The sequence below is a fragment of the Theropithecus gelada genome, chromosome 8 (genome assembly GCF_003255815.1).
Source record: "Theropithecus gelada isolate Dixy chromosome 8, Tgel_1.0, whole genome shotgun sequence".
NCBI lineage: Eukaryota > Metazoa > Chordata > Mammalia > Primates > Cercopithecidae > Theropithecus > Theropithecus gelada.
The window spans coordinates 40391813-40524041 of record NC_037676.1 but is presented as its reverse complement, the minus strand read 5'-3'; the positions used below and the strand labels follow the sequence as shown (position 1 = coordinate 40524041).

Sequence of the window (132229 nt, the reverse complement as noted above, 5' to 3'; positions counted from 1 at the left end):
TTGAGATGGAGTCTCACTCTGTCACCCAGGCTGGAGTGCAGTGGTGCAGTCTTGGCTCACTGCAACCTCCGCCTCCCATGTTCAAGTGATTCTCGTGTCTCAGCCTCCCAAGTAGCTGGGACTACAGGTGCACACCACCACACCTGGCTAATTTTTGTGATTTTAGTAGAGATGGGGTTTCACCATGTTGGTAAGGCTGATCTCAAACTCCTGACCTCAGGTGATCCACCTGCCTCGGCCTCCCAAAGTGCTGGGATTACAGGCATAAGCCACTGCATTTGGGCATTTTTTGGTATTTTTAGTACAAATGGGGTTTCACCATGTTGGCCAGGCTGGTCTCAAATTCCTGAATTCTTAGAAAGAATGTTGAAAAACCAAAATTCAGGCTGGGCGTGGTGGCTCACGCCTATAATCCAAGCACTTTGGGAGGCTGAGGCAGGCAGATCACTTGAGGTCAGGAGGTCCAGACCAGCCTGGCCAACATGACAAAACCCCATCTCTACTAAAAATACAAAAAAGCCACCCACCTTGGCCTCCCAAAGTGCCAGGATTACAGGGGTGAGCCACCGCACCCTGCCTCAAAAACCTTTTAGTACCTTATTTTATTTTGTTAGAGACAGGGTCTGGCTCTGTTGCCCAGGCCGGAGTGCAGTGGTACAATCATAGCTCACTGTAGCCTCCAACTCCTGGGCTCAAGCCATTCTCTCCCAAGCCTCCTGAGTAGCTAGGACTAAAGGTGCATGCCACAACACCAGGCTAATTTTTTAAATTTTTGTAGAGATGAGGTATTGGTATGTTGTCCAGGCTGATCTCGAACTCCTGGCCTCAAGCTATTCTCCCTCCTCAGCCTCCCAAAATACTGGGATTACAGGCATGAGCCACTGCACCTAGCCAAAAACCTTTTAATACTTCATCTCACTTTTTCCCTATAGCAAACTTTTTATGTTGGTATTATTACTAGCTCTGGTTTATAGATAAGGAAGTAATTTCTCCACAGCTGCTGAGTTAATAAAAATGCAGATTCTGGACCTGAGCTTCACTGTCTGACTCCAAGTCACAGGAACATTTCATTGTACCCTGCTCCTTGTGAAAATATTTTGAAAAACAAGAAGTGCCTCTCAATGTAAGGAATTAGTATTAATATTCTGAAAGAGATGTATGGAACCATGCATAAATCTACAAAAGACTGCTGCATGTAGGCAGATTGGAAACTGGAAGGAAACTCCAGAGACTTTCTGATCCCGCCTTTTGCAGATGTTGGGTGAGCAGCTGTTTAAACCTTTCAGGACAGAAGAATATCTATTAATTTTTCTGTTGTGTCTAAGACTATATCTCTTACAACCTTCTTCGGTAGACCATTCCAGCGTTGGGTTTGCCTTTTCTTCCTGATGCAGCATAGGCTTTTCTAGTCTTCATAAATAGCTCTAGGTTTGGCTTTGTCACTTTACTGACTCATTTGTCCTGGTATATGTTCTGGGTATTCTGACTTAGGTTAGAAAACCTGCTTGCTTTTTATAAGAATCCCAGTTTCTTTTCCATTGCTTTCTATTAGTCACCCAGGCTGGAGTGCAGTGGTATGATCACGGCTCACTGCAGCCTTGATCTCTCGGGCTCAAGCGATCCTCCCACCTCAGACTCCTGAGTATCTGGGACCACAGGCTAATTTTGTGTAGAGATAGGGTCTCACTGTGTTGCCCTGGCTGATCTCAAACTCCTGAGTTTAAGTAAGTGATCCTCTGGCCTCAGCCTCCCAAAGGGCAGAGATTACAGGGGTGAGGCACTGGGCCTGGCCAACTTTTTTTTTTTTTTTTGAGACAGAGTCTCACTCTGTCCCTCAGGCTGGAGTGCACTGGCACCATCTCAGCTCACTGCAACCTCTGCCTCCCAGGTTCAAGTGATTCTCCTGCCTCAGCCTCCCAAGTAGCTGGGATTATAGGCATGCACCACTACTCCTGGCTTTTTTGTATTTTTAGTAGAGATGGGGTTTTGTCATGTTGGCCAGGCTGGTCTGGACCTTGTGACCTCAGGTGATCAGTCCACCTCGGCCTCCCAAAGTGCTTGGATTACAGGTGTGAGCCACCACGCCCAGCCTGAATTTTGGTTTTTCAACATTCTTTCTAAAAACCCAACTTGATTAATTCCTTTCATCTTCCTTTCTTACCCTTTCCTCCTTAATTTTTTTATCCCACTAAACTAATTTGTTCCTAAAAGCCAGAATGAAATTGGATCATGAGATCTTGTTTATGACCACAGGTAAACTGCTGGTCTCCTCCCAGGTCATCATGACCCACTCCTGGCTGTTCTGGCTAATCCACTAAAATTAAGCAGTTTAATTTTAAAGGTCACTGGAGTGTAGCCTAAGGTGTCTTGGCTGGCTGTGAATGACAAGCAGTAAGGAAGGCCCAGGTTCCTACCCGATAGAAGATGGAGTGACATCTTTCTTACAGTCTCTCAGGGGTGGGATGGATGTCTGTAAATCTCTTGACTGGGCTGTCCACTGTTTTATCTTCTTCAAAGTCAAGAGGCTTGCCTCAGCCAGGTGCAGTGGCTTATGCCTGTAACCCCACGAGGCTGGGGCAGGAGGATTGCTTGGGCCCAGGAGTTCAAGAACAGGCTGGGCAACATGACAAAACCCCAACTCTACAAAAAATACAAAAATATTAGCTGGGCGTGGTGGTGCGCACCTATAGTCCCAGCTACTTGAAAGGCTGAGATGAGAAGATTGACTGAGCCTGGGAGGTTGAGGCTGCAATAAGCCATGATTATGCCACTGCACTCCAACCTAGGCAACAGAATGAGACCCTGTCTCAATAAAGGAAGGAAGGAAGGAAGGAAGGAAGGAAGGAAGGAAGGAAGGAAGGAAGGAAAAGNAAGGAAGGAAGGAAGGAAGGAAGGAAGGAAGGAAGGAAGGAAGGAAGGAAGGAAGGAAAAGAAAAAAGGAAGGAAGGAAGGGGCTTGCTTCATGTTCAGGGAACACTTCTTTTGAGATAAGTGGTTTTACTCTTCTTTGTGCTTTTTAAAAAATGAATAACTGTTTAGCATTGTTCTAAAAATTCTTCAAATTTAAAGAACAGGCCAGGCGCAGTGGCTCACACCAGTAGTCCCAGCACTTTGGGAGGCTGCTGAGGTGGGTGGATCACCTGAGGTCAGGAGTTCGAGACCAACCCGGCCAACATGGTTGTATTAGGGTTCTCTAGGGGGATAGAACTAATAGGATATATATATATATATATATGAGTTTATTAAGTATTAATTTATACAATCACAAGGTCCCACAATAGGCCATCTGCAAGCTGAGGAGCAAGGAGAGTCAGTCTGAGTCCCCAAACTGAAGAACTTGGAGTCCAATGTTCGAGGGTAGGAAGCATCCAGCATGGGAGAAAGACGTAGGGTAGGAGGTTAGGCCAGTCTCTCCTTTTCACATTTTTTTCTGCCTGCTTATATTCACTGGCAGCTGATTAGATTGTGCCAACCAGATTAAGGGTGGATCTGCCTTTCCCAGCCCACTGACTCAAGTGTTCATCTCTTTTGGCAACACCCTCACAAATACACCCAGGATCAATACTTTGTATCCTTCAATCTAATCAAGTTGACACCCATTAACGGTCACAGTGGTGAAACACCGTATCTCTACTAAAAATACAAAAAAATTAGCCAGGTGTGGTAGCCTCTGCCTACTCAGGCAGCTGAGGCAGGAGAATTGCTTGAACTCAGGGGGTGGAGGTTGCAGTGAGCAGAGATTGGTGCCACTGCACTCCAGCCTGGGTGACAGTCAGACTACATCTCAAAAAAATAAAAAAAAAAAAAAAAATTTAAAGAACATATTTACTTTTTTTTTTTTCTGTTCTCCACTACTTAGGCTAAAGAAGCCTTTTCTGCACTAGGCCCGTTTTTTGTTTTTTGTTTTTTTATTATTATTATACTTTAAGTTCTAGGGTACACGTGTACAACATGCAGGTTTGTTACATATGTATACATGTGCCATGTTTGTGTGCTGCACCCGTTAACTCGTCATTTACTTTACGTATATCTCCTAACGCTATCCCTCCCCCATCCCCTGACTCCATGACAGGCCCCAGTGCGTGATGTTCCCTACCCTGTGTCCAAGTGTTCTCATTGTTCAATTCCCACCTATGAGTGAGAATATGCGGTGTTTGGTTTTCTGTCCTTGCGGTAGTTTGCTCAGAATGATGGTTTCCATCTTCATCCATGTCCCTACAAAGGACGTGAACTCATCCTTTTTTATGGCTGCATAGTATTCCATGGTGTATATTTGCCACATTTTCTTAATCCAGTCTATCAGTGATGGACATTTGGGTTGGTTCCAGGTCTTTGCTATTGTGAATAGTGCCACAATAAACATACATGTGCATGTGTCTTTATAGCAGCATGATTTATAATCCTTTGGGTATATGCCCAGTAATGGGATCACTGGGTCAAATGGTATTTCTAGTTCTAGATCCTTGAGGAATTGCCACACTGTCTTCCACAATGGTTGAACTAGTTTACAGTCCCACCAACAGTGTAAAAGTGTTCCTATTTCTCCACGTCCTCTCCAGCACCTGTTGTTTCCTGACTTTTTAATTAATGATTGCCATTCTAACTGGTGTGAGATGGTATCTCATTGTGGTTTTGATTTGCATTTCTCTGAAGGCCAGTGATGATGAGCATTTTTTCATGTGTCTGTTGGCTGTATAAATGTCTTTTGAGAAGTGTCTGTTCATATCCTTTGCCCACTTTTTGATGGGATTGTTTGATTTTTTCTTATACATTTGCTTAAGTTCTTTGTAGATTCTGGATATTAGCCCTTTGTCAGATGGGTAAACCGTAAAAATTTTCTCCCATTCTGTAGGTTGCCTTGCCTGTTCACTCTGATGGTAGTTTCTTTTGCTGTGCAGAAGTTCTTTAGTTTAATTAGATCCCATTTGTCAGTTTTGGCTTTTGTTGCCATTGCTTTTGGTGTTTTAGTCATGAAGTCCTCGCCCATGCCTATGGCCTGAATGGTATTGCCTAGGTTTTCTTCTAGGGTTTTTATGGTTTTAGGTCTAATATTTAAGTCTTTAATCCATCTTGAATTAATTTTTGTATAAGGTGTAAGGAAGGGATCTAGTTTCAGCTTTCTACATATGGCTAGCCAGTTTTCCCAGCATAGGCCTGTTTTCTAGACAAGTTATTGTTTTGCTCAGTCATTTAACTCCACCATCAAGAAGGAAGCACAAACACTAACATTTTATTGGTGGTTATTTTAGGATGGTGAAATGTTAGGTGATTTTTGTTTTCTTCTCTCAGTTTTTCTTTCTAAACTATTGACAATGGCATATATATTTTAGGAATTTAAATAGTTATTTAAAGTTAAAACTAAAAGCTATAGAGCCGGGCATGGTGGCTGACGCACATAATTCCAGCACTTTGGGAGGCCAAGGTGGGCAGATCACAAGGCCAGGAGTTCGAAACCAGCCTGGTCAATATGGTGAAATCCTGTCTCTACTAAAAATACAAAAGTTAGTCAGGTGTGGTGGCAGGCATCTGTAGTCCCAGCTACTTGGGAGGCCGAGGCAGGAGAATTGCTTGAACCTGGGAGGCGGAGGTTGCAGTGAGCTGAGATCGTGCCACTGCCCTCCAGCCGGGGTGACAGCGTGAGACTCCATCTCAAAAAAAAAAACAAACAAAAAAAAAACAAAAAAAAAAAACAAAACTAAACTACAATCTATAGCAAATACGGTGGTTTTAGATGTAGAGCAAATTAACAGACTAATAGAAATGAACAGCCAAACACACACACACACACACACACACACACACGATAGCATTAAAAGTCAGGACGAAAGAATGGACTGTTCAATAAAACATACCTGAACAGGTCAGGCATGGTGGCTCATACCTACAACCCCACACTTTGGGAGGATAAGGCAGGAGGATGGGTTGAGCCCAGGAGTTTGAGACCTAGACAGACTCTTAGTGTGTTGAGAGTCATAGTGAGAGTCTGTCTCTACAAAAAATTTAAAAATTAGCTGGACACGGTGGTGCGTGCCTGTAGTCCTAGCTATTTAGGAGGTGGAGGTGAGAGAATTGCTCAAGCCAGGAGGACGGGGTTGCACTTCTGCCTGGGCAACAGAGCGAGACCCCTGCCTTTATATACAAATGTGTATATATACACACATATATGTGCGTGCGTGTGTGTGTATATATATATATTTTATATTATATATTTATAAAATATATAAATATATAAAATATATAAATATATTATATATTTATAAAATATATAATATAAAATATTTATATATATTTTATATTATATATTTTAAATTACTAAAATATATATTTTAGTAATTTAATTTATATATATACACACACACACGCACATATTTGTGTGTATATATACACATTTTATTCCCATTTTATGTGTGTGTGTGAGACACACAGCGTGAGACTCCATCTCAAAAAATGTGTGTATACATACACACACACACGCATAAAATGGGAATAAAATGGGATGATTAGCTATCATATAGAGGAAAGTTCAATTCTTACATCACACCACATCCCCAAATTAATTTTGGGTGGATTAAATACCTAAATGTAAAAAGTAAAACTAAAGTTTTGGAAGAAAATATTGGAAACTCTATTTATGTCCTTGGGATAAGACTCCTTAAGTAATATATCATAACCAAAGACCATTAAGAAAACTGACTCCATTCAGTTGACTACTTCTGTGGGATAAAAGGCACAATAAGAAGAGATAGGCTGGACGTGGTGGCTCACGCCTGTAATCCCAGCAATTTGGGAGGCCAAGGCAGGCAGATCACTTGAGCCCAGAAGTTTGAGACCAGCCTGGGCAACATGGCAAAACTCTGTCTCTACAAAAAATACAAAAAATTAGCTGGGTGTGGTTGTGTGCGTGTGTAGGTAGGGTGCGTCTATAGCCACTCAGGAGGCTGAGGTGGGAGAATCACGTGCCCCTGCAACTGAGTGAGACCCTGTTTCCAAAAAAGCTGAATGACACACCACAGAAAATATCTGCAATGCATGTGACCAACAACAAAGGATCAGTATACACAATATATAAAGTATATTACAATAATCCTACTTAATCCCTAATGAAGCAGTGGTTGTAGTAGCAAAAGTTTGGAAACAATCAAATCATTTCTAGGGAATTGTTTAAGTACATTATAGTGTCCAGATAACGAGATTGCATGTAGCTTGGCCAAGCATCATGCTTGTATCCCAGCACTCTGGGAGGCCAAGGTATGTGGATCACCTGAGGTCAGGAGTTCCAGACCAGCCTGGCCAACATAGGGAAACCCCATCTGTTAAAAATACAAAAAAAAAAAAAAAAAAAAAAAAAATTAGCCAGGTGTAGTGGTGCATGCCTGTAGTCCCAGCTACTTGGGAGGCTGAGGCAGGAGAACTGCTTGATCTCGGGATGTGAAGACTGCAGTGAGCTGAGATTGTGCCACTACACTCCAGCCTGGGTGATAGAGCAAGACTCTGTCTGGAAAAAGAAAAAAAAATTGCATGTAGCTGAAAGAGGAAGCTAGGACATCACTTTACTCCTCTTCCAACTAATAACATCTTTTTAAATATAACACTGCACTGATTAATGTAATTATTATTAAACTCAGATATTCTAGACTCTTCTGTCTTTAATTTCCCACCCACCTCCAATCTAAATGGTTGTCCTCTCCTCTCAGATGTGCCTATTGCTAACATTTTTTTCAAATCTGCAATGTTACTTTATATTGCTACTAGTTCCTTGCTGAAATTCTTGAGTTCATCTTTTATCTCCACAAGCACGGTTGTTTTCCAGACTGTCTGGAGTACCTGTTTGTATTATCTGTTGCTTCTAATTCATATTTTTTCTCCGTATGTGCCTAGACACTGTATTTGAAAAAATACTAATATAAGTCATTTGAGGACAGGCATCGTGGCTCACATCTGTAATCTCAGCACTTTGGCAGGCTAAGACGGGTGGATCACCTGAGGTCAGGAGTTCGAGAGCAGCCTGGCTAACACAGGTGAAACCTTGTCTCTACTAAAAATACAAAAATTAGTGGAGGTTGATGTGAGCCAATATCACGCCACTGCTCCAGCCTGGGCTACGAAGTGAGATGCTATCTGTCCTCAGAGATGATTTTAGTTTACTTCTTGAAGGCACCAGCAATCTGGATAGCTTTAATTCAGTTTATAATTTTGAGATTTTCAGGGCCATCTACATGATTCAAAGCTGGACTAACATCTGTGTGTGTGAGGGGTGGTTGACTTCTAATTCACTTTTACTCCTAGTTTGTATTATACAATGTAATACTATGTATTATTTATACACTTATACAATGTAATACTATGTATTACAATACATAGTAATTCTGCAGGGTGGTTGACCAGAACTCCCAGCCTTCATAGGCACTAAACTCTAGCATTGCCCCTCTAGTCCCACTGGGTTGGAGGTGCTTCATGATTTTTCTTCCACAGACCCCTTTGGTAGTCTGATGAAGCTATGACTCCTTCTCAGAACTATGTACCTATACATATACATTTTATATATGTATGTTATATACTTTTTATATGTACATATGTATGTGGGTGTCAGAGTGTGTGTGTGTGTATTTGGAGACAGGGTCTCATTCTGTCACCCAGGTATGATCACGGCTCACTGCAGCCTTGACCTCCTGGCCTCAAGTGATCCTCCCAACTTAGCCTCCTGAGTAGCTGGGATTACAGGTGCATGCCATCACGCCCAGCTAACTTTTGCATTTTTTGTAGAGATGGGGTCTATGTTGCCCAGGCTACTGTCAAACTCCTGGGCTCAAGTGATCCTCCCACTTTGACCTCCCAAAGTGAAAACAGTATTTTTAAATGCATAAATAAAATATGTAATGTCAAAGGAAACCTATTATGTTGAAATACAGTGATCAAAACATTAAAAAACAAATTTGCAGTAACAGTAGTACATGTGCTTCATGTACATGCAGCAGGTGTAATGATGGCTGAAATTTTAAAATAGGAACGTAAATGACATTTTGATATCTGTAACAACTGTAAATATGGTAGGAAAATATCTGATTTCTGTTGGTGACAAAGTCACAAGTACTGATAATATTACTGTGGCTTATCAGTACTTGTGACTTTGTTACCAACTGATAATATTAGTGTGGCTTGGCTAGGCGCAGTGGCTCACGCCTGTAACTCCATCACTTTGGGAGGCTGAGACAGGCAGATCACTGAGGTCAGGAGTTCGAGACCAGCCTGGCCAATGGTTGCAGTGAGCTGAGATTGCGCCACTGGTTGCAGTGAGCTGAGATTGCGCCACTGCACTCCAGCCTGGGTGACAGAGCGAGACTCCGTCTCAAAAAAAAAAAAAAAAATATATATATATATATAAAAATATATATACACACACACACAATTACATATATAATTACATATACATATAATTACATATATGTAATTACATATATAATATATATAAAACTGTGGCTTGTTGCCTAGATTCATAATAGAAGGGAAGTCTAAGCTTCATTTAGAAGTTAGTGCAAAAAAAGAAAATGTAATTTTTTTCTTAGCCAAGTTCATGAATCTTCTCAATTGCATGGTCCATGAAACCCAGATTTAAAATCACTGCTTGAGGCTGTTGGAAGCACTGCTGTCTCTCAGCTACCACTTGGCCTGGGCAAATGCTGTATTCACCTCTCTTGACTGTGGTCTTCTAGATCTTGGTGCAACAATTCCTCACTAGCTTGTTAGTTCCTTGATGGCTTTAGAAAAATGCTTTTTATGTTTCACCCAGTGTTTGTCTTCACTGAGAATGATCCATATGGCCTAGTCTATCACTACAGCAGTAGAAAAGGCCCTGTACACTGCCAGATTACCTCTGCCTGCATGTACTACAAGGCCTTCTTTCCTCCTGGCTTGGATTTGCCCACACAGCCCTGGCTCCTAACCCTCCAGTGTGACCTTCATTTTCCACAGTAACCAGAGGGATTTCTCTGTGAATTGGATTTCTAAAAATGTAAAACTGGTCTGGGCCTGGTGGCTTACACTTGTAATCCCAGCACTTTGGGAGGCCAAGGCAGGTGGATCACTTGAGGTCAGGAATTCCAGACCAGCCTGGCCAACATAGAGAAACCCCATCTCTGCTAAAAATACAAAAATTAGCTGGGTGTGGTGGCACATGCCTGTAGTTCCACCTACTCCGGAGGCTGAGACATGAGAACTGCTCAAACCGAGGAGGTGGAGGCTGCAGTGAGCCAAGATTGTGCCATTGCACTCCAGCCTGGGTGACAGAGCAAGACTGCCTCAAAAATAAACAAACAAATAAAAATAAACAAATATGCAAAAAAAAAAAAAAAAAGTAAAATGGATCCTATCGGGTGGGCACAATGGCTCATGCCTGTAATCCCAGCACTTTGGGAGGCTGAGGCAGGCAAATCACCTGAGGTCAGGAGTTCGAGACCAGCCTGACCAAAATGGTGAAACCCCATCTCTACTGAAAATACAAAACTTAGCCAGGCGTGGTGGCACATGCCTGTAATCCCAGCTACTTGGGAGGCTGAGGCAGGAGAATCACTTGAATCTGGGAGGCGGAGGTTGCAGTGAGCCGAGATTACGCCACTGCACTCCAGCCTGGGGAACAAGAATGAAACTCTGTCCCCCCGGCCAAAAAAAAAAAGAACTGATTATATCAAAGAGGCTTCCAAATGTTTTCATGCAAAATTCATATATTTTTAGCATGACAAATCAGACTCCTGAAGACTTTTGTTTGTCTGAAAACCTGTCTCCCATGACACCCTTGTAAGACTCCTCCAAGCCAGGAAACTGCCTCTCCTCCCACCCCTGACTCTTGTCTGATGCACCTGCCATGCCCAGCTCCTGGGAGTTTCCAGAGTACTGGATCCACCCTGTGGCTTCTGTGCCTTTGCACATGACCTTTCTGCCTCCAGTAGCCATCCTCTCTTCCTGCCTCAGCTTGGCTCAGCCCTCCAGTGTTTCAAGTCTTGGCTTGGGTACCCACCTCTTCCAGGAAGATTTCAGGACTCTTCCAGCCTTTTGAGTTATTCCTGTGTTTTTTCATAATGCCCCGTGTTCATTCTTTTTTTTTTTTTTTTTTGAGGCGTGGTCTAGCTCTGTTGCCCAGGCTGGAGTGCAATGGTGCCATCTTGGCTCACTGCAATGTTCTCCTCTTGGACTCAAACCATTCTCCCACCCCAGCCTCCTCAGTAGCTGGGACTACAGGAACATGCCACCACACCTAGCTTTTGTATTTTGGGTAGAGATGAGGTTTTGCTGTGTTGCCTAGGCTGGTCTAGAACTCCTGTGCTCAAATGATCTTTCTACCTTGGCTCCCCAAAGTGCTGGGATTACAGAAATGTGCCACTGTGCCCCGCCCATTCCTACCTTTATTCAAGCACAGTATGCTGTGATTTGGTTTTTGTTGGTCTCCCTCACTAGATTGTAAGCTGCTTTAAGACAGGGGCTTTCTTCTCTTAATGTGCAGCACATACCAGTGTCTGACCCCATCTGTCTTTTTTTTTTTTTTTTTTTGAGATGCAGTCTCACTCTGTCATCCAGGCTGGAGTGCAGTGACATGATCTCAGCTCACCTGCAACCTCCACCTCCTGGGTTCAAGCAATTCTCCTGCCTCAGCTTCCCAAGTAGCTGGAATTACAGACACCCGTCACCATGCCCGGCTAATTTTTTTTTGTATTTTTAGTAGAGATGGGGTTTCACCCTGTTGGCCAGGTTGGTCTCGAACTCCTGACCTCAAGTATCTGCCTGCCTCGGCCTCTCAAAATGCAGGGATTACAGGCGTGAGGCACCGCACCCAGCCAGCCTACTTGTTTGTTGACTAAAGTGAACGGAGTTACACCTGGCACCTTACTGGGTCACTTACCTGACCTGGCCACTCTTTTTAAACAAGTGCTGGAGTGAGAGGACACTATACCTCCTGCCTTCATTACCACTTTTGCTTATGAATTTTCCTACTTAGGAATAAATACACTGTCAAATGGTTTATTAATCATCATTCCCATATATGTTTTAAAAAGTGTGAACTTCAGGCTACTAATATATGTCCAAGTTACTAATATGTACTTATATAACTTTTACGTAATTCTTCCCCAAATTTGGGGTAGCTTTTAAAATTAAGGCAAAATATTAGATTGAAACTGTAGGTATTGTAAGGAGATCAGAAACTATTTAAGGAAAGACACAAGGAAGCTGGGAGGGAGGCAGGAGGCACACAAAGTGGCTCTGAGTTCCTGGTAGGGAGGCCGGGAAGGGGAACAGATAGGACTCATTTGTCTGATAAAATGAACCATAAAGTTTGAAGATACAAACTTTTACTTGCACTAAATTCTGAGAAAAATTTATTACAGGGATTCTTATATAGAAACAATGGATATGTAATTGATAATACCTTCAGTTGTAATTTTCAGAAAACATGGAAATGTTATTCACATGGCTGTCTCTTTGCTAAAAGCAAAGAACTAATACATTTATCCAGAAATACTGACTTATGGGATCCAGTTTGATACAGAAGTAAAAGTTGGACGGCTGGGCGTGGTGGCTCACCCTTTAATCCTCGCACTTTGGGAGGCTGAGGTGGGTGGATTGCCTGAGCTCAGGAGTTCGAGACCAGCGTGGGCATCATGGTGAGACTCCATCCATCTCTACAAGAACTACAAAAATTAGCTGGGCGTCATGGTATGTGCCTGTAGTCCCTGTTACTCCAGAGGCTGAGTCAGGAGAATTGCTCGAACTCTGGGAGGTAGATGTTGCCGTAAGCCAAGATCACGCCACTGCACCCTAGCCTGGGCGACAGAGCGAGACTCTGTCTCCAAAAAAAAAAAAAAAGTTGGAGAACCAAGAGAAATTGACTAACGAAACAGCCCTTAGGCTGTCTCTTGTGTTAGTTGTTAAACTGTTGACAAGAGTGTGGGCAGCAGCCTACTCATGACCTCACTAAAGAGGACCCAAAGGGTACATGTTACGTTGTTGACTGGAGATGAGAAAGCTTCAGATTCCAGAAGATGGCAAAGTTGATGATCTTCTACAAGGGAGGACTGCTACAGTCTCACCCGGATTGAGGGCCAAATCACTCGTCCGGAGGTTGAGGGCAGCCACATCTGCAAACAGAACTGGGAGTGGACGGCACACACTTTAACACGTGAAGCTGGGTGTGGGAGAGGCCATTTCTCACTGTTACTTTCATTACCTATTCTGGAAGTGAGATTTCAGGCCGACCAGAAAGCTGTGTGTGCCCAAATCACTCCAGTGTTTCTCATAGGAAAACTTGTACACCTTAATGCCCCAAAGAAGTTGGTGGGATTGAAACAAAGATAAAATAGTAAAACTGTAGGTATTAAAAAAGAGGTTATAAAATATTTAGGGAAAGAGAAAGGATAATTTGACCAGGAAGCTGGGGTACTGTGGTGAGCTGGCGCTTATCTCACAGGGTCGTTATGAGGATTAACCGAGATAATTCGTGGAAAGCAATTTGCCTATTGTCCAGGACACAGATAAATATTAATCTCCTTTACTGTTTCCTTTTCTGTAGGCAACAGGTAACCACTGAAGCTTTTTTTTTTCAGATGGAGTTTCGCTCTTTTAGGCCAGGCTGGAGTGCAATGGCAAGATCTTGGCTCACTGCAACCTCCAGCTCTGGGTTCAAGTGATTCTCCTGCCTCAGCCTCCCAAGTAGCTGGGATTACAGTCACCTGCCACCATGCCCAGCTGATTTTTGTAGTTTTAGTAGAGATGGGGTTTTACCATGTTGGCCAGGTTGGTCTTGAACTTCTGACCTCAGGTGATCCGCCCACCTCTGCCTCCCAAGGTGCTGGGATTAGTCATGAGCCACTGTGCCTGGCCCACTGAAGCTTTTTAAGAGGCAATGAAATGGTCAGAATTCTGTTTAAGGAAAATTATAGGTTCAGTGATAACAGAAGAAGCAATTTGAAGTTTAAAGACATTTACATTTGAGTTGGCAACAACTTTGGGTTCCAAGTTGTTTTAAGCCACTTAAGAGGCTTAAAACATTCATATGCAAATCTCTGAACCCAAGAAAATAAATTCCTCTTAACCCTAGGCCTGGCCGTTAGGAAAATCTTTTTCTGAGCCAAAGAATCTCATACTTTTAGGTTTACACTTTAAGACATTTTCTCAGGATTAATTGTAAATTCCTTAGAGGCAAAAATAGTCATTTACTTTTATTCTTATTTCCATAGAAACTAATAGAACTGGACAAGAAGCAAGACTTAGGTTTAATTGTGTGCAGACTTTATTTCAAGTGGTTTTCCTTGTCTTAACAAGCTAGGCAGAATTTGTCAGCATTGTGTTATGTAGAATAGGACCTGGTTAAAACAGAAAACTATGTTGAGAAAAATGCCACCTCCTCTAAAGCAATGTGAATGGTAGTGGTTATTCCCTCAAATGAGTCTTTTTGGAATATGAGAACTCATTCCAGTGAAGCTATCATTGCCGAAAACATTTTTGGATCTTCTTTTCTTTTGTGGAAAGAAAGATTACGGTAAGATGAAAAGGATGTACTCAGGTGCCCTGGCCTCACTGGGGTTTGATCACATCTCCTCTACTTAGAAGTGATGTGGCCTTCAGCAAAGGAGTCTGGTATCTCGACTCTAAAAGGGGGATCTCAGATGCCATGGCTCATGCCTGTAATCCCAGCACTTTGGGAAGCCAAGGCAGGTGGATCACTTCAGGCCAGGAATTTGAGACCAGCCTGGCTAACATGGTGAAACCCTGTCTCCACTAAAAATATAAAAATTAGCCAGGTGTGGTGGCACATGCCTGTAGTCCCAGCTATTCAGGAAGCTGAGGCAGGAGAATCACTTGAACCTGGGCTTGAACCCGGGAGGCGGAGGTTGCAGTGAGCCGAGATCATGCCATTGCACTCCAGCCTGGGTGACAGAGTGAGACTCCGTCTCAAAAAAAAAAAAAAAAAAAGAATCTCATATATATACACATATATTTGAGACAGAGTCTTGCTCTGTCACTTAGACTGGATTGCAGTGGTGCAATCATAGCTCACTGCAGCCTCAACCTCTTGGGCTCAAGCAATCCTCCTATCTCAGCCTCTCGAATAGCTGGGACTACAGATGCACATCAGCAAGCCAGGTTGTTTTATTCTTTGTAGAGACAGTCTCTCACTATGTTGCCCAGGCTGGTCTGGAACTCCTGGGCTCAAGTGATCCTCCCACCTTGGCCTCCCAAAATTGCTGGGATTACAGGTGTAAGCCACCAAGCCTGGGCCAGTACATCTCTTTGTACACCAGTAGTTGTTTCTTAGCCATGGAATGAATACGATTTTTCGGAAATAGCCAAGCTATTTGAAACCAAATCTGTTAAATAAGTACAGAATAGTGATTTTGCTTTTTTAAAAAACAAAGGTTTTTTGGACAATATAACGAGAGGGCTTTCATAGCTAGTTGATTAGATACATGAGAAAAATCAGTTCTTACAGAATTCTAAATGGGATATTTGGTTTCCCAAGATAAATTACTTAAAGGACACTATATGAAGAATTGACATATGATGTGTTTGCTTAAAAATGCACTCTGCAGCTGGGTGTGGTGGCTCATACCTGTAATCCCACCACTTGGGGAGGCCGAGGCACGCAGATCACTTGCGGTGAGGAGTTCAAAACCAGGCTGGCCAACATGGTGAAACCCCATCTCTACTAAAAATGCAAAAATTAGCTGGGTGTCGTGGCATGCACCTGTAATCCCAGCTACTTGGGAGGCTGAGGCAGGAGAATCGCTTGAACTCAGGAGGCAGAGGTTGCAGTGAGCTGAGATTGTACCACTGCACTCCAGCCAGGGCGACATCTCAAAAAAAAAACCAAAAAAAAAAAAAACACCAAAGCACTCTGCAAGCTTACTGGCTAACTCTTGTACATTGCAGCTGGGAAAGTTTGATGCCTCTGAGGGCGATGCCAAAGCCAGGCGGGCTGCTGCGGCATGAGCATGGAGTAAACGCATCAAACTTCATCACAGATGACGGATGATGACTGCGGCAGGAAAACCCACACAGGGACCTGCAAGCACGTCTCAGGGAGAGCTGTCTTACTAGGGGCAAACTTATGGTAAAGGATGATGCCATCATTTGATAAAATGTTCTGTCATGCTTTTAGCGGCGAGTTTTTAACAAGAAAGCAAAACACTCACCATGAACCAAATGTTAACATCGATGTCAACCAAGTCACATCATTTCCTGTTCCACTTGGTTTTGAAATTCAACTTCTCCTTTATTTAAAAATGACATATCAAAACCAGTCTTCTTGAAGAGGTAACTTAGGAAAAGGAGCAATTTACTGTGGCTTTAGAGGATGTAAAGGGCTTCGTGCAGTCGGACACGTACAGGGCAGCAGCTGGAGGCACGAAGACATAGGGCCATCACTCAATGTGGTCCCCGGGCCAGCAGCAGCTGCACAACGTGGAGCTCCTTAGAAAGGCAGGATCCTGGACCTCACCCTGTTTCAGAACCCACATCTTTTTTTTTTTCTTAATTTGCAAAAATTTATTCATATATAAATGTGCAATGTCAATAATATGACCAATTAGGTTTGTTCTTGAAACATTTTCAATTGAACAGGAATTAAGTGCTTTTGAAAAGTGACAAAATGATCATACAGTGAAGATGTCTCTTTATATAACAGGTATAAATCAGGTACTAACTCTTGATTTTACTCTGAATTAACTATGACATACTAAACGAACTTGGGCTTCCGGCAGAACCTACATCTTAAGGCGAGCTCCAGGGGATGGGTAAGCACATTAAGGCTTAGGAAGCACTGTTCTAGGTAACAGCTCAGGTCTCTGGGCTTAGCACTACAGGGAGAATGTGACTAGGAAATGGAGACTTGGGTTCTGATCTCAGGCTTACCACTAAATACTTGCTGTTTCCCATTAGCCCTGCCTGCTTCTCAGGACTGTGGAAGACCAAATGGGATCCTTATTAACAAGGTTCTGTAAGATCTGGGCCCAGCCTGTCTCAGACCTTATCCTGTACTACTTTCTATTTTGAGTTGGGCTTTGTAGCCAGGCTGACCTCAAGCAGAGCTTGTTTCTGCCTCAGGGCCTTTGCACAGGCTGTCTTCTCTGCCTGGAACACCCTCTCTTTTGACCTCTACACTGCAGTTGCCTCCTGTTAATCAGATCTCAGCCTAAATGTTGTCTCTCCAGTGAGACCCTCCCAGACCACCCAGTCCAGTGTCCCCGGTAAGTCTAACTCTTTAACTCTCTGCAAGCACTTCTCACTCCATCCAAGCAGGGACTGAATGTCTTACTCCTGGTTCAAGGCACTGGTGCCTTGAACTATGCCTGGCACACTGTGTGCTCAACGCACATTTGTTTAATGAGTCGCTTAAGGCGGTAAAGACACTGGAAAAAACAAGGGACTGCATGAGTATCAAATACCTTTGTCAAGAAATAAAACCTCCCCAAGCCGTGTGCGGTGACTCAATTCCAGCACTTTGGGAGGCTGAGGTGGGTGGATCACCTGGGGTCAGGAGCTCGAGACCAGCCTGGCCAACATGGGAAACCCCATCTCGACTAAAAATACAAAAAATTAGCCGGGTGTGGTGATGTGCATTAGCTACTCAGGAGGCTGGGGCAAGAGAATCTCTTGAACCTGGGAGGTGGAGGTTGCAGTGAGCCGAGATCATGTCACTGCCACTCCAGCCTGGGCAACAAGAGGGAAACTCTGTCTCAAAAAACAAAAAAGAAAAAAAAAAACAAAAAACACCTCCCTTGCCTTCCCCTACTGATTTCTCTTGGAAATGACAGCAATGTTACCCTGATTACTCTCGCAGCCCATATCCTGCAAATGGAAATCTGCCAACTTCATCCAGGAAGAAAAGATGGAATGCAGGGTTTTTTTTTATCGCATTTCAAGGAACGATCATTCATTCACTGCCTATACATCCTTCCTTCCAGCATCACTGTAAAACTCTGCATGCATATTAGGTTAATTTCATCCATTCCTCTTGAAAAAGTGAAGGACTTAAACCAGAAAAGTGGCCACAGAGGTCACAATACAGGATGGTTAACGTCACTCTGTTAACAGTGCCTTGGCCAAGGACAGCCAGATGGCCCGGAGGCTGGCCTGGCAAAGCCGCTGGAGAGTTGGGGAGGGCTGCGGGTTAACAGCAGGGAGCACATACTTCATTAGACTACAAGCCGGGAGCCGTCCAGAGGTGCCTTCTGCCACAGAATGGAAATTTAATAATGGTTTATTGGTTTAGTTGTGATTTTCAGTTAAGCATGACAGAAATTGGTTTTAAGTCCAATATTAGAGGTTCTAAAATGTTAGTTCACACAGTCTAATAATGTATGACGGGAGAAGGCCACAGCTGTTTTCTTTAATCTATTTACAATCTTCCCAGCAGAAAGGCTAAATGAACTCTCATACCATTATCAGGTCAGGGCTAAATGCAGCCCCGATCACAGGCAGTGATGCCTTCTTATGAACTACCTCTGCCTGACTTTCCTTAGCTCAGAAAATACTACAAAGGGAAAAGGCGTGCTGAGAGCCTCTGCTGCTCCGCCAAGCATACAGAATAAACAGAGCAATGGCCCCATCTACTGACACAGGCTAAAGCAGCACACAGGACGTGCGGCAACACAAACAATCCTGCCTCAAGCTCCTCTTCACGCCTGTGACCCACAGCACTGCTGAGGAATGTCTGATGCCTAGTGAACTACTTTATTATTGTCCTCAGGCACAAGGTAATACGAGGGGTTTCTAGTATTTTCTCTAGGGTTCCAGGTCTTCATGCCTGTGTATGCCTTTTTTTTTTTTTTTTTTTTTTTTGGGGGGGGGTCTTGATCTTTTGCCCAGGCTAGAATGCAATGGCACGATCTTGGCTCACTGCAAGCTCTGCCTCCCGGGTTCATGCCATTCTCCTGCCTCAGCCTCCCGAGTAGCTGGGACTACAGGGCCTGCCACCATGCCTGGCTAATTTTTTGTATTTTTAGTAGAGATGGGGTTTCACCGTGTTAGCCAGGATGGTCTTGATCCCCTGACCTCATGAGTTTATACCTAGTTTTTTTTTTTTTCCGAGACAGTCTCGCTCTGTCACCCAGGCTAGAGTGCAATGGCACGATCTCGGCTCACTGCGATCTCCTGCTCCCAGGTTTAAGTGATCCTCCTGCCCCAGCCTCTCGAGAAGCTGGGATTACAGGTGCACACCACCACACCCGGCTAATTTTTTTGTATTTTTAGTACAGATGGGGTTTCATCATGTTGGTCAGGTTGGTCTCGAACTCCTGACCTCATGATCCGCCTGCCTCGGCCCCCCACAGTGCTGGGATTACAGGTGTGAGCCACCATGCCTGGCTGTTTATGCCTAGTTTTAAATTAGCTGGACAGCTCCAGATGCAACCAGAGGTGCAATGGTTTTGTATCGGATCAAGTGCTGTGAGCCCTTTTCCAGGTCAATCACGTAGTCCCTGAAAAAGAAGGAAACATATTCTCCTGTAGAGCTCGGCTGGCCCTCCATTGGGAGGAATGTGCCCACTGTGAAAGACGCACGCCACTCACCTCTGCTCATCTGTGTCTGGTTCTACCAGTATGTTTTCTTGTCGTTCTCTCACTCTCAGAAACACGTAAGAATCTAGATCTGGTTTGGGAACTGCCAGGAAAATAATAATGTGATCAGGAAATGCTCGGCCAACAAAGTCAACCAAGGAAAAGTTGCTGGGAGGTATGGCACACTCAGGGTTTAGATAGGAGTCCAGCCCTTTCCTATTCTTCTAAGATGCAGACAGAGTGGCTGACCAGGGAGGGAACTGGACACGGATTGGGCCTTTTGTGTTCCTCAGGCAGCCTCAGCAAAATGACCAATTCAGGGTTTCATAAGTCTGATATGGGTCTGACTTGCAGCTGGTGTTATGGGCTACACTGTGTCCCTGCAAAATTCATATGTTGAAGCCCTAACCCCCAATACTTCAGCATGGGATTGTATTCGGAAACAGGGCTTTTAAAGAGGCAATTAAGTGAAAGTGTGGGCCCTAATCCAATCTGACTGGTGTCTTATAAGTAGAGAATAGGCCAGGCAGTGGCTCATGCCTGTGATCCCAGCATTTTGAGAGGCTGAGGCTGGAGGATCAATTGAGGCCAGGAGTTTGAGACCAACCTAGAAAACAATAGCAATACTGTCTCCACAAAAAAATTTTTAAAATAATAGCCAAGCATGGTGGCACATGCCTGTAGTTCCAGCTACTTGGGAGGCTGAGGTGGGAGGATCACTTGAGCCCAGCAGTTCAAGGCTGCAGTGAGCTATGACAGCATCAAAGTACTCTAGCCAGGGCAACAAAGCAAGACCTTGTCTCAAAAAATAAAAAAACAAACAAAAAAAAGGGCGGCGGGAGGGAGGGGATTAGGACACAGAGACTGGGATTAGTGATCTTACGGAAGTAGCCTGAGAGTCTGCTTGCCCCTTGCCCTTTGCCCCTTCCCTTCTCTGTGGCGACATACGGAAGGCGCCATCGATGAGGAACAGGCCCATGGCAGATACTGAACCTGTCGGGGCCTGGATCCTGGACTTCCCGGCCTCCAGAACTGTGAGTAGCCCAAAGGGACTAAGACCTTGTTCCACCACCACAGGGGTGGCCGTGTGGCCCCCAGCCCCAGCACAGGCTGGGCAGAGATGAATTTCCAGGGCTTGGGTGCACTGGAGCTCGTGGCCTTGGAACACTAAGCTCAGCTTGTAGACAAGGCGGGCTCCAGACTCCTGGAGGGCATTTGATTTGGTGTGGCAATTTTGCCTGAGGCAGTCTTGCTTGGATCTGGCGCACTGTGAAACACTGAGGAACATGGGCTTTATCCTGTAAGCCAGGGGCCCCCGGTGGGTTGATCCACGGTTAAGGGCTCTACCTATACCTCCCTTTCCTTGCTCAGCAGCCCTCAGGAGCCGGTGCAAAGAGGCCCGTGGAGGGGCTCCGGCCAAGCTGCCCTTCCCCGGCTTCCCTCCCTCGTCTTTCCATACCCTGCAACCTGCTCCCTCTTCCAAGGCCACAGGGACTCAGTGGAGGTCTCCCTAGCCTCCTGTTTCAGCCCTCCCCTCCAGCTAGGCGGGCCCTGCGCATTCTGGGACCTGTGAGGAAGAGACCGCCAGCCCCTCAGAGCAGGGGCAATGTTGGCGTGGGCTCTGCAGCACTGGTACTCGGGGCTGCCAGCACCTCGCAGAGGCTCAGCAGATGGCTAGCTACTGAAGGCGAACGCAGCTCCATGCCCGAGTCTACAAGCACCAGTGCAGTCACGGGGCTCAGCCCACCCCAGGGAACACGGAAGCAATGCTCAAATGACTACCATTGGATCTGCTTTCTGGTTTTTTTTTGGATTTTAGCCAGAACCCTTCCTCTCCTTTCTGTTTATCTACATACTTATTTTCCCATATTTGGGTAAAAACAGTGAAGAGAGGATCCTACCCTGGGACACCTGAGGATGGGTGGGCCACCTGCAGGGAGAATGTCCTGTTTACCTGCCCGAAAGAGGTCCACCTTCTGTAAGTTAGGGGGCATGTGCTTCAAGGCGACATTTTTCAGATAGGTCTCTGTGTTCACCATGAACCTGAAAGACATGGATTCAAACTGCTGTGGTGTGCACAGCTGATGGACGTCCAAGGTTAGCAGGCGGCAGCGCACAGCCCTCGAGGACAGGCCTCATGCTGAACCAGTCAGGTGCCCCATGCCGACAGCTCACTCACTCACTCTCTGGCAAAGGCCAACTCTTCCGGGGAGAGGCTGGAAGGCTCCCCCTCGGGCCGGGTTTTCTCCTTCTCAAGGACATGAGGGAAAAACTTCTCTATCTGTGTGGATAAAGCAAAATCTTCATGAAAACTTCGGTAAAAGTCAAAGACAAGGATGTGGTTAATATAAAGAGGGTTTACACAACTCTCCCGAGGAAGGACGTGTGGTCTGGAGGTGGGACAGTGTGGGTAGAGAGGCACACCATAAGACACGGAACAACATCTCTGAGACACCCTTGCAGGCAAGCTGTGGACGTGGGGCTGGGGGACAGCTTGGATTGGGAGACTCCTAAGTGGCTGAACAAAGAATGCTGACTCAATGGGTAGATGTCAAACTGTAAGGAAGTCTTTGGTGAGAGATCCTTAACACAGTCTAATTAATATTCACATAAAGTTTTTTTTTTTTTTTTTGAGATGGAATCTCATTGTGTTGCCTAGGCTGGAGTGCAGTGGTACGATCTTGGCTCACTGCAACCTCCACCTCTCGGGTTCAAGTGATTCTCCTGCCTCAGCCTCCTGAGTAGCTGGGATTACAGGCGCCCACCACCACACCCAGCTGATTTTTGCATTTTTAGAGATGGGGTTTCACCATGTTGTCCAGGCTGGTCTTGAACTCCTAACCTCAGGTGATCCACCTGCCTTGGCCTCCCAAAGTGCTGGGATTACAGGCATGAGCCACTGCCCCTTGGCTGGTCATCACCAGCTTTTGGTCATCAAAAACCTTATGTGGGCCAGGCACAGTAGCTCATGCCTGTAATCCCAGCACTTTGGGAGGCTGAGGTGGGGGTGGATCACCTGAGCTCAGGAGTTCGAGATCAGCCTGGCCAACATGGTGAAACCCTGTCTCTTCTAAAAATCAGGCGGGCATGGTGGCAGGGGCATGTAATCCCAGCTACTTGGAAGGCTGAGGCAACAGAATCACTTGAACCCAGGAGGGGAAGGTTGCAGTGAGCTGAGATCGCACCACTGCACTCCAGCCTGAGCAACAGAGCGAGACTCCGTCAAAAACCAAAACAAAACAAAACAAAACACACACAACCCAGCAAATAAAAAAACAAGGGGGCTGATGACATAAAGTATTAAGAGACAGCTAATACATTAGGTGACAAGATCAGGATCCAGAGACAAGGGAAATGGCCCAGTTTAATAAGATAAAGTTTAAGAGGAATAAGTATCAAGCCCTACACTTAAGGAGCCAAAACCTAAGCCGTGCAAGTAGAGGACAATGACTGGATGGGATAATTATCATATTAAAAGGGGTTAGCGTCCATGTGAGTGAAGAATGAGCTCAGGCAGCGTACCTGTCAATATGCTAATGTGATAAATATGCTAATGTGATGTGGTTGGCATTACTACCAGCTTAATAATCAGAATAAGAGAAATGATCAGGCTGTTTTTCACAAACTTGGTCAAACTACAACTGGGATACTGTGTTTAGTTTTAGATAGTGTAACTTAAGAAGGATAAAGACAAACAAGAACCCTTTTAGAGACCAGGAGAGTAAATGGTTTGAATGGCTAAAATGTGTGCCTGAGAGAAGACTTCGAGGAGACTGTGGGCAGTCTTCAGATAGCTGAAGCATTCTCGTGTAGAAGAGATAATTTATTTTATTTGTAATAACTAAAGAGACACATAGAACCAAATGAAATGTCAAGGAAGTAGGAATTTCTCAGGGTTATAAAATAGGAATGTTTTGCAATCTCTTTTCCTTTCTTTTTTTTTTTTTGAGGCAGAGTCTCGCTCTGTCACCCAGGCTGGAGTGCAGTGGCACGATCTCAGCTTACTGCAACCTCCACCTGCTGGGTTCAAGCAATTCTCCTGTCTCAGCCTCCAGAGTAGCTGGGACTACAGGTGCCTGCCACCGCGCCCGGCTAATTTTTTTATTTTTAGTAGAGATGGGGTTTCACCTTGTTGGTCAGGCTGGTCTCAAACTCTCCTGACCTCAGGTGATCCACCCTCCTCAGCCTCCCAGTGCTGGGATTACAGGCGTGAGCCACCATACCTAGCCTGCAATTTCATTTTTGTAAGTTAGATAGCCACAAAGCTGTAGGCGAATGTAAGTCATCCTGGTTCATTTGACATTGACGCTGGCCATCTGACAGGCAAAATAATTTTGGAAACAAGTTCTCCTCTAGTCAGCATTCCCTATTCACCAACGCCAACGACTCTCCCTTCAGCACCGCCATGCTGTAATGCAAGGGGGCACCATTCACTCAGCAGGTGAACAGACTAAAAATGTGTGCGGTGTTCCCGCAGTGGGCAACACATGCCTCTCTGTGCTTCTGCGGAGCAATCTCTCGCTCTCTTTACACTTTAGCTACACTGATATTGGGCTCTCAGCAGTGTCTTCAGGTCCTGCACCCTCCTGGGCCCCAGTCCAAGTTCTCCCCAGGACATTCAGTCTGCTTTACAGACTGCGCTGTCTCACTGTCTCAATGCCTCCAGGTATCTCCACGTCAAACCTTCATGAGGCGACACCGCAAGTAGCTGCTGAGGACGTAGCGGATCCTCTCCATCTCCATTTGGTGGATGCTGACCTTCAGGTCCTCCCTTTTGGCTCTCCTGAGATTTTCTTCCTATTAAATGAGAAACTAAGGTTTATAAAAAACATGATGTTCAACCATCATCATTGGCAACGTTGAGGACCCAGACTATGTTTCAGTCCAAGGAAAACAAAAATATCATGTGAGTTTTCATTTTATTTTATCATTGTATAAAGTGCAAACAATAGTCATTTACTTTTAGAAAATGACCATTTGAATAGAATATGTTCAGCCAGAGGGTTCCAGAAGAACTCCAGTCCGATTGTAAGGGAGATAACACAGCACACAGAATAAACTTCCATCGGGCCTAAAAAGCAGTATTAAAACACCAGCTGAGAAACTGTGAAATATCCACATTTCACAGCTTCTCTGAAGTTGACAACGATTTAGACTTAGATAATCTAGGCCAGGGACCACAAACTCAAAATGTCTGCAGGGGCCAGGTTAGGAGGCTACAAGAGAAGGGTGGGTAGTCAGGGACTGTGGGGAGCAGGGAGTACATGGATGGGCAGCTCTCATAGGACTGCTCTGGTCAACTGTTCTCATGCAGAAATGCAGGATTTTAGACTTTTCATGGGAAGCCAATATCCAGATATTTACAAGAACTCTCAAGCTTGATAAACATAGATAACTAATTCAACGTTTTTTTTAAAGAACTGGACTGTGGGTTGGAGCCAAACAAAACAGATTTGCTATCAGACCGCAAGCTCTCAGTGTGCTCATCAAATGCTTTTACCTTTCTGCTCCTTTGTCAGCCCAAGACAAGCGACTCTTACCATGTGCTCCAGCTGTTCCATGACACATTCTACAATCTCAGGTTTGCTCTCCAGCAGCTCAGGGGCAAACTTTTCATTCATCCAGGCCTAAAAGACAAATGCCAGAAAAACCAAGCATCATCCACCACAGAGCTAAACAACCTTGTGAGTCAGCCCAAGTCCCACAAAAACCAGGGACGGTGCAGGCGAGAAAACTGTCTGCCCACCAACTGGAAACACTGAAGCTGTTTTGAAGACAAACTACGTTTAGCAATTGCTTTCTCATGTCCTGTTTTAGTTGGGAGGATATGTTCATAACCTTCTATTCAACTGACACTCACACAAACCCTTGCTTACTTCAGTTAGTATGACGCCTGGTGCTGAGAGTGACACCACCTGGTGTTCAAACCGTGGCTTTGCCAGGCAGCCCAGGCACACTGTTACTCCACCAGCTCCTTCCTCCCAGGGAGCACCACCCCATGTCTATTTAGAGAGAAAGCAACAACCCACCAATCCACACAGCTCTTCATTCCTGAAGCTCAGAGCACTTCACAAATGTTTTTAATTCATCATCATATCGCAGAGAAAATGGATATAGTTATCCTCATCTGATTGAAAAAATACAGATTGAGTAATTTACTAATGGCCCCAAAGTATACAGGATCATAATAGAAACAGGCGCTCATCTATTATGGAGTTTCGGAGCCAGAGGTTAAAGCTCTAATTTATGACTCAGGCCCAGCTGTTTGGTTCATTTTAGAGACTTCTAAGGCTTAGAGAACTGAAATATCCCTAAGTGACTGACGAAAGCTACACTTATCTTTCAATTACAGGAAATGTAGTTTTAGCATAGCTCAGAATTATATGCTGACCAGGCTCAACTTATTTTTTTCTGATGTCCTTGAGTGTCTGCTTCTCTCCATGATCACCATCAAGACACATTACCAAATGCTGGGCATGGCCACTGTCATAAGTGTTTGTGCAGAGCCTGAGCATCTGCAACAGTTCTGCAGACTGAAACAAACAAACAAAACCCTGCATAATGCATGGGAAAACATCGTATTTTCTGACGGGCTTATTAGGAGCAGTATTTCTTTTTGACTGATTTTTATTAAATACTGAATAATTTTTATTTATTTATTTTTGAGGGACAGTCTCACTCTATTGCCCAGGCTGGGGAGCAGAGGCATGATCCCAGCTCCCTGCAACCTCTGCCTCTCAGGTTCAAGCGATTCTCCTGCCTCAGCCTTCCAAGTAGCTGGAATTACAGGCATGTGCCACCATGCCCAGCTAATTTTTGTGTTTTTATTAGAGACAGGGTTTCACCATGTTGGCCAGGCTGGTCTTGAACTCCTGACCTCAAGTGACCCACCTGCCTTGGCCTCTCAAAGTGCTGGGGTTACAGGTGTGAGCCACTGAGCCCAGCCAAATATTGAATAATTTTTAAAACTAGAAGAACAAGCTGGGCGTGGTGGCTCATGCCTGTAATCCCAGCGCTTTGGGAGGCCGAGGCGGGAGGATCATGAGGTCAGGAGATCAAAACATCCTGGCTAACCTGGTGAAACCCCGTTTCTACTGAAAATACAAAAAATTAGCCGGGCTTGGCACGCCTGTAATTCCAGCTACTTGGGAGGCTGAGGCAGGAGAATTGCTTGAATCTGGGAGGCAGAGGTTGCAGTGAGCAGAGATCGCGCCACTGCCCTCCAGCCAGGGCAACAGAGCAAGACTCCGTCTCAAAAACAAACAAACAAACAAACTACGAGAACAATGACAAGTCCCTGTGTGTCCCTACCTCCTCAGAGGTAATCACTAGCTTGAATTTCGTGTTGAATTTCCTTTATGGTTTCACTACATTTGTTCATATCTCTATAGAATACCTCTCAACTGTTCATGACAGGATATTCAAAGAAAGTGATAGTGCTTGTCTGGTACACTGGGGTACCATTGGGGACCACTTCATTTATATTATGAAATTATGATGATAAAGTATAAAACATTAGGTGGAAGTTTATATTAGTATAAAACTTTCATATAAATCTTTCCAAAATTTTTACTGAGAAACTTGTATCAAAATCCAATCTTTTTTTTTTTTTTTTTTTTTTATAAATCAGTTTTTACACTTGAAATGGCTACATCTGGTTTCTGGTCACACAGTGGCACGATAATGGCTCACTGCATCCTTGACCTCCCAGGCTTAAGTGATCCTCCTGCCTCAGCATCCAGAGTAGCTGGGACTACAGGCACATACCACAAAGCCTGGCTAATTTTTAAATTTTTTAAATAAAGATGGGGTTTTACCATGTTGCCTATGGTGGTCTTCGAACTCCTGGCCTCAAGACATCCCCCTGTATCAGCCTCCAGAAGTGCTGGGATTACAGGCTTGAACCACCGTGCCTAGCCCCTGATCAAAATTCTAAATACCAATCAGTTCATTATTGCTACAGGCTTAAGTGTGTCCCCTCTCAAAAATCTACCTAACTTCCAGGACCTCAGACTGTGACTATATTTGGAGATGGGGGCCTTTAAACAAGTGATTAAGTTGCCATAATCCAGTAAGACTGGTGTCCTGATAAGAGGTAATTTTAACACAGACACACACGAGAGGGAAGACCACGCAAGGACACAGGGAGAATATGGTCACCTACAAGCCTAAGGCAGAGGCCTGGGAAGAAGCCAACTATGCTGGCACTTTGACCTGAGCCTCTAGAATTAAGAAAATAAATTTCTATTTAAGCTACCCAGTCTTTGGGACTTTGCTCTGCAGCCATAGCAAACTAAAACAATCATTAAAATGAGCAAATCTGCACTACAGGTAATAACTTTTAAATCACTTTTTACAGGTATTAAAGGGTATCCTATATATGCTCCCAAAGCTGTTCTCATCAGTGGCCCTGTCAGGCTGTCCCTTTGGCTGTGTCACACAGCATAAGAGACAGGATCTGGCTGTGGCAGCCATGCAGGTGGTGGGTCACTTCCTTGGCTGCACTCAGGGCACTGCACTGGAACATCAGGCATGAGATGTTACTCTAGCTCAACCACCGGCAAGCCACAGCGGTGCCGTCAGACCCCCCGCCGCCCATCCTCTAGCTGCCTTTCAAGGACCCCAATGATGCTCACTTGAAAAAGCAACCAGCCTGGGGCTCTGGCTGTCCTGGAAGGTGCAGGGGTCCACACTGAGGCATCTGTGGCACAGCAGTGTGCCACATCACCCAAGGGTGGTGGCTCTGCCTTGAACAGTAATTTTGCAAGTTTGAACTTTACATAAAGTTTCTTTGGCAGCTCATATTTTATGGTTGTTATTGTTCTACATTATGCTCCTGTTATTCATGCTGTTTCCGGAGTTATTTTACTCATTTTCACTTCTATTTCCACTGTACATGGTATATTTTCTCAATGCTATTTATTTATGGTTATCTAGGTTATTTTCATTTTTAACTATTGCAAGCAATGTGTGAAAATATGGTAGATGTCTCCTAGAGTATATGCGGAAGTTTTCACTAGGTATGTACCTGGGGGTGGAATTACTGGACCACAGGTATGTGCACCTTCATCTTTACTAGACAATAACAAATTATTTTCCAAAGTGATTACACCTATTTACATCCCATGGCAGTATATAAGTGTGCAAATTGCTCTACTTTTTTTTTTTTTTTTGAGACGGAGTCTTGCTCTGTTGCCCAGGCTGCAGTGCAGTGGTGTGATCTCAGCTCACTGCAATCTCCACCTCCTGGGTTCAAGAGATTCTCCTGCCTCAACCTCCTGAGTAGCTGGGATTACAGGCGTGACAACACGCCCGGCTAATTTTTGTATTTTTAGTAGAGATGGGGTTTCGCCATGTTGGCCAGGATAGTCTTGAACTCCTGACTTCAGGTGATCTGCTCGACTCGGCCTCCCAAGGTGCTGGGATTACAGGTGTGAGCCACCGAACCTGGCCTGCCCTATATTCTTAATTTTTTTCTTTTTGGGATAAGATCTTGCTATGATCCTCAGGTTGGTCTCAAACTCCTGGGCTCAAACGAACCTCCCACTTTGGCCTCCTGAGTTGCTAGAACTACAGGCATGAGCCACTGCGCTCAGCTGCTCTACATTCTTGCCATACTTTACATTGCTCACGTTTTTCAGTTCTTCCAATCTGATAGATATGAAATGATATCTCATGATTTTAATTTTCATTTTCCTGATCACTAAAAAGGTTGAACATCTTTTTCATATGCTTATTGGCCATCTTGTTTTCTTCTTCTTCCAAGTATCAGTCTGTATTGGGTAGTCTGAAAGAGTTGTTTATGTACTGTGGATAATCATTTTGTGTCAGCTACATATTAACATTTTGCAAGTATCTTCTCCCAGCATGGTGGCCTGTCTTTTCACTCTAATCCAGAAGTACAAACAGGCAGGGCACAGTGATTCACACTTGTAATCCCAGCACTTTGGGAGGCGAAGGCAGGCAGATCACAAGGTCAGGAGTTTGAGACCAGCCTGGCCAACACAGCGAAACCCAATATAGTGAAACCCCATCTCTACTAAAAATACAAAAATTAGCCGGGCGTGGTGGTGCACGCCTATAGTCCCATCTACTCAGGAGGCTGAGGCAGGAGAATCACTTGAACCTGGGAGGCAGAGGTTGCACTGAACCAAGATCATGCCACTGCACTCCAGGAATGTATCCCTTTTTTCCTTTATGCTTTGTGCCTTTTGATTTTTGTTTAATGAACCCTTTCCTAATGAACAAGGAACTCTTATGCTGTTCCACAAACTAGGTCTGTGGGTGGATTTCAGGGGATCTGTGATGCCCTGGAAGTCATATGCAAAATTCTGCATGGGTGCATGTGTGCGTTATTCCGGGATGAAAGACCAGAGTTTTTACCAGTTTCTCAAAAAGGTCTGTGATATAAAAACAGATTAAGAATCAGTGCTAAATAGTGAGGATCATCATATAAGGTATAATTCAAAAATTATTTTAGTTCGGTTTTGGCATTCATGATATCATGTATGGCAGGGAAGAGTGAAGAATACTAAAGTCGCAAACATGAGAGAGCTCTGGAAAGGGGCAGTTAGAGCAAGAGGGTAAGGATAATTACTATGAACAGCTCACGTCTAGTGAGTGCTTACCACGTATCAGACAGCATGCTGAGTACACAATTATAATTCCACATTTAATCAACCCAAAACTCTAGGAAGGAGACACTATTATCATCTCAATTTTATTTTATTATTTTTTTGAGATGGAGTTTCACTCTTGTTGCCCAGGCTGCAGTGCAATGGTGGGACCTTTGCTCACTGCAACCTCTGCCTCCCGGGTTCAGGTGATTCTCCGTGCTCAGCCTCCTGAGTAGCTGGGATTAGAGGCATGCGCCACCACGCCCGGCTAATTTTTGTTTTTTAGTAGAGATGGGGTTTTATCATGTTGGTTATGCTGGTCTCGAACTCCTGGACCTCAGGTGATCCATTCACCTCAGCCTCCCAAAGTGCTGGGATTACAGGCTTGAGTCATTGTGCCCGGCCCTACTATCACCATTTTATAGTCAAGCAATGGCTTGAGACAAACTCCCCAACTTGCTTAACATCACGTAACAGAGTCGTGTCAGAGACAGATTTAAATCCACATAGTCTGAACTGTTACCAGAGCGTCATGAGATATAAGTGTAAAGAACACAGTTACTGGCACATGGGAAATATGCAATAAGTCAGAGCTATTATAACTAAAAGGAGAAATATTTCAGAAAGGATTTTAGATAAGCAGTGGACACATGGAGAGCAGATGACTCAAGAAAAAAACATGTGAGAAAAAGGAAGAATATGACCAGTTATCCCTTACGGGCATTTCAGCATTTTCTTGCTGAACAGGCATTCTCCAGGGAAACAGCAGATGTTCAAGGGACTAAGGTAAAGAAGTTAGCAGTCCCACCACACCTCTACAGTCCCTGAAAATATCACGTGGATCTTGCTCTGTGAACTGTTCACTGAATGTGCCCAAAGCTGTCTCTTACTGACCCCACTTGGGAATGCTGTGTTTGACATGATGAGGTCTCTAACAGAGGATGTCCTTCCTGCTTCCCGTTTCCACGTAGATGGTAAGATCCAGTCCCTGTTCTCCTGAAATAAGCCCTGAATTCCATTTCTTCATTTTGTGATCCCTGATATTCACAGATGAACTAAATAAAAAGGCTGACTGGAGCAAAGGGATTCGATCTGAGATGCTTACCTGCTCCAACCTTTCAATGAGCTCTGCAGGAGTTAGGACCACTTCCTCACTACCCCCATCAGAGTCCTGTCCCAGGAAATCCAGTTCTTCGGTCATCTTCTCTGAAACCAGGAACCTAATGAGAAGGAAAGAACCAATACTCTGCAATGCATTTTCTATTTCTTTGCAAGAATAGACATCTATCTGGAGAAGGGAAAGGTTTATTGCGGTTTCCTGCGGTTGTAGAGGCCCATTAGCAAGTGGTGAGAGAACGCAGGGACTCTAGTTTTCCAGTATCTGCCTCTTCCTCCAAGGCTCAGGTCAGGTATCCGTTTCTCAAACAATCCTCCCCTTTATTACTGCCCACCAGGAACTGACCACCTATCACATCATACAATCACTATTCATTTCTTTGACTTCCCAGCAGAGGTCCTGTTCCTCAGGGACGGGGTTCGTTTCAGTTCACATACGAATCGCGCCTCTGCTCAATGCCTGGCACTAAGCACTGGGGACGCAACGACTTGGGGAGCCCCTGCGCTCAGCACAGTGCTTGACTCCTAGCAGGCACTTAACATTGTTGGGAGCTGGCCGGGCTCACGCCTGTAATCCCAACACTTTGGGAAGCCGAGGCTGGAAGATACCTTGAGCCCAGGAGTTCGAGACCAGCCTGGGCAACATAGGGAGAGTCTGTCTTTATAAAAATAAAAATTGTTAGGAGGATTAATCAATGCTAATTTCCCAGAGCCACAAGGCCCGGCGACATTAGACCAGTCGGCGACTCCAAAGGCCTAAGGAAGTGGATGGCGGGGACGAGCAAAGTCCCCGGGGTCGCAGGGAAACTGCCAACATTCCCCTCCCCTTCTACCTCTCAGTGCCACCCACACAGGCCTTCCTTCGCCACAGAGGTCCCACTCGACGCTCACTCGGGGACCTGGGAGACAGCGAGGCAGTCCACAGCAGCAAGCGGTAAGGACGGGGAGTTCGTGGGGACGCAGTCGGGGAACCTGGAAGCAGGAAGACAGCGGAACAAACTGCTCAAGGCCTTCCGCAGATGAACCCGAGCCTCCAACTTCTCAGCTCCCGCGCTACTCTCGGAAACTTTCCGCCTAGGCAGGACGTCATCGCGCACGGGCGAGATTGACCAGTCAAGGCGCGGGGGCGAAGAGAGGGGCGGTCTTCTTGGGCCCGCCCACCCGAGGGGTGGGGACTGTCTTCGCGGCCGCTCGCAGTCCCAGCAACCCGTGGACACTAAGCGGCTGGAGGCTGGTCCGGGTGGACCCCGCCCACCTGGGTCGGCGGTTCGGGTCTGCGGTCCGGGTTGCACTACTCACGAGCGTCGGGAGGGGGCGCCCCGTACCGTGGCCAAGGGGAGTGGCGGTGTCCGCCCCGGGGGGTCCCACCCAGAAGTGTGCTGTTGAGAGCTGGCCGCAGCAGCCTCTTGGGTCGTCTCCACCCACAGCTCCCGTGGCTCTTTGGGTTCCTCCGTCTTTGCGGGGTTTCAGCTGTGGTCACTATGGTCGGTGCCTTCAGAATCTCCAGTACATTCCTTTTTATCTTTCTTGAGACAGGATCTTGCTCTGGTGCCCAGGCTGGAGTGCAGTGGCACCATCACAGCTCACTGCAACCTCTGCCTCCCGGGCTCAAGCGATCCTTCCACCTCAGCCTCTGGAGTAGCTGGGACCACAGGCCAGCGCCACCACGCCCAGTTACTTTTTAATTTTTTTTTTTTTTTTAATGTAACTATGAGGCCGGGCGCGGTGGCTCATGCCTGTAATCCCAGCACTTCGGGAGGCCGAGGCGGGTGGATCACGAGGTCAGGAGATCAAGACCATCCGCGCTAACTTGGTGAAACCCCGTCTCTACTAAAAATCCAAAAATAAAAAAAATTAGCCAGTAATCCCAGCTGCTCGGGAGAGTGAGGCAGGAGAATCACTTGAACCCGGGAGGCGGAGCTTGCAGTGAGCCGAGATCGCGCCATTGCACTCCAGCCTGGGCGACAGAGCGAGACTCTGTCTCAAAATAAAATAAAAATAAAAATAAAAATAAAATAAAATAAAATAAATAAAAAACTGTGGCGGGGTGGGGGAGAGGAGTTGTGTCTCCCTATGATGGCCAGGTTGGTCTCGAACTCAAGGACCCAAGTGATCCTTCCACCTCTGCCTCACAAAGTGGCTAGTGGTTTTTGAAGCCTGGGATCTGACGACCAGCAGCAACATCGCCTGGGACTCCGCGACAATGCAGATTCTCAGGGCCCACCCAGGCCCACTGAATCAGAAACACTGAGGGTATTTCACTAGACCCAGGCCCTCCCGGTGACCCTGACGCAGGTGAGGTTTGAGAATCACTGCTTTGGGGCAATGCTTTCAACTCAGCTTCTGGAGGGGAAAAGCAAAAAAACCCATGTCTGTATATTTATATATTTTTTCCATCTTTGTGTGATCCAGTTTTTCTTCTCTGAATTGCTGATTCTTTTCTCTTTGCTGTCCTGCATTTTCTGTGCAAAGCGTTGCTTCTGGCTTCCCTAAAAGTGTCTCTTCTCCATCAGTCTGAGGGCTCTTTGTGAGGCTGCCCTGTGATGTCATATTGATTGACTAGTAAAATGATTGGCTAGTATAGGATGATTGTACCTGCCTGATTACAATCCTGTTTTAAAAATGACAATAGAATAAGCTGAGTGAGAGAGTGGGCATCTTTACAAAGGGTGTGTAAGCTGGGGCGTATCAGCACGGGATTCCCAGAAGGAAGGGACATTTGAACTGGGTCTTACAAAATGAATTTTGTGAGTGGCAAATAAGTGGTCATTTCAAGGTCTGTTTCAACGCTATGTTTCAATGGTTTGGGCATCCCGTTGTTTTTGGTTTGGCAGAGTGTGTTTCCCAAACACAGCTGTTCTGACATGGATCTCACCCCACATACCCTTCTTACCATATGACACTGACACGCCTTCATCAAGAGGTGAGGTCTATGTTCTCATGTTTTATTTGTTTATTTAGAGACAGAGTCTCACTCTGTCACCCAGGCTGGAGTGCAGTGGGGCGGTCACAGCTCATTGCAGCCTTGACCTCCCTGGGCTCAGGTGATCCTCCTGCCTCGGCCCCCATGAGTAGCTGGGACTACAGGTGTGCACCACCATGCCTGGCTAATTTTTTTGTATTTTTAGTAGAGATGGGGTTTCATCATGTTGCTCAGGCTGGTCTTGAACTCAGGCTCAAGTGATCCGCTCACCTCAGCCTCCCAAAGTGCTGGGATTACAGGCATGAGCCACTGTGCCTGGCCCTGTTCTTGCCTTTTACATCAGGAAAGAGCTTTTTAACTGCTTTGACCAAGAGAATTTGGCAGAAGTGATGCTGCTTGGCTTCCAGGACTAGGTCATAAAAGGCAATGTGGCTCCCACTTGGCTCTTTTTTCTGGAGCCCTATCCCTTGAGAGCTGTGGGCTGATGTGGAAGAAGTCTGGCTAGCCTGCAGTTGCTGTGCAATAGAGTCCTTATGAAGATGCCAGGCAGAGATGGGGAGCCTTACTGGACGAACCCCAGAACCCCAGTTGTTCCATTCTCCAGATGTCTGGGTTGAATGAGCCTTCAGGTGATTCCAGCTCTGAGGCTTCAAACTGTCCCAGCTAAGATGAAGGGAGCAGAGATGAGCTTCTCTGCTGAGCCCTGCCCAAATGGCAGATTTGTGAGCAAAATAAGTATTGTTGTTGTTTTAGGCCCTATGTTTTGGAGTGGTTTGTTATGTAGCATTCGATGACTGAAACAGTGGTCTTTGAGCACAATCCTATTCTTCCATAATTCTCATTACCAAATAGCTTTTCAATGATGTTTATTAATATTCCTTAAGTGTTACAGATTTGAGTCCAAGCATAGATAACGTCTCTACACAAGTGCCGATTATGTACTTTATTGATTTAAAAACTTCCCTTCTCTGGGTCCAATCACCGTCTCCAATCTCCCCCGCTCCTCCACTGGAGAGCTAGAGCCCGGCTTCTGCTTCGTTACTTAATAGAGGTGTGACCTTAAATGAGTCACTTTGGATTTCAGTCACACCACCTTTTTGTTGTTGTTGTTGTTAGATGATGTTTTGCTTTTGTCCCTCAGGCTGAAGTCCAGTGGTGTGATCTTGGCTCACTGCAACCTGTGCCTCCCGAGTTCAAGCAATTCTCCTGCCTCAGCCTCCTGAGTAGCTGGGATTACAGGCATGTGCCACCGCACTTGGCTAATTTTTGTATTTTTAGTAGAGATGGGGTTTCATCATGTTGGCCAGGCTGGTCTTGAACTCTTGACCTCAAGTGATCTGCCCACCTAGGCCTCCCAAAGGGCTAGGATTACAAGAGTAGGATTACAGGAGTGAGCCACCACACCCAGCCATCAGTCATACCACCTTTTTTTTTTTCCACTCTGTCACCCAGGCTGAAGTGCAATGGCGTGATTGCAGCTCACTGCAATCTCCACCTTCCAGGTTCTCCTGCCTCAGCCTCCCCAGTAGCTGGGGCTACAGATGCGTGCCACCGCACCTGGTTAATTTTTGTATTTTTAGTAGAGATGAGGTTTTGCCATGGTCGCCAGGCTGGTCTCGAACTCCTGACCTCAAGTGATCCACCTGTCTCAGCCTCCCAAAGTGCTGGGATTACAGGAGTGATCTACCACGCCTGGCTAATCACACTACCTTTTACACAAGAATAATATGTGTCTGCCTGAAGACAGAGGGACAGACCAAAAAATTGAGGGACCCCTTTCACTTCTAAGATCTTTGATTACAACTAATATTCATTAGACAAAAACACTTCTAGAGGAAATAAGTTGGCAGAAAAATATTTCTACTATGTAGAGAAGGGTTATTAAAAGAAATGCCAAAGCAACACACAAACTTTCGGTGAAAGTGTTGATCATTTGGCACTGTAAAGTTCAGGAAGGTGGTAGAAAAGAGGTCTTCAGTTACATTATGCAGAATGAAGACAAAAATCAGGAACATCTGGTTGATGTGCACCCACTGTCAAGAAGTGTTTTAGAAATAATAAGATAGCCATATAAATGGAATGCAATTCATTAGAATGATCACAGATAAAAGAGGATTACATAGATTGTGATAGCAGGAGGATGAAGTTTGTGGACAGAATTTGCAGGCAAGCTTAGATGTTTTAAATTGCAAGATGAGCATACTAACATGAATTCAGACAAGTAAAACATGAAGTTACCTCGAAAGAGAAGGAAAAAGCTACTGCCCAAAGTGGAAGAGGAGGATACAGAAAATAGGATCCTATACAGCTGAAGAAAGTGACAAGCCACAGCAATTTCCAGATATTCTCAGTGAAGATGTTAATGGAAATTATAGACACAGCAAATAGAAACAGCCAAAATATTTGTGGGCAGCCATACATTATTATTATTATTATTATTATTGTTATTATTTATTACTTTTTTTGAGATGGAGTCTCCCTCTGTCGCCCAGGCTAGAGTACAGTGGCGCAATCTCAGTTCACTGCCAGCTCTGCCTCCCAGGTTCACATCATTCTCATGCCTCAGCCTTCCAAGTAGCTGGGACTACAGGCGCCTGCCACCATGCCCGACTAATCTTTTGTATTTTTAGTACAGATGGGGTTTCACTGTGTTAGCCAGGATAGTCTCGATCTCCTGACCTTGTGATCTGCCCGTCTCAGCCTCCCAAAGTGCTGGGATTACAGGCGTGAGCCACCACGCCTGGCCCAGCCATACATTATTTTTATTTTTTGAGACAGAGTCTCGCTCTGTTGCCCAGGCTGGAGTACAGTGGCATAATCTTAGTTCACTGCAACCTCTGCCTCTCAGGTTCAAGCGATTCTCGTGCCTCGGCCTCCAGAGTAGCTGGGATTACAGGTGTGCACCTCCATGCCTGGCTAATTTTTGTGGTTTTAGTAGAGATGAGATTTCCCCATGTTGGACAGGCTGGTCTTGAACTCCTGACCTCAGGTGGTCCGCCCACCTCAGCCTCCCAAAGTGCTGGGATTATAGGCATGAGCCACTGCTCCCGGCCAAAAAGATACATTATTAATGAGAACAAATTTAATTTTTTTAATCACAAAGGAAAAACGACAGTAAATACTATATATCTATACAGAATTGTGAACTTTCTGGAGAAAGATGCTTTCAGAATACAAGTGATGGCATTATTATTGTTCTCATATCACTGCCCTTGCTTGTTTGGTCAACAGCTGTTTCTCAGTGGTCCTTTTTTCTGAATTCCATCACATTCTTGGTCTCACTGCCCTGGGAACCAAAGCATTAAGATTTGGGAGTGTATTAGTTAAGTAGAGTTTAACTCCCAGTTTTTCTGAATGCATGAAGATTGGCACTACAGACAGCCATGTAAGAAGACAGCTTGCATTTTTTTTTGAGACAAAGTCTTGCTCTGTCACCAGGCTGGAGTGCAGTGGCATGATCTCGGCTCACTGCAACCTCCGCCTCCTGGGTTCAAGTGATTCTCGTGCCTCAGCCTCCCAAGTAGCTGGGATTACAGGCGCCTGCCACCATGCCTGGCTAATTTTTGTATTTTTAGTGGAAACAGGGTTTCACCATGTTGACCAGGATGGTCTCGATCTCCTGACATCGTGATCCACCTACCTTGGCCTCCCAAAGTGCTTTAAGAAAGGCAGAAAAGTGCGCTTAGGCTGTTTAGTCTTAGCCTTATAAGGAAAGCTATTGGCTGGTGAACTTAAACGTATTTTTCTGGCCAATGATAACACCCAATACCTGCTGTATGGCCAGGATGCTGGAGAACTCAGGAAGCCGGTCAAGACTTGGGTCTCCCTTACAAACGTAAAATCTGGGCAATTCATGATATTCCTAATTCCTTTGCTGTCCTCAGACCCTAGGTCCTCTGAAACTCTGTAAGGAGATACAAAAACTATCTGCCCCTTTGCTTGTTGCAGAATATAAATAATCATACAAAATTTTTAAAAATTAAATCTATCTTCTGAAACACTGTGGCCAACACAGCATTTATCAGGTTGAGTAAGATTCTTTTCCTAATGATTTTCTGAATATGTCAAACAAAGAGAAAGGTGACCTTTCTATAAAGAAATTCATGTGCCTTTATATCATGGGCATCTTTGATGAGAAGCTTATGTGCCTAAGTGCTGGGCAAGTCTATTTATTTATTTATTTATTTGCGATGGAGCCTCACTCTGTCGCCCAGGCTGGACCGCAGTGGTGTGATCTCGGCTCACTGCAACGGCACAATCTTGGCTCACTGCAACCTCTGCCGCCCGGGTTCAAGCAATTCTCCTGCCTTAGCCTCCTGAGTAGCTGGGATTACAGGCGCCTGCCACTGCATCCAGCTAACTTTTGTATTTTTAGTAGAGACGGGGTTTCTTGGTCAGGCTAGTCTTGAACTCCTGACCTTGTGATCCATCCGCCTCGGCCTCCCAAAGTGCTGGGATTACAGGCATGAGCCACCGTGCCCAGCTTAAGTCTTCATATTTATTAACGTCTATATAGTTTACCTGAGAGATCTTGAGGGACTCATCCTAAGGTCTAAATGAAAGCCAGGCCAAACTCAATCTCTTTTTCTCTCTGGCTGGATCGCAATGGGACAATTATGACTCACTGCAGCCTCAAACTCCTGGGCTTAAGCAATCCTCCCACCTCAGCCTCCCAAGTAGCTGGGACCACAGGTGTGCACCACCATGCCTGGCTGATTTTTCTTTTTATTATTTTTTGTGGAGATGGGGTTTCACTATGTTGCCCAGGCTGGTCTTGAAGTCCTGGCCTCAAGCGATCCTCCTGCCTCAGCCTCCTAAAGTGTTTGGGATTACAGGCATGAACCTCTGCACCCAGCCCAAACTCAGTATTTCTAAATGCTTGCACCTTAGGGCCATGCATGCTGTCTCTCTCTCTTTTCCCATAGTGGTAGGAAAAGGTCTGATTATAGTCAAAGTAAAGGGTAAAGGGTAGCCTTGCTCAAGACTGTGCCCTGTATCAAAATTTCATTTATTGTCTTGAATTTTAATGTCTTTCTTTTCTTTGTGTTAATGAATCATAGACATGGGCACCGTTTTGATAACTTTTATTTATTTATTTATTTATTTATTTGAGATAAGGTCTGTCTCTGTCACTCAGGCTGGAGTGCAGTGGTGTGATCTTGGCTCACTGCAGCCTCCACCTCTTGGGTTCAAGCGATTCTTGTGTCTCAGTCTCCCGAATAGCTGGGATTATAGGTGCGTGCCACCATGCCTGGGTAATTTTTGTATTTTTAGTAGAGACAGAGCTTCGCCATGTTGGCCAGGCTGGTCTTGAACTCCTGACATCAAGTGATCTGTCCCCCTCAGCCTCCAGAAGTGCTGGGATTACAGGCATGAGCCACTGTGCCCGACCCGTTTTGAGAACTTTAGACTAACAGTTATTGAAGTAATTGTTTTCTGTGGGAGAACTCTTAAATAGAATTTATTCATCTGTATACGTTGACCCTTGAACAACATGGATTTGAACCGCGGAGATTCACTTACATGTGGGTTTTTTTTTTTTTTTCAAGTAAGTTTCACCAGTGTGCCTGCCTCCCTTTCCACCTCCTCTGCCTCATCTGCCTCTGCCACCCATGAGACAGCAAGACCAACCCCTCTTTCCTTCTTTTTATAATTTTAATTTATTTATTATTATTTTTTGTACAGATGAGGTCTCCCTAGGTTGCCCAGGTTGGTCTCAGACTACTGGGCTCAAGCAGTCCTCCTGCCCAGGCCCCGCAAAGTGCTGGGATTACAGGCGTGAGCCACGGTGGCTGGCCGCCTCCTTCCTTCTTATGAAGACCTTTATGATGCTTCACTTCCACTTCATGAATAGTAAATATATTTTCTCTGCATTAGATTCTTAGTAACATATTCATTTCTCTAGCTTACTTTATTGTAAGAACATAGTATATAACACGTATAACATTAAAATGTGTTAATTGACTGTTTATGCTATGGGTTAGGGTTCCAGTCAACAGTAGGCTATTAGTAGTTAGGGTTTTGGGGAGTCAAAAATTGTATGTGCCCAGGCGCAGTGACTCACACTTGTAATTCCAACACATTGGGAGGCTGAGGCAGGCGGATTACTTGAGGTCAGGAGTTCAAGACCAGTCTGGCCAACATGGTGAAACCTTGTCTCTACTAAAAATAGAAAAATTAGCTGGGTGTGGTAGCATTTACCTGTAATCCCAGCTGCTTGAGAGGCTGAGATGGGAGGATCACTTGAACCCGGGAGTCGGAGGTCACAGTGAATCGTGCCACTGCACTAACCTGGGTGACAGAGTGAGACTCCACTCCCCCCCCACCCAAAAAAAAAACGTTGTACGAAGCTGGGGATGAGAATGGTGGCTCACACCTGTAATCCTGGTGCTTTGGGAGGCCAACATAGGAGGATTGCTTGAAACCAGGAGTTTGAGACTAGCCTGTGCAACATAGTAAGACCCTGTCTCTACAAAAACGAGAAGATTGCTTGAGCCCAGGAGTTCGAGGCTGCAGTGAGCTATGATTGTGCCACTGCACTCCAACTTGGGCAACAGAACGAGACCCTGTCTCTTAAAAAAAAAAAAAAATGCAGATTTTTGACGTGCAGGGATTTAGTGCCCCTAACACCTGAGTTGTTCAAGACTCAACTATATAGGTCATGGTTTTCTTGAGCTGACAAAATACAGTAAGATTCATTTAAAGTTATTCCTAAATTCTGGCCAGTCATGGTAGTTGATGCCTGTAATCCCAGCACTTTGGGAGGCCTAAGCAAGCAGATCACTTGAGGCCAGGAGTTCGAGACCAGCCTGACCAACATGGTGAAACCCTATCTCTACTAAAAATACAAAAATTAGCTGAACGTGGTGGTGCACTCCTGTAGTCCCAGCTAGTCAGGAGACTGAGGCATGAAAATTGCTTGAACTTGGGAGGTAGAGGTTGCAGCAAGCTGAGATCGCACCATTGTACTCCAGCCTGGGCAACAGAGTGAGAACTTTGTCTCAAAAAAAAGAAAAAATAAAATAAATTATTCCTAAGTTCCAAACTTTTTAATTAGAATTACAAAGATGGAATTACAATTATAATTGTTGTCATTATTTTCCTTCTACATGTAGTGTCTATGAATTATACATCTCTTAAGATGTCAATACTTGAAATCATAAGGAATACGAGGCCTAGGCTGGGTGCAGTGGCTCACGCCTATAATCCCAGCACTTTGGGAGGCCGAGGTGGGCAGATCACCTGAGGTCAGGAGTTTGAGACCAGCCTGGCCAACATGGTGAAACCCTGTCTCTACTGAAAATACAAAAATTAGCCAGGTGTGGTGGCAGGTGCCTGAAGTCCCAGCTATTCGGGAGGCTGAGTCAGGAGAATTGCTTGAACCTTGGAGGTGGAGGTTGCAGTGAGCCGAGATGGCACCATTGCACTCCATATGGGTAACAAAGCAAGACTGTCTCCAAAAAAAAAAGAGGCCTAACAGGAGAAGATTGTGAAATTTTAAATTTGTGACATCTTAAAAACTTCTGGGTTATGATAGGTTTCTTTACTGAAACACTTCCAGGTTTCTCACCGGTAAAAGTAAATATCTTAATTGAGTTCGACATTCACCCGCTATTTATCAGAAGGCTAGAGAACAGGATGATTATGTTCCATGCCACATACCATTATCTGAGTATTTTACTACTAACTTAGCTCAGAACAGATAATGAAATAATTCCACCTTTAGAGTATCCCAAAGTGATAGAAATTATTAGATTTTTCAGTTTATTTCAGTTCAGTTATGAAAATACTGAAGTCTGGTCATGCAATTGTGTTAATTGTTGATATTTTTTGAAATAAGAACCAGAAGCCTTGAGTCATTTGGTCTATTACTGCTGATCTTGCTGTGAACAGCTGTGATGCTATGAGTTGCTAACTCATTGGAATCAGTAAGATTTGGGTGTGACCCATGGAGCTGTAAGGGCTGCTGTTGCCTTTGACTTTTCTCTGTGAAGCAAGATCATGCTTTCCTAGTCATCCTTTCTTTGCTTTGTATTAGACATGTTTACTTTCGGTGAAAATTCAGCTTGACCCTGAACTTTACCCTTGGCTATAACCTGCTTCTAGGCTGGAATTTTAATTCCTTTATTTTAGAGTTCTACTCATATACTTGTAAGCATGAAAAAGCCACTTTTTTTTCATATTTTCCACCTTTTTTAGGGGGTTATAATTAGAATGGCAGAGCTCAGAGGCTAGTCCCTGTTGACAACCAATGGAACCAATGAGCTGAACAGGCTTGGAGACTTTGAGGAAATTGAAGGGAATCCCAGGGGGTGGTGGTTATTGCATCCAAGTTATCAAAGCCATTCATAATACTGAAGATGTTAACTGGTGTGCATGGTATTTAGGATATGGTAATCCATATTGACAAGTACAAGTCGTTGGTTCTTTTTAGGCATTTGAAAAAGTACGAATGATAAGAAGCCATATAACACGACAAACTCAATCTAAGTCTGTTATGCTCCTGTTTCTGACCTCATTCCTGTTCCTTACCCTCTAGATGTAACCTGTATCTTCAACTTGGTGCTTATTGTTCCTATGAATAATTTTTTTGTTTTGTTTTTAATAGAGACAGGGTCTCGTTCTGTCACCAGGCCAGAGTACAGCCCACTGTAGCTTCGACCTCCTGGGCTTAAGTGATCCTCCTGCTTCACTGTCCTGAGTAGCTGGGACTACAGGCATGCGCCACCACGCATGGCTCATTTGTTTTGTTTTTTTTTTTGTATTTTTGGGGTTTTTTTTTTGAGATGGAGTCTTGCCCTGTCACCCAGGCTGGAGTGCAATGGTGTGATCTTGGCTCACTGCAACCTCCACCTCCCGGGTTCAAACAATTCTCCTGCTTCCGCCTCTCAACTAGCTGGGACTACAGGCGCCCACCACCACGCTCAGCTAATTTTTGTATTTTCAGTAGAGATGGGGTTTCACCATGTTGGCCAGGCTGGTCTCGAACTCCTGACCTCAAGTGATCTGCCCACCTCGGCCTCCCAAACTGGTGGGATTACAGGCGTGAGCCACTGTGCCTGGCTGCTAATTTGTTTTTTGTCTCACTATGTTGCCTAGGTTGGTCTCAAACTCCTGGCCTCACCAGTCCTCCTACTTTGGCCTCCCAAGGTGCTGGGATTCCAGGTGTGAGCCACTGTGCCTGGCCTGTTCCCAGAAATGTTTTTAAATTTAGCTAACTGTGTACCCCAAAATAATATGGTAATATAAGCTGTGTGTGTGTGTAGTCATGGCATCAATTAGCATAACTCAGGAAATGTGCTCATAAAACAAGTTGATTTTTTCTCTACATTTATTTGTTGGGGATGGTTCTTCCCCTGCCACGGGACAAAAACTGATTACTCTTGTCACTCTGCTTAAAAAAAAAAAAAAAAAAGAGTTCCATGATCTCCTTAAGTACCATTCAGTAATTAAAATATATAATCAAAACTTCCTCCCTCCCTCCTGGGAAACGGTGCCACACTCTGGGCTTAGCATGAGTCTCCATCGGCCAACTGGGCTGCCGGCAGTAGCAGTGGCCAGGTCAGCCATGATGGAGGAGGCCCATTTTCTGGAGCCTTTTGCACACTTCATCCTTGCCGTGTCCACCTTTTCACATGGTCCCACTGAGCCAGTACCAAGAAGGCTGGGAAAGAGGTTGACTATTATCAGAGGACTTTCCACTTCCTTTCCTGCAGTGAGAACCTCCCTGCAGGGATGCTGTGCAGTGGGCATACGCAACATATGAATTTCTTCACCTTCTATGCCCACTCCTAGAGTGCATCCACATAGAGTTTCTCTCCTCTTCCTCACCAGCCTCCAGTTGTATCTTTCCAGATCCCTAAGCAGCTGTCTAAATAGTTAGCCACTCCTGTGACGCAGTGTCCCACGCTCAGGTCCCCTGTTGATGCCTCCCTTGCCTGAACCCTACCAGAAGTGACAGGGCAAGGAAGCCAGGTTGATGCAGCCTGCTCAGATTAGTCTTCTAGAACATAAGGAGCACAGGGAAGGAAAAAAGGCACGAGAGACAAAAGGATCCAGGACACCATGCATGCTGAGGTCTGTGTGCAGGTCTCTCTTCTGTTCCATCATCCGTAAGCCTATTCTTGCACCAATGAGACACATCTCAGCTACTACAACTTCATGTCTTGCTAGACACAGGGCATATCTCTTCACCTTTTCTAAAACCAGCATGTCAAGTTCCATTGAAAACCTTGTTGGGACCTGGATTGCCAGGCAAATATTTTTCTCAATTTTTACTAAGCTTATCTGTTTGCTTTTTTTTTTTTTTTTTTTTTAAGAGACGGAGTCTCACTCTGTCACCCAGGCTGGAGTACAGTGGCATGATCTCCGCTCACTGCAACCTCCGCCTTCCCGGGTTCAAGCGATTCTCCTGCCTCAGCCCAACTGGGATTACAGGTGTCCACCACCACACCCAGCTAAATTTTTTTTTTTTTTTTTTTTGTATTTTTAGTACAGACAGGGTTTCACCATGTTGGCCAGGCTGGTCTCAAACTCCTGACCTCATGATCCACCCGCCTCAGCCTCCCAAAGTGCTGGGATTACAGGCATGAGCCACCGCACCCGGCCAAGGTTATCTGTTAAATGAAATGATCAGATCGAATTTTACCCTCTGAGCCTAAATGCTGGCTTTGGTCTCAGAGGCATTTTTACTTGCTGTCTTAACTGCTGCATGGAGTTAATATACAGCTGTGTATTACTCTGGCAGCACGTTTCCTTAATGGAAAATTTGTGGTCACTTCAAAATCTACACAGTACTTGGGAATAGAAAACAACTATTCCCTTTCTATTCCTTGGGAATAGAAAACAACTTGTCACAAGCAAATTTCCTCAGGGAGCCCCTATCAGGGATCTGATAATTTTACATTTATAGCTCTTGCTGGCAGGGGCTAGTGAAGTTTCTATATTCAAGATGGCTGCTCTGGGGTTTCTGGTTACTTAAAAGGTGATTTTTCCTATCCTGAAATAGTCCCTCCATGTCATTAAACATTAAGTGAAGATCTTTTCTGCAATATTAAAAATCCCCCAAAACATGCTTTCCTAATTGTGCGCGTGTGTGTGTGTGTGTGTGTGTGTGTGTGTGTGTGTGGTGGTGGTGGTGTTTTTGAGACAGGATCTCATTCTGTCACCCAGGCTGGAGTGCAGTGGCATGATCTCAGCTCACTGCAGCCTTGACCTCTCAGGCTCAAGCGATCCTCCCACCTCAGCCCTGCAAGTAGCTGGGACCACAGGCATGGGCCACCATGCCCGGCTAATTTTTGTGTTTTTTGTAGAGACAAGGTTTCGCTGTTGCCCAGGCTGGTCTCAACTTCCGGGCTCAAGTAATCCGCCCACCTTGGCCCCTCAGAGTGCTGGGATGATAGGCGTGAGCCCAGCCCCTACGTTTTTGTTTTTGTTTTTGTTTTGAGATGGAGTCTTGCTCTGTTGCCCAGGCTGGAGTGCAGTGGCGCGATCTTGGCTCACTGCAGCCTCTGCCTCCCAGGTTCAAGCTATTCTTCTGCCTCAGTCTCCTGGGTAGCTGGGATTACAGGTGCTTGCCACCACGCCTGGCTAATTTTTGTATTTTCAGTAGAGATGGGGTTTCACCATGTTGGCCAGGCTGGCCTCAAACTCCTGACCTCAAGTGATCCACCCACTTCGGCCTCCCAAAGTGTTGGGATTACAGGCGTGAGCCACTGTGCCTGGCCTGGCCCCTAATTGTTAACTGAAGCACTCCTCATTTTAAAATTAGAAACGAGAATCACAGACGTTGGTTTTCAAGCACATAATCCTTCAAACATCTAAGAAAATAGAAACTGGACTAAGTAAAACATTTGTAGATTTTATGAGATAAACAAAGATATGCAAGTTGTGCACATGAATCCTTTCGTTGGGAGGAAAAGATCACGTCTGTTTCTCGGCCCTTGCACATCCCAGAATCTGAGCTTCTAGTTATGTTGTTTGACACTCGGCTGCTCCGTGAAGAGTAATTACCAAAACATTTTGAATACAAATTATTATCATTTCCTGGCAGTAAACAGGTCTGTTAAAACATGAAGCGAGAGAATATATACATGAACAGAAACAGAAAGATCAAGAACAACAGATACGGCAGCTAATAGGTGGATTTTTAGGTCTCTTTCTGCCTTTTTTTTTTTTTTTTTTTTAAAGAACTCTTTGTAGGTAAAACAAAGAATTTCTTCAAAGATAGTTTATGAATCTGAAGATTAAAGATTTCACTAGCAAAGTAAAATGTGACAGCACAAAGTTAGATCTAAGTTACTAGGTCAATAAATCCTTTTATTGCTCAGATACTATTTTTTTAAAAACCCACAACATCCTACTAGCAGAAACTTGTTTTCACTTGACAATAACCCTTAACCAAAGATCTTTGGTAGTACCTAACTTGTAAAAACTATTTTGTTTTTTCAACAAAACAAATAGTTTTTTCAAAATGGAGGCTTAAAAGTGTGAAGAGTAGGCATTAAGTTCCCACGGGGCTTCCTGGTTCCAGGCAGAATTTCACAGAACTTCGTATCTGCAGCATTTGAGGTATATATACAGGAAGAACTTAGGATATAATTCAGAAGAGCCAAGATCTTTCTTTTGGTTCTGTAATTCTGTGCCTACTCATTTTGGAGCAAAATACATGTATTGCTGTACCCCTAACAATCCTAGCATGTAGGTGGTCCACAATCCGCATTTTAGCATTCCCAACAATCCACAGCAATGGGATGTTATTCAGATGTTTGCCGTTCTCTACACATTTCCAAGTTTTAAGTACAGTACTGGAGAGCACCATCATAAAGCCATTTATTCCAGCTCTTGAGGGTGGGGTAGAATAAAATCGTTCACACTGACACCCTTGCACATTAAAGCTGGTCACCGTGTAATGGTTATAGTCATCGATGTTTATCCTTCCAGCAAGCACACATGAGGACGGGGATCACTTTGGCCTGTTTCAGTTGGTGTTTGCACTACAGAGTAGTCTCTGGTAATGTTACACTACAAGCCTTCTTGGTTCATTTTCTCTAATGAGTGAGAAGCACCTTTTTTCATATTGTTCTTGTAACTTTGATTTTACATAGAGAAATTCAGTAGCAAGAACTCAAATGAGTACCAAGTATGGTTTGTGCTTTATTAGGTCCTTAGAGAATTTTGAAAAGTGGAAATTATCTGAAAATAAACTTTTATCAGAAGACTAAGTTAAAAGAATTAAGGAGAAATAGACTGCTAAGTTTTCCAGTTTCAATGATAGCTAGATTTAACGTTAGACAGAGAACAATACAGGACAAAGTATGAGCAGAAGACTTATTTATTATTTACACTACCCAACTCAGAGGTTTCGATGCAATTCCTTTCCTTTCCCTGGGAATTCCTAATCTAGAATTAAAGGGCATTGGGATCCTCAAGGGTACTTATCTCCAGGCAAAAGTCCACTCTATTGGAGATTAAACCACAGATATCTCCTCCCAGTTTTAGAAGACTTTACCAAGGGAGCACACAAATCACTACCTATCAAAAGCCAGACAAACACTGCACTAATCCAGGTGTAGCCTCGTAATTCTATTCTGATGTTAATGACCTGATGGGTCAACTTACCTCTTATTCATTTATTCATTTCACAAATATGTGAGAGCTAAGTATCTGTAGCACTGTGTATGAGGATGCATGGAGTGTGGGGTGGATGCAAGGTTAAGTAGGAAACCACCTCTGCCCTCATGGAATGTACAGTCTCCTTTGTTGGGAGGGGGAAGGAAGCTGGTGAAGGGGAGAGGAGGTAAGTATAAATCACACATGGCACTAATACTCTGATTTCCTTTGACATTAAAACAAATAAAGAACAAAGCATGTTACTCCTGGGAAACTGTAGCTTTAACTTATGCTAGGGGCCAGGGCTAAGTGGAATACGGAAGACATTTAACTGAGGTGTTATGACCTCTTTTTTGACTCCTGGCTATATAAGTATTATTTACTATGAGTTTCACTGGATAAGGAGAGACACTGAACATTTTAAAATAGGAAAATAAGCTTACAAAAGAAAGTTGGAATATGGACTGTAACTTCTAAGTTGTTAATTTTCTACAAATCTACCTTATTTAAAAGAAATGGAGTCTGGGCCGGGTGCAGTGGCTCACACCTGTAATCCCAGCACTTTGGGAGGCTGAGGCCGGCGGATCACCTGAGGTCAGGAGTTCTAGACCATCCTGGCCAATATGGCAAAACCCTGTCTCTACTAAAAATTGCACCACTGCACTCCAGCCTGGATGATTAAGAGCAAAACTCCGTCTCGAAAACAAAAAACCAAACAACGGAGTCTGTATTTGGATTGTTTGTAATGCAATGCTTGAGGGGATGAGTAGCCCATTAGACATAATGTAACTATTACGCATTGCATGCCTGTATCAAAACATCTCATGTACACCATGAATGTAGACACCTATGTACCTAGAAAAATAAAAATATAAAAAGAACCCCACACTGAGTCATCAGGTGATCCAAGATAGTAACAATAACTGTGATGCCTTTTTCCTAATGAAACATGTCAATGTCTTATTTCTTTAAATACGTTTTTTAGGCCAGGCATGGTGGCCCAGACCTGTAATTCCAGCACTTTGGGAGGCCGAGGCAGGCAGATCACCTGAGATCAGGAGTTTGAGACCAGCCTGGCCAACATGGTGAAACCCCATCTCTACTAAAAATAAATTAGCTGGGCATGGTGGTGGGCGCCTGTAATCCAGCTACTTGGGAGGCTGAGGCAGGAGAATCACTTGAATCCGGAAGGTGGAGTTTGCAATGAGCCGAGATGGTGCCATTGCACTCCAGCCTGGGCAAAAAGCAAAAGTCCATCTTAAAAAAGTAAGTACATTTGTCAATTATCATGGACTATTCCTTTTTTTTTTTTTTTTTTTGACCTCTGAACTTTTTATTGGCCTCTTGCTCCCCAAAGGGTACCCTGCTTCTGCTGGCTTAATGTCTCAGAACTTTGGTGTCGCTGGTCTTAGACACCACCTTGCTATCCACTATCCGGTGGGTTGGTCTTTTGGATGGTTTGCATGGAGTGGCTGCCGTCCAGGGCATCACCAAGATTGAGGCCCTCGCTGTCTTCCAGCAGGCGGCGATAGGTGGCGATCTCAGCCTCCAGCTTGACTTTGATGTTCAGCAGGTTCTCGTACTCCTGGACCTTGCGCTGGCCCTCTGCCCAGGTCTGTGCCAGCTTCAACTCCAGGTGCAGCAGGATTCCACTGAGCTGCTCCATCTGCAGGGTATAGTGGGCCTCCACCTCCCTCAGGCTGTTCTCCAAGCTGGTCTTCAGATCTCTCATTGAGTCCAGGTTGATCTCCAAGCACTGGACTGTATGTCTCAGGTCCATGAGTGTCACCTCCGACCTTAGCAGACTGAGTGGTGACCACTGTGGTCCTCTCCTCAATCTGCTGAGACCAGTACTTGTCTAGCTTGTCTGGATTCCTCCGAGACAGCTCGTCCTATTGGGCCCTGATGTCTGCCATGATCTTGGGGAGGACTTGAGATATGGGGGCATCTACCTCCACGGCCAACCCAGAGTTGGCAATCTGGACTTGCAGGTCTTTTACTTCCTCTTCGTGGTTCTTCTTCATGAGCAGCAGTTCCTCAAGAGCCCCCATCTCTGTCTCCAGCTGCAGCGGAGTGACATTGGTGTCATCAGTGACCTTGCGGAGCCCATGGACGTTGCTCTCCACAGACTGGTGCATGGACAGCTCTGTCTCATACTTGACTCTAATGTCATCAGCAACAAGATGGGCATTGTCGATCTGCAGAATGATGTGGACATTGTCCACAGTATTTGCAAAGATCTGAGCCCTCAGGTCCTTGATGGTCTTGAAGTAATGGCCCCAGTCTCTGACATGGGGTCCCTTCTCCAGATACCCCTGGATTTTGCTCTCCAGCCTCCAGTTCTCAGTCTCCAGGCTCCTCACTCTGTCCAGGTAGGCCAGGTGGTCGTTCAGGCTTTGCATGGTCTCCTTTTTGTTCTGGATGCCCCCCATTCCTGCCAAACCCCCAGCCATCCCTGTGGCCAGGCCCCGAGACCCCAAGCTGTACCAGAAACTGGTGGAACAGGACATGGAGATCCGGGAGCCTAAGCCCCTAGTGCCTGCATAGATGCTGGCTGTGCTGCTGACCAGCCGGGTGCCACAGCTGGGTGGCTGGACAGAGCCCAGGGACTGGTAGTTGGTGGAGAAGGTGGAGCGAGTGGTGAAGCTCATGCTGTCCAGGGAAGAGAGCAGGAGGTCAGGCCTCAGGCTTTGTCAACGACTACTCCTTAATTTTTACTTGTAATATACCTGCTCTTGTAAGATAAAGCAGGTAAGAAATTGAGAGGTGTGACATAGAAATGTTAAGATGTTTATTTTAAAACGCTAAGCTACATCGTATGGTACACTACTACAATTCTAGTATTATCTGCCAAATTTAGTGTCCTATCACTTACCACTTTACCATCATTTACCACCAAATCCCACCAAATATGACACAGAGACAATTTGTTTAAGAAAAGTTTTATTAATGTGTTAATATTTCAGCAAAGTTATTGCAACGGGTTGAAAAGGCAGACACACTATTACAGGCTGTAAAGTAACAAATGAGTTTTACACAATTAAAATATTAAACATACTTACGGGATTTGCTGAATGACTAACAGACCCATAAAAGAAATTAAATCTGAAAGACGAAATCCAGTATTAGCACCTACAATAATCTCTGACAGTGAAACTTTTAATGGTTTCCCTCTTCTAATGTATTTTTAAACTCTCTCCCAAATACAGCGCTCTCAAACCCCAAGGATAAACGAAAGGCATAAGCAGCCCCGATCCTAGGAATGTACAGCCAAAAGCAGAGCTACAGATAGGACTCAGACTTGAGAGTTCTACTGAGAAGTAACTTACTGTACTTGAGCCAATCATAAGATTTCTGTACACTGAATACTGTATATGAGAAAATTCTGTGAGTCATAAGGTTTGCCGTAGGGATAGTTAAAAATTAGTAATATACAGTATTATTCCTATCAAATTTTTTTCCCATAAGTTATATTTATAACAAAACTATAATTAAAATATTTTTTATACCTGCTTATTCCATATCCAGGGACACAGCGGGAACACCTATGTGTTTGATGGTTTGGCATCCACTTTATTGTGCTTACTGATTTTTGTGATGAACAAGCAACACGCACCACATCTTTCCAACATTCAAGGTAATGCAACAATGACATCAAATTCTCCAAAGAAATAACTGGAAATTGCATTAAATACTGCTTTAATTAGGAATAATTGCTATAATAAAACAAATAACATTATACATAATTTTTTTCAAGGAGCTTCGGTTTGAGGAATTGAATAGTAGAAACAGATCTTAAGATTTGAGTCATGGTAAAACCGGTAATTCTTTGAAATCTGGGAGATGCATTAGCAAAACGACAGCCACAGCCAACCCTCACCAAAATCCTGGAGAAAAGCATTTTATTAATTTAGGGCAACAAGATAGAACACTGGCGAAGATACGGCTTGTTGAGGTCTAAAGCCACCTGAGAAGCTGGCCCAAGGAATGAAGAGAACTAATGGTACGTACTGGTGGCAGATAATAAGCTTTGCACTGGGCTAACCAACTGTGTTTTATTAAATGGCTTTGAATAAAAAAAAGTGAAATGCTTCATTGTGTTTTCTCAGAAACTAATCAAAAGATTACAGAGTCCTACACAATTTGGAGACACAAAGTGGATGCTGAGCGACTAGAGGTCACCTCAGGTGTGGAATTTTAGAAAGTTGAGTCCTTGGAGTAAATGGCACCGTGGCTCTGGCAGCAGATAGAAAGGAATGATGCTCTGGAGAGGAGGTAGGGACACTCTGCGGTCGGCCAGTGGATACATGAGGGGCCCGGCTGGAAGTGGGATCTGTAATTAGAGGGAGAAGTAAAGCTTTGAGAGAGATGCTGAAAATAACTTGTAAAATCATTTTTCTTCCATCAACTGATATGAGCATATAACATGTGGTCTATGTTCTACTAACCCACAATTTTATCTACTAAAATATCTTGGTACCATTTGTCTAAATGAGTCTACAGCTCAATAGTCTACAAATCTAAGTCCTAGATATTCAGATCTCTGACCAAGCACATCACCACGAAGCCAGGCTGCCTTGACTGCTGTCTACTAGCTGTTTGTCCTTGGGCCAGCAACTTAAAGTTCTCTCTGCCTCGGCTTCCTCATCTGAAAAACAGGGATAACAATATCTACCTCACAGGGTCGTTGTGATGATTCAAATTAAGCATTCAGAATAGTGCTGGCACAGATGTGCCAACAAACATTAGCTGTTTTTATTATCACTAGTTGTGATGGAATAATCATGTATTCCATTTTATATAAAGATGGCAATTTTAATCCAGAGAGAAAACGCCAGTGTATGTAACAATGAGAATGTGATAATAAAGATACATGCAAGATATTATAAAAATTAAGCTTAAAGAAAAGTATTTTTGTTTAAAGCTCCTTATAAAAATAAAGGCCATCCTCATGTTTGTGTAGTCTTTTGTTAAGTCACTAATTCCCACATATTACTTCAAATTGCAGACACCTTGCAGACTGAAGAGAAATGGAAGAATTGAATAAATTATGCTTAGAGTTTCCTCCCCTTCCCCAAGATCTCAGCCCACATTGCATCCTGGACCTTGGGAACACCTAACTCCAAAAATGAAATTGTGTTGAACAAAAATATCTGCATTCATGAAAAATGGTATCCAGAAGTTATTAATGTAAATCTTTCCCATTTCAAAATTCTAGTTATTTGAATATTGACAGATTAGCCTCTGGTGTGTAATTGCTCAAACCCCATACATCAGAAAAACACATGATTACACAATAGCTGCAAAATGAGTCATGACAAATGGGCTGTGCCAAGTTATCGCAGCTGCAACTGATATACAAACCATGGCATGGAACAAAAGCCACACAGAAGGTCACTGGTTGTTTGAGAAGTATCAGTTTGAAAATTGTCCATGAGAAAGTGTATGGACAAGTAACACTAAGTGTTCCAAAACAAAGCCTTTTTAAGGAAACACAGCATACAGCAGAGGATGTCATGATTTAGATCTCTGGCTTTCAGGAATTCAGGTGACACATTCACTAGTGCTAAAGAAGGCAGCTCTGGAATGTTGCATGGCTTGCAGGATTCAATAAATCATACAGGAGCAGACAAAATGTATTTTTTTTCTTTTTTTAAGCATTGAAAAAGAAGAGAAGGGGATAAACCTCTAGAATTATCTGATGAACTCTTCCCTTTCTCCATGTTCCTGCTGCTGCAAGTACTGAGAGGAAGTATGGTATAAAAGACAGGGGTTTTATGGTCAATCAGACTTGGGTTCATATCCCAATACTCGTTAACCGTGTGATTGTGAGAACATCATTTAATTTATTTGTATCCGAGTTTGCTCATCTGTAAAATGGGGAAATACCTTGTAGGGTTCTTATGAGGTTCAGAAGTACCATTTATACAATACCAGGCACACAGTAGGTGCCCTCAAAATGGTAGCTGTTATTAATGTTGCCCTAGGAAGACGTATGTTGGCTTTGGTACATTCTGTATCTGTGCTGTCTATTACCTAGTGACAGATACCCGTAAGCACAGTCAACTAGAAAAATGCAGCAGCAGAACACTTTCTGTAGGAAGACCACGTAACTGAAATTGGCAGAAATAGTGAAGTGCTACTTCCTGTCACTTAGAAGGCTATGCTAAAGTACTTATGGATTCAGCGTGACTCTGCCTACAGATTCTTATTCATATTAATTTGTTTCTTACTCATTAAAGGGCAGTATCTGGATATTTAAGGACATTAACACTTTAAACAAAGGAATGGAATTTATGTTTCTACTCAGTAGGTAAGGTTTCTTCCATAGGGTTCTGAAGCCACTTAAATATAATAAATGAAATATTCAGAATCTCCCTACTCCCCTCTGAAATGTTCCCTTTGCTTATTAAAGCCATTTGTCATACAGGTAGACATCTCTGAGCTCATTCTTATATGCAAAACCCACGTATTTATATGCCTATGATAGTTCTGAAATATTAAAACAAGCCAAGTAACTGCCATCCCCCATTCCCCCACCAAAGTAACAACAAAACCAGTCTGAACACAATACAGCAGGAAAAAAATCAGAATTAAATTCTCTATCACCAAACAGAACTTGGGCTGAATATACATTTTAAGTATCAAGCTAATACAGTGACTAGCTTAAGCTAACACAGCAAATATACCGCTATTTAACTGTGTGATTTAATGATTTATTTACCATGCGGGGAAGAATATTTATGCATCTTCTAAACTTGCAAAAATTGCATACAAGCCATATCATTTCATATTTACCTTTAATTCTACAGTTTATCTTCCACTGCTCATGCCTCTGTCTTCATAAATGGTAATTTCAATCTAAACAGCATGGCTGTTAAGAAAACACACTACAGGACACAACACATAAAGGGGACTTGGCAAGGTGAAGGGTGTGATCCGCAGACTTTGCTTTCAGTTTGCTTTGCTTATTTTTCAATTATTAAACTTTTTTCCTACTTAAGTGTGCTTTCTCCAATTTGCTGAATATTTTAAGAAATGTAATTACTTATAGTCCACCTATAGTTCCTTCCCAAACACTGATGATTTATGTTTTGAAAACAAAACAAATAAATTCTGAAAAGGATGCTTTATTTATAGAACTAGGGAGTTCTTAACTGAGAATCCATGGAGGTAATGAATTCAGGGATTTAAAAATACCCTGAAATTATATGAAAACTTTTTTCTTGGGAAAGGGTTCATGACCCCTGAAAGTTTAAGAACTATTGTTGCAGAGTATAATAAAACTGCTGAAATTATTATCAGCTGGAAGGCCTGGGCTTATGTGACCTAGGTTTTTAAAAAATTTATTTACCCATTACTCCAGTTATCAAGCTAAATTAGTTTTTTGCAATTGTATTTACCAAATTCACTTAGTGATTTTCAAAGCTTATTGCCTCTAAAAATATGCACAGTATGTCAAAGGTAATGAAATTATACATCTGGCAGCTGTAACTGATTTCAACTAGTCAGATGAACCCATGAAACTGCAATTCATTTGGATGACAAGTCTCACCACACATTATGAGTTTATCCATTTCAAAGGGGCTTCAGGTTCAGGGTTTCTGCAGCTGAAATGCATTACTCAAACCACCCCCGTTATTACTACAAGATGCCCTCAGAACCACCAGGAAAGATGGTGACCAGAATAGTAAACAAACCACAGAGACCTGCACCATGCAATGGAAGGAGGGACATACTTTAAAATAAAAAATGTTGGAGACAGGGGATTTACAGTAGGTATGCAATTCACACAGAAACTACCTAGGGCAAATACAGGATGGGAGTTAAATTCTCTCTAGCCGATGCCAAACAATATCAACATTTTCTTGTTATAAATATTTAGACTTTCTGATCCGAACCAAAAAGATACAACTCGCAGTCCTCGCTCAATGGGGTCTGTCAGGAGGAGGCCTTGTGGAGCATAGATCTTCTCATTCTGCTCTTGAATGTATTTGGAGACTTTCTTCAAAACCTGATAAAAAGAAACACCACAGCTTTTTACAAACTTTGTCAGATTTCCCTTTAAGTGTTAGTGAGATCTCAAAATATTCAGGCAGTGGGAATTCGTTTTCAAGGCAAGTCACACAGATATTCACATGGTGGAATACAGCTGTGATTACTTGGCTCACAGGAGTTGCATATGACATATAGCAAAGTGTGAGGGACTCTTCCAGTCAAAAATATCTTCAACGCAATGCAAATAAATGCAAAAGCATACAATGGCATGGTGAGAACCAACCCCCTCCTTCCTACTTCCCAGTCACCTCAATCCTGCATGTGGAGAAACACACAGATGGCTATATACACAATGGCTGCTCATGCTTCTCTTTTCCTATTCATAAAATGCTGTTAATGTGACATCTTCTAAAATCAAGGACAGTTCTTGGCCTTGACTTTTACAAAACTTAAAGGACTGCTTCTCTCCTTTGTACATGTTCATCAATTTAAAGTAATGATAAAAGGCTGGCTTATAACAAAAGGAAGACCCATTATTTCAAAACTAGAAAGTTTATTTCCTTTGTAGAGCATGTGGGCATTAGCTGCCAGGGAGTTTCTGATAAATACAAGTGTCTTATGTCATTTCCATGACTGCATGTAGTGCTCTTCTGCAGTTTGCTCATTTCCTAGACAGGAACCTCAATTTGTAAGTTTAGTATTAAGCTTGTAAAAGTCAAAGCAAATGTAGACAAAAACCAGATAGGATACAAAGGAACTTCTGGAAATTGCCAAATCTCCAGCTTTAATAAGGGCAATTCTGAGACAGATAAGCTAGAAGAAAATAAATCTTAATAGCTACATCCAAAATCAAAGAGTTACATGTTTTATTTCAGGCTCGAAGTCATCATAACTTTTTTCTGGCTCTAATGTTCAAAGAGGCTTTGATCCAGTTCTTCAAATTACTATGTATTTCCTTAAATTCACACTATTAGCAAATGATAAAGTCACAAATGTGATCACAACTTAAAGGGAAAAAAGAACTGTATGAAAATAAAGTTGGAAATTAAGCAATGATTTAAGTGTGCCTTATATAACGTACAGACCAAACTAACAAATTAGGATGTCACAATTTAGATGCTTTGGTATACACTGATTTAGAATTTAAAACTCTACCTCTTTAATATAAAGAATTTTCTAATTGAAGAAAACTAAACAGTTTATTCAAGTTTTTTGGGGGGATAAAAAAATCTCATGTTTTATGCTTCTGTAAAAGAGCGTAAGATTATTAAAAGAGCAATCTGCATGGTTCTTATGTAATAAATTAGGAGTACTATTTCTAAAGAAAAGATTTGTTTTTTTCATCTAATTACCTGAAGCAATGCATGTATCATTCTCCTATTTTCAGCACTCAAAGAATTTGAGCTGTGCTTGGTCTTTATGAGCAAAAAAATCCCTTAGGCACTATCTTCACATCAGAGTTTGTCAATCATCCTAAAATAATGAATAGAAGGAAGTAGCCCATAAAGGTGCCCAACTAAGGCCTCTCAATCTTCTCTCCAATTTCCTTCTCAGCTCACCTGCCAGACTTGGAAACTGGAGACTCAGTCTCCCTTCACGCCAGTCCATTAGTACTAAGGAAGACACTCAGAAAATGCCTGCATGGCTGGTTTCAAAGAAAGGACTCCTTCAGAACAGCTTTCCGTCTCCTTTCTCTGAGTACAGGTTACGAGCAAAGAAACAGCAACAGCATTCTTTTATTTGGTTCAAGTATCACTTTGTTGGGCAAGTTTTCTGTTGTTTTTTTTTTTTTTTTAATAAACTTTAGTAACATTGATATGCACTTGGGTATCAGTTCAGAAAGAAAACAATCAGTTTTCCTTTTTGTATAAGCTCTAAATCTTCTTATACTATTGTGGTGAAGGCAACACTCTCCTAAACAAGATGCTTTAAAACTCTTAGTCTCAAAATAAAAATAAAATAAAAATTAAAACAAACAAACGATAAAAGTCTTAGTCTCTTTAATAGCGGAAAAGCATTAATATGTGTAAACTCATACCACAGTCTCAGAAAGGACAAAGCGCCATTCTCACCCCCAAGAAATCATATGTTGACATTTTATTCACACTTTATTATTTTTGGTAAATCAATGTCAAAGTAAACCATAATATTTAACAAAGTTATCTGTCACTCTCAAATCCTCAACAAAACTTCAATTTGTATAATATTTACAAAGTGAAACACAATCAAATCTTGGAAAAAACTACTGTCTTCCCTGAGGATATTCAACTGGAGAAAGCCTTCCAGCCCTTCAAGAAAAATAGCCTGATTGAGGCTAAGTAACACCACATCTTACTGTTTTCAGAACATATCCAAGTTCTCTCCTGTGTTTTTCTAGACATTCTGCACATGGGCAGAAGGGATGTTTTCTAGTTCATGAACAAGGCAGAGAGATACTGAGAGGAGAACGTTCCACGAGCCCATTTGTTCCCTAATTATCATGGGTAGCAACAATAGAGAAATAACACTGAAGTCTTTATCTTCATTTTAAATCAATAAATAGCACATTATAGGGAAAAATGCATCATTGTTCTAGTGAGTTTTAAAAGGCCTATTTACAATTTCAAAACATTTAACACACATGACAAAGTATAAGCACTGTTATATTTGGCTTACTGTTTGTAGACTAGGAATTTCGGTGTTTAAAACAATAGAGACTAAATGACTCAACCCCGTCCTTTCGTAAGTAGAAAATAATAGCACAAAAATTCCTGAGAGACAAACTGGGAAAGGGAGAGGGCAACTGTGCTTACATTTTAATCATTTTATCGAAACACAAATACACACTTCTATTAAAAGTATAGGTATATCATATCTTAACTATGATCATTCCAGTTATTAATTTTGCACAATCTAGTTATCCGTGTTCACTTTCTACAAAATATCATCTATTTTTAAAATGTGGCCATGCCTTAAATTTGGTTTCTGAATTTTACTTGGTCTTTACTTGCTTTATAATATTTGCTTTATAAAAAGAAAAGGGCCTTGCTTAGACCTACAAAATAGGACCTTACACAATGTCTACAAATCCAAGCTAAAACACATATTGGGATCAACCAATTTCCATTGAATTTCTGGTATCAAGGACCATCTTCCAAGATTTCATAATTGGAAGGATTTTAATTGAGAGCTAAGTATTTTCAGCACCCAAATAAACTAGCAGCTGACTAAAAGATCACTTATACTTGAAAAAAATCATATGTGAGTTCACAAATATCTGACTAAAACTTACATAGGTAACTTCATTAAAATCTATCTTGGCTGGGCACAGTGGCTCATGCCTGTAGCCCTAGCACTTTGGGAGGCCGAGATGGGAGGATCACTTGAGGCCAGGAGTGCAAAACCAGCCTAGCCAACATAGTGAGACCCCATCTCTGGTTTTTTTTTTTTTTTTTTAAAGTAATAAAGGCTGGGTGCTGGGTGCAGTGGCTCACGCCTGCAATCTTAGAACTTTGGGGGGCCAACGCAGGTGGATTACTTGAGGCCAGGAGTTCGAGACCAGCCTAGTCAACGTGGTGAAACTTCATCTCTACTGGCACAAGAATCACTTGAACCCAGGAGGTGGAGGAGTGGGATGGCACCACTGCATTCCAGCCCGGGCGACAGAGCGAGACTCTGTCTCAATAATAAAAAAAAAAGAAAAAAGAAAAAAAATTGACCTCAAGAAAACACTGTTTATTAAGCACTAACCACATGTGAAGAAAATTATGAATTCTAATATCCATTTTACAGTTGAGAGAATTCAGAGAGATTAATTTGTCCAAGATCTCATAATTCGTATAAACTGACTAGCACCCAATTACTAATTTCTTTTTACAAATGACATCAGTACTTCTATTTCAGCAAATATACTTTGACAAATACAATTAAAATTTTATCAACAAATGTAATGACAACTCAAGCCTTTTAATATTTCACTAAGCATGAATAAAATACTCAAGAGATGTGCTTCTACCTTAAATTAGCAATATTATGGACTTCTGTAAATAGCCATTCCGGATGATAAAGTTTCTACCCATATGAATTCAGCTTTACCCAACCCTCCTACATTCATGCCGACTATCAACATATCCCTTGGAACTGGTCACCTCTTTGCACCCCTCCTGTTCCCTTCCTAGTCCAGGCTATCTCACTCTTGCCTGGACTTCTGTGGAGCTTCCTCACTTGTTTCCCTACTTCTATTCTTATGCCTTTTTTCCACAAAGCAAAGAGATCTCTTTAAAATGAAAATCTTGCTGGGCACAGCAGCTCATCCCTTTAATCCCAATACTCTGAGAGGCTGAGGTGGGAGGATCGCTTGAGCCCAGGAGTTCGAGACCAGTGTGGACAACACAGTGAGACCCTGTTTCTATTACAAAAATAAATAAAATGAAAATCTGATCACATCACTCTCTTAATACTTTGAGTAGCTTCCCACTTGCACTAAAAATAAAATCTATACTTCGTTCCATGGACGAGGCACTCCAAGTTACAGCTCCTGCTTACCTCTCCAAATCCACCTCCCATCATTCTCTGCCCCTCCTCTCCTGTGCATCACCTTCTCTCAGTTCTCAGGGTCCATCAAGCTCTCTGGGCCTTTGTGTATGTTCATCTTTCTGCCTTAATGCCCCAGGCTTTTCATCCTTCATGCAACAGCTTAAATGTCACCACCTCGGAGGCCTCTTTTGACCATACACCCTGGATTAGGTCCTGCCTATTATTTTCTACCACAGGCCAGTTTGTTTCCTTTAAGGCACTTATCATAATGTGTAATTTTGTTGTCTTTGTTTCCTTGTTATTATCAGCTGTCACCACTTAATTATGAACTCCACAAGGTCAGCAACCATGTTTGTCCTGTTCGGTTATGTGCCAGCACTTTGCTTAGCACATAGTAGGCTTTCCAATAGTTACTGAGCAAACAAATCCCCTGAGCCTTCACTCACTGAAAGTATTAGAGAGGAGATACACTGAAACAGACTGAAAGCTGACACTGAGCCTTGATAATTTCTGATTTTGAAAGTTAAACAGGAATGAAAGCTTCTCTCTGTGGTATTGATATGGAAGGAAAGAGCATGGTCCCTTTAAAGGACACAGAAGCAGGCAGGTAGGGAAGTGCTGGGTGGAGAAGGGCGTGGTCCCTGGCTAACACTCCACCTCCAGGCCTGTGCCCAGTAGGTGAAGACAGGCATTTTTGTTTTCCTGCCCAAAAGCTGCAAGTCCACCCTGGCCTGCCACGCCCCCATCCTGTGCCTATAAAAGCCCTGAGACCCTAGTAGGCAGGCAAACAGGCGGCTGGATGTCGAGAGGTGAACATTAGTGGAGGAACACACAGGTGGCTGGATGTCGAGAGGAACACACTGGCGTAGGAGCACACTGGCACACCGGTAGACCATCAATTGGCAGAATCACGCAGAGTTTGGCCAGGATGGTTGGAGAAGAGTTCGGTTGTTGAGCAGCCTGACTCCAGGGGAAAACCATCTCCCTTCTGGCTCCCCCATTTGCTGAGAGCTACTTCCACTCAACAAAACCTTGCACTCATTCTCCAAGCCCACATGTGATCCGACTCTTCTGGTACACCAAGGCAAGAACTCTGGGATACAGAAAGCCCTCTGCCCTTGCAATAAGGCAGGGGTCTAACTGAGTTAACACAAGCCGCCTATGGACAGCTAAACTAAAAGAGCACCCTGTAACATATGCTCACTGGGGCTTCAGGAGCTGTAAAACATTCACCCCTAGACACTGCCATGGGGTTGGAGCCCCACAGCCTGCCCATCTGTATGCACCCCTAGAGGTTTGAGCAGCAGGGTACTGAAGAAGCAAGTCACACCCCATCTCACACCCTGCGAGGGGGACAAGAGAACTTTTCCTGTTTCAACATGGGGAAGGATATAAATAACTATACTTAAATAGACCTGTTTATATGAGATGGAATTATAGTAACAGGATGGTAATGAAGAATACAACAGCATTTTCAGCCAACAGCTCCAAAAACTTTAGCTGCAACTATATGCACTCTCCACTACATGGAGTGTAAGACATTTCTATCAGATGGGGTATGATATATTCTTATAGCATTTCGTTTTCTGAGCACTGTCAGAATTTAGTGATATACCAGGGCTTACTGTGATTAATTTACAGTCATTTATTTAACATATATTCAATGAGTGCCTGATATACCCAAGGCATGGTGTCAGGCATAAAGAGGGATACAAAATGGTTAAGGCATTGTCCTCAAGAAAAATACATACTTGAAAGGCAAATAAGACAAGAACATAAACTGCTACATTCCAAAGAAAAGTGAGGCAAGTGCCATAAAACAGATACAAATAAAATGTAGGGACACAAGAGAAGAGAAAGAATTCTGACTAAAATAGAGAAAAAGTTAGATGAAAGTGACACCCAAGGGACTAGTGGGATTTGAACCTGGGAAGATAGCATCCCAGGTGGAGGAGAACCACAGTGGGTATGTTTGCTGACCAGTGAGGGATGGAGTTTGGCTGAGGGAGAAAGTGAAGGAAGGAATGGGAGGCAGCGCTGGAAAGGTAAGCTGTGGTCAGCTTGAGCAGGGCCTTGAACTTTATTCAGTGGTAAAACATGGGAAGCCAGGGAAGGTATCTGACTTGGCAGAAGTAGTAAGGGAAGTAAATCTGTGTTTTATAAAAACAGCAGCAGATAATTTAGAAAAGCAAAAGGAGGGAAGAAATGAGACAAGTCACACTATTTCAATAGTCTAGGGGAGACAGAATAAGGGCATAACCTAGGATAGTGGCAGAGGAAATCACAAAAAGTGAATGACTGTGAAAATGAAAGATATTTCAGTCTTTGAAAACAGATTAATTTTTCCCTCTTCTTCATCCCTCATGCCCAAAGATGGTATTGAAAAGACAGGGGTGCTACTGACAAAATGGGGAGGTGGGAGGTTTGACTTCTGGTCATCTTAAGTTGGGAAATAAGCAATTCAGGAGCTAGCAGCCAACTGGAAAGAGAAGGTAAGAACTCAGGTGGGAGAAGAGAGTGACATTTAGGGAAATAAAGTAAAAACATTCCCAGAAAGCTGAGTAGGAAGAGAACATAAAGATTTTCTACATTCTTCTTAAGTGTAGGCCAGTCTGAACATTGACACGTCAACTGCAAGTGAACATACCAACTGTAACCTATTTTGAAAGACTCAGGACTATGTGCCTCTGTACATCGGAACACAATTTGAAAGATAAATGCCCCTAAATATTTTACAGCAACTATCACCGTGTAAGCATCAATGTGTAATAAGCTTGCCTTCTTCATGATTTTAAGAGATTTTTGTGAAAACAAAAGTAGCGTTACCTTCTCATAATGAGTTTCCATGCATAGGAAGATGGTATATGCTGTTAAACAAGCCAAACAACCTTCGAGATATGATTGGCCGCCAAGCTTCTCTGCTTCTGCATAAAGGTTATTTAGAGTTCGAACTGTTTCTTCAAACTGCTGCCTATCAATCTGTAGAGAAGAAAAGAATTTAAAAATAAGTTTTGGAAAAAAAAATCAACTTACTAATGCATGCTATCAATAATGTATCTTGTTTTGTCACCATTCTTAGCCACTAGCTGACAATTTTTTTGGTGATTAAATCTGGGCCTAAGTTACCAAAACTGCTTAGTTTGTCTAATTTTATCCCTCTATAAATACTGGATAGCTTCAAGGCTCAATAAGGTTCTTCTTTATTCTTTCTACTAAATTTCAAGTAACTCTAGACTTTGTTCCTCTTTCCATTCATTTAGATTCACATTTACTGAGCACCTACTATCAGATACTATGAAAAACCTCAAGATAAAGCACTGTCTCAATCCTCAAGAGTTTCACTATGCAAGCAGAGCAGGCATGTAAACATAAAAATGCAAAAAGCTGGCCGGGCGCGGTGGCTCACACCTGTAATCCCAGCACTTTGGGAGGCCGAGGCATGCAGATCACGAGGTCAGGAGATCGAGACCATCCTGGCTAACACGGTGAAACCCCATCTCTACTAAAAATACAAAAAAATTAGTCGGCCGTGGTGGCGGGTGCCTGTAGTCCCAGCTATTGGGGAGGCTGAGGCAGGAAAATGGCGTGAACCTGGGAGGCGGAGCTTGCAGTGAGCTGAGATCGCGCCACTGCACTCCAGCCTGGGCGACAGAGCGGGACTCCGTCTCAAAGAAAAAAAAAAAAAGCAGTAAGCTGACAGGATACTATCATATAGGCAAATATAAAGTCTAGTGGGGCACAAAAGCAAGGAGATATTCCCTTTATCTGGGAAGGGCAGGTAATCTTAAATTGAGTAAGTAAACACTGGAATTTACTAGGCAAGAAAAAAGTGACATTTTAGCAGAAGGATCAAAAGGCGTAGGTTCTATATTCTGTTTACTCAGTCTATCTCTTTTGAAGCAATTCTCTTGTTACTAAATAAGGTAAAATTTGTTAAGGTAAAATCTCAAGCTAATACACAATTTTTCACATCAAGTCATTCATTCTTATTACCTCTCTCTATTTGGTGACACCATTATCTTAAATTTACACTAATACTACTACAGGTTGAGCATCCCTGATTTAAATTCTGAACTCAGAAAGTCTCCAAAATCTGAAACTTTTGAGCACTGACATGATACCACAAGTGGAAAATTCCACACCTGACCTCATGTGAGGGGTCACAGTCAAAATGCAGGTGCACAACACATAGTTTATTCAGTGTCCCCAAGGGAAAAAGACCCTTCCAGCCCCCGTCAGCTGCCATGTACCTTTTCCATGCACAGCCAGATTCTCCCATGCAAGCACGCTCACAAAAGGTGGTAAGATGGTTCAGTGTACACACACTTTGTCTCATAAAGTCATTTAAAATATTGTATAAAATTACCTTCAGGTTATATGTATAATAAGGTGGATATAAAACATAATGAGTTTCATGTTCACACTTGGATCCCAACCCCAAGATATCTCATTAGTATAAACAAATATTTCAAAATCTAAAAAAACCCCAAAATCTGAAATACTTCTGGTTCTACATATTTCACATAAGAAAGAACCTGTACTGTCATCCATCGTTTCACTCCATCATCTGCTTTTACTTTATTCTCCCAATATTACTTTACTGTCTTCTAATAGTACTTTGTATAACAGATTTCAAATTTTGCTACTTCATCCTAGGATTTTCAAGGCCCATTAGGAGAGCATTCATCCAATACTGCCATTATCTGTCTGTACTCTAGGCCTTCTCTCGCATAAGGATTCCCTTATTTCTAAAATTAGTAAATACTTACATATGAATTCTCTCTTTTATGAAGTCTTTATTTAAAGACTTTTTTTGTTTGGCTTTTTTTTTTTCCTTTCCTGGTCTCTGCGAACCTATTAAGTCTTGCTTTATAATAGAAATAGACTCAGAAAAAAAAAAATTAGGCTAGAGATGAAACCTCATCTCTACTAAAAATACAAAAATTAGTAGGGAATGGTGGTGCACGCCTGTAATCCCAGCTACTCGGGAGGCTGAGGCACGAGAATCACTTGATCCTGGCACCAGAGGTTACAGTGAGCCAAGACTACGCCACTGTACTCCAGCCTGCGTGACAGAGTGAAACTGTCTCAAAAAAAAAAAAAAAAAAAAAGATTGGCTAGGGTACACAGTCTAGTACCCTAGACTGAGCTAGTGGCATGATGGCTCATGCCTATAATCCCAGCATTTGGGAGGCTGAGGTGGGTGGATCACTTGAGCTCAGGAGTTTGAGACCAGCATGGGCAACATGGTGAAACTCTGTCTCTACTAAAAATGCAAAAATTAGCCAGGCGTGGTGGCGCATGCCCATAGTCCCAGCTACTGAGGAGGCTGAGGTGGGAGGATTGCTGGAGCCTGGGAAGTGGAGGTTGCAGTGAACCGAGATCTCACCACTGCACTCCAGTCTGGGTGACAGAGTGAGACTCTGTCTCAAAAAGAGAAAAAAAAAATCCTCAACATACAGTATGAGCCCTACTATTCCCAAGAACATAATCTTTTTTTTTTTGAGACAGAGTCTCACTGTGTCACCCAGGCTGGAGTACAGTGGCACAATTTTGGCTCACTGTAACCTCTGGTGCCAGGATCAAGTGATTCTCGTGCCTCAGCCTCCCAAGTAGCTGGGATTACAGGCGTGCACCACCATTCCCTACTAATTTTTGTATTTTTAGTAGAGACGAGGTTTCACCATGTTGGCCAGGCTGGTCTCAAACTCCTGACCTCATGTGATCCACCCCCCTGTCCTCCCAAAGTGCTGGGATTACAGGCATGAGCCACCTGCACCTGGCCCCAAGAACATCATCTTTCAAAGTGTAAAAAATTCATGACCATTCTTAAGCTATGACAATTCTTAAAGTTAGAAGCAGTTGTTGTCATTGTTTTGTCCACTGTGTGGAAAATGTGAGGAGTCAATGAGCTAGTGGCATGCATGAATTTAATGTAACCTTTAAAGTGGTGTTGGCTCGACCCATTTTTCAAAAGGAGTTAAATTTCCAGGAATATTAGAGATTTGGACAAAGGCTAGGTGGGTCAAGACGGCCTTTAAGCGCAGGGGCAGTGTTTCTTCACTGAGCTACCCCTTGAAGATGTGGTGTCAAGGCTGGTCATCTGGGAAACTGTCAGAGTTCTCATTCACGAAAACAGACTGAGAAGAGCTCAGCAAACAAAAATGGTAAGCTGTTATGTTCACCTAATTATGCCTTCAGTTTGTCTACTGATAAGTCCACAAAAGTCTAAATAATTCCAATCACATTTGATGTGCTTATAAGTCATTGAATTATTTATGTTTCTTTACAATACAATTCAAAACCATGGGATTCAACCCAGAAACATCTTATTTCTTTCATATTAGAATTACTATTTATCCAGGAAACCCTAATTATTATTATTTTTTAAGTTTAGAGACAGAGTATCGCTATGTTGCCCAGACTGGTCTTGAACTCCTGGCCCCAAGTGATCCTCCTACCTCAACCTCCAGAGCAACTGGGATTACTTGGGTGCAAACCACCATGCCCAGCCAGAAACACTAATTCTTATGCGTTATTCTGAGACTACAATGCCTTATAGGATAGAGGTAAATCATACGTCAGTTAAACAAATAAAAAAAAAAAGGTTAATAAAAAAATTTAAAAAAAGGATAAACGGTTAAAGTAAATGCCAACACATTTTTGAAAGGTTATTTTAAAAAAGGGAAATAAAGGGTAAAAATCACAGAAGGCATCAGTAAAGGCAAACAACAAACTTCACAAGAAAGGGCTCAAGAGAACAAATGTTGGCATTTGTATCTCACTACCTTTAGGTTATGAAAAACAGTGGCCAGTGTTCTCCCTTAGGTTCCTGGCCACTGATACAGGAGCTTTATCAAAATTTAGATATATGAGAAGTCAGAGCCAAATAAAATTTGGACCCACAAACATCAAAAGTCAGAATGGAAAGAGAAATCAGGCTCATTTTCTCAGAATTTTGGTTCGTGTTGAACTACATAGTAGAAAGCATGGTGAAGCCTGCAGTGATCACGTATCAAGGGTGGCAGGTCAATGGTAATTACTAACCAGAAGGGGAGACATATTTTTAAAGGGAAATAAGGGAACAAATGCCTCAATTACAGTTCACTCATTCTTCTACCTAGACCAAGGGTAACTAAGGTATCTGTATTTTGGCTAATGAGAATAAAGCTTCCTTTAAGGAACTGTTCTGGCAACAAATCGCTTAAGCATCAAAGTAGTACATTCTAAAAGCCAGCAGAGAAAATGAACTTGTTAACAGACAGAACCTATCCTACTCCCAAATTAAAGGGCACAAATGTGTGTGTATTTTTAAAAAAATGCTTTAAAATAACACAGAACACTTGCATATTAGTGTCTTTCTCTATTACGTTGCCAAGTGTGATGTTCTCACAAAAAGAAAATCAGCTCCAACGGCAGAGCAATCAGTAAAATTTCTAGGGTAAGTAGTAGAGAAACAGAAACCTTTCAGTTTTTCATCAAAGCAAGGAAAGTTTAAACCTGTAATTTAAATTTAATCTCAACACACACACACACACACACCCCCCCCATACACACACAATCAAAGCTTTTCTAGTGGTTTAAAGCATAAGCTAGTGTTTTAACCCAAACATTTAAAAAGAAAAAAGAAATTCACAGGCACAATTGAATAGTGCCATGTAACATTCCATATAGTACTCAGTACCACAGGCAGTTCTGGGCTACAAAGAGTCAAAGAGGTAAAAGGACTCCAGAATTTAGAAACATCAATTTCCTGAGAAGAATCAGTGGAGCACTGTAACTACATTGTGCTTTTGTACTTAGGTTACAAAATAAAGGCTCTGCCACACACAGAGTGGAAGGCTAATGTCTGATTCTGCGTACACACATTTGCTCAAATATGAGGTGTAAGTGTTGCTTTAAAACCTTAAAGCAAAGGAATCTTTAATGTCCAAATAATGGCGGTAAAAAAAGAATACTTTATATTCTGATTTTGAAGTACATAAAATTGCATGTCATAATCTCCATGAGAGGCTTAAAAATAAAACATTTGATTGATTCCATGTAAATCTTTTTTATTTTATTTATTTTTTGAGACAGAGTCTTGCTCTGTCGCCCAGGCTGGAGTACAATGGCATGATCTCGGCTCACTACAACCTCCGCCTCCCAGGTTCCAGAAATTCTTCGACTTCAGCCTCCTGAGTAGCTGGGATTACAGGTGCCCGCCACCACACCTGACTAATTTTTGTATTTTTAGTAGAGTTGGCCAAGCTGGTCTTGAATTCCCCACCTCAAGTGATGTACCCGCCACGGCCTCCCAGAGTGCTGGGATTACAGGCGTGAGCCACCGCGCCCAGCCTGATTCCATGTAAATCTTAACATGTAAAACACATCAGCTGTGATGTTAAATTATTTTAAAACAACATTCAGTAGCTCTAACCAACTGGCCACTTGCTGAATTTCTAGCTCTTCTAACCACTGTGGATAGTTCCACCTACCGTCACGCTGAGTTAACTCATAACATAGTTGACAAGATACTGCAGCATTTAAATGGCATTTCAGAAACAAGTCACCTCACCATCTTTTAAAGGCATATTTGATCAATTTGCAATTCAAGAAACATATTTGGGCCACTAACCTGCCCATGGTTATGTCAAACTGAAGGAAACTATAATGGATCATTGTTGATTTCCCAACCATGGCAATCAGGCAGTGCAACCCACCTCACTGTAAACTGTCTGTAAATAACTGCTACACATTTCTCTACACAGACTCATCCACACCTACTTATCCCATGACCAGCATCCCTCAGTCCCACACCCAACGAATGCCTAATCACCTCTCAGGCCCTCGCCCTCCCTGTCACAGAGGAGGGAGCCACAAAACCTGCTTCCAGCTAACCAGAAATTGATCCCTGAACAGGAAACACAATCTACATGACATGGGTCAAGACCAAAAGAATCTTTGGTTGAGTGTACATATGTGGGCACACAAAAACACAGGCAGGCACGCACATACTCCATTACCTCTACAAGATACAATGATTTTTTAAAAAAACGTTTTGCTAAGTCTGAAGGAGAAGCAAATTCCATTCTTACATTTTTGCATGCAATGTTACCCAAAGGACCTACATCCTGATGGCCATTTTGATATGCAAGACAAAACAAGTGGCTCCCAATGAATGTGATAAGTTTAAGGCCTTGTTCTGAGATATTTTCCTGTCCAGGCCTATCTAACGCTCTACGTCTTTAAGGTTCCAAGAAAGCCTAAATGCACCGCCTGGCAATGCACCTAATAAACCCTTTCAGTCAAACAGTGCGGCCAGCACAGAGGCAGCAAACACCAGTTATGAGAATGATGATGATTTATCTTGCGCGGAGAGGTAGGAAGATATAGCTTAAAACCTGGTGGCTGAGGTGGCCTGGAGCCTCAGGAATTGGCTCCTCAACGCTGCCGACAATAACCCGGGGTGGGGATTTGAGGGAGTGCAGCAGGGGAAGACTGCTGGATCCAGATTCCCGGCACCTGGCAACAAAGTTCCATAAGGTCGTCAACCCCGGCGACCGGCGTATATTATTCTTCCTCCTCCAAACACCTGTCTTGCTTAGTGGCTCTCTTCTTACACCTTTGGCCAAGGCCCCTTCTGTGCCTGGCCCTCCCCAGAACTGCTGGATCCTCAACGGCCCGGTTGTCGCCCACACCCCTCCCGTCCCCGGTGAGTCTCCCTCCCTCGCCAGAGCAGGCGTGGGGAGCCAGGTTGCGTACCCGGTTCTCCAGCTCCGCAGGGAACTTGGTCTGGAACTGGCAGCGTGTGCCACTGCTGTAGTCTCGCTGAATGAACACCTTTCCGGACACCGGCGCCTGCTGCGGCCTCATGGCGAGGACTGGACACCCCGCGCTGCGGGGTCGGGGGAACACCAACCGCGGATCAGAGCCCCGGCCTGGACCCGGGACTCCGACCCGCCAGTCCCTCGCCCCCACTCGCCGCCCAAAACAGCCCAAGGCCTCCTCTGCCCCGCTCCCCTTCACCCATGCTGTCACCGCGGGCCTTAGCTGCCGCCTGGCCCAGGCCCCGCGCCCCCCAACAACCCGGTTCGGCCCGGGAAACAAACCCGCCTCCTCTGCCCTCCAGCTGCTGTCGTGCCGCCTTCGCCGTCACTTACGTCCTGCCGCAAAAAGCCTCTTCCCCGCCCCTCAGCTCGGCCTCCTACCTCAAGTCTGGGACCCACCCTCTCCTCCGGCCGTAAAGTCACCCTGCCGAGGCTGCGCGCTGCGGGGCTGGGCCGAGGAAGGGAAACGCTGTGGGCGGGGCCAGGGCCGACCCCGCCTTCCGCCCTCGGAGATTGTTTCCGGAAGGAGAGAGGCGGGGCGAACTGTGGGGCTGCGGCCGGCGCGAGCGCGCGGCGGTGTGAGGGACGAAGTTTCCTGGCTGTGTCACTTGTGGCAGCTGGTTCCCGATCGCCGATTGTGAGGGGTTATTTTCGTTCTTGATTGGACGTCGCAACTTACGTGTGGGTTGTGCCACCCAACTCATACGTAAAACGAAAAACAAAGAAAAAACAACACCCCTCCCCAGACCCTCAAACACAAACTGCTCATCGTGTTCAGAAGTAGAAGGGCTCTGGGGATGGATCCGTTTGGTCCCTAGACTCGTAAGAAAGGGTCAGGAAGTGAGGACGAAGAACCTGCGTGGGCCCCAGCGTTAGCCGTCCCCGCCCCTGCCCCGACTCGTCTTTGGGGGCGGCTTTCCTCTCACCCCACGTTTCCACCCAGCTCCCATCCACGCCCCTCGACGGCGGCTTTCCTCTCACCCCCATTTCCACCCAGCCGCCACCCATGCCCCTCAGGTGACCCAAGGGGACAGACAAGCAGTTCTGCCCTCCTTGCCCACTGGCCCCTACTTTACTCAGCATCTCTTTGCAAGGCAGCCAAAGAAACCCCACCTTACCTTGTCTCCTGCTAATACAACCTTTCAGTACCATGTCTTATATATTTAATACAGTTTAAATATCCTGCCTTTTAAATATGAAAAATTCTCCCATTGTGTTTTAAAAACAGCTTTTTCGAGATATAAATGGCATACAATAAACCACACATATTTAAAGCAGTGGATTTGATAACTTTGGACATATGAATACACCCATAAACCATTGTCACAATCAAGATAGTAAAGCTCCATTGCCCTGAAAAGGTTCCTCCAGCTCCTGTGTAATTCCTCCCTCCTGCCTCTCCCCAGACCCCATTTCCCAGGCACTGATCCACCTTCTGTCACTATACATTAGTTTCATTTCCTTGAATTTTATATAAATTGAATCATATAGTGTGTACCCCCTTTTTTGCCTGGCTTCTTTCACATAGACTATTTCGAAGTCCATCTGTTGTTGTGTTATCAATAATTCATTTCTTTTTGATGCTGGATAGCTATTCCATTCTATGGCCATCCCACAGTTTGTTTATCCATTCTTCTGTTGATGGACATTTTGGGTTGCTTCCAGTTTTGGTATGTTACAAATAAAGCTGCTATGGACATTTATTTACAAGTGTTTGTATAGATGTGTAGACCTTAATGCTTTCATTTCTCTTGGGTACGTACCTAGGATTAGAATGGCTAGATTGTACGGTGAAAACACGTTTAACTTTTTGGCAAACTGACAAACTGTTTTCCAAAGCGGTGTCACCATTTTATATTCCCACCAGAGTTCCAGTTGCTCCACATCTTTGCCAACACTTGTGTAGTGATATCTCCTGCAGTCATAATTTTCGTTTTTCCATGACTAATGATTTTGAGCATATTTTCCTGTACTTATTTGCCATTCATGTATCTTCTCTGGTGAAGTGTCTATTCAAAACTTTTGCCCATTATTTTTGGTTGTATTTTATTTTCCTGTTGTTGAGGGTTTTTTTGTTTTTTCGTTTTTTTTGTTTTTTGTTCGTTTTGATTTATATCTTTATTGGCTGGACTAAAGGTCAGTTTTAAATTTTTATGGCACTTTAATCCTTGGGTTTTTGTATGTTTAAAGATGTTTTCCTGAGGCCTTTATACTTGTGTGAGAAATTGGCCGGGCTGTTTTTGAGTTTTGAGTTCTTTATACATTCTGGAGAAAAATCCTTTATCAGATAAATGATTTGCATGCATTTTTCACAGTCTGTGATATGTCTTTTTACTCTCTTAATACGTTAGGGGTTTGAGGGGATTAGGTGTGGACCTCTTGGGAAGGGTATTTCTGCCTCCTACAGGTATAGATTTAAACTCTTCCCTCCCCCCTGTATGATTATTCAGTTGTTTACGCACCATTTGTTGAAAAGACTCTCATTTCTTCACTGAATTGCCTTTGTATCTCTGTTGAAAATCAGTGGAGTGTGTGTGTGTGTGTGTGTGTGTGTCTGTCTGTCTGCCTGTTCTGGACTCTCTATTCTATTTCATGATCTGATCTTGTTTTGCATTAAATGTCTACTAGTGTTTGTCTCTGAGATTGATGCTTCCTTGCTGACTCAGTAAGATCTCCTAGGAGCTGTTTTTCTACATATTCATTACTAGGAGTGGAGAACACCCTTAAGCAGGTAAAACAGTTTCTACCCTCACAATTCCAGTCTAATGAAGTCAACAAAGAAAACAATTTTCATCCATTGTGTATTTGGAGTATTTTCTTGCAGCCCTTGGCCACTGAGACTAGGTGGTAAAACAGATTATTATTGTTATTTTTTGAGACGGAGTCTCACTCTGTCACCCAGGCTGGAGTTCGGTGGCACGATCTTGGCTCACCACAACCTCCACCTCCTGGGTTCAAGCCATTCTCCTGCCTCAGCCTCCCGAGTAGCTGGGATTACAGGTGCATGCCACCACGCCCGGCTAATTTTTGTATTTTTTAGAGTAGAGACAGGGTTTTACCATGTTGGCTAGGCTGGTCTTGAACTCCTGACCTCGTGATCCACTCGCCTCAGCCTCCCAAAGTACTGGGATTACAGGCGTGAGCCACTGCACCCAGCAAACAGATTATTTTTGATTGAGGAAATTTGAGGGCAAATACAACCCAAGGAAAACCCTCTTCATATTTGGGAAGAGGATCGATCCTATGTGAAAGAGGAATGAAAGGATGATGAGCCATATTGTTATTGTCTTCCCTCATCCCTAAACACACTCATGTGTCTAGATTCTAGTTTTGCCATTAAAAGTAAAACTGCAAGTACTTTTGCACCAACCAAATAGCTTCTGGCGGTTGTCAGCAAACCTTGGAATTCCTTGGCTTATGATAGCATAACTGCAATTTCTGCCTCCATCTTCCCATGGCCGCCTTCCCTGTATCTTCTCTGTGTCTTCAAATATTTCTCTACTTATAAAGATCACCAGTCATTGGCTTTAGGGTTCACCTAATCCTGTCTGACCATCTTAACCTGATTCCATATGTAAAGACCTTATTTGGAAATAAGGATCTGGGGTTCCCGACTGACATGGATTTTGGGGGACACTATTAAATCTAGTACGTCTACCTTGTAGAGGGTATCAATGTGATATTGTATGTAAAACATTTAGAATGTGTTTGGCACATAACAAATACTCAGTGTATGGTACTGTTTTTGTTTTGTTTTTTGATTATTACATCATTAGCTACATAGTGAAATGATTTGCTAACATTAACATCGTAATAGTAACAGCTACTATTCATTGGGCTATTAGTGTTAGGAACTAGGTTGAGCGGTTTATATGCATTACCTCATATAATCTCTGCCATATCTATTGATCTAGTAATCCTGGCCAAACTGATAATACTGTGGTTCAGATATGATCTATAATCTATGAGCTCACTAGCCGCACACTATTATTTTATTCCTTTTTATGTTTTCAACAATCCTCTGATACTTTAAGGAGCTGAAGTCAAGCTATTAGTCTATAGCATTGACAATTCATTCTTCCTTTTTGAATTTTGAGTCCCTTGTCTATGTTTAGCTTCTTTGAAGCCTACATATTATCTATTTTATTGCTGTGTCCATAATAAATTCTCATGAAATGCTTTGAAATGAATTCATTCAACAAATATTTATTGACACTCATAAGGGCTGGTGATGAAAGGATAAACAAAGTGTGGATTATTTACGTCCTATGGAAACTCACATTCTTTTGGGTGGCCAGGAGGGTGGGAGGAGGGAGATTATAACAGGTAAATAAACTTTGGAGGAGGGGAGGGGTTTTAACAGAAGGAGAGATAATTGGGCATGCAGCCTCTCTGTCCAGGGAATGATAAGTATTCCTACCTGAAATGAATAGGATCTGAAGTCAGGTTGGGTGAGGGCGAGGTGGGAATGGGGATGAGAGATCTTTAATACAGAAGAGAGATGGTGATAAAAATCTTATATCCTTTTTACACACCCCTCTATCATTTCTTCTCCAAGGTAAATGAACCAACTTCCTTTTTCTTGAATAGAGATCCTACCTTAGAAGGATCTCTATGGTAGGATCTCTATTCCAAAGTTTCTGTCTTTTTGTATGACTCTCAGAAACTTCTGGTGTTTCGAACTACATACTCTGATAAGAGCGTTAACCCGTGCTGAATATTATCAGTGAAATCCTTTTGTCCTTCCATTTTAAACTCTATTTTTTTTTCTCTATTGGAACAAAGCTAGCTTTTCAATGCGGGTCCTATTCTGTATCACCGACTCATGTTCAACTTTTGACCTATCCTGGATCATTTTCAGCCCTGCTTACAAACAGCTTCCCATGCTGCAGTTGGTTTCTTGTCTTCAGCTACGATCCCTCCTGGGCTTTGTTCTATTTGTGTCCAGCCACTTCCTCCCAGGTCCTTCATAAAGATCTCAATTGGAATGAAAGACATCCTTATACTAAAGAAACTTTAAACTCTCCTCCTTGGCCATGCTCACGTTGCTCACCGAAGTCATCCCTGTGTCGTCTAACATCGTTTTTGTTGTTGTTGTTGCTTCCTTCTAAAGCTTTGTGGCATGACTGGGGTAGGGGGCAGATCAGATCCATTTTCCTTGGTTTCAGTTCTGGTGTCTACCATGCACTGGTACATTGGGCAGAACTCCAAGGATCATTGTCTCTTTGTTTTCACGCATTTGCTGGTAATTTCAAGTCAGCTTCCGTTTTATAAGCTTGTATATCTTTATTGCATTTTGAGAGAACATTATTGGCATACCTGAAATGATGGCATCTGTTCCTTCCATTTAAATTTCACCATCTAAAACAACATGTGTCCCAGTTTCAGGAAACAGGCTGAACAGATGCCAGACAGTTGTACTGAATGCTCTCTCCATGAAAAAGCTGCTCTTGCCTACGTTTTTGTTTATTTCATTGTGAGGGAGAAGAGCAGATTGAATGATGTCATTAATAAGGGTCCTTTGCCTTTATTGTTTAGGATCCTACTGAAGACCTCTCATATCTGAAGTGGCTGGTGGATAAGAGGGTTTGGAGATTTCAGTCTCTCTTCACTAGCACAGTGTAGAATCGCAGAGCTGGAAGCAAGGCTGGCGTCATGGACGTGTGACTTGTATAGTTACATAGGGATCTGCACTGAGAAGTGCTCTCTGCTTGGCTTAATGTCCTGCTGTCATCATCTTGAAATTCTCAATACTTTCTGAACATGGGAGTCTGCACTTTAATTTTGCACTGGGCCTCAAAAATCATATAGCTAGTTGTGGATGGAAGAAATATGAGGGCATCTAGTGGGAACACACCATCATTATCTGGGATAGATGATTAACTGTCCATATCTTCTGTGAAACCTGATTTGATGGCAGTTTTGACAAAAGTGAAAAGAAAAACAGGCCAGGTGCGGTGGCTCACACCTATAATCCCAGCACTTTGGGAGGCCGAGGCAGGTGGATCACGAGGTCAGGGGTTCGAGACCAGCCTGGCTAACATGGTGAAACCTCATCTCTACTAAAAATACAAAAATTAGCCAGGGGTAGTGGAATGCCCCTGTAATCCCAGCTACTTGGGAGGCTGAGACAGGAGAATCACTTGAAACCAGAAGGCAGAGGTTGCAGTGAGCCGAGATTGCGCCACTGCACTCTAGCCTGGGCAACAAGAGTGAAACTCCGTCTCAAAAAAAAAAAAAAAAAAAAGAAAGAAAGAAAATAAAGAAAAAAGAAAAAGACTTCCTCCTTGAAATTGTACCTCCCTTGAGTTGGAGGGGCTTGGCAAACATCTGGCCCAGGTGGCCTTCTTAGAATAGGGCATCATTTCAACTATCTTTATGACCTCTAGGGATGGAAACTTCACAACTCCCCCTGTGGGTTCTTCCATGTGCACTGCATGTTATGTCTTATTTTCCCGTAAAGGACAAATACTCACTAACGCAAAGGATTAATTTCTATGGTTGCTTTATAGTAATACGCATTCTAGGGCATTGGAAAAATGGGAAATGAGGTTGTCTGTAAAATCCCCTCCACCCACTGTGGGATAGCGTTGTTGAAAAAGGGATGCATACTTTGATCTTTCCTTTTGAAAGAGCAAAATTCCTGTCCTTCTGACATTTGTTCCTGGAGATACATTTATAGAGGGAATGAGTTGGACAACTTGAGGCTAGAAGAGAATCAAGATGAGGAACGACTGGAGTAAAGGATCCCAAAAAAGACAAAAGAGAAGATGGGTGTGTAGAGGATGTTGTTTTGAGAAGGGCACATTTGTGGCTGTAGACTCAGAACCCTGCTTAGTATGTTTTAGAAGCCTCTCTGCTTTCCACACTATCCATTCACAAATGTTATTGAATTCTGCTTTGCAGAAAGCACTCCGTGTTCAACTCAACCTCTGTACCCATCACACCTTTTATGGCTGAGTGGTGCTGAACCAAGTGGTTTCCATATTGTTTGTAGTATGTTTTTCATCCTTTGATATGTCAACCTGAAATAATGGAAAGGATTTTAGAATCCAGTTTTAAGAGTGTATTCAAGTGAAAAGTTGGGAATAGCCACCTGGGAAAACCAGACTCCAGAGAAATGGAGCGAGTGTTCTGAAGTTAAAAGTTAAGTTCTGGCCGGGCGCGGTGGCTCAAGCCTGTAATCCCAGCACTTTGGGAGGCCGAGGCGGGTGGATCATGAGGTCAGGAGATCGAGACCATCCTGGCTAACACGATGAAACCCCGTCTCTACTAAAAAATACAAAAAACTAGCCGGGCGAGGTGGCGGGCGCCTGTAGTCCCAGCTACTCCGGAGGCTGAGGCAGGAGAATGGCGTAAACCCGGGAGATGGAGCTTGCAGTGAGCTGAGATCCGGCCACTGCACTCCAGCCTGGGTGACAGAGCGAGACTCCGTCTCAAAAAAAAAAAAAAAAAAAAAAAAAAAAGTTAAGTTCTTGCTTATATAGACAGAAAACAAATAAATTTAGTAGGATCATAACATTTTCTATACAAGGCTGGTTTATGAATTATAACAATTTGATTAGTTTGTTTTCTATATGGCTTGTTTTCATTTACTCTCCAGTTTAAAGGAACATATTTCACATTCTATCTTAAGAAAATATGATAAAGTCTTTGTGTGAAAGAGGTAAGAGGTAATTTATTTATTTGACTTTTTCTTTTTTATTATACTTTAAGTTCTAGGGTACATGTGTACAACATGCAGGTTTGTTACATATGTATGCATGTGCCATGTTGGTGTGCAGCACCCATTAACTCATCATTTACATTAGGTGTATGTCCTAGTGCTATCCCTCCCCCATCCCCAAACCCACAACAGGCCCTGGTGTGTGATGTTCCCCACCTTGTGTCCAAGTGTTCTTATTGTTCAATTCCCACCTATGAATGAGAACATGTGGCGTTTGGTTTTCTTTTCTTGCGATAGTTTGCTCAGAATGATGGATTCTAGCTTCATCCATGTCCCTACAAAGGACGTGAACTCATCCTTTTTTATGGCTGCATGGATTCCATGGTGTATATCTGCCACATTTTCTTAATCCAATCTGTCACTGATGGACATTTGGGTTGGTTCCAAGTCTTTGCTATTGTGAATAGTGCCATAATAAACATACATGTGCATGTGTCTTTAGAGCAGCATGATTTATAATCCTTTGGGTATATACCCAGTAATGGGATGGCTGGGTCAAATGGTGTTTCTACTTCTAGATCCTTGAGGAATTGCCACACTGTCTTCCAGAATGGTTGAACTAGTTTACAGTGCCACCAACAGTGTAAAAGTGTTCCTATTTCTCCACATCCTCTGCAGCACCTGTTGTTTCCTGACTTTTTAATGATTGCCATTCTAACTGATGTGAGATGGTATCTCATTGTGGTTTTGATTTGCAGTTCTCTGATGGCCAGTGATGATGAGCATTTTTTCATGTGTCTGTTGGCTGCATAAATGTCTTCTTTTGAGAAGTGTCTGTTCATTGTTCATATCCTTTGCCCACTTTTTGATGGGGTTGTTCGATTTTTTCTTGTAAATTTGTTGAAGTTCTTTGTAGATTCTGGATATTGCCCTTTGTCAGACGGGTAGATTACAAAAATTTTCCTCCATTCCGTAGGTTGCCTATTCACTCTGATGGTAGTTTCTTTTGCTATGCAGAAGCTCTTTAGTTTAATTAGATCCCATTTGTCAATTTTGGCTTCTATTGCCATTGCTTTTGGTGTTTTAGTCATGAAGTCCTTGCCCATGCCTATGTCCTGAATGGTATTGCCTAGGTTTTCTTCTAGGGTTTTTATGGTTTTAGGTCTAACATTTAAGTCTTTAATCCATCTTGAATTAATTTTTGTATAAGATGTAAGGAAGGAATCCAGTTTCAGCTTTCAACATATGGCTAGCCAGTTTTCCCAGCACCATTTGTTCAATAGGGAATCCTTTCCCCATTTCTTGTTTTTGTCAGCTTTGTCAAAGATCAGATGGTTATAGATGTGTGGTATTATTTCTGAGGGCTCTCTTCTGTTTCATTGGTCTATATCTCTGTTTTGGTACCAGTACCATGCTGTTTTGGTTACTGTAGCCTTGTAGTATAGTTTGAAGTCAGGTAGCATGATGCCTCCAGCTTTGTTCTTTTGGCTTTGGATTGTCTTGGCAATGTGAGCTCTTTTTTGGTTCCATATGAACTTTAAATCAATTTTTTCCAATTCTGTGAAGAAAGTCTTTGGTAGCTTGATGGGGATGGCATTGAATCTATAAATTACCTTGGGCAGTATGGCCATTTTCACGATCTTGATTCTTCCTATCCATGAGCATGGAATGTTCTTCCATTTGTTTGTGTCCTCGTTTATTTCGTTGAGCAGTGGTTTGTAGTTCTCCTTGAAGAGGTCCTTCACATCCCTTGTAAGTTGGATTCCTAGGTATTTTATTCTCTTGGAAGCAATTGTGAATGGGAATTCACTCATGATTTGGCTCTCTGTTTGTCTGTTATTGGTATAGAGGAATGCTTGTGATTTTTGCACATTGATTTTGTATCCTGAGACTTTGCGGAAGTTGCTTATCAGCTTAAGGAGATTTTGGGCTGAGATGATGGGGTTTTCTAAATATACAACCTTGTCATCTGCAAACAGGGACAATTCTACTTCCTCTTTTCCTAATTGAATACCCTTTATTTCTTTCTCCTGCCTGATTGCCCTAGCCAGAACTTCCAACACTATGTTGAATAGGAGTGGTGAGAGAGGGCGTCCCTGTCTTGTGCCAGTTTTCAAAGGGAATGCTTCCAGTTTTTGCCCATTCAGTATGATATTGGCTGTGGGTTTTTCATAAATAGCTGTTACTATTTTGAGATACGTCCCACCAATACCTAGTTTATTGAGAGTTTTTAGCATGAAGGGCTGTTGAATTTTGTTGAAGGCCTTTTCTGTATCTATTGAGATAATCATGTGGTTTTTGCCTTTGGTTCTGTTTGTATGATGGATTGCATTTATTGATTTGCGTATGTTGAACCAGCCTTGCATCCCAGGGATGAAGCCAACTTGATCGTGGTGGGTAAGCTTTTTGATGTGCTGCTGGATTCTGTTTGCCAGTATTTTATTGAAGATTTTGCATTGATGTTCATCAAGGATATTGGTCTAAAATTCTCTTTTTGTGTGTGTGTCTCTGCCAGGCTTTGGTATCAGGATGATGCTGGCTTCATAAAATGAGTTAGGGAGGATTCCCTCTTTTTCTATTGATTGGAATAGTTTCAGAAGGAATGGTACCAGCTCCTCTTTGTGCCTCTGGTAGAATTCGGCTGTGAATCCATCTGGTTCTGGACTTTTTTTGGTTGGTGGGTTATTAATTATTGCTTCAATTTCAGAGCCTGTTATTGGTCTATTCAGAGATTCAACTTCTTCCTGGTTTTGTCTTGGGAGGGTGTATGTGTCCAGAAATTTATCCATTTCTTCTAGATTTTCTAGTTTATTTGTGTAGAGGTGTTTATAGTATTCTCTGATAGTATTTCGTATTTTTGTGGGATTGGTGGTGATATCCCCTTTATCATTTTTTATTGCATCTATTTGATTCTTCTCTCTTTTCTTCTTTATTAGTCTTCCCAGCGGTGTATCAATTTTGTTGATCTTTTCAGAAAACCAGCTCCTGGATTCATTGACTTTTTGAAGGATTTTTTTGTGTCGGTAAGAGGTAATTTATAATGAAGATCAGTGTGAAGAAAAAAGGATCTTCCCTGGTGCCCTTTAGTCATTTATAACATTTTACAAACTAATGTAGGTAAGGAATAAGGCTAATCTATACTCAGAGAAACAAAGGTTACAGCTGCCTAAGCTACAGCTGCCTATCTTGTGACTCAGGCCCCATAGTTACATCCTTTAAAGGTTCAAAATAATTCAGTTCCAATAGCTTAGATTTTGAATTACTTATTTTCACAAATGTAAGATATAAATATTCTTGTTAAAGTCCATATTACCTTTGAAAATCAGTCTAATTTGTTCCTTGCCTAATTTAACCAGCAGAGTTTCTACTCCATCATTTAAGCCATTGATATGAAAGTAAGTAACAGGCAGGGTCACTGAGTAATAGAGGTTAAAAAAATCACTGTGTAACTGAAGGAATGGCCCAAGGTTCTCCTACTGCTAAAACACATCTGTACTATTATATTTGCTTCTTTGACCTCAAACATCTTAACCAGGAAGCCACAATTGATAAAATGTACATTTCTTACCCGAGGCATGTTTATTTTCATGAATGTCTTAGCCTAGACTGAGTTTTTTTTCCAGAAGTCTGGAGGGCCTGTCCTCACAGCCTGTCTAAAGGCACAGGGTGCCTGGGAAAGGGTCTGAGTAGGCGGGAGTGGGTACTTATCTAGGATGTCATCACACACTCACAACTTGGTTAACGATAATCCAGGACAAGAAGTGAGCCCCATATTGTGTCTAATCTGCAGAGAAGGCACATCTCTCCACTGGCCCTCAGTAGCCAGTCACCAGGCAGGGCTATGGAGAACCAAACAAAGGCCACCTGAGCCTGGACCAGGCGGAGGAAGAAGGGGCTCATCTGAAGCCCGGTGGTCTTTTGTGTGATGATCTCTAACTGGTAGGTAGGCAGGGGAGAACGTGGTAAGCAAGACAGGAGGTGGGAGTCCTGACCACAAACTTGTCCCATTCAGCGGTTTTCCTGGCATGGTTCTGCTACAACAGAAAAGGGTCCTCTCAGAAGTGAGCAGACAGTCAGAACCAATGGCTTCAGGATTTAATGGGATTGTGGAGGGGCGGCTGGATTTGCAGTTGTGAGAACCCAGGTGTTCTCTGGTATGTCATATATCCTGCCAGGTGAGAAGTGTCCATGTGGAAAACAGGTCCTTCATCCCACGCTTCTGGGAATGAGATTAGTCCTTCCTGGTAGTCGGTCTGTAAGCTGTACCTATCCCTTGAGATTTTTTCTTCCTTTTAGTTTTTTTCAATCCATCTAGCATGTTTTAATGGACAAAATTGCTATACGTTTAAGTTCCTTGTATGAAATCAGAAGTAAGTAATTGCTTGTCTCACAGGTTGTAATGAAGATAAAACGAGATGAGCCAGGTAAAATTCCTCACTCAGCTTCTGGTGCTGTAACTCTCAGATGTTAGTTTGCTTTTGCTTCTAGCATTTCTTTTCATTTGTTCATTATTTCACCAGTATTTACTGAGTGCATACTATGTATCATCACTATTATGAATTTCTGCAAATGATTATTGCCTTGAAAAAAATCTAAAGTACTGGGTTGCCTCTGGATTAGTTAACATTATATATCACTCATATGATCAATTAAGAATACAATTATTGATCACATAATTAATAGTAAATTGATAGTCATACAACTAATTAATAGCATGATTGATAATTATACTTTTTTTTTTTTTTTTTTTTTGAGATGGAGTTTTGCTGTTGTCGCCCAGGCTGGAGTGCAATGGTGAGATCTTGGCTCACTGCAACTTCTGCCTCCTAGGTTCCAGCAATTCTCCTGCCTCAGCCTCCCGAGTACTGGGATTAGCCACCACCCTTGGCTAATTTTTTGTATTTTTAGTGGAGACGGGGTTTCGCCATATTGGCCAGGCTGGTCTCGAACTCCTGACCTCAGGTGATCCACCCACCTTGGCCTCCCAAAGTGCTGGGATTACAGGTGTGAGGCCACTGTTCCGGCCATAGTTACTTCTTACTCTAGTTCTGTAAGAGGGTGACATTTGAGGAAGCAAAATGAAAGCTATATAAGACTTTTTAATACAACTTTTGATGTAATTATTTCAAAATGAAAAGTTGAAAATTAAAAAATTTACTAGGGCTGGACTTGGTAGCTCACACCTACCTTGGTAGCCCACTTTGGGAGGCCAAGGTGGGAGGATCCTTGAGGCCAGGAGTTGGAGACCAGCCTAGGCAACATAGCAAGACGCTCTTCTCTACAAAAAATTAAAATATTAGCCAGGTGTGGTGGTGCAAGCATGTAGCCCCAGCTACTTGGGAGGCTGAGGCAAGAAATCACTTGAGCCCAGGAGTTACAGACTGCAGTGAGCTGGGATTGAACCACTGCACTCCAGCCTGCACAACAGAATGAGACTTTGTCTCTTAAAAAAAAATTACTAGGGTCTCTTTGCTAAGTAGCAATCCACATGTATTTATCTCTTTGTCAATAGATGATGCTGAATGAGGGCACTGTAAATTATCTTGGATTTCATACAGGGTAGAGATTCAGGGAGACAGATACTGGGGTGAAAGACCTCAAAGTCTGCAATCCCAAACTTCAGCTAATTCTCTTTTTCCTCTGCCTGCCCTCCTTTCTGTACTTACTAAATTAGTACCTGGCTCCCTGTCTAATCAGTCACCATCAGTTAGTCATTGGATCCTTGTCTATATATCTCTATACTATCTCTGAAACTCTGCTGTCTCTCCATTCCCACTGCCATGTTCACATTTGAGGCTTGCCACTTCCCATCCAGACCCACTTTGGCTTCCTTCCTCAGGCCTGCATGGTGTGCTTCTGTTGTACCTTTCACATTTCTGCTAGACTGTTCTCTCCAAAAGGCAAATTTGATTGTATCACACTCTTGTTTAAAGGGCCTATCTGGCTAGGCGCGATGGCTCATGACTATAATCCCAGCACTTTGGGAGGCTGAGGCAGGCAGATTACTTGGGGTCAGGAGTTTGAGACCAGTCTGGCCATCATGAAACCCTGTCTCTACTAAAGATACAAAAATTAGCCGGGTGTGGTGGCGGGCATCTGTTATCCCAGCTACTCGGGAGGCTGAGGCAGGAGAATGGCTTGAACCCAAGAGGTGGAGGTTGCGGTGAGCCGAGAACGTGCCACTGCACTCTAGCCTGGGCAGCAGAGTGAGACTCTGTCTCAAAAAAACAAACAAACAAACAAAAAAACAAAAATAAAAAGCTTATGTGCCTACAGTAGAAGTTTCGAAGTTCCTAGATGAGAGTTATGGGTTGAATTGGGTCTCCCCAAAATGGTATGTTGGAGTCCTATTTTCCAGGACCTCAGAATATGATTTTATTTGGAGATAGGATGTTTACAGAGGTAATCAAGTTAAAATGAGGTCATTAGGATGGGCCTTAAACCACTGGGACTGATGTCCTTATAAAAAGGAGAAATTTGGACACAGAGGTGCACACATTGAAGAACACCATGTGAAACCTGGAGTTCTGCTGCTATGAGCCGAGGCACTACCAGTGGCCAGGAGAGAGGCCTGGAACAGACCCTTTCCTCCCACCTTCAGAGGGAGCGTGGCCCTGCTGATGCCTTGATCTTGGACTTGTAGCCTCCAGAACCATGAGACAATACATTTCTATAGTTTCAACCTTCTAATTTGTGGTGCTTTGTCTCAGCAACCGTAGCAAACTAATACAATGAGTCTCTGCCACATCTTCCAGTACTTTCTTCATTTATTCATATAGCAAGTATTTGTTGAGAGCTGATAAGATTTCAGATACTGTGTTAGACTTTGGGATTTAGCTAGAGACAAGACTGGCAGCTTTAGGGAGGGCTGCGACAAGTACCCAAGCCAGGTGATCAGAATGTAGCAAGAAGGCCCTCATTAGTATGGTCCAGAGTGCACAAAAGCAGGGCACCAAATCAGTATTTGAAGGCTAGGAAGGCTTCCTGGAAGAAGTGACATTTCAGCATAGAAGTAATAAGAACTCTCTTGTACAAGATGTTTCAGATGAACTATGAAAAGAATGGGAAGAAGGAGAGGCAAGCTATGGCAAATGATGCTAATCATCCCAGTCATCCCCCTGAGACTTTTATGTACTTTCTCAAATGAGTGTTCCAGTATTTTGTGAGAAATCTCTTTCAGTACTTTACCAGATCTTGGGTATGTATACTAGGACATATAGTAAGATAGAACTGTGCTAAGCACTACCCTCCTTTTCTCTCCCGACTGGTCACCCTTCCATTACGTTCCCTTCAGGGGGCACGCTTTGTGATTTATTTTTTCTTTCAAGGTTGACCTTATTCATTTTAACCAGATGTTGACTATTTTTAAAACATGGCCAAGAGAATGAGAAGGCAAGCCACAAACTGGGAGAAAATATTTGCAAAAGACACACCTAATAAAAGAATGTTATCCAAAATATACAAAGAACTCTTAACACTCAACAATAAGAAAATGAGCAACTCAATTAAAAAATGGGAAAAGACTTGAATAGACACCTCGTGAAAGCAGATACACAGATGGCAAATAAGCATATGAAAAGATGTGGAACATCGTGTCAGTTGGGAGCTGCAAATCAAAGCAACAGTGAAATATCACTGCACCTATTGGAATGATCAAAATCTAGAATACTGACACCACCAAATGCCGGCAGTGGTGGTGAGTAACAAGGACTCTCATTCATTGCTGGTGGAAATGCAAAATGGTGCAGCCACTTGGGAAGACAATTTGGCCATTTCTTACTAACCTAAACATACTCTCAGCATACAATTCGGCAATCACACTTCTTGGCATTTACTCAAATGAACTGAAAATGTACGCCCTCCAAGAAAAAAAAAAAAACCTGCACAGGGATATTTACAGCATTTTTATTAATAATTGCCAAAAGTAGCGGTAATCAAGAGGTCCTTTGGTAGGTGAATCAATAAATAAACTGTAGTACATCCAGACAATAAAATATTATTCAGTGCTGAAAAGAAATGAGTTATCAAGGCATGAAAAGACACATCGAGGAACCTTAAATGCATATTACTAAGTGAAAGAAGCTAATCTGAAAAGGCTGTTTTATGACTCCAACTATATGACATTCTGGAAAAGGCAAAGCTATGGCAACAGAAAAAAGATCAATGGTTTCCAGTGATGAGGGGGAGGGAGGGATAAACATGTGGTGCCCAGATAATTTTTAGGGTAGTGAAACTATTCTGCATGATACTGGGATGATTGTTGCCTGTCATTATACCTTTGTCCAAACCCATGAAGTGTACATCACCAAGAGTGAGCCCAAACATAAAGTACGGGCTTTGAGTGACAATGCGGCAACACAGGCTCATCAGTCTCAACAAATGTACCATCCCAGTGTGGGATGTCCCCATTGGAGGAGGTTGCATGTGTGTGGGGGCACAGGATATACAGCATTTCTGTATCTCCTGCTTGATTTTGCTGTGAACCTAAAACTGCTCTGAAAAATAAATTCAATGATTAAAAACAAAAACATGGTTGTATGTAAGGTTGTGGGTGAGACTTGTCATCTGCTGCAGGTTCTGCGCCTCTTCCTTCCAATCCACAACCCCACAGTTGACGTTCTCAGCCATTTCTCTTGTTCCACCTCTGGCTTCTGTTTTCTTATTTTCTCTACTTTGTCAGAGTCCTCGGAATGCCAGTTTCCTATTGCAATGATGTTCCCGCTAGCATCCGATTTCCATTGAAAAGATTCTCTTCCTTTTCTGGTGCCCAATAAGCTTTAACTGCCTTCTCAGGTCTTTCAGACCATAGACTCTCTGGTCCTTACCAGTCACTTGTTTAATTCTATGTAATTGAGTCTGTCCTTTATACACTGCCATATGGCTTCAATATGTATATTTTCAGTATCTCCTAATATGTGATCTCGAGACCCAGAGCATTTATAAAGATGCTGCAAATGGAATTTAATTAAAAACAGATGGATCCTCTTTGAAATACTCCCTTATCAATTAACAATACCCAGCTGTCTTACTAATGCAATCCCAGAGAAGACAGAGACCATTTAATCTCACTCCTTCCTTTTGCAGATGAAGACACTAAGAGTCAGAGATGTTAGTGTGACTTCCCAAAGGTCATGCAGCGAGGTAGGGACAACTCTGTGCTTGGAGTCAGAACACCTGAGTTGTAGTCCCAGCTCTGTTTCTACTAGCCTAGGCTACTCTCCAACTGGGATGTGGGTCTGCAGGGAGCCCCCTGTGAGGTACTCCGTTGTAAGGTGCTCTAGCTACTGCTGTGGCAGCAATGCTTGCATAGAGCAAAGTTTATTTCTCGCTGCTATCTTCCTCGTTCTCCTTTTCCTTCTCTCAGCCAGAGAAGGCATATATATATATATATATATATATATATATATATATATATTTTTAAAGATCTCATATTTTGTCCTTTTAAAGAATAAGAATAAAAAGGTCGTTGCAAAGACTTAAGGGGTCACTGATCTTACCTTGCAGGCTTATGGGAAAACAGAGGCTCAGAGGGTTGAATTCATTTGCCCCAAATCACACAGAGGGTGGTAAATCTGAAATTAGAATCTAACTTTGCACACCTCTAATGGGATAATCCCTCCACCCCGCCTCGCTCCTCCCAGTATCGTGGCATAGCCTGATCTTGTGCAACCATTTCATTTAGCAAACGGGGTGGAAGTAGGGTTGGAGCAACAGGGAGGAGAGCACTTAGGAAAGATTTGAAAATACACTGTTCATTAATTTTGTGTGAAGGGGATCCAATGTTTCTAAAAACATGTCCCTGGGTCAGAGATAACACTGTTGTCCTGGGCTGCTCAGAGGATGAAAAGCAGACGTTTATATTGGCACAGTCTTCTTCAGCTCACAAAAAAGGGAAAAAATGTCCTTTTTTTGTGCAAAGGCGGCATGGATTGTCAAATTCATTGTGTTTTCCTAGGAATTTGAGACAGTGAGAACATATTGGCCTTTATGTGCATATTATTTCTCAGTTTATTTTGCTGATAAACGTATTATCATTTCCAGACCAACTAACCTTTGACCTCCAGCATCCTGCCTTCACAAGCACAAGCAAGGTCAAAGGTTACTTTGTTTAATGAAAGATCAGGATGGTTGTTGCTCCAGCTCAGCCGCTGCAAAATGTAGTGTTTTCTTCCCTTTTTATATCTGTTTTTAGAGGGTTCCTTTTTAAAATAGAATTTATCAGACTTTTATAAAAAGAGGCAATGTTAATTATTTGTGATTTAGAGCATTCTGTGCTAATAAATTTGAAATCGAGATTTTAAGCCCTTAGGCTCAAAAACAGCATTTCTTAAAAACTTCCCTGTATTAGTAACTGAGAGACATTTTGGACCTTTTAAATGCTTCACTAATGTTTGAGTTGAAAGCTCAATTTCTATTTCCTAATCACCTTGGTTTTCACCTAAATCAAATAGCAATTTCAGCACCTTCAAGCAGGGATAGTGTTAAGGCCTGACTTGTGTCTCCTCTAAAATTCAACAAACGTACCATTCTTAACTGCCAGGACCTCAGAATGTGACTGTATTTGGAGACTGGGTCTTTAAGGAGGTGATTAATTAGCGGGGTTTGGTAGTGTGTGTCCCAGCTGCTTGGGAGGCTGAGGTGAGAGACTTGCTTGAGCTCAAGAGTCTGAGGTTGCAGTGAGCCGTGATCTCACCTCTACAAACAGGGTGCTTAGACAGCCCCAAAAGGCCTTTTCTGCTCTCTCTCTCTCTCTCTCTCTCTCTCTCTTTCTTTCGAGATGGAGTCTTGCTCTGTCGCCCAGGATAGAGTATAGTAGCATGATCTCAGCTCACTGCAACCTCTGCCTCTTGGGTTCAAGTGATTCTCCTGCCTCAGACTCCCGAGTAACTGGGATTACAGGTGCATGCCACCACTCCCAGCTAATTTCTGTATTTTCATTAGAGATTTTCATGTTGGCCAGGCTTATCTCCAACTCCTGACCTCAGGCCTCCCAAAGTGCTGGGATTACAGGTGTGAGCCACCACGCCTGGAAAGAGGCCATTCTTTATCAGAGACTAGGACATGTGGCTTTTCTCTTACCTTGTAGGACTAATAAGGCTCCAGAGTGATACTGTGCATGAAACTGATTCAAAACCTGTAAATCACTGTCTAACTCTGTAACCTTGGGCAAATCTCTTTGGTCTCTGATAGTCAGTTTCCTGTCAACCATGGAGAGTCCCTTGATACCCCAATATTTAACAAATCTTCTAGCAGTTTCTGATGGAAGTCAGGTCTGGAAACCACTGGATTTGATCATTTCCAAGATCTCTGCTTGTTCCTGCATTCTGTGCTTCTACAGAAAAGGTTTCCATCCCTGACCTCCAACAAGGGTTGGACTCTGGAAGAAATGAGCAGTGGAATCTTGTTAACTCCATCACATGCTGATCAAGCCCAAATTTGTTTTGTTTTGTTTTAGAGATGCGGGTGCAGGGTGGTCCTGAAGTGCTAGGCTCAAGTGATCCTCCTGCCTTGGCCTCCCAAAGAGCTGGGATTATAGGTGTGAGCCACCACACCTGGTCTATGCCCAAGTTGTTTTTTTTTTTTTTTGTGGATACATAGTAGGTGTATATATTTATGGGGTCCAAGTTTTATGTCCTGCACATTTCTCTGCCAGTTCCTAGGAATTCTGAAGCTTCACAGGACAGCTTGGGTGGTGAGGAGGCTGGCTGGGAGAGGGGCTTGGACCAGGGTGGCAGGCAGATAAGGCTGGTGATGGCATAGCAGGGTGGTTTGGGGCTTAGGTAAAAGGGTCAGATACTAGGTGTGATGCTAGCAGGCAGGTTCTGTGCAGCCTCGGGCTGCAGTGCACACGGATTGATGGACTGAATAGTGTTCCTAGCTTCGTAATGCACTTGTTGTGAAGCCTTGGCCAGGAGAATTTGTGCCCAGTTTACTCACTTGCAGAATTCACGTATTTCCTACTCTGTCTCATGGGACTATTGGAACAATCAACTGAGGGAATGATTATCAAAGTGCCTTGAAAAATATAAATCCTCTCCACTAGTTTATGGTTTTATAGTTATAGTAAGATAATTAGTCAGGGATGGGATAGGGCTGAAGTCGGGGGGGTGACTGAGATATAGGGTAGGTTTTCAGAAAGCTAGAAAGGTAAACTGGCTAGTTGTGGTTTTGTTTTGTTTTGTTTCGTTTTGTTTTTTTTTGAAATGGAGTCTTGCTCTGTCACCCACGCTGGAGTGCAGTGGTGCGATCTCGGCTCACCGCAACTTCCGCCTCCCGGGTTCAAGCGATTCTCCTGCCTCCGCCTCCCAAGTAGTTGGGATTACAGGTGTGCACCACCATGCCAGCTAATTTTTGTATTTTTGGTAGAGATGGGGTTTCACCATTTTGGCCAGGCTGGTCTTGAACTCCTGACCTCAAGTCATTCGCCCTCCTTGGCCTCCCAAAGTGCTGGGATTACAGGTGTGAACCACTGCGCCTGGCCTTGAACTGGCTAGTTTTAACCACATTTTCTGAACTATATTTAATGAAACTATGCAGTTTTAGTTAATGCCTAGCCAAGACTCTGACTCGAGTGATGAAATGACTCTGAATTCAGTACAGGGAAAATGAGTTATTCTACCAAATACTAGTTTAAAGGTGTCCTGCTGAACTCCTATTAACCTCAAGAGAGAAGGCTCCCGGTTCAAGAGGCCGAAGAAAAGACTCAGAAATAGCAAACGAGGCATGAGGTTTTGTTTTTGTTTTTGTTCTTTTTTTGTGAGACGGAGTTTCACTCTTGTTGCCCAGGCTGGAGTGCAATGGCATGATCTCGGCTCACTGCAACCTCCGCCTCCCAGGTTCAAGCGATACTCCTGCTTCAGCATCCCGAGTAGCTGGGACTACAGGCATGCGCCACCACACCTGGATAATTTTGTATTTTTAATAGAGACAGGGTTTCTCCATGTTGGTCAGGCTGGTCTCGAACTCCCGACCTCAGGTGATCCACCCACCCCGGCCTCTCAAAGTGATGGGATTGCAGGCATGAGCCACTGTGCCTGGCCAAGACATGAGGTTTTATTAGGGGCTTACAGATGGGGAGAGACTCCAGTGGTGGTGGGCTGGACAGGAGAACCCCAACTGCTTGTAAACAGCATGCAGTTTATATAGCACTTTCACTTAACAACCTCTTCTTAACGACCTCCACCTGGAAACCTTCACTTAACCCAAAACTCAGGCCCTCAATTCTCTATTTGGCCCGTGTCCCACGGACCAGGCCAGGGGCTTACACATTCCTTATAGGCAAGGAACGAATCTCCAGGTTGGCCATGCTGGATTCCTTAGCTCAGAACACACGTTCAGGTGCATCTGCCATACAGAGTCATTGTAGGGATATGCTTAATTATTGTTGTCAGGTGCGTTTACCCTACAAAAGGCTGCTGGCCAAAAATGTGGTAGAGTTAGAATATGCGTCCAGGTCTTCTGACCCTGTAATTTGGGGCTCCTTCCCCACATTCATCATCTCTCTCTAAGTGTTAATGTGTTGCCCACAGCATCTCTCTCCCCAGTCATTCCCTTGGAAGGGTGAGCTCCAAAGAGAACCTCTCAAGATGTTCGTGGAACCACCAAGGCAGACTTGTATTAAGTCCCTTTCACACCCATACCCTGATTTGTGGAAGATCCTTTCCGGTTTCGGTACATACTTCAGGCATATGTGGATAGTTGCACATCTGATTTTCATAATCATTTTCAGCCTCAAAATATTTACAGATGTCAATAGTGAGTCCTCAGAGAGTCCTCCAGTGAGGCAGGCAGTTCTAATTTCAGTTTTGTGAAAAGGGAAATTAAGGTATTGAGAAATTATGGGATTTCCTTCAAGCTCAGCGGGATTCTAGAAAACCAGTTATTTCAGGCCAGGCTACACAAACTCAACACTCTTGGGCATAACGTCAGGTCCCTTAATTGCCTGTGAGGTGGCTGTGTCCTTATACTAGCACACTATGGGGACACAAATGAAGGAATGATAATACCTTAAGCTTATTCCTCCTGGGGCATTTATACTTACGCACTGAAGCAAACTAACATTTCAGGATCTCTCCAAACAGAGAAGGGTACAATCAGCAAGAACCCCATATGGGTATCTGTAAGGATGTTGACATGGGAGAGAAAAAGCAAACTGTCGTCTTGATGAATATGGACTAAAGAAGACATTCTGATCTAAATCATTAAGGAAATACTATAGAACCACAAGGAATGCAAAATTTAAGCTATCTCCATCCTCTTTTCTATACAGTCCCTACTCAATGATTTTTCCACTTTAAGATGGTGTTAAACCATTGAAATTTCAATGTAATGTACAGTAGTAAATAAATTACATGAGATGTTCAACACTTTATTATAAAATAGGCTTTTTATTAGATGACATTGCCCAGCTGTAGGCTAATGTAAGTGTTCTGAGCACTTTTAAGGCGGGCAAGGCTAAGCTACGGTGTTTGGGAGGTTAGGTATATCAACTGCATCTTCAACTTATTAGATCTTTGGCTTATGATGAGTTTATCAAGGTGTAACCCCATCTAGACTTTTATAGTCTAACTTACAGGTAACCACAAATGAAACTCTGTCTGGGTCATCCCAAAAGTCCCCAAGTATTCTAGCTTTACATGGTCATCTTTTCCTTTACTATCCAAATAAAGTGATGTGCACAACAGGAAATGCTTAGGTTCCTACAAGAACTGAGACTTAAGCAAATGTCTTTTGGGATGCTGTCTAAGCCATCTTTCTCTTCAAAGTCACTTAGAGATTGTGTGTTCATTATACGATCAAAGTGTTCAGCCTGTGCAGGGAGCTCTGAGAAGGTCAGCTGAGCAGGTCAGAGGTAGATCTAAAGAGACAGGGTGAGGCTGGGGGCCAGGTTTTCTGATTGTCCAGCTAAGAACTTACATTTTACCCTAAAGCAGGGGTGGATTCATGTTTTGTGTTTTTTGAAGTTTATCAGACTTGCGGGAGTGGTGGTGAGAGATGAGGCCGCACAACAGCCAGCTCTATGTCTCCAAACCAGACAGAGGCATCTGGACCTATACGCAGGATAGATTTAGACTATGTAAGCTCCCATGTGGGATGCCCAGACCACACCCTTTAGGAAGATTTTAGATAGCTCTGAGATATTCAGATAGATACTGAGGTTTCCACGCAGCCCAGGATATAAACTTCGCCAAGAGAAGAATAGAGAAAATCGGAACATGACTGGCCTGACTTATCGGGGGGCCTTAGGATTGCATTTGGGATAAGACTGTGGAGTGATACAGATTTGGGAGAGGCAGAAAGAAGAAAAGGAGGGAGGGGAGTGGACTGTGCCTACGAGATCTGTTTCTCTGGCCCCTTTCTTTTTCTAAACGCCTGGAGGGTCAGAGAAAGTGATGGGCAAGATGGCGGGGAGAGGAGTTTGTAAAAGGGTAAAAGCAATGCAAACTAGAGAGTCCTGCAGGAGGAAGCCAATTTCCATTGGCTAGGAAGGACAAGAAATACCATTCAAGCAGAACTGGGCTTCAACTAGGTATTATGGGAAGAAAAATCTATAAGTAGAGAAGCACAGGACTGCCCTCAGCTGCAGTGTGGAAGAGGGAAAGTGGGCAGCATGGGCAGGGATCCCCGAGGGGTCAGCTGAGCAGAGGGGAGGGCTTGGGCAGGTGATGTGTGGGAGGGGGGTCTGGAGAGACAGAGTGAGGCTGGGGGCAAAGTCCTCTGGCTATCCAGCTAACAATTTACATTTTACCATGAAGGCAGGGGTGGATTCATGTTTCATGTTTTTTGAAGCTTATAAATAAAATTTAGGTTGGAGGTGCGGTGAACTATGATCACTCCACTGTACTATAGCCTGGGCCACAGAGTGAGACCCCCATGTCTAAGAAGAAAATAAAAATAAAAAATAAAAATAAAAGAATTTGGGGGGAGGTGGTAGGCAATCTAAGAAAAAGAATCTGAAATTATGAAAACAAAATTGTCAGGGCTCCCAGCATATGCAAATGATGGGCCATGAAGCTCAAGCTTCATGTTAGCCTTGCATGTTCTTAAGCAGGGGGGATTCTCTGGGCTGCCATGCTTGGAAAGAACTGTTTGGTTCCGGGATGAATGGAGATGTTTTGGAGTGTTCAGGGTGGTACCAGATGAGTTTGCAAGCTTAATGGAGACTGTGTTGGTTTCCTTGGGCTGGTTTAACAATTACCACAAGCTGGGTGGCTTAAGACAACAGAAACAACTTCCCTTCCAGTTCAGAAGTCTGAAATCAAGGTGTGGAAGGTTTGGTTCCTCCTGGAGGATGTGAGGGAGAAACTGGGCTCCGCTTTTCTCCTGGGCTCTGGTGGTTGCAGGAGTCCGTGGCATTCATGGCTTAGAGACACATCACTCCAGTTTTGACTTCCATCTTCACACTGCCTTATTCTCTGTGTTCTCTCCTCTTCCCACAAGGATACAAGTCATTGGATGTGGGGCTCACCTTAAACCCAGGATGATTTCTTCCTGATTTCTTTAATTACATTGGCAAAAATCCTATTTCCAAATAAGGTCATAGTAACAGGTACCAGTAGGTTAGAATTTAGACATACCTTTTTTGAAGACACTATTCAACTCCCTACAGGGTCTAAACAAAATACTGCACAGTGTAGCACTTATGTCTATACTGCGGACCTGCAATCTCTTGTTGCTGTGTCCTTATATCAAATTTGGATCTTGACTCTGAGACCTTGGAGGGGTCACTGACCTCCCTGGGCCTCAGTTTGTTCAATAAAAAAGAGGTGGTTCTTACATTTTGCTTCACATAAAGATTTGAAAATCTGGCCAGGTGCGGTGGCTCACACCGTAATCCCAGCACTTTGGGAGGCTGAGACAGGTGGGTCATTTAAGGTCAAGAATTTGAGACCAGCCTGGTCAACATGGTGAAACCCCTTTTCTACCAAAAATACAAAAATTTGCTAGGCGTGGTGGCAGGCGCCTGTAATCCCAGCTACTTGGGAGGCTGAGGCAGGAGAATCATTTGAACCTGGAAGGCGGAGGTTGTAGTGAGCTCAGATTGCGCCACTGCACTCCAGCCTGGGTGAGAAAGTGAGACCCTGTCTCAGAAAATAAATAAATAAATAAATAAATAAATAAATAAAAATTGAAATCCTTGTTGTTCAGGCCATGCCTCATATCAGTTAAACCAGAATCTCTTTGGGGTGGGATTTAGGAATCAATAGTGTTTTAAAAACTATCCAGGTGATTCCAGTGCACATTGAGTTTGAGACTAGTGCTCGACTTTAAATGTACAGGTGGATCAGTGTGAAAATGCAGATTCCAATTTGGTCTGGGCGGGGCCTGAGTCTGCATTTCTAACCATCCGTCTCCCAGGTGATACTGAGGCAGCTGGTCTGAGGCCCACACCAAGTCTTAGGGTCTCCTGAGCTCTTACATCATCCTATTCACTCTCCTGCAGTGGCCAGGCTGCAGGCTGTGATGGAGTGAGGTAGAAACATCTTAACAGGAAATGGCTTTTCTGAGAAACAGTTCAGTTTGGAGGTGGTTTATATACTGGGAAAGTCCATATGCTACACATAAATGGGATCTAATGAATTAATGACATTATTTAGAAACAGTTTCACTAAATGAAAGGCAGCAGCCAGCCCTGTGAGCTTTCTCCTGCACCCTGGAATGCTTCTGTTTAGTATAACAAGTGTTAATACGGCCTCCCAAGACCTCTGAAAAGGGACAGCGCCCTTTCAGCAAACCAAAACGCCAGGAAAACAGCGAGAAGGATGTAAACAGTGTTCAACTTCAGATTTTAATCTGTCAAGTGCTGGTACTAGAAAAACAAACCCCTCCTCAACCTGGCCCTGAGGTCTGGGCTGTGTCAACTTTGTCACTGAACATTTGCACTCCACACAGGGGGGGCAGGCGGAGGAGTAGTGTGTCCAAAGGCCAAGGCTTTCTGTGCTGAGGCCACTTGACCACCCTGGGCTGCGTACCTGCTCAGAGACTGGGCTTGGATGCTTAGGGGCGATTCTCACCTATAGTGGCCTGTTAGAATCATCTGGGGAGGTTCAGATGGTACCTGTGTCTAGGCCCTCACCAGATCAATTAAAAATAATTTTTCTTGGGGTGGGGCTTGGGCAAGGGTATGTTTTCAATTTCTTCAGGTAATTCCAGTGTATACCAAGGACACTTTGCAGGTTCTGTGGCTATCCAGCTTGTAGTAGACTGTATAATTTGTTCGGCACATGTTTACTATGAGTCCTTACTATGTGTAAGTGTCAATTTGGGCTGCTGTAACAAAATACTATAAACTGGTGGCTTGTAAACAGAAAGTTATTTCTCACAGCCTGGGGCTGGGAAGTCCCAGATCAAGGTGCTGGCAGATCAGTATCTGGCGTGGGCTCTGGTTCCCAGATGGCATCTTTTCCCTGTGTCCTCACTTGGCAAGGCGAGGGAGCTCTCTGGGGTCTCTATGGACGCTCATCCTATTCATGAAGGGTTTGCCCTCATGACCTGATTACCTCCTAAAACACCCAGCTCCAAATGTCCTCACATTGGAGATGATGAATTCTGGGGGGACACATTCAGTCTACAGATAGCAGCAAGGCTCTGTGCTCGGCACAGGGGAGACAGCAGAGAACAAGATGGCCAGAAGCTGGGAGGGAAGATACAAAACAACAAGTCGTTAATATAAAACTTAAGAATTTCAGTCGTAATAGAGAGCTATAAAGGTGAAGTACGGGATGCTACCAGACAGAGCGCGTCCGTGGAACAGAACCCAGCCTGAGAGGCAGCCTTGCAGAAGTGACATTTGAACAGAGTTCCAGGAGATGGGTAGGAATTATCTAGGGAGAGACACGGGAGGAGATTGTTCTTGGCCAAGAGAACAGCCAGTGTCAAGGCCTGGAAGAAGGAGGTGCACGGCGGATTAGAAGAACTGAGGGGAGGCCTCGCTGGGGCCGTGGGATGCAGGAGGGGACAGCTGAGCCTTCTGGGTGGGAGGGGCCAGCCTTGGGGGCCAAGCTGGGGATTCGACGTTTATTAGTTTGGAGCTGTGTAAATGTTTTTCAAAATGTTTAGGTTCCCAAGGAAACTCCTCCAGGGCAGACAGAGCCCATGTGCCTTCTAATTCTGGGTTTTTTTTTTTTTGAGATGGAGTTTCACTTTTGTCACCCAGGCTGGAGCGCGGTGGCGTGATCTCGGCTCACTGCAACCTCCACCTCTCCGGTTCAAGCGATTCAACTGCCTCAGCCTCCCGAGTAAGCTAGAACTACAGGCATGTTTTGGAGCTGGGCACCAGCGGAGCCCCTCTTTGGTCCCGGACACTCTGCATCTGATGGTACCAAAATAGGACGGCAAAGCTGGGTGCAGTGGCTCATGCCTGTAATCCCAGCACTTTTTGGAGGGCGAGGTGCGTGGATCACTTGCGGTTAGGAGTTCGAGACCATCCTGGCCAACATGGTGAAACCCTGGTTCTACTAAAAATACAAAAATTAGCTGGGTGTGGTGGTGCATGCCTGTATTCTCAGCTATTCGGGAGGCTGAGGCACAAGAATGATTTGAACCTGGGAGGAGGAGGTTGCAGTGAGCCCAGATGGCACCACTGCACTCCAGCCTGGGCAACAGAGTGAGACTCCATCTCTCTCAAAATAATAATAATAATAATAATAATACTTCTTTAAAATGTTTTTTCTTTCTCCACCATCTCTCACCACCTTTAATGTGTACTATCATTGAAGTTTATGAGACCCCTCACCTAAATATTATCCATTTAATCCTTTCAAGACGTAAGAGTAGACCACTGTTTATAGAAGAGAAGATTTAGAGAAGTGTTGCTACTTGTGAAAGTTTTCAGGGTGAGTAGAGACTCTTTTTCCCACTGGTCACCAAATGAAATCAGATACTATTTTATAACTATTTTATAACCTGCCTTATTCATGTAACATAATCACTGAGTATTTTATTCACATTCTCAAATATTCTTCAAGCATGTCACTTTTTAATTTCTTTATTCTTACTGTAATCATTTTAAATATGTATTCTTGAATTTATTAAAACATAAATATATGATGTGCACAGGAAAAGATTTGAGGGTGTCCATGCTAAAATGTCACCGCCAGTTATGGATAGCTAAATGTGGTGTACTTGACTTTTTAAAAAACAGATTTACAATGTATTTATTACTTTTGTAAAAAAAAGTATGACAAATATAGAACAAAGAATTATTAATTTTCTATCTGCTAAGAGATTTGACATGGGAGATTCTATAACTTTTAATTAATTGACTAAACTGAATAAATACACATTGCGTAAAAGCACTTTAAAGGACTAGAACAATGATCGTGCAATAATCTACAAGTAAGAATGTCATTTTTTAAATTGGCTGCTTCTGGCTGGGTGTGGTAATCCTAGCACTTTGGGAGGCACAGATGGGAGGATTGCTTGAGGCTAGGAGTTGGACATCAGCCTGCGCAACATAGTGAGATTGCATCTCTGCAAAAAATTAGCTGAGTGTGATGGCACATAACTCAATCTCAGCTGCTGGGGAGGTTGAAGTAGGAGGATCCCTTGACCCCAGGAGGTCAAGGCTGCAGTGAACTATGATTGTGTCACTGCACCTCTGCCTGGGCAATGGAGCAAGACCCTATCTCTTAAAAAAATTGCTGCTTCATATTCCTTTATTTGTATACAACCTAATTAGTACTATATTATTGGATATTTGTTTTCTCTGATTTTTGTAAATATTTATGTTCTCTGCAATCAATAGCCTTGATAAATACATTTTTGAAGATATTTTTGAACATTTCTTTAGGAAAAAAATCCTATAGGTGAAATTACTGGGTCAAAGGCTATGTACAATTTAAAAGTATTTTTAAAAAATATGTATTGCTAATTTGCCTTCCAAAATAATTGTACAAATTTAAATTCTCACCAGCAGTGTATGAGATTGCCCATGCAAAACTTTTCAATGAAGCAAGGCCAGTTGGTCTGTAGCACTTTGGTTGCTGCAAATATTTAAGTCAAGTATTTCACAATGGAGTGCTCAGTGACCAGGACGCACCCATTTCCTCTTTGTTAAGTTGTTGCTTACTTCATTCCCGGGTCTGCTTTGGGTTTTCAGGGTCCAAGGTGGCGTTGCTCAATTTTTTCTGGAGCTACTTTCTCCCTTAACTCTCTCTGTGTAAACCTTACTTCCAGATGAGCCTGGGTCTCTCTACGTATTTATGAGACAAAGAACACAGGTTCACCATTTTCCCTCAGCAGTTACTAAGTTTCCTTATACCTTTGTTCAATTCCAGGAATTCCAGTTCCATAGTCACAGATATCAGGACTTTCAGTGTTGAAAGCGACTTTCATGGTCACCAGGCCCATCGGTCCATCCATAGCAGCCTGACTCTTGACCAAGGATCATCAAATAGCTGGATGTGGCTGGGTGTGGTGGCTCCTGCCTGTAATCCCAGCACTTGGGGAGGCTGAGGCGGGTGGATCACCTGAGGTCAGGAGTTCGAGACTAGCCTGGCCAACCTGGCAAAATCCCATCTCTATTAAAATTACAGAAAAATTAGCCAGGTATGGTGGTGGGCACCTGTAATCCCAGCTACTCAGGAGGCTGAGGCAGGAGAATTGCTTGAATCCGGGAAGCGGAGGTTGCAGTGAACTGAAATTGTGCCATTGCACTCCAGCCTGGGCAACAAGGGCAAAACTCAATCTCTTAAAAAAAAAAAAAAAAAAAGTTGGATGTTCATCTCTCTAGGATGTGTCTGGTTCCAGTGTTGGGTCATTCTTTTTTTAAATGTATTTTAAATGTATATTTATTTTAGAGACATAATCTTGCTATGTTGCCCAGGCTGGTCTTGAACTCCTGGCCTCAAAGTGATCCTCCTTCCTTGACCTCCCAAAGTGCTGGGATTACAGGGCTGAGCCACTGAAGCTGGCCCATTGCTGGATCTTTCAAGTTGTTATATTGAGAGCAAGTCTAGTTTCCTTAGATATTAAAAAGTTATGAAGCCTTTCAAAAACACCAAAATGCAGCAAATAATATGATACCTGTGTTCCCACCACTTGGATTTACTAAGTGTTAATATTCTATTATATTTACTCTAACATTCTCTTTAAAAACAGAAAGTGTTCTAAACACAGGTGATACAGCTGCTCTTCTTCAAGGTTGACTATTCTAGGCCCTTCGTATTTCCATATAAATTAAAGAGTAAAATTGTCCCATAATTTTAAAAGCTAATCTCCGTTTCTGGACATTTTACTCAATATTTTACTATTATGAGTCAAACTATAATAAACATTTTGTATGTACACATTTATGTACATTCTTAACTTCTTAGTATAAATTCCTAGGAATTGGATTGCTAGTCAATGATTAAACATACTTTCGAAGGCTTTTCAGACAAATTGTCAAACTGCCCCTCCTGAGATATATGAGAATGCCCTGTTCTTTGTATTCCTGTTAACACTAGGTATTATCTTTATTTTTCTTTCTACAATAGGATAGACATAAAATACTATTCTATTGTAGTTATAATTTTCATTTTATTGATTGCTAAAGAAGTTAAAAATTTAATCATGCTTATTGACCCTTTAATAAACATGATTTTGTGATTCACCAGCTTATTTCCTTTTCATATTTTTGTATTGGAATATTATTTTTTGCTGTTGATTTATAAATACTCTTTGTGTTATACATGTTGCAAATATTATCTGCATTTATTTATCTTTCAATTTTATTTCTTCTTTTCCGAAAAACAGAAGTGTAAACATAGTCAAATCTACTGGTCTCTTTTTTCCTTTGAAACAAAGTCTTGCTCTGTTACCCAGGCTGGAGTGGAATGATGCAATCATAGCTCACTGCAGCCTCAAACACCGGGGCTCAGGTGGTCCTCCCACTTAACACACAGTAGCTAGGACTACAGGCACCCACCACATGCCCTGCTAATGTTTTATTTTAATTTTTGTAGAGATGGGGTCTCACTGTGTTTCCCAGGCTAGTCTCAAACTCTTGGGCTCAAGTGACCCTCCCATCTTGGCCTCCCAAGGATTATAGGCATGAGCCACTGTGCCTGGCTCTATTGGTCTTTTTTTGTGCTTTTTGCTGTTCGTGTTAAGCTTAGAAAAACTTCCCTTATCTTGAGATTACATAAGTCTATTCTTATATTTTCTTCCAGTCATTTTTAATCTACTTAAAAATGTGGAATACATTGTGAGCAAGAACTCTTAAGTTTTTTTTCCCTCTCAGGCTTATTCAGCTACCCCAATATTACTAGGCATCTATGATGTCCCCAGGGATCTCAGATACCACTTTTATCTTATAGCAAATACTTACATACATTTTAGATTTTTTTTTCTTGTACTCTATAGTCTATTTACAGCCTATCATTGTAATGAGCTAATTATTATAACTTTTGATTATTTTAACTTCATTATATATTTTAAGAACTGATGAGATGCCATTCTTGTTTTAATTTTTCTTAACTATTACTGTATATTTTAAGTTGTTTTTGTTCTAAAACCCAATACAAAAATATTTCCTAATAGAAAAATAAAAGCAATGCATGTCATGGCCAATATTATATGCAGTCAAGAGGGTATAAAATAGAAAGTATAGGCTCTCTCTCTTCTCTGCAGTTAACACTGTTAATGTTAACACTTGTAGTTTTTTGTTAGCACAAATAATTGCTCATTTTTTCCTGACGAACTTTAGATTACTTTTTCTTATTTTAAAAATTGGAATTGCCTTAAATGTATGAGATAATTTGAGAAAGGATTGCTGTCTTTATTATTTTTGAGTCTGTGCATCTAAGAACAAATCACATCCCTTGATTTATCTGAATATCTTTTATGTACGTCAGTAAAGTTTTACAGTTGTTTTCTTTTTTTTTCCTGAGACAGAGTTTCACTCTTGTTGCCCAGGCTGGAGTGCAGTGGCACGATCTCGGCTCACTGCAACCTCCGCCTCCCAGGTTCAAGTGATTCTCCTGCCTCAGCCTCTCGAGTAGCTGGGATTACAGGTGCGTGCCACCACACGTGGCTAATTTTTTTTTTCTTTTGTATTTTTAGTAGAGACAGGGTTTCGCCATGTTGACCAGGTTGGTCTCGAACTCCTGACCTCAGGTGATCCGCCTGCCTCGGCCTCCCAAAGTGCTGGGATTACAGGCATGAGCCACTGCACCTGGCCTACAGTTATTTTCATATAGGGCTTTCATATTAAAAAAGTTTATTCCTTGGGATGTTGTCTTTTATTAGATTTTATTTATTTATTTATTTGAGATAGAGTTTTGTTCTTGTTGCCTAGGCTGGAGTGCAATTGTGTGATCTTGGCTCACTGCAACCTCCGCCTCCTAGGTTCAAGTGATTCTCTTGCCTTAGCTTCCTGAGTATCTGGGATTACAGGTGCCTGCCACCACGCCCAGATAATTTTTGTATTTTTAGTGGAGACAGGGTTTCACCATGTTGGCCAGGCTGGTCTTGAACTCCTGGCCTCCGGTGATGCACCCACCTCGGCCTCCCAAAGTGCTGGGAATACAGGCATGAGCCACTGTGCCTGGACTTTTGTTAGATTTTAGAATGGTATTATTTCCTTTTATATTTTCTCACTAGTTATTGCTGTAAAGTAGGTAAACCACTGTTTTGTTGTATATTATTTTATGACTACTCATGTTACTAATTATTAGTAATTATGAGAATTTTAGCTATTTCTGTTGTTTTATACAATCACACTACCTATGTAAATGATTTTTTCTCTTTTTTGATAGCTATATTGATGTTATTTTTATATAGAAAAACACAAGTTATAATATAGCAATTACTAGCGTACCTTCTTAAACAGAAATAATAGTCGTGGTTTGATTACCTATTTGTTTTCGTTATCTTGTTGCAAAAGTAAAAAGCTCTAGAACAATATGAATTAATGGTGCTGAAATGGTCATATTTGTTTTTTTCTTGCCTTTTTTTTTTTTTGTTAATGTTGTTGTTTTGAGATGGAGTCTCTCTCTGTTGCCCAGGCTGGAGTGCAGTGGTGCAGTTTCAGCTCCCTGCGACCTCTGCCTCCTAGTTCAAGTGATTCTTGCGCCTCAGCCTCCTCAGTAGCTGGGATTACAGGTGTCTGCCACCTCCAGTCTGGCTAATTTTTGTATTTTTAGTAGAAATGGGGATTCATCATGTTGGCTAGGCTGGTCTCGAACTTCTGACCTCAAGTGATCCACCCTCCTCAGCCTCCCAAAGTGCTGGGATTAGCCACCGTGCCCGGCCAACATAATCGTTTTGATTCTACCTTTTTTGTTTTCCAGCTGTAAACATGCAATGGCACTGGATTATTCTGTAAAGTTCTATTTTCCTTAAAAGTAATACTTTTAAATTTGGAATTAGGTTTACGGAAAAGTTGCAAAAATAGTCCAGAGCTTTCCTTTATATCCCACACCCATTTTCCCCCATCGTGGTCTTACATAACCATCAAAACTAAAAGCCAACATTGGTATCTAACTATTAACTAAACTCCAGACTTTATTCGAATTTTACTATTTTTTTCCCACTAATATTCCTTTTCTACTTCAGCAACCAATCCAGGATACCATGTTGCATTTAGTTGTCATGTCTCACTGTTACCAGAAAGTGGTCCCAATTCAGACCCCAAGAGAGAGTTTTTGGACCTCAAGCAAGAAAGAATTCAGAGCAAGTCCACAGAGTAAAGTGAAAGCAAGTTTTTTAGGAATGTAAAGGAATAAAGAATTGTTACTTCATAGGCAGAGCAGTGGTATGGACTGCTTGACTGATTATTCTTATAGTTATTTCTTGATTATACGTTAAAGGAAGGGTGGAGGTCACGTGGGGTGGCTCAATGCCTGTAATCCCAGCCCTTTGGGAGGCTGAGGCAGAAGAAGCGCTTGAACCCAGGAGATGAAGGTTGCAGTGAGCCGAGATCGCACCACTGCCCTCCAGCCTGGGTGACAAAGTGAGACTCCCATCTCCAAAAAAAACAAAGGGGGTGGATTATTCATGAGTTTCCTAGGAGAGGGGAGGGGAATTCCTGGAACTGAGGGCTCCTCCCCTTTCTAGATCATATAGAGTAACTTCCTGATGTTGCCATGGCATTTGTAAACTGTCTTGGGGATGGTGGGAGTGTCTTTTAGCATGCTAATGTATTATAATTAGCATATAATGAGCAGTGAGAACAACCAGAGGTCATTTTCCTCACCATCCTGGATTTGGTGGGTTTTGGGTCAGCTTGTTTACTCTGTCCTGTTTTATCAGGCGGGTCATTGTCATTGTGACCTGTATCTTTTTTTTTTTTTTTTTTTGAGATGGGGTTTTGCTCATTGCCCAGGCTGGAGTGTAATGGCACAATTTTGGCTCACTGCAACCTCTGCCTTCTGGGTTCAACTGATTTGCCTGCCTCAGCCTCCTGAGTAGCTGGGATTACAGGCACCCACCACCATGCCTGGCCAATTTTTGTATTTTTAGTGGAGAGGGGGTTTCACCATGTTGGCCAGGCTGATCTTGAACTCCTAACCTCAGGCGATCCACCCGCCTTGGCCTCCCAAAGTGCTGGGATTACAGGTGTGAGCCACCATGCCCAGCCGTGACCTGTATCTTGTGTCAACCTCCTGTCATATCCTGTAACTAAGAATGCCTGACCTCCTAGGAATGCAGCCCAGCAGGTCTCAGACTGATTTTACCCAGCTGCCATTCAAGATGGAGTTGCTCTGGTTCAAACACCTCTGACATCATTAGTGTCCTCCAATCTGTGATAGTTTCTCAGTCCTTTCTTTCTCCTTCCTTCCTTCCTTCCTTCCTTCCTTCCTTCCTTCCTTCCTTCCTTCCTTCCTTCCTTCCTTCCTTNCTTTCTTTCTTTCTTTCTTTCTTTCTTTCTTTCTTTCTTTCTTTCTTTCTTTCTTTCCTTCTGTGAGATTTTAGTCAAATATTTTGTAGAATGCCCCTCAATTTGGATTTTCTCATGACTAGCTTGTGGTTTTGGGAAGACTACAGATGACAGTGTTCATCCCATTGCATCCCATCATGGGATACATGTTGTTATGACAGAGTACAGGCAATGTGAACCTTGATCATCTGGCCAAGGTAGCGTTTGCCAGGTTTCTACCCTGTAAAGTTACTTTCTCCCCCACCGATGCTTCTTGGGAAGCAAGTCACTAAGTCCAGCATACACTGAAGGATGAAGGGGTTGGGGGAGAGAACTGATTCTAATTAAATGAGATTCTTTCTGGTATTTTGCTATTATGTTGTCGTCTCTTGGTTTGCTTTAGATATTCTTGACCCTGTTAGAGACGTAACTAAAGAAATGTATTTTTACATGAGCATCAGCTACCTAAATTATAATTCAGGGAAGAAATGAAAAAAATGAGCATAGGGAAAGAGAAGGGCTTTGAAGAAATTAAAACAATAGAAAGAAATTTTACTACTTGAATTAATTCAGAGGAAGCTCATGTGAATTAGTAAAAAGTCTATGCAGAATCTTTGACTTATTCCTTTTTATCTCCACAGGTTCTAAAAGATAGTATATTCTGGGAGTGCAGCAAGGGTTGGCAGAATGGAACTGAATAAACAAGTGGGTTTGTTATCCATCTCCGGAAGAATCTCTTAATTTTCTTGCCATTTAAAGTGTATTCAAGCCAGAAGCATATTTCAGGCTCCTTTTAAATCTTCTCTAAAAAGAAAGCCAGATTCAAAGGATTTGAATAGACATTTCTCCAAAGAAGGTACACATGGCTAATAAGCACATGAAAAGATGCTCAAGATCATTAGCCATTAGGGAAATGCAAATCAAAACCACAGTGAGACACCATTTCCTATCCATTAGGACAGCCAGAGTCAAAAAGATAGTAACTATTGGTGAGGATGTGGAGAAACTGGAACTGGCAGGGATGCAAAATGGTACAGCTGCTTTGGCAATAGTCTGGCAGTTTCTCAAAAAGTTAAACATAGAGTTACCACATGACCCAGCAATTCCGCTTTTAGGTATATACCCAAGATAAATGAAAACGTATGTCCACACAAAAACTTGCACAAGAATGTTCATAGCAGCATTATTCATAAAAGGCCAAAACTAGAAACAATCCAGGTGTACATCAATTGATGAAAGGATAAATCAAATATGTCATAGCCACACATCAGAACATTACTGAACAATAAAAGTAAATCAACTACTGATACATGCTACAGTGTGGATGAACCTTGAAAACATCATGCTGGGCTGGGGGCGGTGGCTAAGGTCAAGCGTGGTGGCTCACACTTGTAATCCCAGCACTTTGGGAGGCTGAGGTGGGTGGATCACTTGAGGTCGGCAGTTTGAGACCCACCTGGGCAACATGGTGAAACCCTGTCTCTACTAAAAATACAAAAATTAGCTGGGTGTGGTGTCACATGCCTGTAATCCTAGCTGCTCGGGAGGCTGAGGCAGGAGAATTGCTTGAGCCTGGGAGGCGGAGGTTGCAGTGAGCTAAGATTGCACCATTGCACTCCAGCCTGGGCGACAGAGCGACACTCCGTCTCAGGAAAAAAAAAAATCATGTTGGAAAAAGTCAGTCACAGAGGACCACATATTGTATGAAATGTCTGGAATAGGCACATTCACCGATAGAAAGTAGATTGGTGGTTGCCCAGGACAAAAGAATGACTGCTAATGCATGAGGGGTTTCTTTTGGGGGTGATGCAAATGTTCTAAATTTGATTGTGGTGATGGTTGCACAACTCTGAGTTTACTAAAAACAATGGAATGGTAAACTTCACATTAGTGAATTGTATGGTATGTGAGTTATATCTCAATAAGGTATTATTTTTTAGAAAAAGAGAGAACGGCAGATTTTGGAATATGGCTCCAGTTTAAAGAGACACTAAGGGCATAAATGCAGGCCACAAGTAAGCCAACAATACAGGGAGTACAGGAGGCAGTTTCAAAAACACAGGACATCGCAGTTGCTCTAGAGCTGAGGATATGCTGGCACTCACGGAGAGAGACAGTGACCTCCTGTGTGATGACTTGAGGGCTGAAGTTCCAGTATTATGTGTCGGTATTAGAAATTCCTTCTTTATTCTTTCTTTCTTTCCTTCTTTTCATCTTTTTTTTCTCTCCCCCCCCCTTTCTTTCTCTTTCTTTATATCTTTATCTCTTTCTGTCTTCTTTTTCTTGACATGATCTCACTCTGTCACCCAGGCTGGAGTGGAGTGGCATGATCATAGCTCACTGCAGCCTCGAATTCCTGGGCTTAAGTGATTTTTCTGTGTCAGCCTCCCAAATACCTGGGACTGAGCTGCATGCCACCATGCACGCCACCATGCCTGGCTAATTTTTAAAAATATTTTGTAGAGAAGGGGTCTTGCTATGTTTCTCAGGCTAGTCTCCAACTCCTGGCCTCCAGGATCCTCCCACATCAGCCTCCCATAGCACTGGAATGACAGGTGAAAGTCACCTTGCCAGGCCATGAATTTAGTTCTTTAGATTGCAAACTTGAAATACAAGTAATCCAATACACAGTGTAAATCCACGCATCAGCTTTTTCCGATTGACAATGAGGGCAAGCAGGGTTGGATTGAGGAGGAGACCAGCCTCAGAGGCAGCCTGCAGGGATAGATGGCAGCTTGCTGTGCTCTAGAGAACTGGCGATGAGGGCGGCCAAAATGAGAGGTCCAAAGAGGCCCCACAGCCTAGCTAAGGGCTGTCCTAGGGGTCACCTCCATTCAGCCTCTGCCCTGGCCATAGCTCCATAGCTCGTCGCTTTGGGATGCAGCCTTGTGGTTCCATCTGTCTTTTTTTTTTTTTTTTTTTTGAGACAAAGTCTCACTTTGTCACCCAGGCTGGAGCGCAGTGGCGCAATCTCGGCTCACTGCAACCTCTGCCTCCCAGGTTCAAGTGATTCTCCCACCTCAGCCTCCCGAGTAGCTGGGATTACAAGCGCCCACCACCACGCCCAGCTAATTTTTTTTTTGTATTTTTAGTAAAGACAAGGTTTCACCATGCTGGTCAGGCTTGTCTTGAATTCCTGACCTTCAAGTGATCTGCTCACCTCGGCCTCCCAAAGTGCTGGGATTATAGGCATGAGCCACCGTGCCCGGCCATGTCTTGAACTTTCTCTATCAATTAGGAAGTGGGCTTAGGTTTTTCATGCCTATGACCCACTTTCAAATTCACTCTTATTGTCTTATTCTTTTGGCCATCTTTGGGTATCATGCTGCTGTTGGAACAGAACTGCTTCCTGCCCCATTGTGGTCGTTGAAGTACTCATGAGATAAAGCTCTTGCATGGTGCAGTCACTTCAGACCCTCATGCATGTAACTGCAGGTTATATCCATGCCATGTTACAGGACCCTCTCAGCTCCATGTTCTAGCAAACAGAAATTGTGTAATCGTATGTCAAAGAAATGCATTTTACATGTTGATCACTAATTGCAAGCAACATGCAAGCTATGGTTTGCAGGTGAGCCACACACCACTGTGTCAAAGTACACTGACTCAGAGCCACTGTGCTACACAAGACACACACATGTGCATGTACGTGCAAACTTACATGCACACACACTCTGTTGAAAGGACCAGTTCAGATTCAGATTTAGGTTTTCATCTGTTTTATATTAAACCTGTAATGCTTCCCATAAGCAAAGCTGGACTTTCCAGCAACTCTTGTTCCTTCTCTGGACTTCAGGTTTCTTATCTAAAACTAGGAGACTGAATCTCTGGGGTTTTTCTACCTTCCATGGTTATGATTTGGGATGGGAAAGTCTGATCTCTCTAATGAGGTTGAGCTCCGTAAGGTTAGAGAAGCTAAACCATTTGTAAAGGGCTTCCCCTTCTGTAACACTGAACAGTGTTATCCTCTGCCATTGGGCATGGGAGGGAGGGAGGAGAGTGCTTTCAAGCTACCTCCTACTTTCCAGAACTAAAAGAAAAGTCCCTTTCTTGTTTGAGAATTGCTAATCTAGCTCTTTGAGGAAATGCTAAGTAAGGTAGGCACTGAGTGCCAGTACTTTGACCCTGTGTACTAACATTATTTTGCACGACATGTGCCTACCGGACTTTCTTTGATAACTTAAAAAGAAATCAACTTTTATTTTATGCTCGGGGATACACGTGCAAATTTGTTACATGGATATATGCATGATGCTGAGGTTTGCGGTACCACTGATCCCATCACCCAGATAGTGAGCATGGCACCCAATAGGAAACTTTTTAGCCCTTGTCCCCCGCTTCTCTCCCTGCCCCCTCTAGTAGTCCCCAGTGTGTGTTGTTGCCATTGGATAACATTTGGATAACTTTGGCTTTTTTTTTTTTCTAGATAGCATCAGAGAAATGGGAATCCCCCCAACATATTCCCATCCCCATTCTTTATTCTCTTTGTCTCAAGACAGGCTGGGACGCTGGAAGAAACCCCCCTTTTGCAGTAGAGCATCTGGGATCCATTTAGGGCCCATAGTGCACTGGCAGAAGAAAGTGACCTAGTATGCTGGCCACAACTGCATCTGTTCCCTGTGCAGGTATCAGAGGGATCACGGCCCCTCCGGTAATTGCTGGAGACGGGGTCAATAGGGCCGAAGCTTCCTTCTCCTTGGGCTCCCTCCCCGACCCCACCACATTCCCTCTTAGGAAAGGCAAGTCACCAGTCCTGTGACACCCCATCTGTCTGACTTACTGCAGCTCCTCCTCCCTCTCCACTCCCATTCTGCCACCCCCATCCCAAGGGCACGGGCTCAATCAATCTCTCCCGGCACCAGGGAGAGACTGAAGTCAGACAATGGAACTAATGGCTTAGCTCCCCAGGCACCTGGACAACATCCAGGGCTCTGGACACATTCCATGACGGTGCCATCCGTCTCCTTTAGGGGTGCCTTTGCTAACCTAAACATCTGAGCAAGAAGATCCATCTTACCCTACTCCAGGGATATGGGCTAGAGAGAGCATTACATCTGCTATGCCTGGTAAGAGGCAGCTTGGAGCCAATCACTGTGGGAAGACCTGGGCCAGGTAGGCAGGAATAGAGAGTAGAGACGATGTGAGGGGTCTGATATTCCTGGAAACCTGCTGGGGGTTGCCTAAGACATACTGACACCTCACTCCCACATTACTAAAGAAAACATTATAAGGCATATTAAAAGGCAGAAAACACAGTTGAAGAGATGGAGCAAGCATCAGAACTGGATTCAGACACGGCAGAGATGTTGGAATTATCAGCCTGGGAATTTAAAACAGTTATGATTCATATGCTAAGGGCTCTAATGGATAAAGTAGACAGCATTCAACAAAAGATGGGAAATGAGAGCAGAGAGATGGAAATTCTGGAAAAGAACCAAAAAGAAATGCTAGAAATCAGAAGCACTATAATCCCAGCATTTTGGGAGGCCGAGGCAGGAGGATTGCTTGAGGCTAGGAGTTCAAGATGAGCCTGAGCATATAGTGAGACCCTGTCTCTGCAAAAAGTTAAAAAAAAAAAAAAAAGCCAGATGTGGTGGTGTGTTTCTGTAGTCCTAGTTACTTGAGAGGCTGAGGTGGGAGGATTGCTTGAACCCAGGAGGTCGAGGCTGTAATGAGCTATGATTGTGACACTGCACTCCAGCCTTAGCAACAGAGCAAGACCCTGTCTCTAAAAAACAAAACAAAAAAACACTCTAAAAGAAATGAAGAATGCATTTGGTGGGCACACTAGTAGGCTGGACATGGCCAAGGAAAGAATCTCTGAGCTTGAGGATATCTTTATAAAAACCTCTTCAATTGAAAAGCAAAGAGAAGGAAATAGAACGACATATTCAAGAACAGTGGGACAACTACAAAAAGTATAACGTATGTAGAATGGGAATACCAAAAGGAGAAGAGAAGAAATACAGTCTTGCATCACATAATGACATTTTGCTCAATATCATTGTGTTATCTCATGTGAGATGGTGGTCCTATAAGATTTTAATGGAGCCAAAAAACTCCTATTGCTTGTGATGTGGTAGCTATCATAGTGTTGTAGTGCAACATGTTACCTTTTCTATGTTTAGATATGTTTGTTTATTTATTTATTTTTTGAGATGGAGTCTTGCTCTGTCACCCAGGCAAGATCTTGGCCCAGTGGCATGATCTTGGCTCCACTGCAACCTCCCGGGTTCATGTGATTCTCCTGCATCAGCCTCCTGTATAGCTGGAATTACAGGTGCCTGCCACCACACCCGGCTATTTTTTGTATTTTTAGTAAAGACGGGTTTTCACCATGTTGGCCAGGATGGTCTCGAACTCCTGGCCTCAAGTGATCTGCCTGCATTGGCCTCCCAAAGTGCTGGGATTACAGGCATAAGCCACCTTGCCCCGCCTCTATGTTTAGATATGTTTAGATTCACAGATACCATTGTGTTCCAATTGCCTACAGAATTCAGTAATGTAACATGCCATACAGGTTTGTAGCCTAGGAGCAATATGCCATGCCCTGTAGCCTACATGTGTAGTAGGACATTCCATCTAGATTTGTATAAGTACACTTGATGATATTCACACAATGATGAAATCATCAAACAATGCCTATCTCAGAATGCATCCCTATTGTTAAGCAATGTATAACTGTATTTGAAGCAATAATAACCGAGAATTTCTCCATATTAATGTCAGATCCAGGAATTTCTGAAAACACCAGCAGAATAAATCCAAAAAAACCCTATACCTAGGCAATTATATTCAAACTATGAAAAATCAAAGATAAAGAAAAAATCCTGAAAAAGCCAGAGAGAAAACATTTTACCAAGAGAGAAACAGAGATAAGAATTACATCTGATTTCTCCTCCATGCAAGCAAGAAGAGTGTAATAAAATATTTAAAGTGTTGAGAGAAAAAACCCTACCAACCTAGAATTCTGCACCTAGAATCCTGCAAAATTATCCTTCAAGAGTAAAAAAGAAATAATAACTTTCTCAGACTAAAAAAAAAAAAAAAAAAAAAAAAATGTCCGTGTGTGGTGGCTCATGCCTCTAATCCCAGCACTTTGGGAGGTCAAGGCCAGGCGGATCACCTGAGGTCAGGGGTTCAAGATCAGCCTGGCCAACATGGTGAAACCCTGTCTCTACTAAAAATGCAAAAATTAGCCAGGCTTGGTGGCATGTGCTTGTAATCCCAGTTACTTGGGAGGCTGAGGCAGGAGAATCATTTGAACCTGGGAGATGGAGGTTGCAGTGCGCTGATATCACGCACTCCAGCCTGGGTGACAGAGCAAGACTCCATCTCAAAAAAAAAAAAAAAAGAAAAAAAAAAGGAAATGTTAAAATAAGTTTTTTAGAGAGTAAGAAAAAGATATAGGTCAAAAACTGGAATCTACATAACTAGATATATTTATGATGCTTGGAAGAGCAGCAAAAAAGTGAAGTGAAAGTAAGATACTAAGAAACCTCACAGCTTACACTGGTTTTGGGATACAAAACAAGGAACACATACCTTGTCCTTAAGGAACTCACAATTTTTTTTTTTTTTTTTTTTTTTGAAACAGAGTCTTGGCAGGTCACGGTGGCTCACGCCTGTAATCCCAGCACTTTGGGAGGTGAGGTGGGCAGATCACGAGGTCAGGAGATTGAGACCATCCTGGCTAACACGGCAAAACCCCATTTCTACTAAAAATCCAAAAAACTAGCTGGGCGTGGTGGCGGGTACCTGTCATCCCAGCTACTTGGGAGGCTGAGGCAGGAGAATAGTGTGAACCCAGGAGGCAGAGCTTGCAGTGAGCCGAGATTGCATCACTGCACTCCAGCCTGGAAGACAGAGTGAGACTCCATCTCAAACAAACAAAAAAAAGAAACAGTCTCGCTCTGTTGCCCAGGCTGGAGTACAGTTACGTGATCTCGGCTCACTACAGCCTCCGCCTCCTGGGTTCAAATAATTCTCCTGCCCCAGCCTCCTGAGTAGTTGGGATTACAGGTGCACTACCACACCCAGCTAATTTTGGTATTTTTAGTAGAGATGAGGTTTCACCATTTTGGACAAGCTGGTCTTGAACTCCTGACTTCAGGTGATCCACCCGCCTTGACCTCCCAGAGTGCTGAGATTACAGGTGTGAGCCACCGCACCCAGCCAGGAACTCACATTCTAGGAGGAAAGAAAAGAAACAGCAGAGTTCATGGGAAAACTATAGGCTTTGGGATCAGAATCCTTGAGTTCCAGGTTGCGCTCTACCGCTTAGGAGCTTTGTTTGTGATGCAAGTTACTTGACTTCTCTGATCTGTTTCCTCAGTTGAATAGGAGAGAATGAGAAGTAATATATACACATATAAATAGAGTTCAACAAGCAAAAGTGTTGTTATCATGTGATTATTTAGATAGCTCAAATACAAGTCAGGACATGAAAATTACACAAATGAGGACCTGACAACGTGCTGAGGAAGGCAAAAGGGAGGGACCATGGTTTTTCCCACTGCAGGAGTCAGAGACATCTTCATGGAGGCAGTGGTCAAGAGAATACAGCTCATCTTCATTCTCCTGTCATTTAAATCAATGTCTGCTCTTTGGGCTGGGCACAATGGCTCACACCTGTAATTCCAATAATTAGAGAGGCTGAGATGGTGGGGATCACTTGAACTCAGGAGTTCGAGACCAGCCTGGGCAGCACAGTAAGACTATGTCTCTACAGAAAATTTAAAAATTAGCCAGGTGTCATGGCATGCACCCGTGGTTTTGGTCACAGGGGAGGCTGAGGCGGGAGGATCGCTTGAGCCCAGGAGTTCAAGGCTGCAGTGAGCTATGGATGGTGCCACTGCACTCCAGCTTGGGTGACAGAGTGAGATCCTATCTCTAATCTCTCTCTTTCTCTCTATCTACCTACCTACCGAATCTTCTATTTATTGAGGACCTTCTATGTGGCAGACATTGAACCGAGTGTTTTATGTTCATGATTTCACATAATCCATCTAATAGTATTGTCAGGCAGAGATGATGATTCCAGTTTCTCAGAGGAGAAAAATGATATTCCTCAAGATTAAACAAGATGCCCTGGTCGCACAGCTAGTGGATGGTGGAGCTCAGAACCCTAATCTGAATGACTGCATTCTAAAGCTTGAGGCGTGGGGTCTTAGTTTAGAGGCATGGTGCTCTTCACACTGACAATTACTCTTCATTCCAAAATAGACTCTTCCATTTATCTTTAAGATAGTTCACAAGGGGGCAGGCTACTCTTGGAGGGTCCTTGGCTCTGCTCATCAGTTTCATATACTTGGCTAATTTCTGAGATTTTTAATTGAAAAGATTCAAGGCAGGACTTTTCATTCTAGTGAGGAGAACTGGAGCACAAAACAGAAAACCCAGGCTGAAGTTTGTTAAGTGCACTCTGGAAGGGTTAGGAAAAGGCTTGCTAAGTGAGAGGAGCACAGATTCCAGGGCTTGCACCAGAACCAGGCGCCAGGCACCTTGCTGGCTGGGCACCCAGGGGTCAGAATGAAATTGGGGACCCAGTAAGGTCAAGGCTCCTGTTTGAAGGTCCTGTGGCCCTGCACTAAGCAAGGATGACGAGAGCAGGTGCGGATGTCAGGGGCTTCTCACACATTCTGCCTCTAAATAAAGTTACACCCAGAAGTTGAATCCCTGGAACACCAAAAGCATGGGCAAGCCCAGTCTTCCCCCGTAGGCAGCAGCATTTGATACAACCGGATTCTGGGACACAGAGAAAATGTGGGCGATCCCTTGGGGTTTCTTTAAATAATAACCTTTTGTGTTTGTGCAAACTTCATTTTAAAAGCACTTTCATAATCGCTGTTGCTGAGTCTTCACAAAGCTCCTGGTCCTGACTTTTCTGTGGAAGCAAACAGAAGTGACCTGATGAGGTAGAAATCGCTTGGGATTGGCATCGAGTGAACGTGGGGTTTGACTCTTCTTCTGGATTTAAGAGCCGTGACCTGGGTGAGTTATTCACTCTTTTAAGTTTCAGTTTCCTTCTGTGAACAGTGAGGATTATCCTCAGGCAAGGATTAAGTGACATCTGATACATCAAGTGCCACACAGCGCCTGGCCCGATGCCAAGTGCTCGACAGGTGCCAGCCCCCTTTCTTTTTGCCTCTGTCCACTTCACTCCTGTTGTCTGCCCTTTCAGTCTGGCACCACCCGGCAGTTCTATCTGAACTGGGATGACCCACTGGCGTGGTTGTCAAGGCAGAGTTCCTGCATGTGTCTTTTGTCTCAAGGCTGGATGTGGAAGGCTGGGTAAGGTTGGTGTGGAGGCTGTCAGGGGGCCCAGGTGATCTCGGGTGCAGTGTCAGTCTCTGCTGCTCTGTATTCCTCTCTGGCACCATGGAGGGAGACCCGCGGTGTCCTGTGGTGTGGGCATATGTGGGTGGGTTATGGGGACAAGCTGGAAGCACCATCAGCTATGAATGGAGAGGTGACAGTTACTCAATGTGTTTCTTTGTGCCTGGGTTGGGGGAGGACTGGGGCTTGACCTGCATGAGATGGGGGGAGGCTGGGACTTGACCTGAATAGGATGGGGGTGGGGGACCTAGGATTTGGCCTGCATGGGGTTGGGAGGTAGGATAGGCACCATGTCATTCCAGGGACTTGGAGGCTGTTGTGCATAGAAGTGGTTAAACACTGCATCTCTATATTTTGGATTCTGAGTCAGGACACATGGTCTGATATAAATAAGCTCACAGTGGAAATGGCACAGAATATGTGAAACCAGGAGCACACCAGGAAACCCAAGACATGTGATCACTGAGCCTGTTCCATCTTCTGGGAGGAGTTGGTTATATTCATTTAGAAGTTTGTTGATGCTTTTTCTGGGAACTTGTTTATTTTCCTTTCCTCAGGGTAGACAGGAAGAAGTCAGGATAGGTGGGATAGGAACTGAGAGAGATTCATATATTTGTTTATTTATTTTTTTACCTTTAGAGACAAGGTCTCACTCTGTCACCCAGGCTAGAGTGTAGTGGTACAATCATAGCTCAATGTAACCTCGAACTCCTGGGCTCAAGTGATTCTCCCACCTCAGACTCGGAGTAGCTAGGACTATAGGTGTGCACCACCATGCCTGGCTAATTATTTTAAAAACGTTTTTTGTAGATACAGGGGCTCATTATGTTGTCCAGGCTGGTCATGAACTCCGAGAGGTATATTTTTAGAGGAACAGAACCTTTTAGGCCTCCTCCACTTTCCCCAAAATGTAGCACCTTCCCCAAAATGTAGCACTTTCCATGAGCCTTGCATCCAGATTCAGGATGCATGTTTAAAGGCAGCTTAAAAAACTCATGCAATCTTTCCTTATATTAATTTTATTAAATAACTTTTCTTTCAAAATCAAACACATCAAAGAGTAAAATGTCACTTGATATACAGTTCTTGTTATTTGAAGTAGTTACGTTGTATTAAATCACAGTGGACACTGAATTAGTGAACACTGAACCACTGCTCCTAAAAGAAATACAGGGTTAGGTTCCTGAGAGCCTCTGGTCATAGCATTTTCATCAACCAATCAGTATGTAACTTTTGTTTTATATGTGCTTCTGTTTAAAGTTGCCTTATTTAATACATGATTGATTCATTACCACTGAATATTAACCTGGAACTCATGCCTGATCAAAGCTTACCTAATACACATATTTTCTCCATAAGGCAAATCACAGCTTTCTTGCATTTAGGAATGCTAGAAAGTGCTTCAGCCCTACACTTGGGGGCCACAGTGAAATCACCAAAAAAATACACAAAAATGTGAAAATGTGGCACTAAAACAACTTCAGAAAGGGCATTTATTTACAGAGTGAGAGCTGAAACAAGAAGGCAGAATACCATCTTATTCAACACCTGGGAATGTGGGCATTGGGCAGCTTGAATTTCTCACAGTTGTGCAGGTTTCCTTGAATGACCATGAGCACCAATATGTGAGTGTTGACTTGTGGAGTACAAGGAAACTTTAGTGAGTAGGAGAATTTGCAAGCATATAATCTGTGAATAATGAGGATCAACTTGACTTTTCTTCCTCCATCTTCCCTCTCCCCCACACCTCCAAGTGGTTTTGGCAAAATCAGACTTTAGGGAAGACAATCACAGAATAAATTGATAGGATTCCTTTGCTTTGGAACTTGCCTGAGGACTTAGCATTTATTTATTCATTTATTTATTTATCTACTTTTTTTTGAGATGGAGTCTCACTCTGTTGCCCAGGCTGGAGTGCAATGGTACAATCTTGGCTCACTGCAGCCTCCACCTTGTGGGTTCCAGCAATTCTGCCTCAGCCTCCTGGGTAGCTGAGATTACAGGCACGTGCCACCATGCCTGGCTAATTTTTGTATTTTTAGTAGAGACGGGGTTTCATCATGTTGACCAGGCTGGTCTTGAACTCCTGACCTCAAGTGATCCTCCTGTCTCAGCCTCCCAAAGTGCTGGGATTACAGGCGTGAGCCACTGCCCCTGACACTTAGCATTTATTTTAACTTTAATTTTAGGTTGATAACTAATTGAAGCCATTCTCTCTCCTCAGGTCTAGGTAAGCAATGGTACTGGCCTAGGTAAGCAATGGTATTGTCCAGCTATCTCCTTGCAAGGTATACAAACACCTTCCAGATCTGACATGTTGTCTTCTACATTGCCTTATCTTCTTCCATGCCCTTCCCAGTCTAGCTCCAGCCATACTGAATTCCGTGTAGTTTCCTCCTGTGTATATGTGTGTTTGCATATTCTGATCTCTATGCCCAAGCTCTTTCCTGCCTGCGTTGGCTTTTCAAGTATTGCCTCCCTGTGAAGCTTTGACAGTGAAGTGCCTCCCTCTGTTCTTGATATCCTAAGCATGCAAACCTATTTACCTTGTTTTATTTTGTTTATTTATTTTTTTGAGACAGGGTCTCATTCTGTTACCCCTGCTGGAGTGAAGTGGTGTGATCTTGGCTCACTGCAGCCTTGACAGCCTCCCTAGTAGCTGGGATTACAGGTTTGCCACTGCACATGGCTAATTTTTTTTTTGTAGTGATGGGGTTTCACCATGTTGCCCAGGCTGGTCTTGAACTCCTGGGATCAAGTGATCCACCTGTCTTGGCCTCCCAAAGTGCTAGGATTACAGGCATGAGCCATCATGCCTGGCCCCCTACCAGGGGTTTGTCTGTTTACCTGTTTGTTTTTCCCATAAGAATGTAAGCCCTTTGAGGGAAGGGACCCTCTCTCATCTTTGTCTACCAGTGCTTGGCAAGTGCCTTCATGAAAGGAGGGATAGAGGGGTGAAGAAGGAAGAGAGTGTTCCAAGATGTTGACACTTTTGCTCACGGTGGTTGAAAACACCAGTATAAGTTAATTAGGACTCATCAAAGGAAGAAAGCAAGGCATCTTATTTTTCTCTTTATTCATGTACCTATGTTCATGAGCTTAAAAAATTAGGTGTAATTTTCACAAAGGTTTAAAAAAATTAGGAGTAATTTATTGGAAATCCTTGTGTTCAGCCAAATATCGTGTAAATTACAGACCTTTCATTTCACATTTCTATGAAATATATCTGACTGATAGTGGAGAGCGATAAAGTGGAATCTTGATCTTGTGCCCAAGAAGTAATTACTATGTACCCATTGCAAGTCATTTCACCTTTTGGGACCTCAGTTTCTGCAGCTGAAAAATAAAAACATTAAGAGATTACACTGGAGTGTGAGTGTTCTGCTGTTTCTATCTGCCCAGCATCCTTTCTGTCTAGGATTAGGCATGACCAGAAGAATCAGACCTGATAAATCTATGTATTTCCTCTATCTGGCCAGAATAATTGGTTCAGGAATGGACATATGATTAAAGTCTGAAACTGTGGAACTTTTGGCCAGGTGTGGTGGCTCATGCTTCTAATCTCAGCACTTTGGGAGGCCAAGGCAGGAGAATCAGTTGAACCCAGGAGATGGAGGTTGCAGAGAGCCGAGATCACGCCACTGTACTCCAGCCTGGGCGACAGAGTGAGACTCCATCTCAAAAACAAAAAACAAACAAACAAAAAAGGCAAAAACTTTTATAGAAACTATTAGTTTAACATGGCAGATGAGATGCTATTAGTCTTCCTCCAAAATCCATTTTCTCCATCTCCCTTAGTAACAGAACTCTTGATTTTTAGCTGGGCTTATAGCAGCCAGGAACAAAGATTACACTCCTAGTCTCCCTTACAACTGGGTGTGAGCATATGATTACATTTGACCAAGGATTTTTTTTTTTTTTTTGAAGAGATGGGGGTTTTCCTTTAAGAAGTGGAGAAAAGATATAAACAGACACTTCTCAAAAGAAGGCATTCATGCAGCCAACAAACATATGAAAAAAAGCTCAGCATCACTGATTATTAGAGAAATGCAAATCAAGACCACAATGAGATACCATCTCATGCCAGTCAGCATGGTGACTATTAAAAAGTCTAGAAACAACAGATGCTGGTGAAGTTGCAGAGAAATGGGAACGCTTTTACACTGATGGTGGGAATGTAAGTTAATTCAACCATTGTGGAAAACAGTGTGACAATTCCTCAAAGATCTAGAACCACAATACTAATTGACCAAGCAATCCCATTACTGGGTATATACCCAGAGGAATATAAATAATTCTATCACAAAGATGCACACATGCATATGTTCATTGCAGCACTATTCACAATAGCAAAGACATGGAATCAACACAAATGCCCATCAATGATAGACTGGATAAAGAAAATGTGGTACATATATACCATGGAATACTATGCAGCCATAAATGCATGTCCTTTGCAGGGGACATGTCCTTTGCAGGGACATGGATGCAGCTGGAACCATTATCCTTAGCAAACTAATGCAGGGACAGAAAACCAAGCACTGCATGTTCTTACTTATAAGTGGGAGCTGAACAGTGAGAACATATGGACATAGGGAGGGGAACAACACACACTAGGGCCTGTCAGGGAGTGGGTGTGGGGAGGGAGAGCATTAGGAAAAATAGCTAATATATTAATAGTAGTGCTTAATACCTAGATGATGGGTTGATAAGTGCAGCAAACCACCATGGCACATGTTTACCTATGTGACAAAGCTGCACGTCCTGCACATGTACCCCAGAACTTAAAATAAAAATAAAAGAGAGACAGGGTCTTGTTTTGTCACCTAGGCTGGGGTGCAGTGGTGGCATCATAGCTCACTGCAGTCTTAATCTTCTGGGCTCATGTAATCCTCCTGCCTCCGCTTCCTGAGTAGCTGTGACTACAGATACATGCTACCATGCCTAGATAAATTTTTTATGTTTATTCTTTTAGTAGAGACAGGGTCTTGCTATGTTGCCCAGGCTGGTCTCAAACTCCTGATCTCAAGCAGTCCTCCTGCATTAACCTCCCAAAGCACTAGGATTATAGGTGTGAGCCACCACACCCAGCCTTGACTGAGGATTTAAGAGGAAGTATTATATATTAATTCCTGAAAGTGTCCTTAAAGAAAGGTGGGGAAGTCTTTTTTCTTACCTTTTTCTTTCATGCTAGTTGGAATACAGACAAGATGGCTGGAACTCAAGCAGCCGTATTAGACTATGAATTGGAAGTCACCTGTGGCAGATAGCAAAGAAATAAAAAGAGGAAGCCTGGGCCAGGCACAGTGGCTCACTCCTGTAATCCCAGCACTTTGGGAGACTGAGGCAGGAAGATAGCTTGAGCCCAGGAGTTCGATATCTGCCTGGCCAACATAGTGAGACTTTGTCTCTACAAATAATAAAAAAAAAAAAATTAGCAGGGCATGGTGACACATACCTGTGGTCCCAGCTACTTGGGAGGCTGAGGTGGACATCACGTGAACCCGGGAGGTGTTGGGGCTGCGGTGAGCCATGATCACGTCACGGCACTCTGGGCTGGGTGACAGAGTGAGAACTCATTTCAAAAAAAGGAAGCCTGGATTACTGATGTTTGTGGAGCAACTATACAGCCCTGGACTGCTTACTCTGGGGTTTTGTTTATATAAGACAGAATGAACTTCTAGCTTGTTTAAACAGTTGTCACTTTGAGTTTTCGTTTACTTGGCAGCTTAACCTCATCCTGATTGATAGAGAGCTATTGGGGAGGACAACCACTGGGCTTCTGACATGACCGGCGGGAAGCCTGAACCCTCTGGATGGTCATCTCGCCACCACACGGGAAGGAAGTTTGCCTGAATAAAGCCGACATAGAAGGAGGCAAGGTTGGAAACAGAGACTCCCTCAGCCCCTCGGATGTCAATGAAGCCACTGTATCTGGCTGTGCTTGAAGCTCACAGCCTTTAACTTTTCAGTTTATGTGTGACACTACTTTTGCCTAAGTGAATTTTGTGTAAATCAGGGTCTCTGTCTTTCACAACTGAGAGTCCCATCTGATACAAAGCAGCAGAACGACTTCTCCCAACAACTTCTTACTCAGAAACCCAATCATATTCAGAAGGGGCACAAAGAGCTTCTTTGGCTCAGGCAGGGTAGGAGGATGGAGCCTGAGATCTCTTAGGAATTGCTTGTTCTCCTCACAGCACAGTCTGGAAAACACAAAACTAGACGAGTCTACGATCCGGTGGAAGAACACAGCTAATTCTGAGTGTTCATTTCAAAGAAAATGCCTGCTGCTTTTCTAGAATCACTCAAAGCTGGTTATTGCATCATTGCTACTTTTTAACATCTTTTTTTCTCCTTTGTTAGTAATGTTAATAAGGCAAGTAGACACCTTAGTTGAAACAAGCCCAGCCCTCCCTTGGCTGTTTCAACACATTCAGTATCCTCATCTTGAATGCTCATTCTTAATCAAGATTCAGCAATCAGGTCTCTTAGTTTTAGATAATTCGTTTATATTTTGACTTGTGAGGCTTGAGCTTAGGGTTAGCTAGATTTGCACAGACATTAACCCTCCTCTGGCTAATTCTGCCATTGTTTCAATGTCTGGCATTTGGGATTTGTTCAGTTGGTTGCTCCTTCGAACCAAGTTTCATTTGCAAGGGAGGGGAACAGATTCCAAAGCTGGATCCCATTTCCATTGCTTCAGGAGAGACTCAGAATATGGCACCAAGACCAGTTGCCTCTTCTAAGGGATCTAAGCCTCTTTGTGGAGGAAGGAGGGCATCGCCTGCCTCAGCTTCCACTCTGTGTGCAGCCTCTTTGGTGCTGGCCTGTTTACCAACCACAGTGGACTGTCCTGTCTTGGGAAAGGGAGTGTGTTCTCTGCCCTGATTAACAAAGGGCACCTTGGATCACCATTGATCTGCTGGAATGTTGGATGCCTTCTGAGGGTGAAGTGTGCATTTTCTTCTTGATCTGAGCATTGTTGACATTTTCACTGGCAGGCCAGCCTTGAAAAGCCACATCCTGGCCAGAGAAGAGCTGAAATCTCACTCAAGCACTTGCTCTAGGCGATCACTCTGGGATCCAGGGCCGAGGCTTTCATTGGGGTCATGGAAGCACTGGGATCAAGGAACACCATTCTTTCCAGCGTCGGGAAGACACAGCAATTATAAGCTGTTTCTTCCTCTTCCCAGGGCTCGTGTATACCATTGCTGCAGACCCAGGGATGTTTAGAACTAGGCTTGGTGTCAGATCAGAGACTTGGTAGAATTTTCAGCTCTGTGTGTGAGAAAAGTGGCAGCAACATAACCATCTTAAAAGCTGCTTTGGAGCCAGGCCTAACCCAGTCAAATTGCTGTTGCTTTATCAGAAGTTGATGGTGTGAGTCTCAGCTTCAACTAGACACTCTTAAAGGGAACAGAGTTAAACCAGCATGAGTACTCCTTTCCCCAAAGGCAGAAAGATGAAGCTTGCATTTGCAACAACCCTTGAGCTGTCAGGCATACAGTACCCCTTTTATTGTTTGTAAAATTCTTTGCTCAATCAATAACCACACAAGTATTTTCTGTGTATGTGTTTTGTGCCTAGAACCATGCTTCATATTAAGGAAGTCTCGAGAATGAGGATGTTTCTGCCATGGGAGAGCCTGTGGTTTAGTGGAATGGGACACTCTTGTGATCTGGAATGAAGATAAGGCGTTCTCATGACCCTAGATTATAGCGGACGTGGGAAAGGGGGTAAAGGATTTGGTTGCTTGAGAGTAAAAGAAATAAAGTGAGATTCACTGTATTTCAAGGTTGGGCATGATGTGCTTTGGATGTGTGTCCCTTCCAAATCTCATGTTGAAATGTGAGCCCTGATGTTGGAGGCTGGCATAGTGGGAGGTGGTTGGTTCAAGGGGGTGGATCCCTCACTCATGGCTTGGTGCCATCCCCTTGGTGGAGTGAGTAATCGCTCTATTAGTTCATATCTCTTCCTCTCTTTTTTCCTTCCTCTCTTTCCATGTGATCTCTGCACATGCCGGCTCCCTCTTTGCCTCCTGCCATGACTAGAAGCTTCCCGAGGCCTCACCAGGAGCAAATGCCAGCACCATGCTTCTTGCACAACCTGCAGAACCAGAAGCCAAAATAAACTTTTCTTTACAAATTACCCAGCCTCACAAATTCCTTCATAGCAATGCAAACTGACTAACACAGGCTAGGTGCAGGGGCTCACACCTGTAATCCCAGCACTTGGGAGGCCAAGGTGGGTGGATCACCTGAGGTCAGGAGTTTGAGACCAGCCTGGCCAACATGGCGAAAACCCATCTCTACTAAAAATACAAAAAGTAGCTGGGCATGGTGGTGTATGCCTGTAGTTTCAGCTACTTGGGAGGCTGAAGCAGGAGAATCGCGTGAACCTAGGAGGCAGAGGTTGCAGTGAGCCGAGATCACACCACTGTACCCCAGCCTGGCTGACAGAGTGAGATTCCATTTCAAAAAACAAACAAACAAATAAACACTGACTAACACGGGCATACCCTTGATTTTGTCATATCTCTGAATGAAGATTTGCCAGACAGACCTTCTAGCAGGAATTTCAGTTTCCTGAGAACAGGGTCTTTCTTGGATTTGTTTACAGTTGTGTCTTCATTTGATAAATATTCACTACATGAGTTAATTGGAGGCTGGGTGCTGTGGCTCATGCCTCTAATTCCAGTTCTTTGGAAGGCGGAGGTGGGAGGATCCCTTGAGCTCAGGAGTTCAAGACCAGCCTGGGCAACACAGTAAGACTTTCTACAAAAATTTTTAAAAATTAGCCAGGCCTGGTGGTGTGTACCTGTAGTCCCAGCTACCTGGGGAGCTAAGGCAGAAGGATAGTTTGAGACCAGAAGTTCGAGGGTGCAGTGAGCCGTGATTGTACCAGTGCACTTCACCTGGAGTGATTCTGTCTCAAAAAGAAAAAAAAAAAGTTAATGAGAGACTGAGGCGGACATGGTACAAGACCCCCCATTCCCATAGACTGCCTTTGCATTTATTTCTGAATGAGTTTTGGGAAGGGGATGACCTCTTTCTGCTATATCTCTAGGAGCTAGGTGAGGGTTCCAGGGATAAGCAAAAGGTGTCCCAGCATCTTGGCATATATTTCCAGACACTCTCCCCTCAGTTGCTCATCAGAGGCGCCCTCTGAGAGATTTCCAGAAAACTTATGGAGAGTCAAGCATTTGCTTATCTTTGGGAGGCATATACATTCCCCTTTGCTGTCTCTGAAGGTTGTTATCTGAAAACTGTCTAGACTTTAGATTCAAGCTGGGCAGGAGAAGGGCAATGAAATACTTCTCCACTTGGGGGTGGGGCTGGACGCGATGAAATATTTCCACTGCTGACCTGTGGGGCTGACTCCCTGCACAGTCAGCTCGAGGCCCCACAACTCGGGGCATGGGGTTTGTCAGTGTCTCAGTGCCGTCCCATCTGGGAGAGACTGTATATTGCTTGGCTTGCACAAAGAGTTTTTTGCAATAAACTTTTCAATTTGGGTAAAGAGGGAGCAGGAAAGGCCTTTCATCTTGTCTTTTGTGTGGTATCTGTGATGGGGTTAGGGTGACTGCTCCGAACTGATTAGAGAGCATTTTGGTGGGATGGTGGGAGGTGGATTCCAGCCTTGTTTTGGATCCATGTCTAACTTTTTTTTTTTTGTTAAAGAAAAAAAAAAAAATCTCCTTTCATCCCAAAGCTCAACATGCGAGCATCCAGCCAAAAGTACATTTTTTTTGCAGTTTATTAAATATGTTGCGTCTTAGATCTTATATTAAAATCTATTTCCTTTCTGCAGGGAACAAGTTGAAACCAGAAAACTTGCCTTATAATTTTTCCACTTTGATTCTGCTGCTTGCAAAGGGCACCTCCAGTCCTCCAGTTGCAATAGGGAGTTGCTCCTTAGGAAGGGAGTTAACTCTTGTTTCGCTACCCATCGGGGCTGGGAGGAGCAGCTGGCCTTCCTTCATCACTGGACCCAGCCTAACCTCCCCTCACTGCACAGCTTTGACTCAGCATCAGTCAACTGAGTTAGGGGAGCATGCTGGCTCTGCAAGTTAAACTAAATCAAACTCTTTCTTAATCTGCTCCACCATCAAATAGGCATTGTGATCTGCTGGTTTAGATCCAGAAGGGATTCTCCCTGCTCTGGGGTCTGCCTTGAGCTCTCCAGCCCTGTGTTGTCTCTTCCACCTGATTCCTTGGGCATCTGTCTTACAGCAACACACACTAGAAATCTCCACTAAGAAGAGAACTCACTGTGTCCCAAGGCGGCCCATCCCAGTGCAGACCTCTCTAATTGTTAAGATGTTTTTCCTCATGTTGGGTTGGTCTGTCCTGCTCCTACACATTGGTCTCTGCCCTGGCAGCTGGAGAAACCGAATTTAATTCAAATCAGCCTCCCATGGTGTATTACTCCGTTTTCATGCTGCTGATATACCTGAGACTGGTAATTTATAAGGGAAAAGAGGTTTAATGGACTCACAGTTCCATGTGGCTGGGGAGGCTTCACAATTATGGTGGAAGGCGAAAGGCATGTCTTCCATGGTGGCAGACAAGAGAATAGGAATCGAGTACAAGGGTTTTCCCCTTACAAACCATCAGATCTTGTGAGACTTACTTACTACCATGAGAACAGTGTTGGGGAAACCACCCCTATGATTCAGTTATCTCCCACTGGGTCCCTCCTGCAACACATAAGAATTACGGGAGCTACAATTCAAGGTGAGATTTGGGTGGGGACACAGCCAAACCATATCACATGGGGAAGGGTAGGGATGCTGGTTGAGACCCCAGGATGGGAGCTTGGGCCCAGTGTGCCCAGAGTTGGCAATTTTTCAAGAGAAGCTCAAAATTCACATTTTCAATGTGAACTCTCACTTTCTAAATGCTGACAACTCATTTTTAAAAATTAGCATAGAACAGCAAACAAATCACAGCTTTAGGTCAGGAACAGCCCCTTGGGTCTTCACTTTGTGATAGAAACATGAAGATCAGCGATTGCAGGCTGAGAACTGTGTACAGTTCTGGAATCTTTGGATTTTGCTAATCTCTGTTTCCCTGGGATGGTTAGCATGCAGTTCTTACAGTGTTCATATTCATGGAGGAAGGGTAGAGAGAGAAGGGTAGAGAAAAGCTGGTGTCGAGGAGGGCAGCTTCAGGTGCTGGTGTGGGTAGAAGAACCTAGGAGGAGAGGATGTAGGCAGAGAACAAGTGCCCCTAGCAGGGAAGAAAACAGAATACAGAGGCCAGCCTGGCTGCGGAAGAGAGAGGTCCTGAGAGTCCTGAGAGGAGTCCTGAGGTCCTCTTGAGCCTCAGGAAGATGGCAGCCTCCTGCACTTGTTGGGCTGGGGAGACAGGAGCTAACTGGGCAGGCCCTGGGGCCAGGGACGGAGAGGCAGTTCCTGGGCAGGTGGTGGAGGTGGGACCAGTTGGAGGGGAGGTGAGAGCGGGATTCTCTGAATTCAGAGCTGAAGGAGCAGCTATATTATGGGGCTCATTGAGAATGTTATTTTTTGAGTGTTTTCTTGCTGATGCCTTGGCTAAGATCACGCTCTTTCTCAATCTCTATTATGTGGGCACATGGGCATTTTTACCTTCGCTCTTTATACCCATCACATACTAAGCCCTTCAAGAATGTCTGTAGAATGAATAAACATGTGCATGTGTACACCGTGAATGTCTTTTTGTGTGAAACGTGTGGACTTGGTGGAGGAGGAGGACGGCACATCTTCTTCAGGAACCCTGAGGTGTCAGCTGGGGCTCTCAGAACTGTAGCCTTCGTGAGGGTTCACTGCCACCTCCCCCAACCCCCTATGCTGGGAGACAGTCAAGAGCTGTCAGTCTGGTTTTGGGGGCACCAGGTTTAAACCTCTAAACAAACAGGAGGAACTGTGGCATTCCTGGGCATTTGTGCAGAGAAAGTAGCCAGGTAGGAAAAAGTTACTGAAAAGTTACAGAATGGATATCAATCTTGGAGACAGCAGAGAAGCATGGTGTGGGCTTACTGGCTGTGGTAAGGATGGGTGGTGTTAGACCAATCCCTGGGGGATTTTCTTAAGTCCCCAAAGAAATGGAGAAGCAAGGAGAAAGGCCTAACGGTCTCAATGGACTCAAAGGGCTGTGATGGCTTGGAGAGGCTTGGTCTGGACTCAAAACAGTGGACAGAGGCAGGCAGCAGGGGAGGGCGCGGGAAGGACAGCCACTGTTGGGAGAAGAAAGCTGGCTTGCTGCCTAGACAGCAAACTGAGTGCCCGTGGCCTATCTGCTGGAGGCTGGGCCCAAAGTCTCATATTATGCCTGGGTCTTTTAGGACTAGGTGAAACACGTGTATTACTATTTGATATTATCTATCTCATCTGTCTATCTATCTATCTATCTATCTATCTATCTATCTATCTATCTTCTATCTTTCACCCATTCATGTATTTATTTATCTACCTATCTATCCATTCTTTTGTACACACATACATATCTATTATATAAAAATAAATTAATATATTCAAAATTCATAATGGCCATGCCTATTTGCAAATCTAAGAAATAATTTCATCACATTCCAGAAAGTGCCAAGGTGATGAGGTGTAGATTTAAAAATGTAGCATTTTCCCATGACTTTGGGGGTGCTCTTTAGATTTTTCCCAACTTCTGCCCTTCATTCTTTAATAATTTTCTTCCTTCTGAGAAAAAGCATTCTTAAATGTGCAGTGCATTCTTAAGTTGTTTTAAGGTAAAAGAAGATGGTGTGAAAAGAGACAAAAAGGAATGTTCCTTCACAGAACTTATCTGTTTCAAAGGTATTTGAAATTCCCAAGGTTGATACTGCAATGTGGCTTCTCATTTGCGCTGCTGGAAAAGAAAAGACTTTGGGGTCCACCAGCCGGCTCGGCCCTGGAAGAGTCAGGAGCTCATCTTTTGTGCTGATCTTCAGTGCCTGCCCACCCGGGTTCTGAGCAGGCAGCTATGGGGTGGGGGCCAGGACCTTAGGAGACGTCTTCTTCCTCCTCCCCCTCTTCCTACTCCTCTTCCTTCTCCTCCTCCTCCAGACAGTTGGCCATGATCCTGCCAAACCAGCCAAGTCTGCTTTCTAAGAAAGGGACATGGAGCTTCCCTTGGGAGGAAGCCATGGGCCTTGCACAAAAGAATCCTGGCCACAGGGGGCTGGCTGGGCAGGACCCAGCCACAGGATGTGCATCTTGAAAGAAAAACACCCCAAAGTCTCCAAGAAATATAATTTTAGCAATGTTATTTTCCAGTGATCGTAGAAATGTCATAATCATGTCTCTTCCCCAAGGCAAAAAATAGAAACCTTGACACGAAGGGAGTGATCTGCAGGCTTTTCGGACAAATTGGCATCCACTGGTCTCTCCTCTTCCCTCTTCATCTGCTCCACACATTTTGGCATTTAACTCCACTCTGCTCCAAATGATTCTCTAGTTTCATGCCTGGATGTCTTGTCTTCCCCACTAACCTGGTGTCTCTTCTTTCTGATGTCAGTTTCTTTCTGTAGACTGGCCCTGTTCTGCCCTGATCCAAGGAGACCCCTAGTCTGTGGTGGACCTGCTGGTATTTGGGGACCCCTGAGTGCCCCAGGAGCCTGCTTGAACTCCACAGCCATGGCCAGGCTGTGTCTTGGCTCTGGGCTTTGTCCACCGGGATGGAAGCTTTCCCTGAGCCCGGCCTGATCATTACACCACCTCACTCCTGCCAGCTCCTAGGTGTCCCTGGATCCTCATGCTGGTCTTTTTGTATTGACTTCCACATTACTGCCTCTTGTCTGATGCCAAGAAGCACTGCGGCTTCCGAGATGCTGCTGCATGGCTCTGCCCTGCTCTTGGGGCTCCAACCCCTGGGCATCAGCTTGACTCAGATCTAACCCCAGTTGACGGTGCTCAGTGGACTCTGTGATTCTGACCCTGATCCCACTTTGGCAAGGGTCAGATCTCCTGTTCTGGCCAATTCTCTCCTCCATTTCTACCCCATGCCCACGCAGGTTCTTTTCTGCCCTCCTGTCATCTCTGTGTAGGCTGCATCAATCTTATTATTATTATTCCTAATGGTCCTTAGCATTCTGCTGAGAATTCAGCAATGTTTGTGAAATTAAACCAATGTTGCCCAAAATATGATTGTTTTTAGAGTTAGGCAACAGTAGGTGTGAAGGAGAGAGACAGCCACCAGGGAATAAAAAGCAAGCTGAGCCATGAGGCTAGTGATGTGATGAGCAGAAAAAGCCAAGCCTTCTCCTAAGGAGGGCCAGGCAGCTTGCCGTCCTCTGCAACAGGCTGTGACTTAGAGAGAAGGAAAACAGCTCACCTGAGCCACACTAAGCAGCAAGCGGTAACTGCTTATGTTGTGACAACCTGCAACCAAAAATCGTGGAGTTTTGTAGCAGCCGGGGTCCTCTGGAGAGATAGAAGCAATAGGATGAATAGAGAGATAGAGATAGAGAGATGGGTAAATAAATAGAGATATAGATAGATAGATAGATAGATAGATGAGAGAGGAATTACTAGAAGGATTGGCTCATGCCATTATGGAGGCTGAGAAGGCCTCCATAAGGAGGCCATGAAGGCCATTTGCGACCTGAAGAATTCGGGATGCCAGTGGCATGGTTCAGTCCAAGTCTGGAGGCCTCAGAGCCAGAGAAGCCCATGGTGTAACTTCTGGTCTGAGGCCAGAGGCCTGAGGATCCACAGGGCCGCTGGTGTAAGTCCTGGAGTCCACAAGCCAGAAAGCCTGGAGTTCTAATGTCCAAGGACAGAAAAGAAGAGTGTATCCTAGCTGCATGAGAGAGAGAAAGTTGCCCGTTTGTTCTACCTGGGCCCCCAGCTGATGGGGGTGAATTGGTGATCTGCGTTCACCCACATTGAGGGCAGATCCCCACTCAGTCCACTGACTCACTTGCCAATGTCCTCCGGAAATACCTGTATGGACACATCCAGAAACAATGCTTTACTAGCTTTCTAAGTATTCCTAACCCAGTCAAGTGGACACCTAAACTTAACCATCATAGGCTTGGATTAAGCAGGTTCTTCAAAGAAACAGAACCAATAGTGTGTGTGTGTGTGTGTGTGTGTATGTATGTATGTATGTATGTATGTATGTATGTATGTATGTATCTATCTATCTATCTATCTATCTATCTATCTATCTATCAATCAATCATAGGAATTGGCTCACAGGATTATGGAGGCTGAGAAGTCCCAAAATCTGCTGTCTACAAACTGGAGAACCCAGAAAGCCGATGATATGATTTAATCTGAATCTGAAGGCCTGAGAACCAGGGGAGCTGATGATATGAGTCCCAGTCCGAGTTCAAAGGCCCAAGAACCAGGAACACCAATGTCCAAGGGCAGGATGAGATCGATGTTTTTCAGCACAAGGAGAAAGAGAGAGATGGAGAGAGGGAGAGGGAATGAATCCTTCCTTTCTCTGCCTTTTGGTTCTATTCAGGCCCTAAGTAGATTGGATGGTGCCTACCCACGTTGGTCGGGGGAGCATCTGCTTTCCTCAGTTCACCAATTCAGGAGCGAATCTCTTCCAGACTTCCCTCAAACACACACAAGGAAATAATATTTTTACCAGCTGTCTGGTACCTTCATCCAGTCAAGTTAATACATGAAAGTAACTATCGCCAGACCATCCTTTATGAACTTGGCACCTGGATGCATCTTCTTAAGCCATACTTAATCTCCAAATAAAGTTAATAACAAGGTCATAATCCTACCTGACTCGATACAACTAGCCTGTGTAGAAGTGAAAACACACTAACCCCTTCCCCAGCAGAGGAGGTAAAGTTTTTGAGTAATTATTCTTCTTCTACTGATATCTCATAACTTAAGTACTATGATATAAAATTAACAGTACTTAAATAGTGATGTAAAGTCAACATATCTTATGTTACATTATAAGGGAATCAGAGGGGAAAAGTATATTAGCTTGATACATGTACCTATGCACACAAACACATTCTTTTTTTTTTTTTTTTTGAGATGGAGTCTTGCTCTGTCACCCAGGCTGTGTGTAGTGGCAAAATCTCAGCTCACTGCAACTTCCACCTCCTGGGTTCAAGTGATTCTCCTGCCTCAGCCTCCCTAGTAGCTGGGATTACAGGTGCCCGCCACCACGCCTGGCTACTTTTTGTATTTTTAATAGAGATAGGGTTTCACCACATTGGCCAGGCTGGTCACGAACTCCTGACCTCAGGTGATCCACCCTCCTTGGCCTCCCAAAGTGTTGGGATTACAGGCGTGAGTCACTGTGCCTGGCCAATAAACATATTCTTAACAAAATATTGAGAAAATAGGACAATTACAGTGTTTATTTCTGTAACTGACCACGTGGTTGTAGCTGGTATTTATAGCACTTTATTCTACTACCCATTCTGTATTCCTTTTGCCTTCAGCAAGCACCTTAGCTGGTTGTGATTCTTTACCTGATAGGGTGACCCAAACTTTCAGTCCTGAAGAGTCTGGGCCATTTGGGTTTGGCCAATCTAGGCCAATTTGTCTAGATTGGGTTGTTGTAGTTTCCCACTGACCTTAATCACGGGGTATGGAAATACTAAGAGATACCCTAAGGGATCTCCTGTATTCCAGACATGCTCTTCCTTACCTCCATTGTGGAGTAGTAGGCCAATTTCCCTTTGGCGCTCTAAATCAATCACCCCGGCTAACACCGTAACTCCCTTTGCCTATTGACTCAGAGGCATGGGATGTCCAAAGTGGCTGGGTGGCATGTTAACTTCCAGCTCAGTGGAATTATTGTTGTTTCTCCTGGTGGAAGCGTTCCTCCCTCTGGAACTAAGAACTCTAGGCCAACAGAACATCCAGTTTTGGGAAGAAGGGTGATCTTGGAAGTGTTCATATAATTTGCTCCCCTTTCTCCTTGAACCAAGGAAAGTCCCTCTTACATGAGAGTTTTCATGTCCGCAACTGAATCTGCTACATTACAAAAAATTGGAAGAGTCAAAAATGTCAGAAGAGTATGTTCTTGTTTTCTTTCCATTGGAAAAAGGGTGGACAGAGCTGGGGGAGGTGCACAGCTGCAGCGTGGGCATTAGCAGCCTGTCCTGCGGGAGGCATGGGTGCTGTTCGCTCCCTACTTCTGAGTAGGCTGAGACCACTCTCTTCCTTTTCATTCTCACTGGGCAAGAGCCTTGGGACAGCTCTCTGAAGAATAAAACAAACCTTTTCTGCATGTATAATTGATATAAATTTGATTATACTGTACTTTTTAT

The 132229-nt window shown here is 43.4% G+C and overlaps 2 protein-coding genes and 1 pseudogene across 7 annotated transcripts; all 3 read right to left on the bottom strand.

Moving 5' to 3' along the window:
• Window positions 1-19072: 19072 nt before the first annotated feature.
• On the bottom strand, window positions 19073-32349 carry GINS4 (GINS complex subunit 4). 2 transcript variants are annotated; one of them, XM_025394280.1, is made up of 8 exons: window positions 32166-32349; window positions 31264-31378; window positions 25083-25169; window positions 24226-24339; window positions 21726-21823; window positions 21497-21585; window positions 19555-19645; window positions 19073-19463 (listed from the first exon to the last, which is right to left on the bottom strand). In XM_025394280.1, the coding sequence occupies exons 2-8, from the start codon at window positions 31357-31359 to the stop codon at window positions 19367-19369; spliced, it is 672 nt and encodes a 223-aa protein (XP_025250065.1). In that variant the 5' UTR covers window positions 31360-31378; window positions 32166-32349; the 3' UTR covers window positions 19073-19366. The 2 variants fall into 2 exon arrangements, with proteins under 2 accessions (XP_025250065.1, XP_025250066.1); XM_025394281.1 differs by having other exon boundaries at window positions 32174-32325.
• A 16836-nt stretch (window positions 32350-49185) lies between these two features.
• LOC112630703 lies at window positions 49186-50459 on the bottom strand (annotated as a pseudogene).
• A 275-nt stretch (window positions 50460-50734) lies between these two features.
• Window positions 50735-70634, bottom strand: GOLGA7 (golgin A7). 5 transcript variants are annotated; one of them, XM_025393753.1, is made up of 6 exons: window positions 70464-70634; window positions 70066-70198; window positions 63148-63300; window positions 55721-55822; window positions 54607-54669; window positions 50735-52141 (listed from the first exon to the last, which is right to left on the bottom strand). In XM_025393753.1, exons 2-5 carry the CDS (start codon window positions 70174-70176, stop codon window positions 54622-54624), a joined length of 414 nt encoding a protein of 137 aa, XP_025249538.1. In that variant the 5' UTR covers window positions 70177-70198; window positions 70464-70634; the 3' UTR covers window positions 50735-52141; window positions 54607-54621. The 5 variants fall into 5 exon arrangements, with proteins under 5 accessions (XP_025249538.1, XP_025249535.1, XP_025249537.1 ...); XM_025393750.1 differs by having other exon boundaries at window positions 70413-70565; XM_025393752.1 differs by lacking the exon at window positions 70464-70634 and adding an exon at window positions 70342-70418.
• Window positions 70635-132229: the final 61595 nt, after the last annotated feature.

Coding starts and splice junctions, on each gene's coding strand:
- GINS4 (XM_025394280.1), bottom strand. CDS start 31,359: ATGACCGAAGAACTGGATTTCCTGGGACAGGACTCTGATGGGGGTAGT. Junction 24,340..25,082: donor TGGAACAGCTGGAGCACATG/GTAAGAGTCGCT, acceptor CTCATTTAATAG/GAAGAAAATCTCAGGAGAGC. Junction 21,586..21,725: donor GAGTTGGCCTTTGCCAGAGA/GTGAGTGAGTGA, acceptor CATGTCTTTCAG/GTTCATGGTGAACACAGAGA.
- GOLGA7 (XM_025393753.1), bottom strand. CDS start 70,176: ATGAGGCCGCAGCAGGCGCCGGTGTCCGGAAAGGTGTTCATTCAGCGA. Junction 63,301..70,065: donor CTGCGGAGCTGGAGAACCGG/GTACGCAACCTG, acceptor TCTTCTCTACAG/ATTGATAGGCAGCAGTTTGA. Junction 55,823..63,147: donor TGGAAACTCATTATGAGAAG/GTAACGCTACTT, acceptor TCTTTTTATCAG/GTTTTGAAGAAAGTCTCCAA.